Consider the following 121,896-nt stretch of genomic DNA (forward strand, 5'->3'; position numbering starts at 1 on the left):
AAGTCATGACAATGACAGTCCTACATGTTTAAACAACTTTGATATCCGAGGGGGTCCTTTGAGCCTGCTTCCCCAGTAGGTTTGTTTAAGCTGGCTGGGGTGAGCTCTCTTTGGGTACTAGACCGTGATAATATCTCTGGTCACCGCTGTCTGTTATCCACGTGCAGTTTGTCACGTTCTATGCAAGGATAAACTCTCTGCCTTTGGACCCAGCGGGAGTCCGCTACCTCTAGTTTTTTCCCCGTTTGGTGCAGCACGAAGGCTAATATAAGTGCCGAAGCCTATTGGAGGTTACAAAGGAACGGTCCCTGGGAGCTAGCTAAAAGCTGAATGGTCTAAAGCCTGGGAAAGCTCTTTGGTTATTCCAGCCTGATACAAGATGCAGTCATCTTGGTTTGCAACAAAATAAATCACTATAAATAGCAATCGCCTGTTACAGCCCAAGGGGGAGAGATGAGAGGGGAAGTGAAAGGTGTTTAAAGATGCAAGAGGCAGCAAGCAGCTCCAGTTCTAAGCTGAGGGGAGTTTTGCTTCTCTTGACCTGTATGAAAATACCCTGGTTCTACAGCAGGTGTGGGCTGGATAGGGCACCTTGTAGGGATATGCAATAAGGGATCATTTATCACTAAGATACCACTGCATCAGGAATAGGAAGGAGGCAGTGAGACAGAAGGTGGTGCTCCATTGCCAGCAGCATTATGCCTGCAGGGGCTAGAAGCCGGGATCAGCCCCCCTGTGGCTCGGGGGGCAGGGGATGCTCAATGGTGGCACATTGCTATTTCTGTAACTCAGCTCCCCACCGCAGCCCACTGTTGTGTCATAGGTCCACAGCGCTTCCACGGACCCCTTTGTACTTCCCAGCTACAACCAGCCAAAGCATGGCAGAGGTGTAAAGTGTACCCATCCCCTGTTCTTGGCAGCAGCTGTAAATTGGCCCTCTGGGATGCATCCTGGTTGCAGCACCCAGCCGGAGCAGCTGGCCCAGCCAGGCACACCCCGACATTCCCATTTGGTGGAACAGCTTCCTGCTTTTTCTGGCTTGCCCTTGTCCCACCCTTACTCCTTTCATGCTTCATCCCCCATCTGAGGGCACACCGAGTCTTGAACTCCCTTGAGCAGCAGAATCGCACCAGTTTCTCCCCAAGGAAACTTCCCTTGCTGTGGTGGTGAAGACCAAGCCTTGCCCCTAAGAGTTAATTCAGAAACATCTATGCTACCCTGACCCTAAGGTGACTCTGAGGGTTTGTCTAAACAGTCTGTCTCTCCCCACTCCTTCTACCAATGTAACAAAATTGGTTTTGAATAGGTGTAGCTAAATCCGTGCAAAGAGCAGCCCCAGGAATACAGGAATCCTGGGGCTTCTGGATTTCAATCCGTTAACACACTGCCAGGGTTGTAGCCGCCCCCAAGGCAAACCTGGCATTTTGATTTCTGAGTCGATAGGACCTGAGACCGACTTCCAGCTACATGACAACCAGGGCTTTGGAGCTGTGCTCCGGCTCTGCTCCAGCTCCAGGCAAAAACCTGCAGCTCCACTGCTCCGGAGCTGCTCCATGCTCCAGCTCTGGGCTCCGCTCCAACGCCCTGATTACAACTGCCGGCGCCCATGTAAGGCCTGGCAGTAGATGGTCCGTGTGTGCAAAACACAGCGTAAGGGTCTGACTCCCTGCAGCCTTCACCTGTGTGAAGACGGCACAATGACACTCGCAGTGTGATCTGACAGCATTTAACACCCATTCTGCATGGGTGTAAAGGAGAAAGTGGGTGGGGAATGGGGCCCCCAGGGTAGACAAGGACTATGAATGTTCCCTCTGCATTCTGATGCTGTGCGTGTGCGTATGGTGTGGTAGCTTTTTGCTTTCCCCGAAGCCAGGAGGGTTGGCATAGCTGACCTATGGGCCCCAGCTGATCCCAAGTGTGGACGTCATTCGTTAAACCAGGCATGAACTTGGCACATAGTATTCAGTACAATTGCTCTCAAGGACAGGAATTTAGGAAGCTTCCCGCACAGAATTACTGAAAAATGGCAAATGAGTGGTTCTGTTTAAAGGACCTATTGTCTCTGTGGATGGCCTCTCTTCATCTCTCTTTTAAAAAAATTAAAAATCTTTTAAAAAATCTTTCCATCACCTTTCAACTTTCACAGGTCTGATTTCCTTCTCTTGGAGTTTGCTGGCCTGAAAGGCACTTGAGATGGCTAAAGGAAAGGGGCCACCTTCAAGATCTGAGAACAGGCACCGGTGCATCTGAATATTTTGTTTTACTACTGTAGCTTCTCATGCCAGCTCAGAGCTTCCCCAAGGTCGTCTGCCAAAACACGTGACTTGGGATCTGACATGGCCTATTTCACGAGGCAGCTGATGTGACTGGCTGCACAGTTCTCTTCCCCAGTCTTCAGTCACAAGGGGAGATTCTGTGCTCCGTTGGCAAAGAGCAGTGCTAAATCTGTGCGTGGTTAAGGGCTCCCTCTTTAAAGCATAGGTTCAAAGAGCGCTCATTTCAGTCCCATTGGACTGCATGCAGGAGATACAGGTTTGACAGTGACCCTGTTTAGCACTTGGAGCGTGGGTCGGTCTCCATTATTCCCTCATTCACAAAGTGGGAAACTGAGGCAAAGAGACATGAGGTTGACCAGCGAGTCACGCCATAACCAAAAGGGGAGGGCCCCATTTGACACCTCTGTCTTTAGGGTGAGGAACTTATTGGTATATGGGAAACAACACTTGTGCAAGCGTCATGTTAAAGCACTCTTTGTACTACAGAGAGGGATGTTGGTGTTTCTCTCGTGCCCTCAATCCAAGGATCTTGGGTTGCTTTATAAGCTAAAGAATTGAGTGTTGAAATAATCCACTTTAGAGATGGGAAAACTGGAGGCTTCAGAGTCTGACTCTTTAGTGATGCTGAGCACCCACAATTTACAATGGAAACTGGAGCACTTCTGAAAATTAGGCACAAGGGCCCAGATCAGCAAAGGTATTTAAGTGCTTAATTCCTATTGAAATAATGGGAGTTAGGAACCTAAATACCTAGATCTGGGTGTAGGTGACAGGCCTAAGATCACACAGGGCATCTGTGACTGAGCTGAGAGATCTGAAAAGGGATCACCACGTAAGGTCCTAGTTCTTGCCACAGGTATAATGTAATAGAATTCAGTCGTTCCTTCTGTACAATTTACTGCTGGCATACAAAGGCATCTTAAAAAGAAAAGGAGTACTTGTGGCACCTTAGAGACTAACTAATTTATTTGAGCATGAGCTTTCGTGAGCTACAGCTCACTTCATCGGATGCATCTTAGTAAATCTGAATTCAACTCGCATTTTAGATAGGTTCCCCATGTGGCATTGCATACAATATCTTATCACATGCCACCTGTGGGTCTTTGAGAACGTACACAGCTGCTTATCAACATCAAATACGGGCATGGGGCCAACCTGGTGGATAAAAGTGCTTGATTATATGACGCAGGAGGATACATCTGAGACTCTTGCTCATCGGGCTGTCTTGCACTGGCAGCGTTGTGTAGGAAAGAAATACCAGTAGCACTTTGCAAAGAGTGCAAGGGACACCAGGTTACTGGATGGATTTCAGTCTTGGGTCCCTCCCAGTGCAGGGTGAGTTCAGCAACTATCACTTCTACTAGGAGGGGGTGTTGTGCAGAGAGGAAGTGAGAGCTTTGGGCAGCTCATCCACAGCGGATCATTCTCTAAATAGGGTTGCATGAGCCCTTCTAAGTTTGCTTCCAAAAGGGGTCACAAAATCCCACTCCTGCCACTGCACAAAAAACCCCTAAAGCCCTGGCCTGCCTGCCTTTTATTATGGCGTCACTGTATTCCTGATGGACCCACAAAGGGCAAGCGCTGTATACACAAACCCCATAGGAAGACAGCCCCTACCCCACAGAGGTACAACCCATGCCTCAAGGTGACAGTTCCCCCTGTGCAGGGGCCGAGCACAAGACCACTGCACCACTTGAGCCCTAATTTGTGGGTTTAAGGGTGCACTGGCTCTGTGCTATCTTAGATGGATAACTTTAAATAGGCCAGACCTACAGCTGGGTACACTGAGCAGTAACCGAATCTAAAGCTTCAGGGTGTAGAATTGCACCGGGCCAGGACAAAATTATTTTCCACTTTATGGGCCTGACCCGAAAGCCCTGGAAGGAATCCCACAGACTGTAATGGGCCTGTCTGCAGCACTGGTGAAGACAGGTGCCTTACGGCAATTTATCACCCTCCCTTGAAGCAACAGGTCTTGGCCAGTGCCAGAGGCAGGAAATGGGATGTCTTGGAATTTGCTGTTCCTAATTTGCCTTTGGCATTACTTGGGGAATTCTGGTCAGAATGCAGTGCAAGGGAGGGGTTCACGGCGGTAGCTGCTGAAGTGCTGGTTCATGATCAGATGAGGTTTGTCAGGTTTCCAGGGCTGCACATAAGCAGATTGACTCTGAGGATTGCCTTTATGTAAGAGAGTTTGCCGTGCTGCATTTTGTGTAGGTCATTTGCTTGTTGATTGGATTCCTTTTTATCCCCCTTAGCTGTGTGCTCGCTTGAGCCAGCTTTCAGAATGGAAACCTGCAGGTTATTTGCAGGGAGGTGCCACTTACATATGCAATGCGTGCATCCCAAGCCCCAGAATTCACAAAAGCCATAGTCCAGCCGGTGGCCCATGGACTGCATCCGGACCCCAAACGTAGATTATAGAACAAAATGGCATCCTCTGCACGGCGCAACCTTGCACGCACCCTGCATGCAAGGCTGCCCCGCCTGGAAAACGCCATTTCATGGAACGTCACTAGAAAGGATGGAGGACCTAAGGCATGCAAGCGTAGAATGGATTCGTCTGTGATAGAACAGAGCTAGCGGCATAAACTCTTTGTCCAGATGGAAAATTTAGGGCAAAATTTGCTCACTACAAATGTGTTGCACTCCTTACTAAATATATCACAGCCTGGCACTGGTTATTTGATAAGCGTGCAATGGACTGATGGGGGAGGCCAGGCCCTGATGCAGCCTTGGAACTCTTGGGCCTGATTCTGGTCTTGCTTATACCAGGCTAAAGAGGAGTAACACCCGTAAAACCAACAGAGTTTCACCAGTGTCAAACTAGTCTGAGAAGAACAGGCCCTTATTTTGATAACTGGGAATGTTTAGGTATGAGGGACTGATGCCATTGGACCTGCTGATGATCTCACACTGGTTTAAAGACAGGTTCATGCCACTGAAGTGAATAGAGTTACACTGTTGTTAATAGAACTGGGGTCAGACCCTCAGCTGGCAATGGATCTTTGCTCACACCAGCCGAGGGTCTGGCCCCCATTGTCTAGCAGTTTTAGGCGGAGGATCAGATCCTGTTCTGTTGTGTCGATTTTAATCCGGAGTAACTTCAGCAAAGTTAAATTTATGCCTGTACTGGACACTCTGCTAGCTTCGGTTTGGCTGTGTTGGAGTAAGTCTGTAAAACCACTCTTCCCAGTTGGGCCCTAATGATCTCAGTTCCCTGATCTCCCTACATTACACCCCAGCCTGCTTATTTGCCTCATCCAGCTGCTGCATCTTGCCTCTTGGCTGGGGGAGGGACTGGCCTAGTAACTAAGGCACTGGTCTGGGACTGAAAGCTGGGGTCTATTCCTAGCTCTGCCACTGGCCTGCTGGATGACCTTTGGCAAGTCACGGCAGCATACTGTTTTCCTAACACCGTATCTATCCAGTGACACACAACAAAGCACCCCTTTCCTCCAACACCTGGGTGCCTTCTCCCTATCCAAAAGTCAGACTGAGATGTCCCTGCTGAGCTGATGTTAAGAAATAGGGACAGCAGCACAGTCATTCTCTGGTCAAGTCACTGTACTGATCTGCCTCAGTGTCCCCATTGTCAAATGGGGATAACGATACTGATTGCAAAGCACTTCAAGACCTACTGATGAAAAATGCTGTGTAAGAGTATTTATGTCTATTCACACACAAAGAGATATTATGGATATTATTTACTCATGGTTTGTACAGCACCTAGCACAATGGGGCACAACCTTGTTGTGGTGTTTAGGTACTATTGCAACTTAAATGTTAATGCACTCTCTCCCCACTAGCCAAAGTACAAGGCCACTGAATTGGTGTGGTCACATCACATCATTGCAGCTAGTTTTAAGAAACAAAACAACTCCATCTTCCAGAGGGAAACGTTTCAAATAGAGACGGCTTTGCTTCGAAGTATATGTGGAGCGGGGAGATACTATTCTGTCTCTTCGCACTCTGAACCACATCCTCAGCTGATGTAAACTGGCTAAGAATCTAGCTCTGTGTTTGGACACCAAATTTACAGCAGATATTATCTGATCTGTCTTTCAAGTGGAAATGCAACTCTGCCCCCTTAGTGGCGTGCTATTTTGCATCATATGGAACACTTAAATAAAGGCCCAGGGCTTGTCTACATGGAGACAGTCAGAAAAATTAATCTGAATTTAAAGAAGATTAGTTAAACCACATAAATCCCCCTCCCACTTCACACACACACACACACGGATGGATACTCTCATTCAGAATTAAAATGGCCTTAATTTACTTTATCTCAATTCAGTTTCCTTGCTCTTGCTCATCCTGCTATAAAACAGAAGGAATTACACTCAAATCAGTTTCAGAGTAACAGCCGTGTTAGTCTGTATTCGCAAAAAGAACAGGAGTACTTGTGGCACCTTAGAGACTAACCAATTTATTTGAGCATAAGCTTTCGTGAGCTACAGCTCACTTCATCGGATGCAAATCAGTGTAAACCTACTGCCAGGTCAGGATCAGGTGCAGAGATAGGGCCCTGTGTGTTACATGGCATCTGCCCAGAATCAAGGCTGGTGAGCGTGAAGCTCCTTGTCAATAAGGTCACTAATTATTATTGTCAACTGAGGCACAACTGGCAAGAACAGACAGTGTCTTGTGATGATCATCATGGGAGTGAGTCATGTGGGAAGCCCAAGTGACCAGCGAGGCATATCGTAGACAAACAGGAGCTTGGGAGATCTGATGAGAAGGACGTTGTGGTGATTACTAATGCAGTCATGCTAGAGAAATGGGACCGATTGTCCTGTTGCCCTGGTGCAAATCTGAAGCAAATCCACCTGAAATCATTGGTGTCCTGGATTTACACCAGTGAAAATACAGACTTTGGTCCTTATCTATCTGTCAGCTTCTGCTTAGAATTACGAAGTGGACAGGGGCACGACGCTTCTCTTCACTGGCTCAGTTCCTCCAGGGGAAGATGTATGCATCTGATGAAGTGAGCTGTAGCTCACGAAAGCTTATGCTCAAATAAATTGGTTAGTCTCTAAGGTGCCACAAGTACTCCTTTTCTTTTTGCGAATACAGACTAACGCGGCTGTTACTCTGAAACCAGGGGAAGATAGAATCCACTCCACAACAATGCTGGAGAGTTTTCTTCCTGACCCCAGAAAGGATCAGCTTATTCCCTGAAGCATGGATGTCCATGGAGGCTTTATAATTTTAACCTCCTTACTGTCATTCATACCTATGCTTAATCCCTTTGTCCGAACCACCCTGAGCTGTTTGCCTCAGTAGCGCTTGCAGTTGAAGGCTGGGCTTTGTAGCAAGTAATTAATGCAATCCCAAAGCGTTCATCTGGCTTGTGCCAATGGACTGGCTGGGCTATCTCTCAGCACAGTCCAACATTCAGTCCTCCCTTGTGTCTAGTCTTGTAGGCCTCTGAATGGCACCAGCTGATGCCCTGGAAGGTTTTGTGGCTTGAGTGACACTTGCACTTGGCCTGCGATTGGAAAATGATAGGATGGATCATCATTTTTTATTGCAGTGACTTTTCTGGGAAGGTCAGCTGAGGTGCCTAGCGCCAGGGCTGCAGGATCATTCATACCCTGTAGCTCCATGATTACTATCGCAATCGTCCTTCCTTGGATTGAAGCCAGACACGGTATCCGTGGACTAGAGAGGAGAGGCTTGGGCAACGCCTTGAGTAGACGTGCATGTGGGGCCTGATCCTGCATGAGGCTGAGGGCCATAGTCTCCCTCTGCCTTCCAGGGTATTTGGGGTGTTCTGTGTCTCCCACGGGGAGCTTGGCATGTTGTGCATGCCCAGCCGGGATAGTCCTGATGACAGACAGGTTGCCAAGCCAGGCCCCTTGCTCAGACCCACACAAAATCGCTCTAGCTTTCCCGCATTGCAGCCCTTAATCACGCAAGCGGTCCCATTGAACTCAACAGGGCTGGACTTATGCTATGAGTGGGATGTGAGGACACTGGTCTCTCCCATTGGAAGTGTGGCTGCAGGCAGCACTGAGGGGGGAAGGGAAGGGAGCTCAACTCTGGAAGGGCAGCTGTTACATCCTCTCAGGGAGCTCTGTAAAAAGCCGAGTTCTGCTTTTTACAGCTTAGGAGGGCAGGCTAGTCCTTTGATCGGTCCTATGCAATAGGCATTAGGTGGTTTCTTGGAGCCAACTGAGGGCAGAGCTGCAGAATAAGGGTCAGACTGAATACACCCAAAGCCCCAGGGATGGCTAGAGCTGAGGTTTGGGTTTGGTTCAACATAGATGTATGGGGAATTTGCACATTTCAGGCTGGGTTCCGATTCTGAGGGCCAGGTCTTCCTTTTTTTTTTTTTTTTTTTTTTGCACCTTTCCAGTAGCACAAAGATTTCATGCTGTCCTGAAAGGCAAGATGAAATTCCTCAAGCGTAGAGAATTGTTGGTAGCATACAGGTGGAGTGAGGGGTGGGGACTGAGGCAGGTGGCCAGGGGTTGTGAGGAGACACTGGCAAGAGCCAGCCAGTGGAACAGTCCAAAGGGGTGCCTGCCAAGAGAATGTCCCTCGTGACCGGGACAGCTTGTGCTGGGAACCAGACTGTCCCCGGCTGACTGCAGGATAACAGGGAGGTGGAAAGGGAACGTGGTGCTCCTTCTGAGCTGCCTTCTCACCCAAGTGGCCCACTTGACAACCACTGTTATTCACATTTCTATAACATCCCCTTCCAGGATGATCTAAGGCCACAGAGAATTGCTCACCAAAGCATATGCCTGTTTTCTGAGTTACATACAGACCTTCAAGCATAGACGGCAGCTAGGGAGGCTCACTAGTTGTCTAGTGAGCTAATACATGAGGTCAAATTCAGTGGAGTACAGTGGGGTTATAACAGGGATAAATATAGAACCATAGAAATGTCGGGCTACAAGCGACCTCGAGATCATCAAGTCCAACTCCGGCATTGAGGCAGGACCCAGTCAACCTAGACCATGCCTGACAGGGGTTTGTCCAACCAATTCTTAAAAACCTCCAATGACCAGGGGATTCTACAACCTCCCTGGAAGCCTATTCCAGAGCCTAACTCCCCTCAGAGTGAGAAAGTTTTTCCTGATATCTAACCTAAATCGCCCTTGTGGCAGATCAAGCCCATTGCTTCTTGTCCTACTCCATGGAGAACAATTGATCACTGTCCTCTTTATAACAGCCCTTAACATATTTGAAGACTGTCTCAGGTTCCCATCTTCAGTCTTCTTTTCTCAAGACTAAACATGTCCAGTTTTTTTAACCTTTCCTCCAAGGTCATGTTTGATCATTTTTGTTGCTCTTCTCTGGACTCCCTCCAGTTTGTCTACATCTTTCCTAAAGTGTGACGCCCAGAACTGGACACAATACTCCTGCCCTAGGCCTCACCAGTACCAAGTAGAGTGGGACAGTTACTTATGTGTCTGACAGACACCACTCCTGCTAATACACCCTGGAATATTAGCCTTTTTCACAACGGCGTCCCATTGTTGACTCAAATTCAATTTGTGATCCACTCTCACCCCCAGACCCTTTTCAGCAATGCTACCACTATGGTCCTCTGTGGCTATATGGCAATCCGACCTTCCTTGAAGTCTAGCATTCCTTGAAGTCCAGCAGCACAATGAAGAGGAGGCCACTGTGTAACGAGTCCCCTCTTCTTCAACTGCTACGCCCATTTCTAAAAGAGCAGAGTTGATCAAATATTTCCAACGCTTTTGCAGAAAATGTTCATATTGGATTAAATTTTCAGTGTGTTTTTCTACACACAGATCTCTTGGTTTTTCTCCTAGAGAACTTACAGTCTAAATAGACAAGAGACATACAGGGTGGGAGAAAGCATGTGTTATCCTCATTTTCCATGAGGCAGAGAAAAGGGACAGATTTTAAGCACTGAGCACTCAACTTTCTGAGCACTCTTTAAAACCTAGCCATAAATGACTTGCCCAAGGTCACAAGAAGCCTGCGGCAGAGCTAGGAACTGAATCCAGATCTTCTGCATCCCATTCCTTTCACACACACCCCTAAACATGCATCCCCTCTAGAGATTCTTCCTCGCTGGAGTCTTCAAGAGTCTAACCTCAAACAGCATTGCAGTTTCTCCTGACTTACAATGATGTAATGGTGATCACAGCCTGGCTCGCTGAGGGATAAAACGGAGAATGGGCTTGTTTGTGGTACCATGTGGTTGATAAATTACAGAAAGGGACTGAAAGCAGCCCTCCCGGCTCATCCAGAAAGACACATGGAGGACTGTCTTGGAAGGTACCTTGGGAGACCATCACCTGAGGCTGAGAGCAGAGTAGAGGTGAGGACACATTTTCATTGTGTGTCACAATTGCGCAAGGGTTGCTCTGAACAATTCCTGACTTCCGGCTCCCTTGCTCCAGCATGACCCAGGAAGATTTGCTTCTTTCAGGATCACCGTCTTTCAAGTCCAGCCAATTACAAATTACCTGTGCAATTACACAAACACTGCCGGCCAAGTTTCCTGATCCACGCCTGGACATGCATGCACCCAGGGGGTACTGAGTGTGTTGCCTCATGAGAAGTCTGAAATCTGGGGTCTGCCTGTCCCAAGCAAGCTCAGAGCTAAATGTGCTATCAGACCTGTGTTGAAAGGAGTGGTAGGCTGATATACTAAGAGTCCATATGCTTTTGCAGGAGCAGCAAAGGCAAGTTGAGAGATGAACTGCTGGTTGAGAGATGAACAGCACTCTGAAATCCTTGGCTGGATCCAGGCATATGGGAACACTTTGCTGAGGACATATTAAGTAAGAACAGTTGTGACACAGACTCTGTATGGATCCAAAATATTCTTGGACCCTCTGGAGCAATGAGATTTCAGATGCACAGACAAGTGATGTAAAAAAGTCAAGCCCCTTGCAACAGCCTTACAAATGTTCCATCATTTACAGCAGTGCAGAGTGGGCCTGGGTTTCCGACTGCCTTCTGTTTTACGCAGTCCCTTTCCACCTGTGCAAAGTGGATGTACAACTGCAACGAATCAGCAGGGGACCATTTTACACCCACTCTGCACTGGGGTAAAGGATTGTACAGGGCGCAAGGCAGTAGCGAATCAGGCCCATGATGTTTCAGCTACCAGCTCTTCACAGAAGGGATTGTTTTCATTTGGTGTCTCTTAGTTAACAAGCATGCTGGCCACACACCATTAATTACTACTTGCTTAGTGCTGACAGTCGTCACTTACCCAAACTCTGTCATACTGTTTACCATGTAAAATATAACAGTTCCTTCCCTGCCTTTGACAATGAACATAAAGAAGCAAGTATACCCAGCTCCAGACAGGGTGACCAGACAGCAAGTGTGAAAAATCAGGACAGGGAGTGGTGGTGGGGGTGGGAATAAACACCTCTATAAGACAAAGCCCCGAATATTGGGACCGTCCCTCTAAAATCTGGACATCTGGTCACCCTAGCTCCAGACCATCTCAGAACAGTCAGTCAGCTGCAGTTTTTAGTACTGGGCCCATGGCTGAGGGTGAGCCATTGACAAACATTAGAAGCTGGGAATGGACAATAGGGGATGAATCACTTGATGATTACCTGTTCTGTTCATTCCCTCTGGGGCACCTGGCACTGGCCACTGTCGGAAGACAGGATACTGGGCTAGATGGACCTTTGGTATGACCCAGTATGGCTGTTCTTATGTTCTTAAACATTCTGAAATTTAGCATGTCTCAGTGCAAAGCTATCCAAATGACTTGAATTCCTGGCTACGTATATAATGCAAACATTTTAGATCTAATCTCTGGGTAGGCCAATATGCTCTTTGGAGCCAGGGTCTGTTGGCTTGAATCTCAGGAGAGATCCTTTCTGAAAAGGCACTTATTGGATAAAGCCATGTCTGTGGAACAGGGATCTGGTTGAACTACTTGTTTTAAAATTTTTATTAAGATGATGTTAAAATTAAAAGAAAATGGTACAGAGTTTAAACATCGATGTTTCTGGTTATCAGGGAATAACGTACTACTGTTTAAGAAAGTAGCCCCTTCTTAAGGTTAGTGGCTTTTAATGAACCAGGCCTGATCTCTCTTTGAATGGATTAGTTATTCAAATAGCAAAATTTTCCCTTATCATCTTATAGACTCTTAAAATCTTTTGAAGAGACAAGGTGGGGGAGGTAATATCTTTTATTGGACCTACTTCTGTTGGCGAAAGAGACAAGCTTTTGCCCTCAACAGAGCTCTTCGTCAGGGACCTGTCTAAGCACAAAAGCTTCTCTCTTTCCCCAACAGAAATTTAGTCTAATAAAAAATGTGACCTCACCTACCTTGTCTCTCTAACGTCCTGGGATCAATACAGCTACAAGAACACTGCAAACAATATTTTGAAAAGATTAATTGGGGAAAACATAGTATTTAAATACTGAGCTGCATGTTAAAATTTCAACAAAGCTGCTCTCCACATTCAGGGCCTGATCCTGTTTCCATTGAAATCAGTGGCCCATGGATTTCAGTTTCCCATTTGACTTCCAGACTCTGATCTTTAGTATCCCTGCTCTGCTTATGGTACCTAATCCCTGCATAATCGTGTGTTTTCTTGATTAAATACGCCTTAATCAAGTGTTGTAGGTGCCTTGTTGGCTGGATTAGCCTTGTTATCGGAATAAAGACGACAAAAATCCTCTTGTAATTAACACTTTAGTAGGATCAGTTGCATAGCCTGACTTAGCCTGGCTAAGCGAGTTTCTCTTAAATTAAACCAAAAGACGCAAAGCCAGGTTCCGATCTCAGTTAAGATGTGTAATTTGCAGAGTAACTCATACCAGTGTAAATCCATTGAACTAAGGTGAGAACGCAGTGTTGCCAACTCTCATGATTTTGTCATGAGTGTCATGATAATTATTGTTTTCCTTAAAGCCCCAGCTCCTGGAGTCATGGAGAAATGCGATGATTTCAGCCTTCTTTCTTAAAGAAAAAGTAAGTTTCTAGCCCTCGCGGCTGTGAAGAAAGCTTCAAAATGGGATTCCCAATGCACCCTAAAGACTCAGAAGCAGAAGGCAAATAAAAAGAACACCAACTCTATTACTTTACATAATCTCATGATTGTTGGTGAGTTTGACTCAATATTTTTGAACATTTGCGATTGGCAATACTGATTCCTAGACGAATATCTGCCTTGTCTATTCATGGTACCCATGCAAATATATAAAGAGTGAAGGCAGGTTCGAACAGACATCAGGAATGAGACTTTCAGATGAAAGCAACCAAGTCGTTAGACTAGAAACTTCAAGCCAATGAGCAATCTGAGGACATTTCATTAGACACGTAGCAAATGTATGAGGAGCCTGGAAAGATTCCACAGAATCATAGAATATCAGGGCTGGAAGGGACCCCAGGAGGCCATCCAGTCCAACCCCTTGCTCAAAGCAGGACCGATCCCCAATTAAATCATCCCAGCCAGGGTTTTGTCAAGCCTGACCTTAAAAACTTCTAAGGAAGGAGATTCCACCACCTCCCTAGGTAATGCATGCCAGTGTTTCACCACCCTCCTAGTGAAAAAAGTTTTTCCTAATATCCAACCTAAATCTCCCCCACTGCAACTTGAGACCATTACTCCTTGTTCTGTCATTTGCTACCACTGAGAACAGTCTAGAGCCATCTTCTTTGGAACCCTCTTTCAGATAGTCTGTAAATATGAGGATGGAGCCCATGGAGGGAAGGAAACAAACAGCTCCCTGCTAAAATCTCAGGCAGGATAGGGAATTGGGGTGGATTGGCTTTTGAAGTTTGCATTAGTGAAAAGGGAAAACTTTTCTTCTGCCCTTGGCTAGTTGCCCATTCACTGTACCTTTTGGTCTGCCATTGCACCTTTTGAGCCTTGTTCCGCTATCCCTTACGCTGGTGTAAAGCCAACATAACCTACCCCTATTTACACTACTCTGAAAGGAGACTAGTAGCAAACTGACTGCTACTCCCCATGCAGGTGGGTCAGGAATGCCTTTGTTTGGCTGTCTCTGAATTCTTATGCAAAAGCTTCACTATGTTCCAAATCCTGATCCCCCTCACATCTGCTCCCAGCCACTCATGGCAGAGATTTAACCCCTGGGGAGCTGCTAATTGCACCTCCAGTGATGCCCTATAAAGTACATCCCCTTTAGAAGGCCTTTGTGCCAATGGAACCTGGCTGCTCATCTCTCCTTCCTTATTTATGTGCAACTAAGAGTGATCGCTTTGATGAGATACTCAGCCAAGGGGGCAACAAGCCAGATGTTTAACAGCAAAAAGAAAAGGAGTACTAGTGGCACCTTAGAGTCTAACCAATTTATTTGAGCATAAGCTTTCATGAGCTACAGCTCACTTCATCGGATGCATTCAGTGGATGCATAAGCTCACGAAAGCTCATGCTCAAATAAATTGGTTAGTCTCTAAGGTGCCACAAGTCCTCCTTTTCTTTCTGCAAATACAGACTAACACAGCTGCTACTCTGAAACATGTTTAACAGCGAGATTCAGGACCAAAATAACGTTGCGCTCCATAGATCTTAAAGGTATCTTCTGATAGCTGTTCTGTGGCCTGCTTTCAATCATAGAACCAGAGAATCATAGGACTGGAAGGGACCTTGAGAGGTGTTCTAGTCCAGTCCCCTGCACTCACGGCAGGACGAAATATTTTCGGAGCGTAGAGGATCCTCAGTCAGCCAGTTTCCAAGTGGAGGTGCCACACCAAAGCCACACAACAGCTGGTATTAGTGGTGACCCTTGAAGGAAGGCCAAAATTTCAGTGGTTCATGGAGACCATACTGACCTTGCCCCTCGGGGGGTCTCCCATCAACACTGGTAGTTGCAGCCAAGGAATATTTTAATGCATTTGATTTCTTAAAGCTAGAAATTGGAACTCAGGTTCTAGTCCTGGCTCTCTCATTGATCCCAGGCAAGTCACTTAACTTCTCTGGGCTCAGTTGCCTCCCCTCTAAAATGGGGATGATATTCAAACCAACTCGATGGGGCTTTGGTTTTCTAAAACAAGTGAGGATTTTTAGAAAAAAAGGGCCTAGAAAAGCCAAGATAATTGTCTGCTGTGACAAGATAATTGTCTGCTGTGTAACGGCCTGTAAAGGCACAGGCTTGTTCAAAAAAAACAAAAAAACAAAAAAAACCAGGCTTTTTTTAAAGCCTAGCAATCGACATGGTACTTTGACTCACACTTCATGCAATTCCACGGGAGTCTCTCAGACGACCAGGGTAAAGAGAGCTCATCAGAAGGGGGTTGTTTGCTTTTAAAAATTCTTGACCATCTCCAAAATCAAAAATCAAAAAGGAGTTGATTTCAACAATTTCCCCAGTCTCCAGAAAACTTCAAACAGCCATGGAGGTGGCTGAGTCCCCTGGAAATTTAACACAACTCCTATATGTCAGTAATTTTGATCAGCTCTGCTTGTGACTTGGGTCAGAAGCTAGTTCCAAGGGAGGTGAGCTGAAGGTTCATTCTGCAGGTCTTTACCACTGAGAGAGCTGTCATCTCATATGGGAACGTCAGGAGACCAGAGTTTTCTTGCCTGTCTCTGGGACTGACTAAAGTCATGTCAGTACACGGAGTCTACCTGTAAAATGGGGATAATTATAATGACCAACTCTTGAAGGCGGCCCTGCAGATGAAATGCACAACGGAGTAATGCAAAGTAGTTGTATACCGTCTCACTGTTTCCTGGTTTGCTGTCTGAATCCACCTCTTACCTCCTCTTATGTTTAGATTGCTCTTGGGGCAGGGGTCATCTGTGTGTCTTGTCTTTTTTGTGCCACACCTAGCACAATGGGCCAAAGACTGGGGCCCCTAGTTGTTACTACAATACAAATAAATAATGACGATGGATGACCTCCTAGAAACCTGACTGCCTAATACAGATTCAGTGTCGGTGGAACAGGAGGGGCCAGGAGGCCATGGCTCCATCACCTTTTACCGGCAGTAAGGCCGAGCGATGCAGGGGAGGGGCAGAGAAGAGCGAGCAGGGGGCAGATTCTTTGGAGGAAGAGGTGGTGCGGGAGCGGGGCCTCAGGGGAAGGGGTGGTGCGAGGGTGGGGGTTAGGGTGACCAGACAGCAAGTGTGAAAAATTGAGACAGGGGGTGGGGGGTAATAGGTGCCTATATAAGAAAATGCCCCAAAAATCGGGACTGTCCCTATAAAATCGGGACAACTGGTCACCCTAGTAGGGGTTCAAGGAGAAGGGGCAGAGTGTGAGTGGGGCCTCGAGGGGAAGGGGCGGCCCAGGGGGCGGGGCCATGGTTTGGGCGCCAGTGGCCCCCCCATTTTTAGGGAGCTTCCACTCCTGCATAGACTATAACATAAAATTTCTCCACCACTTTAATGTCAGGGTGAGGAGGAAGCAACTGGAGACTTACATCATCCCAGAATGCATGAGTCACCTGGCTCTACCTCGGCTAACATAGCTGAGGTTAACATGATGCGATACGACAGGTCAGGCTAGGCGGAGCTGGTACTGGCAAGAAGCTTCTTGGTCAGGTGCCGGCCACCACCCAAAGACTTCTGGGCAGCTGCCAGATTGGGATTACCAGTCAGGATCGGGTGCTGATGTGTCATTGGCACATAAACCCGGGGAAGGGCAGGCCACTTCTTGAAGCAGTTCGTTAGTGCTGTAGTCTACGAGCCGAGACATTAACAGGGTGTAAAAATCAGCAGGCACCAGTTTGGTAACTTCGTTCCAAAGGTACACGGAAAATCTCCTGGAGCGTTCGTATTTCTCCAGGGTGCCCCAGCGTGCGTCCCTGCTCTGGCTGTGACTCTAGCTGTTGGGAAGCGTGTTACTGCTCCCCCAACGACTTGGACCGGCTGGAACGGTTTTGGTTTAGTATAATGAAAATTAGAAGTAAGGGCCACTTTGGGGAGCCTGGCTACACAGCCATGGGGCTGCTATTCCCCCTCCTGCTTGGGTGGATGGAGCCCTGGCTGTGCCACCCTACTTCTGGGCTAGCCAATGCAACTATGCTCTACCTCCCAGGATACATGGGGGGGGGGGGGTTGTGTACTCCTGGCTCCCACCCCCACAGCACTGGTCAGCACAGCTGTGCTGGGGGACAAACACTGCACCAGGTGTGGGTCTGGCACAGAGTACAGCCCGCTGGGCAATTGCAGAGGATGGTGACTCTTCATCTATCTGCTCCTGGGCTGTATACACACTGCCCCCAGGTGCGGCTTGGGACAGAGGCATAACTGACCCCAATGGGAGTACTTGTAAAGTAAGGTACTGCCCAGGCTCCATGTATGTGAGGGTGGCGGAATCTAGTTTTAGGCAAATCAATGCTGTAGCAGACTGAAATTTTGGTGACCTGGGTTCCAGTCCCAGCTCTGCTGCTGGGTGACTTTGGGCAAGTCACTTCCCCTCTCTGTGCCTCACTTTCCCCATCTGTAAAATGGGGACAATGATACTGCTCTTCTTAGTAAAGTGCTCTGAGATCTGCAGAGGAAAAGTGCCACCTGAGAGCAGGGCGTGATTGCGCTTTTACTCTGATAGATGGATAAACTGAGCCTTACAATGATCTCTCCTAAAATGGTGTAAACCCAGAGCAGCTCCAGCTGGCTCAACACAGTTATGATGGTGTGAGCAAGGTCACAAGCAGGCCCTCATTTGCCCAGAGAGGTTCCGGGCAGGCTCATGCCATCCTTGCACTCAGGGTACCCCTACTGAGTCACTTCTACCACCCTCATACGCCAGGCACGGCACCTTACTCTGCAAGCGGTGAGTACTGTAAAGATGGCAGAATCCAGTCCGCTGTGACTTCAGTGGGCTTTGGATCAGGTCTTAATGGACCTGCTTGAGTCTTCATGCGGCAGTGAGCAGGTGGGGAATAAAGCCCAGCACCCTTAGCCCCTCTGCTCAGACCAGGAAACTACACTGCTGCTCTGGAAAATTGGGACATGATATTGTGAGATGCTGAACACACGTGCTCAGCTCCTCTTGACTTTACAGCACCTTGCAGGATGAGGCCCTTAACTAGGTTGTTTTGTCTCTCTCAGTGGTGTCTCCATTCACTGGAATCTGCTGCCTTAAGCCGGGAGGTGGCTGCATTCCAGAGACTCTGCAAATTCCTGTAGCATCCCAGTGGGAAGCACCAGGGCAGTTGTTCTCAACCAGGTGTACTTGCACCCTGGGGGTATGCAGAGGCCTTGCAGGGGGTACATCAACTCTAGATATTTGCCTAGTTTTACAACAGGCTACAGACAAAGCACTAGCGAAGTCAGTTCAAACTAAAATTTCATACAATGACTTGTTTATACCGCTCTATGTGCTATACACACTGAGATGTAAGTACAAAATAAATATTCCAATTGATTGATTCTATAATTATATGGTAAAAATGAGAAAGGAAGCAATTTTTCAGTAAGAGCGTGCTGGGACACTTGTGTATTTTTAGGTCTGATTTTGTAAACAAGTCCTTTATAAGTGATGTGTAACTTGTGGGTACGCAAGACAACTCAGACTCCTGAAAGGGGTACGGTTGTCTGGAAAGGTTGAGAGCCACTGACCTAGGGTGATGGTGGATTATCAGTCAGGGACTTCTGGAGTTATGGAATCTGCTACTGCTTTGTTTGGAGGAGCTGGGGCTTTTCTATCATTGCTTCCTTCCCTGTGTCACATTGGTGCTTTGGTTTTACACTAGCGGGAGATGGCTTTGAATGAAAGACACTAAATATTAAAGCTGTTACCGGGGCTGGCTCTGCTCGGAAGAGGCATGCTCCAAAAAGCAGTGTCTGGAAGGTTTACTGATGCAGCCGCTCAGCGGGGGCTGACGCTCTGATGCTCTCCCTCGCTCTCTCTCTCTCTTCCTCTCCCTCCCTCAGGGTCAGCCTTGTCCTGAAACGACCGTTCAATTCTGGCATTTGTGTCCAGGAATTTGCTGCGGTCAGATGCTCCTGGTTTCGAGCTGGGATTCCTGAGCTGAGTGTGGTTGAAATTCCACTGGCTGTTGCCCGCAGGGATTTCATACCTGACACTGGCCTGCAAGAATATAGGACACCCTGCAGCAGTAAAGAGGGAGTCTTGAATCCTGAACCCTAATGTCCCTGTACTTTGAGGTAATTCTGACCTGAGCTGAGACATTAGGAGCCGTTCTCAGTAACACTCAAACAGGAAAGTGCATGCAGGGTTTAGAGAAGAGGCTGTGGAAAATCACGTAGCACTAGCTGTGTTAGGGAGACCTTCTCTACCCTAGGAAGGTTTAGGTGGTATCATATCAGTATATATCAGCAAAACCCTGCAGTGGGGATGCAGTTATAATGGTTTTAAAGTGCCTTCTGTACTGGTATAGTTTATGCCGGTTCCCCCAGCTGTCATAAGCTATACCAGTATAACTGCATCTGCACTGGGGCTTTTACCCTCAAAGCACTATCAGTAACATAAGACACCTCTAAGCGAGCGAGCTATGCTGATAAAACTTACGTGTAGACCAGGCCTCAGTCTGGGAGCCAGAGAGAACCACAGGGTGTGTCTGTGTCCAGCAGCCTCAAAGTCCCCTTTGTGTTATAACAGGTCAGTGCCTTGTCTACCACAAGGGATGTTACATAGCTGATATCTGAATTCTTTATGTGTTAAGGAAAGTCCAGATAGTGTTTTCATACTGATATAACTCCATTGACTTCAGTTGTGTTACACCTGACTTAAAACAGAGATCAGAATTGGACTCCAAACATCAAACTCATATGAATCAGAGTAATTCCTGGTGCCCCAGCAGAACACACATGATTGTTCCATCTCTCCTTCAGCATCTCAGTCCTTGTCACCCTCCACAGTGTGCCACAGACCTACAGGTGGCATATTAGCCTTTGTGATGAGAAAGTGCGAGCCAGTCTTCAAAGAAGATGGCAGGATGTTGAACAGCTGGCTTCCATTCCTGGTTGTGCAACTGACTCACCGCAACCTTGGGTAGCTCACTGCACTATATACCGTATCTTTTTGTAAGCTTCTCCAAGTATTTTTTCTTTTTACAGTGGGGAAACTGAGGCACAGAATGTTCTCTTTGAATAAAATGGGAGTTTTAAAAATGGCTGTGGGAAACACATAGTGAACACTGTGTCAAAGGGATTCACCAGATCCTAGCTCTCCCTCCTTGTGAGGGTTTTGCAACTGACCAGCTCTGTCTAGTACTCTGTAGCATCGTAGTACATTTCTCAGTACTGACTATTTCCAGAGACATCTCTCAACAGGAGCAGGGCTAAAAATGCCTAGTTCCTGCTTAGTAGATCAGAGGGGCTTTCAACCCACAATACGTTAAATTACCCTTATGAATGATATATGTTCAGGAAGCACAATGGGACTCATTAAGTGCAGCATACCCAGCAAAAATGCAATTGCTAAGCTGACATGCCTGGTTTTCAAATATTTTCTTACAATGAGGACCCGCTAGCCACATTTTCTTTGTTCTGGAAGCTGTTAACATCAGGGTGGGGACAGCTTAGTGGTTTAAGCCACAGATTTAACATATCTTGACTCCTTCCCCTTTCCAGAGACACACACACACACACCCCCACTGCCAGCAACAGTACAGTCATTTCAGTGGTTTTGTATTGGCCTAATCTTTAGAGGCTCTGAGCACTTGTAGCTCCCACTGTCTCAGTGCGAGTTGCGGGTACTCAACACCTGTGAAATTCAGGCCCCCATGTTTATAGCATAGGTGGGTGGGAAATCCCTTGGCATAAAAGGGGATACAGATAAGTACAGTACAAATAGATATTTGCATTCATTAAACATTAAAGAATCAAGCCACTCAGTACCCATGTCTGCATTTCACAGATAGGGGCACATGGCAGAAACAGAAGTTAAGTGACTTGCCCGTGGTCACACAGTGGGTCTGTGGCAGAGCAGGAAGTCAAATTTAGGACTCTGACTTTCCTGACGCATACCTTGGTGTAAATCAGGAGGTGTTCCACTCTAAACAAGGGATTTTCACTGGTATAAATGAGGAAGAATTAGATTCTATCTCTGTACTCCATTTTGTCCAGATTCTGGGCACTGTGTCCATCACCCTGATATCTGTCTTGTACCTCCCAATCCTGTGCTTGTCTGAAGACCCTCCAGGACACCGAGACGGGCCCACTGGTGCCAACTGGCAAAGGGTTCATTGTTCTTTACAAGCAACTCCTGTCTCAGAACTGACAAACTCACTACAACTAACAAACTGCTTTCATAGTATTTATACATAAAGGATGGCATGTGAGGTCTCTACTGGAAGTATGAAACTTATTGATACTCATAATCATTGCGAGATATGCATACAGGGACTATTTAAGGAATAATGTAACTATATTGACATCATGACCTTATTATCTTGGAGTAAAATGGAGCCACCAGCTAATAATATGACTTGGTGATGGCCCATTCAAGCAGGAGGAAGTTGTCATCCCTCCCTGGCTAGCCAATTATAATGTCTTGCTCAACTGTGTACCTTGGCACCAAACCCGAAAAGTCAAGGGAAAACCATCAGAGATAAACTATAAACATCCAAACCACTTGGAAGTGAAATATAACAGTCTGTGAATAAAGACAAAAGTCTGATTCAGTGTATCAAAGGGTGGAGGAGGACAGTCTGGATCCTTTCACTGAGGAGATACCTTGAGGGGGTGCTTCATGAATGACTAGGGCTGAATTTTGGGGTGAGAATTTACTTTATCAGATAGAAAAAATCCCTATGAATAAGTGTAGGCTGCGGTTCACGTTTTGTGATTTTCTTTGGTACGTAACCATTTGTTTCCATCACTCACACTTGTTTCTGTTTGAATCTCTATTCTTTCCTCAATAAAATTGAATTCAAGGGCCGTGGGTGATACAAGAGTGGTGTCTAAAGTAAAGCTGGTAAACTGGGGTACACTGTTCCTTGGGGAACAGCGGATCTGGGATTTCTGTGGGTATCCAGTGATCCGGGGCTGGACACCACTTTTGAAGGGACTTAGGGGTTAAGGTGCACTTACCATCAACCCGCAGGGCAAAGGTGAGGCTGCTGTCACCAGAGGAGAAGGGCTGAGCATCTGACAGGCTGGTTGTGTTAGGGCACAAACACCCAGCTGGCACAGGCTAGATTCCCGCACACTGGAGACAGGTGGTAACTCTCAGCCCGGTATGCCAAAGACAAGTCACACTCTCCAGATGTCTATGACTGGGCAAGATTTATGAGTCTGCATACTGCTTATTGTGCCTACATGGAGCCCTTGGATGGAATTGTTTGCGGGAGTGAATTTAGATCCTGCAGATGGGTCACACAACTAGCCTGATTTTCAAGGGAAGGAAATCCTAGCTTGGGCCTCTTGTTCCAAGTTAACCTGCCCCGAGCTAAAGTACAGAAACAGCAGCAGACACTAAGCGGAGTGGCGCAATATAAGGCGGGTAAAAAAAGCCTCCAGCAACAACCTAATGGTGACCCTAACCAGCGTTTCATTTCTCACTTCGGACCAGCTCCGGTGGTCTTGAAGTTTTATGACATATGGTTGCATTCTACAATCATGTACCCTTCCTACGCTGATTAATTCGGACTAGGTCTGAGCCCAGCCTGCCGCTCCATCACAGATCTTTCTCTTCGCAGCACTGATTGTTATATAACTGTCACATTTTTTTTCCTGGTATGATCTAAATGCAGACATGTCAGAAGATATACCCTCAATCACCCACCATGCAGCACTTTGTCTCTTGTTGAAGCAGTAGCAAGGGGGAGTAAACAAAGCCCGTTCTGTTCTCTCCACTTGGCCAGTGTTTCATATTTCAGTGATTTTAAAGACTAGCTTTCCCTGAGATGTTCAGGTGGTGGAAGCCCGTTGGGTGAGGGGAAACAATGTCAGGCTATAGTTGTTCGAATCAGCAGCACGCTTCTTTCCTAAGTGCTTTAGCTGTGTTGGAGCTTGCAGAGATAAATGTTTTCAAATAACAGAAAGTGTCTCCAAAAAAACAGCATGAGCCAAACTGCTGGCCTGGAGCAAGCAGGCAACAACTGCCCTCAAAGTCAAGGGATCAAAGTTACATTGGTGTCAATCTGGAGGAACTGCAGGCCACGCTTTGGTCCAGGAACTCCTGGTTAGGTTTGTTTTATTCCCATTCTTCCCCATCAAGTAGTGGGGAGGTTTCATGGTCCACTAGAGCAATGGCTCTCAACCTTTCCAGACTACTGTACCCCTTTCAAGAGTCTGATTTGTCCTGTGTAACCCCAAGTTTTACCTCACTTAAAAACTTAAAAAATCAAACATAAAAATACAAAAGTGCCACAGCACATTATAACTGAAAAATTGCTCACTTCCTCATTTTACCATATAATTATCAAATAAACCAACTGGAATATAAATCTTGTACTTACATTGCAGTGTATAGTATACAGAGCAGTGTAAATAAATCATTGTCTATGAAATTTTAGTTGGTAGTGACTTCGCTAGGGCTTTTTATGTAGCCTGTTGTAAAACTAGGCACATATCTAGATGAGTTGATGTACCCCCTGCAAGACCTCTGAGTACCCCCACAGATACACGTAATCCTGGTTGAGAACCGCTGCACTAGACTAGGAGCTAAGAACCCTGAGTTCTAGACCCAGGGCTTCCACTTATGTGCTGTGAAACCTTGAATTCTTCCTATGTCTGTACCTCCCTTTGCCCGTCCGTTAAATGGGGATAATCGTGGTACAATATCTGAGAGAACAGGATAATGGTGCAGTAGCTGAGAGAAAGGATGGCCTTGTGGTTATGGCAGTGGATAAAGACTTGAGACATCTGGGGTTTAATCCAGTTGGATCTTGGGCAAGTGACTTAATCTCTGGGCTTTAACTTCCCATCTGCAAACTGGAGATACCATTTCCTTTTCACACTCTGTCTTAGCTTGTAATATTTTAGTGCAGGGACTCTAAGCATTTTGTATCACACTTTGTTTTGTTTTTAAATGTTAAACTAAATACCAGCAACTTTTGTTTCCTGATTTTTGAGTCTTTAGGGTCAACCTCGGATCACATTGTTAAAGCTTTTCTTGCAACACTGAGGGCTAAAAGCTGTCTTGGAAATGAAAGCTGAGATTCTCACATAAACACATGAATCTGGCAGCTAGGGTCTAAAAAATGCATCAAATCTTGCAAGACGCAAGATAAAATCACAAGAGTTGGAAATCCAATCACTGTAACCCAACCAGGGGGCAGGAACCATTTTGTTCTGATCGCACAGCGCCCACATCGGGAGTCATGATCCATGACTTGGGCTCTAGGTGCTACTATAACATGTACCAGCTGAAGATCTGTGTGAATGTGTACAAGTCAAAGGAGCTGAGCTGACTTACCTCAGCTGAGAATTAAGCCCACCGTGGAAAGTGGTTGCAGACTTAATGGTAAGTACAATAGGAATGAACTTAGATACGCTCCCAGAGACTTACAATTGCTCTTGTGAATTACACTGAGTTTCTGTGAAGGAGACCCTCCCTGTCTGCAGGCAGGTGGAAATTTAAGACTCCAAGGCTGTAGGCGGAATGATTTTTTAAACTCAATGATATCCAAGACTGTGGCAAGGAAGAATTTGGCAAAACTTTCAGAGCTATTACTTTTTCCATGGAATTTGTTGCACAGAACAAAATTCTACCTGACCACAACAAAAAAATAACCCTCTCTTTCATGCCTCTTTTGTCGTAAACCTTCTGAATGTGAACTGAAAAGCAAACATTCCCAACTGGACTAATCAGTATTATTTGCGGATTAGATTATTGCCTCAAGTAATCATGACGTGATTACAATAAAAGCTTGCCCGTTAAGGGAAACATACACTGATTAAATCGTCATAAAAGGCTTAGTTAAAAGGTCCTGGAGTACAGGTATTTTGTATAATTTTCAAAATGTATGTAAGCTTCCAGAGGGTTTATCTAAAGCACAACACTAAAATCCATTTTCTGTATCTTTCCTCCTCTAACATACACACGTTTGTTTTCATTCATTTATTTATTTGTTAGATTGCTTTCTTTGCCCAGTAAATGTGGGGCCTTCCCCCTGCAGGACTGGGTCCATAGTGCTTAGAAATGTAGCAAAGTGAAGGTACAAAGGGGGTATTGTCTGCTGCGATGAGCACAGTACAGTGATCAGAGCCATGGGCTGTGTGCTGGCAGCGGTGAGTTATAATCCCAGCTCTGGGACTCGCTGTGTGATTGGGAGCATCAGTTTTCTCCTCAGCTGCTTCGTGGAGGGACTTTCTCCTCTGGGCCTGGCCTACGCTGTGGAAATCTCCCTAAAAATGATAACCAGGCCTGTCATTTATTTGTATTCCCATGCTGCCTCAGGGCCTCATTGTGCAAACACAAAGATGGCCCCTGCCCCAAGGAGTTTACAATCCAAGTCAAAGCTCCATCAGACTCCACGTGGCTAGAAGCAGTTCTGGAGGGAGGACTTTCCCTACACTGATCTGGCCTCAGAGCTACAATGACGCTAGCTAGGCACAGCTCGAAGCAACAAGCTGTGCTGGGCCCCCAGGGGTCCCTAGCTGTACCAGGGAGCAGTGAGGCAGGAATAACTCTTAATCCACCCCCTCCCCTTTTTTTGCAGTTGTTCAAGTAAAATGAACTGAGGGTGGGCGAAAGGGGAGATCTCACTGCACAGCCAAGGATCAGAGGGAGATGGGGTGGGGGTGCACTGGGGGAGTGCTGCTCCCCCAAGGCAGGCAGAAGAGGGGGAGCTCCCCACTTCTGCTTTCAGCAGAGCTGGGGGAGCTGTCTGTGCTTTTTCCTGCTCCCTCTTACTTTAACCTTGGCATCAGACCCATCCCCATGGGCCAGCCAGCTCTGCTGACCGGCATGTCGGGGCCAGGGCTCCGTTCAGTTGCTCCTTGGAAGGCATGTGTGCATAGGTGGTACGTGAACCCCCCATTCGGGGAGGCTATCCCCCCTGCCCTGCCCCTTCTGAATATCTGGGTGTGGAGGGCATCCTTCCCAGCATCCCTCTGTGGCAGTGCAAGGCAAGAGAACAGTCTAGCCGTTAAGGTCTCTCAAGTGCTTTGAGATCCCTCAGATGGGAGATGCGCTATCTGTCTCTTGGGTCTTTCTGTAGCACCTATAACTATTAACACTTGCACTGTATAGTGCCCTAGCTAGAATGATACTCTGAGAGGCTTTTTCTTTCCTCTGCTTATATTGGTTGTAGGGTTCAGAAATGTGGGGTTTAGCAGAGTCGTGGTTTGGCCATAGAATGGGACAGGTGCATTGGGAGAAAGCCAAGAAATAATTAATTGGTGGCTCTCAATAATCCCATGCTATCCTCACCATATTAGCCCAGGGATTACTTTGACCAAAGGCTAATGAATCTTGGTGACACCAAATTATACCAGCAGCACTGAGACCAGGATCTGGATCCTGGTCTTATGGTAAGATTTGGATTTGAGTAAACCCATTTCCCCCTGCAAATTCAACTGGAGGAACTTTTTTTTCCTTTTCTAACACATGCTGCCAGGGCAGTTAACGTAGGTCTCTCATATGGGCCAGTGTGCACTACCAATATTTTAAACACCAATTTCTCCCTTTTGACCAACCCTTGGAGCAGGGATTCATTTGTTGATAGACTAGGGACGTTGTTCCTTTGTTTTCCCATCTAAAGAAAGAACAATACTTGGCAAACTTGCATGAAGTTGCTGGAAACATTTATCCTGGATGCCTGGGAGGTATATACAGTAACTTGATAATATTCTGCTTGGGGAACTGCAACTGGGGGGGTGAAGACCTTGAAGGATCTGTAGACAGCCTCCCTGGGAATGTTTTATTTTAATGGCTACAATTTGTGACAATTCAGTTAATCTTGAAGGCAAAAACCAGTTGCTTTGTGAGGATCAGTTGTCTCTGCCAGGCAGAGGGGAGGGCAGGAGAGAGAGGTGACCCCATCTCAAATGTCTCCCTCCATCTTATTGTCAGAGCTATAGCAAGGGGCTCTGGTTCCCGCTGTCAGACACTGCCTAGCTTGCCCATTGCACCATGAGATCAGAGAATTGGGTCAGACCTGATTGGTGAGGCCAGGTCATTCCAGGGGAAGAGCTTGTTTCGGGCGCTGATGCGACGGCATGCTCTCAAACCTATATAATCTAAATGTGATTGAATTAATTGTGCCTCTGCTTAAAGCTCATAAACTCTCATCCCATGACACGGGCGAGGGAAAGTCGCCCCAGCCTGCATGCCTGAGATCACGTACCGGGAAGGCTGATTCAGCCGTGGAGACGGGCTTTGATGGCATGTTGCCATGGTGCTCAGGCAGGCAGCTCTTTCCTTCCATCGCTGCCAGGTCCTCGCCTCCCTTTATTTCTCTGTGTCTCTTTGTTTCAGTGATATTCATGCATCGCTTTCTGCCCTGCCCCTCCCCTTTTGCTTCTTGGGGTGGGGTGGGGGGGGGGTCCCTTCAGAGTGCTCTGAATAAGCACAGAAGCTGTTCTCACATGATGCGGCACCAGATGCCCGCAGCTGCTGAGCTGATTAAGCACTTCAGAGGGCATCCATTTAAAAGCCATGTGAATGAACACATGCCTCACACACCCCCTCCACTCCCCTTGCTGCACGTCTGCTAGGAGAGAGGCTCTTCTAGGCCGATCAAGGCTTTCCTTCGGCCAGGATGAGCTCATGTGAATGGGTGGGGTCGTGTGTGGGCGCAGCACAAAAGGGGGGGTTAGGAGGGGGAAAGGGATTATAATAATCCTCTGTATTTCTGCAGCTCCTTTCATCTGAGCATCTCGAAGCCCTTGCCATACATTTAATGAATTAAGATTCCCAACACCCTGGGGAGGAAAAGAAGGGACATTCTTCCCCCTTTTTCAATCAAAGCCTAAAACGAGGCAGAGGTAAAGGCCCAAATTCTAAGGGCTGCTGGGTGTGCTCAGCTCTGAATAGACGGGCTGAATTCTGATCTCTTTTACACCACTGTGAATCAGGAGTAACTGTGCTGAAGTCAATGCAATTACAGTAGTATGGGTGAGTTTGCTATCAGGTCCACCTATTTCAATCATCTGTCTCACTTGGCATCTTTTAACCATGCTCATCTTTGTTGGTAGAATTTGGCTCCAAGGCCATAGTGTGGGTGACTGGGTCTGATTCTGCTCTCATGGGCCACTGCTGTAACTCCATCAACTTTAGAGAGTAACTTCTCTTTCACTCTGGCACAGATGAGGTCAGAATGGCCCCCACCATGCTGGAGATTAGACTCCCACCTTCTGCTGGAACCCCCGTTGGAGGGAAGCCAAGGATCTGTCAGTGAGACAAGATGTGCTGAAATTGTTGCAACCCAGATGCTACAGGAAAGGAAGACAGCTGAGCCAGTGCCCCAAGAGTGAATTCCCAAGGATGCAGGACAGCAGAAAGGTCTCCTTACCATGCCTCTAGCTCCAGCCTCAAGTGCTGGACAGCCCCCGCCCCAAAACTAATCACTAGTACTCACCAGTAGATCTTAAAGAGCTTTACGCAGGAGGTCAGCATTTTAATTCCCATCTTGCAGATGGATAAACTGAGGAACTTGCTCATGGCGACCCAGCAGGCCAATGGCCAAGCCAGGAATGGAACCCAGGTCTCCCAAATCCAGTGTCTGTCCACACTAGGCAACACTGCCTCCCTTATCAACTGCAAAAGAGAACTGAATGCAACTTTTCTGTCAGGGTTATCCGCCTGAGTGTTCTTAAAATGTCCTCCAGCAGCATGAGAGGCTGTGACAAAATGAATGTACCTTTTGATCTAAAAGATGCATCATGGACTGGTTCTCAAACTGGGGGCCGTGACCCCTCAGGGGGTTGCAAGGTGGTTACATGGGGGTCACAGACTGTTAGCTCTGTTGGGCTGACAGCCCCAAGCCCTCATTAAATTAACACCCCCCCCATTTTTAATTTATAAGGGGTGGGGTGTCACGCTCAGAAGCTTGCTGTGTGAAAGGGGTCATCACCAACAGAAAAAAATTGAAAACCAGAAGGATCCCATCCAAAATGCAAAGTGAGCACTTAACCACAGAGCACTGTGGATGCTTTGTTTTGTCAAATCCCAGTAAAATCCCACCCTTGGCCACCCTAGGCCTCCACTGCCTTCAAAAGGAGGAAGACTCAGCCCAGGACTTTGGACATCCTGCTGTCTCAGACTGGGATAGGAGAGTGCATGCCAGGGGAAAGGGACCATCCTAATGAACTCTCTGCCAGCAGCCCCCTTTTCCTATAGGGGGTTCCCACTCACCCACCCCTTCTGATCTCAACTGCAGCAGTAGTTTATGGTCTGAGAGCAGATGCTGAGGCAGGAAGACCCTAGGCTACTGATAGCTTCATAAGGCCAGAAGGGACCATTAGGATCATCTGGTCTGACCTGTGGAACACCACTCGTTGGATGGCGCCCAGTAAATCCCGAGTTAAGCCCGTATCCTGTGGACGAACTAGAGCATCTTCTTTTCTAGAAACAGACGACTTATCTTGATCTACAGCTTAATAGCTTAAAAACAACACTTTGAACTCCGCCAGAGAGCCAACGGAGAGCCCGTGCAGACCCGGGAATACAGTTTCTCGTGTGCTCAGGGCAAGAAACTCCCTCTCTCAAGATGGCTTTGGAGCCTTTCCCTTGACTCCACTGGGCTTTGGATCTTTAAACACAGTGGCTCCGGCAGGGTTCACGCTGCCTTCAGATGTTCTAATGAACGTCAGGAAGATTGGTAGAAATAGGGGTCTTGATCCTCCGCCTGCTCTAAACTGTCATGCACCAGGGCAGGATTCAAAGACAAATGTCAGCGGAGAGACTCTAGTAGGCTAAAGTGAGGGATAGCTCAGCGGTTTGAGCATCAGCCTGCTAAAGCTAGGGTTGTGAGTTCAATCCTTGAGGGGGCCATTTAGGCATCTGGGGCAAAAATTGGGGATTGGTCCTGCTTTGAGCAGGGGGTTGGACTAGATGCCCTCCTGAGGTCCCTTTCAACCCTGATATTTTATGATTCTAAAGGCCACTGAATGGGTTTTTGGGCCAGGCCCCAGCAGAGAATCTGATCCAATGTATCTGAAACCAAAATAGTCTCCTATACATGAATTTGGAGTCACAATAGACACTGATTTTTATGCTCATCCCATTAGGGAACAGAAACATCATCATGAGCTTGTGGTATTAGGGACTGTGCTTTTAAGGGCAGAGCTTCCCATCAGACGGAGTCTGGGTGGGACACTGTGAAGCTCTTGTTATGCAAAGCCAACTGGCACCGGACAAAAGACAGCAGAGCTCAGTGCCTGCAAACACAGGGTCCCTAAGCACGGAGCGATCACTGAAGAACACCATGTGGTACCAGAAGTAAACTGAACTGCCTGCCCCTTGGATATCAGGAGCTCTCACTGCATCAGGAAATGAAGGGTTCCTGTGTTAGTTTATGATCTGTGCTAGTCTTATAAGGATACATAAGGAGCTTCCGAAGAGATTTTCCTAGGGAAGGACACAGGTGAAGGAAGCTTATAGGCTGAGATGGATTAGTATAAGCAGCAGGACTCCTAACCTTTTTGCCCCCAGGGGTTAAGTAAATGACCCTAAAATCAGGAAGCAAATTGCTAGCCATGGCCATTTTTAGCCCCTTCCTCTCCCCTGGAACTTTCTATGCCTCTCCTGAGTGCCAAGCCTTCCAGCATTTCCAGACAGGCCTCTGCCTTTCCTTGGACACTGCTTGGTTCTTATATGGTTCATCTGGAAAAGCACTGGTGGGTAAAGTTTAAACAGAAGATACAAATGGCCATACTGGGTCACATCAATGGTCCATCTAGCTTGTATCCTGTCTTCCGACAGTCGCCAATGCCCGATGCTTCAGAGGCAGTGCACAGAACAGGGCAACTTATCAAGTGATAGTCTGTCATCCAGCCCCAGCTTCTAGCAGTCAGAGGTTTTGGGACACCCAGAGCAAGGGGCTGCATCCCTGACCATCTTGGCTAATAACCATGGATGGACCTGTCCTCCAGGAACTTAGCTAATTCTTTTTTGAACCCAGTTATACTTTTGGTGTTCAAAACATCCCCTGGCGGGGAAGTTCTGTGTCAGGGACGTTTTATGGCCTGTGTTATGCAGGAGGTGAGACTAGATAATCACAGTAGTCCTTTCTGTCCTTGGAATCTATGAAATTTCATACACTTCAGTCCAAAGTAACTGTACTCACAAGCCCTCTCGCTCACACTGCAAATAATAGAGGGATCTGAGGGTGTCCCTACACCTGGCCCTGGGGCTTGGATCGCACTGCTCCTATCACAAGGCTGAGTTCACGTTACAGCCACTGAAATACAAGTGGAAGGAGTCACCCTGAAAAGGCAGTTTTCAAGGGACACAAGGGAATACTCTTGCACAGCTTGGTCAGAGCAGTCCCTGGGGGCACAGGAACATAAAGACTGCCATTGTGCCAAGCCACTTCCTGCAGGAAGGATGGAGAGGAAGGCTCCTGTGCCTCTTTCCCACTCAAGCCCCCTGCACGCCTCTCCCACAGCCAAGCACAATCAGTGTGAATGCTAAGGGCCCAGTCCACTGTGCTTGGAAGTCAATGGGATTCTCTCTCATTGGATCAAGCCCTAGGTTTGCATCGTGGTACGTTTTTCTAATAGCTTCCATGTCTCCCTAATTATTATTTGCATTCCTAATGCTAACACTCTCCAGTGCAGAGTGTTGGGAATACCTGTGATGTGGGTTTCAGACACCCCCTGGGCAGCTGTTTCCTTTCGCACATCTGCCTTGCTCTGGATCTCATGGTAGGTGCCCTGGGGGAAGGGTTATAAATCATCCCCATTTCTTCGTCACAACCCTCCTCAATCACCTTCCACCCAATTGAAAATAGGTTGCGTAAAACCGTGCTCACTGACTGGTTCAATTACATGCTCTGTGTGCTTCGGCGCTTTGGTCCCTGCTTGACTTCCGCTCTCGGGGGAAGCTCTTGCAAAGTGTAACTTTCATACAGTTGTGATTCATCGACACAAACTCACAGACAGGGAAAGATCACGGAGGTTATCCTGTCCTTCTCCCAGTCAGTGTATTAATAGCAGTATAACTGTAGTGCCTTGGGGTGCCAGCAAAGATCTGGGCCCCATTGTGCTTGGAACCGTCTGTACGAACACCTGGTGAGAGCCTCTGCCCTCAAGAGCTTACATTTTAAAGAGACAAGAGACAAAGGGAGGGGAAACAGAGGGATGTAGAGGGGAAGTCCAAGCCCAAGGTCACGCTGTGAATTATTGGCAGAGGTAGAAATAGAATCCATGTCTTCTAAGTCAATTGCTAAAGCCACTGGACCATGTTGCCTCTCAAGGCAGGACTGTCCACTAGAGTATGATCCATCATATCTAATCTAGAGGCCAGATCTTCAGCTCCTCTTAAATCCCCTACCCTAGGGGGACAGGCTGAAGACATGCCAGGGTAGGACTTCAATGTGAACGGAGAACACTCTGCGTCTTGCAGAAACTGCTCAGCTTTTCACAGGATTAGGCCCATTGGCTGGAACAGGATTGGGCCTTAAAGGCAGAGTGGAGCCCCAGTCCATTCTCAAGTCCCACTGACCTCAGAGCTCCACACTACAGGGGGGTAAACAAGTTGGCAATGATTCATTTAGTCCTTTATTTTCATGGCTCTTCATTTGTCCACAAACAGCTTGCAAAATTCCAATCTAGTCCAAAAATGTTGTGGGTTTTTCTTCCCAGGTCGATTCTTAGGCTGGACATATTTCTTGAAGGATGCGTTGTAAAGACTTGCTGTTCGCTGCTGGTAGGTTGTATAAGTCCCCTTCTTTTCCATGATTGGATGGTGGTTGCCGTTTGTATATTTATATTGCAGTGACTACTAGGAGCCCAGCAAGTAATGTAATGGCCCAGCACCCGTTGTGTTACATGCTGTACAAATACAGAAAAAAAGACAATCCCAAAGAGCTTCTAGTCTTAAGTAGTAAATAACTAGCCAACAAAACACAGATTTCAAAAGCCATATGCGTACTGCATTGGGCTAGTTGTGCAATTTTAGATGATTTTCTTAACTTATCATTCGCTCTTCATAAGTATTTATATCAATACATCTTGACGGCTGGAATATTAACTTCAATATGGAAAGAGATCAGCACCATTCAGGCTCATAAGAGACACAAAATCCTTTAAAAACAAACTCCTTTGCTAGCCGGGGCTTTTTCCCCACCTGCTTCTAACTTCTCCTTACTGATATTAAGTCCAGTAGATTTTAATAGGGATGAAACCAAGTAGAGTTGTGTAGAAATTATTCTAAAAACCTATAGATAGAATTTAATAGCAAATGAGATCCTTTATATAGAATTTTTAAAACAGTCTTATAAATTTGCACATTGAATTGATATCGGACTCTATAGGTTGTTTTTAAAAACTTCTATGGGGAGTCTAAATTGGCTGTTAACCACTTTACTTTCATTCCTCATGAAAAAGGCTAAACAAGGGCTGCTTCTTGATTTCCTCCTTTAGTTTCTCAATACAAAGTAGAATTAAAAATCTGATGCTGTAGTAGAATGACGGGGACTGGAGGAAAAGTGCCAGGTTTCAGGAGGAATCTACTTCAGTATAATACCATTCATAGGAACACCTGGTGATAGCCTCTGCCCCCAAGAACTTACATTCTGAAGAGAGAAGAGACAAAGGGAGAGGAAACAGAGGGATGTAGAGGGGAGAATCGTCGAAGATTAGAGTTGGAAGAGACATCAGGAGGTCATCTAGTGCAACCCCCTGCTCAAAGCAGGACCAACACCAACTAAGGTCCAATACGATCTAAGGTCATGCTGTGAATCATTGGCAGAGGTGGCTGGAAATAGAATCCAGGTCTTCTGCTCTTCAGGGGCCAGGCCTGGCTTTGAAGGTATGCCTACATTGCAAGTAGACACGCACGGCTGGCCCGTGCCAGCTGACTCAGGCTTGAAGAATAGGTGCTAGAACAAGGGTTGCTGGGGCGGGTGGGGGAGGACTGCCGCACCTCCTGGCCTGAAGTGGTTTCCATCATATACAGGGTTTATAGTTTGGTTCAGTGGCTCTCAGCACCTCCCTTCACAGGGCTGGATTAAGGTTATGAGGGGCCTAAGGCTAATGGGAGGGAAGAACCTAAGTATGAATTACGTATTGCAAAAAAAAAAAAATTATAAAGTCAAATATTTATCTATATGCATAGTTACATATTATTTATTTACGTCAAATCAACTAGTTTATTCTACTCTCACTACACTTAACTTTTCAAACAAACCATTCCCACCCCCAGCTTTAGCTGTGGTAAAGTCATGAATGATGTCATCGTAATTCAAAGACCTGACTATTTCATTCTAAGTGCTCAAGTGGGACAAAGCACCGAGATGCTTTTGAGTCATGGTGGATCGGAGGACATTTTTGGCCTTTGTTAGAAGACAGAAGGGAGGATGGAGAGGATAAATTGAATTTGCAGCCATAAATTGAGTTTGCGGTCTTGAGGGATTAATTTATACAAAGCAATATGTAACGAGACAAAAAATTTCTGATGGCCCCGCTCAGCTGTAACTTCAGTATGGAATGGAGTACCTACAGTAGGGCCTAAAAATTAGGGACTAAAAATTGGAGGGCCTAAGGCTACAGCCTTATTAGCCTATGGGTTAATCCGGCCCTGCCCCCCTATACAAATTGTTCTAGCACCCCTGCTTGCAGGGCTTGGGCTGCGGGGCTGTTTAGTTGTGGTGTAGACATTCTGAGCACTGGGACCCTCCCATCTCACGGGGTCCTAGACGCCAAGCCCAAGCCTGAACATTTCAACCTCTCAGCATTAGCCCTAGCCTCTATGTCTGCTTAGTAAAGATCTTTCCTACAATAATCAGCCTGCCTGCTGCATCGCTTATTGCTAAAAAAACAGCTGCAGCTGCCAATGAACATTGTAATGCTTTAGCTGTGGCTGACAGGCTAAAAAGTGAAACTGCCCTGGGCTCAGTCTGGAAGGAAACTGGGGTGGAACCGAATTCCCCTCATTAAAATGAATTACTTGCAAATTATGATCCTAATGCTCTCTGCTTCTGTAGTGAATAACAATACTCAGCAGGAAGCACTGTCAAAGTGCTTAGCAAATTTAATAATTTTATTAAGATGATGTTGAAGTAAAAAAAAACGGTACAGAGTTTAAGCATAGAAGTTTCTGGTTATCAGGGAATAAGGTACAGATTATCAAGGGGTGCGAAATTCGTTTTAGGAACGGTTGGCGTAAGGAATACATAATCTGCAGTCTCCCCAGTTGGGGGTAAAAGTTTAACGGGTCAAAGTACAGACATCGAGATATGGGGGTATGCTGTTCATATAATGGCTATGTTCAAGTGTGGAGTATAATGAGTGGATACGATGATGAGGATGGATTTACCCTCATTTGGTGGGATTTAATGTTCAGTGTGTTTATGGTTCCAGTTCACATGGTCCATACTAATCAGCCTCACAACACCCTGGCAAGGTAAGTCAAAGAATACGGAGCCTGATTCTGATCTGAGTTATGCTAGAAGGAATAACTCCACCAAAATTAATGGAATATCACACCCGGCACGAGTGAGATCAGACTTGGCGCCAGGCTATTTTGTGCATGAATTGTTACGGACATGTTTCTGTAGTGCGGGTTGCATATAAAAATAATGAATACTAAGGCCTGATCCTGCAAGTACTTCCTCTTAGTAGTGCATACTGCTGGGTGTAGCTCTACCAAAGTCAATAGGAGCCATTGAAGTCAATGGGACGCCTCTCAGTACTGACAGCTGTAACTGGTAGTAAGCATTTGTAGGCTTAAGTAATATACAAACAGATGAACTAACTCGATGCAGCTTAAGCCAGTGGTTCTCAACCAGGGATACTCAGAGGTCTTCCAGGGGGTACATCAGCTCATCTAGATATGTGCCTAGTTTTACAACCGGCTACATAAAAAGCCCTAGGAAAGTCAGTGCAAACTAAAAATTTCATACAGACATTGACTTATTTATATGGCTCTATATACTATGCACTGAAATGTAGGTGTAATATTTATATTCTAATGGATTTATTTTATAGTTATATGGTAGAAATGAGAAAATCAGCCATTTTTCAGTTTGTAAGCAAGTGGTTTTTAAGTGCGGTGAAACTTGAGGGTACGCAAGACAAATCAGACTCCTGAAAGGGATACAGTAGTTTGCAAAGGTTGAGAGCCACTGGCTTAAGCAGTGTTTCTCAAACCTGTTTGGTACCAGGGACCGGCTTGTGGCCTTCCTAAACAGTGTCAGGGAGAGCTCAGGGACCGGCACCCGTCCACGGTCTGGTCCTTGAAAAACATTGGCTTAGAGGATCTTGACTCTTTCCACATCCAGCTGGGGTTTTTTGTTTTGTTTTATAAAAAACCCTTCAAATTCTTTCCCATTTATTTTACGCTTAGCTGTGTCCCACTGTCATGCAGTGAAACATTCTATTTATATTTATACTACAAATTACATCACCGATTATGCAAGGTGGGAAGATCAATTCCACTTTGCTTGAAGTTACAAATACAATTCAAAGATTTAAATTCAACCACCTCCCTTAATCATGTCTGCTTCATGGGAATGAATACTAGCAGAAGCCTGTTCTCAATCTGCTAGCGGGTAGAGGCATTTCTGCAGGTTTTTTCCTTGTTGCCTGTTGATGTCTTTTAGAACCCCTTGCCAGTGATGCAGTTTACTCAACTGCTTCTGAATTAGTGCTAGTTTCTTGTGTAATGCATTTTTTGGTTCGGAGGCATCCTCTTTAATAACGAGCCCTGGTTTCGGTTGCTCTGAGCAGCATGTTTACAAAGGTAGAGAATGCTTCTCTCTTGCGTGGATTAGTGTCTGCAAAGTGCTTTCAGAGCCCCAAACACAAGACACTATAGATGTGTGTGGTATTATTGTTTTTGTGCTACAGATTTAGGGGGCATCATGCTGTAAAGGAGACTGTGTAATATCACACATGGTGAGCGTAACCAGGCTGGCCACCTCCCATGTGCCCCCTCCTGACTTAGAGTCACACTAATGGCAGGCTGCCTCAGTTTCCCCTCTTGGACTGTTTAATAAACTCTTCTGTCCATTCCCATCCCTTCTCAGATCGTGCTTTATTAAAGCAACAAACACTCACAACAAAGTTTTCAAAGTCCATCCGAAAGTCCACATGCAACAAAGGTTTCTCTTCCTTCTTGGGACTTTTCCTGCTTTGGCAAACCACCCCCGAGACCACACCTGGCTGGAGTCCTAACTCCCAGGACTGTCTAATGGACCCTGCTCACTCCTAGCCATCTCTGATCCCTGTGCGTTCTCCCCTTTGTTTTCTTTCCTTTTTCTTCTTTTTAATGGTGAAGCAGACTTAACTGAATAGTCTATATCTGCCAGTCATTTATAGTCTCTTGCTCTGCCCTGTGTCCTTCAGGTAATGTAACAATCCTCATACAACCCCATTTCCCTGATTTTGCTAAATAACATGATGTAACTTTTTTTCTTACCTTAGGATGTTTGAATTCCTCAGCAAGCTTTTCCCTTTCTTTATCAAAGTCGTTACCGACCCATCAAAGGTGCTCAGTCTTTTCTTCCACCTTACAGAGTGGACTGGTCCATCTTTGTGTCTATTTATTTAAAAAAAGATTTTTGTTTAAGCCACAATGGCACTTCATTTTTCCTATCCAGGCCCAGAAGTATGTCATTATCCTCAACTCTAGGGCACAATTAAAAAAAAAATTTCCCCTTTTTCTGTTAGTGCAAGTTTTTCACCATTTCTCTTTTACATTTTTCTGTTTTAGGCTTTTGAATAGGGTATTTCTATGTCAATCTTTCCATTTCTTATTGCGTGTTTAGCTACTTTGTCCATCATTTCATTCCGTTACCCCAATATGCACGGAGATCCAAGCTAATGTTAAATGTGACCCCATCTGCACTCGTTCTGTTATTAGAAATAGAATTTCATTGGTTAAATCACTCTTACTTCTTGAGACACCCTTTTTTATTGCCAAAAAGCTGGAGATCAAATAAAAAAAGAAAAGACCATCGCTCTGGGCATACATCCCAGATGCCATTATTGCTAGCATTATTGCTACTAGTTTGGCTGTCGTGACGGCTACAAAATTGGATATTCTTTTAGATATACTAATTCCAAATTGTGGTATACAAATATGTTCTCCTTGCACTTCCTGTTTTTCTTTTATGGACCCATCAGCATATATTTGACAAAACTGACTCCACTTTTCATCTTTTTTTTTCATTTTTAATACCTACGGTCTCTTTTTACTCTTAAGTTTATAAGATAAATCCAAATTCATGTTGGAACATGTGACTGCATCCAGAACACATTTCCCCATGTCTAAAAGTTCTGATATCGTTTCGCTTTTCCCTGTCTTTCAAATTCTGCATCCACGCTGTCACTCGAGTGGCATGTGGGGTTCAAATGTCACGTGCAATAGTCCGCCTATGGAACTCCCAACCATCCTCATATATTTGGTACTTTCATTGTTGCAGTTCCCATTAAATTTGGCTCAGAAGGTTAGATTCAGTCATTTCATTCATAGTGTAACTGGCATTTCACTAGACGCTATCTGTAGCATGCATATAAGTGTTGTAATAAACGCACCTCATGCTATTTGTAGTGCTTGGGCTTGTATTAAATCTAATTTTGTAAGTTCTAATTTTGATGTCGATCCGAAACCAGTCTGAATAAGGCTCTGGATACTATCAGCAGTGTTTTCTTGTCTACCGCCCCCGTCCCAATCAATCCCAGCAAGACTTTTAAGAAGGTTAATCCTTCCTCTACATTTATCTTTAATAAACTCTATATGATCTTCCCAAAGTAATGTAGTATAAAATATTATCCCGAGGAATTTAAATCTTTTAACTATAAGTATTTGTTTTCCATACAGATACAGTTTACACTCCTTTGTCATTTTCCTTTTTGTAAAGATCAGTCCTTTGGTTTTGGCAATGGAGAACTTGAAACCCCATGCGTTTGCCCGGTCAGAAGTGTCTCGTAACGCTTTTTTGATTCTTTTTTTCTGCCACCTCAATATTCCTGTTCCTAACCCACAATGCACAATCATTTGTGAACAGAGTGACGCTCACTTGGCACTCACTCACTTGAGTCATTTTGGGAGATCATTTACTGTAATACTAAATAAGGCCAGGCTAATAACACTTCCGTGTGGTGTACCATTTTTAATATTATATATAGTCAACATAACTTGCCTAACTCTGACCTGCACGGTCCTTTTACTCAAAAAAGTTTCTAATCCCTCCATACATTCATGCCCTTATCCCTAGTGCACCTATTTTGAACAAGCCTTCCCTCTGTAGCATGTCATGCACCTTTTCAGCATCGAGAAAGACAGCTGTCATGAAAGCTTTGTGCCTCACATGGTTTTGTATTTCAGTTTCTAATTTAACAATGTGATCAGTGGGGCTGCTTCATCTCCAACAACCACTCTGCACCTTATCTATAATGCCATTGTTTTCCAACTAGGCAACCAATCTTCCCTTCACCATTCTTTCTATAATTTTACCCAGCCAGGATGTAAGGGCAGCAGGTCCATCAACATCCACTTCTGTGGATAGTTTGCCTGGTTTCCGTATTGGAATTACTAGTGCGTGTATCACTCCTTTTTCCACATACAATATCTGAAAGTTCTCTTGGAACTATGTAACTGCTTTCAGAGAAAGAGTTAAACATTATGTTGCGTATATAATTAGGGCCCTACCAAATTCACAGCTGTGAAAAACTCATTACGGACTGTGAAATCTGATCTTCCCTGTGAAATTTGATCACGGGGAAGACCAGCATTTCTCAAACTGGGGGTCCTGATCCAAAAGAGGGTTGGGGGGGCTTTGCAAGGTTCTTGTGGGGCGGGGGGGATCACGGTATTGCCATCCTTACTTCTGTGCTGCCTTCAGAGTTGGGTGGCAGAGAGCAGTGGCAGCTGGCCAGGTGCCCAGCTCTGAAGTCAGCGCCCCGCCAGCAGCAGCAGGAGAGAAGTAAGGGTGGCAAAACCATACCATGCCACCCTTACTTCTGCGCTGCTGCCTTCCGAGTTGAGTCAGGACCCCTACAGTTACAACACCATGAAATTTCAGATTTAAATAATGGAAATCATGAAATTTACTATTTTAAAAATCCTATGACATTAAATTGACCAAAATGGACCATGAATTTGGTAGGGCCCTATATATAATTTTTCCTGGGGGTGTATTCTTACTGATACCAATAGCTAGCTCAAGTTCCAGCCTACAAAACTATTCGTTCAGTATAGTGTCTTCATGTTTACTCCCCCTATGTAATAGTTCATGATTTTCTTCAATGAATTGACTTCTAATCTGCACTTTGATGATTGTCCCTCAGAAAGTTTCTGCTCAAACTTCTGCTTTCTTGTTATTGGAACTGACAAAACAGAAGTACTGATAAGACCCAGGATGTGACTGCTCTTAGTCTGAATTCCATTCATTCTTCTAATTTGCCTGTATATTTGTGATGTCTTGGTATCCTTATCTGCCCACAATACTTCTACCAACTCACTTTCTTTGATATTTTTATAAGTCTTTGTGCTATTGCCTTATTTCTTTTATAGTTCACTAGCAAAAAAAATACAATGAATAGCAAAAAGCTCTTTTATAGGCTTTGTTCCTTTCTTTAATTACCATTTGCATTCCAGCATGTGGTACTTGAGTATCTTAGGTATGGCTGCTGTAGCTGCTGCTATTAATCCCTTGAATGCACGGTCATTGAAATTCTCTATGTCATCACTCACACAATGAACATTCACAAATTCAGTATCTTTACAAGCTCACAAATTCAGCTCCCAGATGGAAAATTACCCACCTGATACTTTAAAAAAATCTAAAGGAGGACTTGTGGCACCTTAGAGACTAACAAATTTATTTGAGCATAAGCTTTCGTGAGCTACAGCTCACTTTACCTTTAACCTTACTTTTGACTTGAAAAGTAGTAAGTATAGAGAAGTTATCACTCCCCAGTCCTTCTTCCTTATTTATTTCCAGTTGTATCTACTTGCAATATTTGGTGTTATAATTGCCAGGTCTAACAAGAAGAACTACCTACTATCTGCTGCATTAAATATAATTGGGGGTGCCACTAGATTGTTTTCAACAATTAACTTCTCTAAGCATGTGCCCTTGTTATCAGTTGTCTTACATTGTGGGGATGTCTGATGACTATTTAGGTCACCACATATCATATAGGGTCTTTTAGCATTCTTCACTATTTCCTGTAACCCCGAGCTTTCTAATTTCCTACCCGGGTTATAGATATTATAAGTCCTTAAAGGACAATTTCTTTTCTGCATTGGGATTTCATCAGCATTATATTCGAGACTTACTTCTTTATTCTCTACTACCGTGTAGTTTAAGCTTTCCCTTATGAAAGTACAAATGCCTGGTCCTCTTCCTAGCTTTTGGTCTTGTCTAAAGGCCCTATACCCTGGAATTTTAAAAGCAAGCTTTTTAACCCGCGATGTTTACTGCATACACATGGCATCTGGTTTCGCTTTCAAACCCAAGAGATTTTCTTTTGGTTCCTGACCATGTGCAATCAAACTATGTGCAGCCCACTTGCATGGCCACCTCCTGCTGCTCTTTATAGGGCAATCACCATGATCTCTCCCAGACGTTGCTCATTCTGTGGTCAGGGTTGGCTAGCCCCAGCCCTTAAGGGGCAAGCCATGCAGTGAGTTCTTCTAAGGGTTTGCCTACATGGTGCTGTAGTGCGGACTACAAAGATGTGAACTGTAGAGCACAGTAACACATTGTGCCTTAACTGCCATGTGTAGACCTGCTGGCATGAACTAAAAAGTTTACATTGATGTAAACAGGGCTGCATTAACCTGCACTGGGTACCTTTTAGTTTGTGCCAGCCAGGTCTACCCAGGGCAACGTTAGCACACACTACAATTCACACACCTGTTGTCCACCCTGCAGCAGCATGTAGACAAGCCCTAAGTGAAGGCTTTTGAGGAATCGTACGAATGGTGTTATCTGTGTTAGAAACAATAGCTGCCTTTTAAATTTTGCTCTGCGGAATTTGCACGGATACAGCTACGCAGATTATTTGCTACTTTGATTCGTGTAGTACCAAAGGGTTGATTGTAATGACACTAATACATCGCTACCCTAGGGCCTGATTCTTTGTTGCCCTGTACCTTCGACAGTCATCTACGCTCGTGGATGTAAAAACACGTCTATTCTGGTAGCATTTGATGCCCACGGTGCACTGGTGGAAGCATATGCACAAGGCAATGCGAGTCAGGCCCATTAGCCCTGGCGTGCTGCACGCGTGACTTATCGTAATACTTAGCTTTTATATAGTGCTCTTCATGAGACCGCACAGCCCTTTATAAATGAGGTCAGTACCTTTACTCTCATTTTACAGATGGGGAAACTGAGCCACAGACTGGGGGAGTCACCAAAGTCCTCCAGCAAAACAGTGGCAGAGGCAGGAATAGAACTCAAGTCTCCTCAAACTGTCGAGTGTTCTAGGCAATCTGCACTAGGCAACACTGCCGCCTTTGGTGCAGTTAACCCAGGTGCAAGTCACTCTTTTCACTAATACAGTGCAACTACACTGGTGGTTCTCCCTGTTGCAGCATCACTGCCAAAACTGCAGCACAAACAAGTCCTCGGTTATCCCAGTGAATTCCAGTGCCTTCAGTTGAACTGCTCTGGATTTACACAGACGTCAGAGTGAGCAGAATTTGGCCTGGAGTTAATTTCCCATCCTTCCAAGGTTGCTTTGGTTTTTAGTTTTTTAACCTAGGCCTCTTTCTTTCTCCAGAGGAATGAATTATTTGTGCTCATCACGATCTCTGGGATTAAATCACTGGCTGCTGAAATCCGTATTTAGCTCTACTTTGCCCAGCCAGTGACCTCAGGCCTGACGTTCAGGGCCTCCCTCTGCAAGGATCAGAGATGATAAAGCTGTCTCTACGCTAACTTCCTCAGTTCTGAACCTCTCCTGGGCAGGGGATCCCGACACCACCACTAGCCCAAATTGTCTCCAGAAGTAGAAGATGTCGGCTGAAAGCTCAGTGAACGCGAAGGATGGGGCTGGCTTCCCTCAGGTACAGGGATTTTATTGTCTAACCGCCTATTCTCATCCTCCTAGCTAGGAGCTAGTAATAGGTTGTAGTGCAGTTGCTCCATCCCTGTGTAACCTGAAGGCTCCCCAGACAGGACACATGGGTATTCAATTGATTGCAGATTTGCTACCTAGGGTAGGAAGTGACCTGTATACCAGCTACATCTTGGCTTGACCTGGATATCAGGAGATCATTTGACTGGTCCTGGCGAACTAATAGCAAATGATTACTTAAGGGTGTTAAATGACTTCTTTAAAATCCAGAGGATTGTGTCATGTTGGGAATTATCAAAGCCTTTTTCTAATGGGCAAATTTCCGGTGTAGATTTCAATGTCGTTTCTGCATGGTCTTTTCTTACAGCAGCCTTACAGGAAACCAAGGGGAGCAAAAGGTGCAATTGAAGGGAGACAGAAGGAAAGTTTTTGTTTAGTGGGTTGAAACTCTTGGCTGAGCTTTGTGGGCGCAGGTACATGAGATTGGCAGGTGTGTGATATTGACAGACACTCACCCTCACTGCAGGAGGATGCTGTTGTTTAGCTATACTATCCAGCTGAGTTTCAGACTTTCGTTCAGGGAAACTTTGACAAGTGGCCTGATGCAATGATTTCAGATTCTGGTTCAGGGTCAAAGTAGCTTTTTGCCAGATGTGGCAAAGAAAACAGCAGCATCTCTTTGGTAGCAAAAATGACCTACTATCTCTGAGCAAAAGCTAGGAATATTGATGATATTGAATATTTTACTCAGATGTCTATTTGCCAGCTTTTGGAGACAATTTATTTATTCCCCTTACTCCCCAGCAGGGTGGCACTTCTGTCTGTCTGCGTAAACTGCTTTGTTTTTGCAAAAGACAAGAAAACAGAGAAATATTTTTTCATTAAGCCATAAAATTATGATTCCCCCTCTCATACCAGCCCAGAGAATTTTCAATGCAGCAATTTCTTCTGGGATAGGACAGCAGAGCTGTGGCTAAATTATTCATGCTGATAAGCAGCATGTGTGTCAGTTGCAAGAGACAATTGCGAGTTAGGACTTCTGGCTTCTGTCTCCTCTTGAGCCATTGACTCACTGTGTACATGGCTGTCACTTTGCCTCTGTGCTCCAGATTCCCCACTCGTGCAGTGATGATCCTGACTCACCTTGCAGGCGTGTTGTGAGAATGAATTAATGTTCGTAAAGCACGAGGAGACCCTCAAACAAAAGGGTTGCCCATGTGCACTGTATTATTACAACTCTGTGGAAACACACACACTCATTCACTGCCTGGTAGACAAGCTTAGTCATTAACATACTTTCAAACACTTTAACCAACTTCTTTGGGGGCCTCATGTCCTGAAACACCACCGTTCTTAGCCGAGGAGTGAAATTAGATTTAAACTCTCCCGCCCCTTAACCTTCTTATGTTGTGGTGAGAGAGCAGGAAAATCTGTCAAAGCAAAGGGCCCAGTGCTACTTTCAGTTAAGTCAATGGCAGTTGTGAGGACGGCAGGGTTTGGGGCCTGATCCAAAGCCCATTGAAGTCAAAGGAAAGACTCCCACAGATTGTCCCTCCGCTGGATGCTGGATCAGGCCCGTGACTCCTGTAGGAAGTCAATGGGAGTTTTGCCTCTGTCTTCAGCAAAGCAGGCTAAGGCTGGCTCTTGAATGCAGCTGAAAGGCAGAAATGTGGCCCTTTGTAACTGAGCTTTTATGACCTAAATGCACTGGCTCTTTCGTAGCCTGCTGAATTGCTCTAAGAGCTGTGAGCACTTGGGAGAGCACAGTCTTAGCTGGCGAGAGTCGGCCTTGCTCCACTGCAGTCATGCTGCGAATCTGGCCCTGGATGTTTAATGCCTTCAGTTTGCTTTGGAGTCAAAACACAAACGGAAGTTATTAAAATGACAGATGCAATCACATCAGAGACATATTTTAAAAATACATCAGAGGTCTCTGTTAATGCTTGTTTTAAAAAAGAACTGGTTTGTCTTTTTAAATTCCTTTACAAACGTCCAGCAGAATTACAGATTTAGCGAAGTAGTCAGGGAAATCCTTGGGAGGATTTAGTTGCCACAGCTATAACTCAATCATAATAAAAATGAGCAACACATCTGTCGTGACAGACATCTGTGCCGTTCAGAAGATGCTGGCATATAGAAAGTAAGTCTGTCCTTGGCAAGAGCAGATGAGCTTCATGCAACAACATGCCAAATAACCATCAGCTATGCATGGAGAAGGTGTTTCTTTATGCCCAAGTTGGATTTCTTCTGTGTTCAACTAAAATCTTATCTAAGCCCCTCTCCTGGCTGTGGGGCATTTCTCTTAGTCCTCAATTAGGTTTCACCTCAGTGGACCCTGACTTTACATAACTGTGGCATAATATTAAAAGGATGCGTAGACTTTGGCAGTGCATTTCCTACGAGGATCTCAAAGCAGCCTGTAGGCACTCAGCCTCACAGACCCTCCCTGTGAAGTCAGTACCGCTATCCCTATTTTACTGATCTGGATCAGAGCGACTGAGGAGCCAAGCCCACGAGAGCCAAATTGCGCCCTGCAAGGGGCTCAACAACTTGAAGGATCTTTCTCAAGACTGCACACTGAGCTGGTGGTAGAACTGGGAGGACAACTCAGGAATTTCCAGCTCCCACCTGCGGGGTGATCAATTACAGTTTGTTCTGATGCAGCCATGCTTTTAAAGGCATGGTCGAGTATCCTGCCCTGCTGAAGTTCTGAGACATTTCTCTCCCACTCACAAAGTACAGTAAAGCTCCCATTCAGTTTGTTGGCTGTTGTGCGTGGGTGTATTGAAGGTGTTGGGCTAGTGAGCCTTGGGACTGAATTCCTTGTGTTTCATAGAATCATAGAACTGGAAAGGACCTCGAGAGATCATCTAGTCCAGTCCCCTGCACTCGTGGCAGGACTAAGTATTATCTAGACCATCCCTGACAGGTGTTTGTCTAACCTGCTCTTAAAAATCCCCAAGGATGGAGATTCCACAACCTCCCTAGGCAATTTATTCCAGTGCTTAACCACCCTGACAGTTAGGCAGTTTTTCCTAATGTTCAACCTAAACCTCCCTTGCTGCCATTTAAGCCCATTGCTTCTTGTCCTATCCTCAGAAGTTAAGAAGAACAATTTTTCTTCCTCCTCCTTGTAACAGCCTTTTACATACTTGAAAACTGTTATCATGTCCCCTCTCAGTCTTCTCTTTTCTAGACTCAACAAACCCAATTTTTTAAATCTTCCCCCATAGGTCATGCTTTCTAGACCTTTAATCTATTTTGTTGCTCTTCTCTGGACTCTCTCCAATTTGTCCACATCCTTCCTGAAATGTGGCACCCAGAACTGGACACAATACTCCAGCTGAGGCCTAATCAGCATGGAGTAGAGTGGAAGAATTACTTCTCATGTCTTGCTTACAACACTTCTGCTAATACATTCCAGAATGATGTTGGCTTTTTCTGCAACAGTGTTACACTGTTGACTCATATTTAGCTTGTGATCCGCTATGACCCCCAGAACCCTTTCTTCAGTACTCCTTCCTAGGCAATCATTTCCCATTTTGTATGTGTGCAACTGATTGTTCCTTCCTAAGTGGAGTACTTTGCATTTGTCCTTCTTGAATTTCATCCTAGTGACTTCAGACCATTTCTCCAGTTTGTCCAGATCATTTTGAATTTTAATCCTATCCTCCAAAGCACTTGCCACCCCTCCCAGCTTGGTATCATCCACAAACTTTATAAGTGTACTCTCTCTGCCATTATCTCAATCATTGATGAAGATATTGAGCAGAACCGGACCCGGAACTGTCCCTGCTGGACCCCACTCATTATGCCCTTCCATCTTGACTGTGAACCTCTGATAACTACTCTCTGGGAACGGTTTTCCAGATAGCAGGTAAGTTGCCTCAAACCTGACTCATAGGGCTCACCTCAAGAAAGGGAGCAGAGTCCACAGCAGGCACCAACCTCTCCTGGAGTGGCTGCCACTTAGTGCCTATTGTGCTCTGGACATGTGGCCACTGACTGCATATTTAGACAATGTTTACAATGTTGGCAAAGTAAGCCAACAAAAGTACATACAACTTCAGCCATTCCTCAGGGAACAGAGGGGATTTTCTACTGGTGTCAGGCTTCCTATGAGACTGTCCTTTTTATGTGTCTTTGAAAATCCTGTCCTGAGCTGTCCTGCCTCCTTTAGTGAGCTCCCAAGGGAAATGACTCGGGGTTCAGGTTTCCAACCAACCAGTCGCCGGTTGCTTCGCGACACTAAAGAATCTGGGGTGGGGGTTGCCACGACCACCCGGGGCCTGTTTTGGCTCCTGAGGGGTCTTTACCATTCGTCATGCTCAGACAAAGCTGTAGCCAGAATTTCTGAGGGAAACCTGATAGGGAAATTGGAGTGATTGCCCTCTAGACTATTTCCTTTATTCTCTTCTGCACTTCCAGTAGCAAAACTTTCCTTCATCTCACCTGCAGAGCCTGATAGATAAGGCCCTAGTTGAGGGGTCCAGAGGTGACACAAAGGCTAAAATGAAGGGGACCTGTAGCAAAGTGAAGACTCACCAGTGCGGCGCCTCCTGCTGGTCACCTGGGAATTAGCTCTTTTCCTGCGTACGGCGCACCCTCTGCAGGCCCGTGTCTTGCCTGCCGCTGGCCCCGTGTCCCTCCCGGACCCCGCTGTCCTTTACCTCGGGGTTCTGCCCCAGCAGTACCCACGCTGTGGATCTCCCCTCCCTCTAAACCCACCTTGCCTCAGTGGCTACTGCCGGTCGTCATCTAGCCCCCGCTCACTGGGGCAGACTGCAGTCTGTAACGGCCACTCATCATTGACAAAGGGCTTGGATCTGTTGCCTTTGCCTATCCCCGGGCTGCCCCTCTGCAGCCTCAGTACCTTTCACTGGCCTTCCACAAGGCCTGCAGCCTGGGGGCTACCAGGCTGGAGCTCCCCAGCACGGCTCTGCTTCGGTACCTTGCTCCCAGGCAGCTACCCCTTCCCACTCCGGGGCTAGAGTGACATTCCTCCGGCTCCCAGTCCCCAGCCCTCTTATAAGGGCCAGCTGGGCCCTAATTGAGCTGGCCACAGCTCTGGCTGCTTCCCCAATCAGCCTATCTTGGCTGCTTTCAATCCCTCTTCTCCAGGAGTGGGGTTGCCACCCCACTACAGGGCCTATCTGATCTAAATCGAGATCTAAAACACAGATGGCTGTCCCCCACTCAGAACCGTCACGCTCCCCCGGGCCTGCAGGTCTTCCAGATGACTAAGGATTTGCAGGTAAACAGGAAGTGAGGTCGCCATGTCTCACAGGATGGGTAACAGCTGCTTGCTGTGGTGACGGGTCAGGAAAGTGCCTGGGATATTCTGAAAACTCTTCTTTCCATGGCACCAGTAGAGTTTAAAGAGCAGTTTACCTTGAATGTGAAGTGATTGAACGGCAGATGCTGCTAAAGCAAAGACTCTGTCATTTGTGGCACTTGTGTGCTGGTGTGGGAGTGGCACTGTTTGTGAAAGGAAGCGAAGAGTCAAATATAGTAAAAATCTTCGAACTGTACCATCGAATCTCAATGGATAGAAATTCCATGCTTGACCAACAAGAGCATAGCAGTAGGAATAGGCTACCGACCACCTGACCAGGATGGTGACAGATGATTGTGAAATGCTGAGGAAGATTAGAGAGGCTATAAAGGCAGGAAACGCAATAATAATGGGGGATTTCAACTATCCTTACACCCACTGGGTCTGTCACCTCAAGAAGGGATGCAGAGATAAAATTTCTAGACACCATTATGAATGCTTCTTGGAGCAGCTTGTCTTGGAACCCATGCAGGGTGGAGGCAATTCTTGATTTAGACCAAAGTGGAGCACAAGGATCTGATCCCAGAGGTGAATATAGTTGATCTGCTCAGTAATAGTGACCGAAGTGTAATTAAATTTAACATCCTTGTAGGGGGCAAAATGCCAAAGAAACTCACCATAGTAGCATTTAACTTCCAAAAGGGGAACTATACAAAAATGAGGAAGCTAGTTAAACCAAAATTAATTAGGTACAGTCACAAGGATAAAATGCCTGCAAAGTGCATGGAAGCTATTTAAAAACACCATAATAGATGGTCAAACTAAATGTATACCCCAAATTATTTATAATATATAAGCAGCAAGAGGACCAAAAATATGCCACCGTGGCTAGACAGCAGAGTGAAAGAGGTAGTTAGTTGCAAAAAGGCATCCTTTAAAATAGGAAGTCAAATCCTAGTGAAGAAAATTGAAAGGAGCACAAACTCTGACAAGTCACGTGTGAAAGTGTAATAAGGCAGGCCAAGCAAGAATGTGAAGAGTAATCAGCTAAAGACACAAAGAATAACAGCAATTTATTTTTAGTACATCAGAAGCAGGAAGCCTGCCAAATAGTCAGTGGGGTCACTGGACAATCAAGGTGTGAAAGGAGCACTCAAAGAAGACAAGGCAATTATGGAGAAGCTAACTGAATTCTTCGCATCAGTCTTCACTGCAGAGGATATGGTCTACATCCCTACACCCACGCCATTCTTTTTAGGTGACAAATTTGAGGAACTATCCCAGATTGAGGTATCAGTAGTGGAGGTTTTGGAACAAATTGATAAATTAAACAGTGATAAGTCACTAGGACCAGTTGGTATTCACCCAAGAGTTCTGAAGAAACTCAAATATGAAATTACAGAACTTTGGTATGTAAACGATTGCTTAAATCAGCACCTGGCATTGGCCACTGTCAGAAGATAGGATGCTGGGTTAGATGGACCTTTGGTCTGACCCAGTATGGGCCTTCTTATGTACCAGGTGATTGGAGGGTAGCTAATGTAATGCCTATTTTTAAAAATGGCTCTAGAAGTGATCCTGGCAACTACAGGCCAGTAAGCCTGACTTCAGTAGGAGGAAAACTGGTTGACGCTCTGGTACAGAACAGAATTATCAGACACGTAGATTAACATAGTCTGTTGGGGTGGATTAACTACAGTGACAGAAAAACCACTACAGGGTCCACACTGTAGTGACCCAGAAGCTGCACCGCTGTCGCGTCTGTAGTGTAGACAAGCCCTTAGGAATCTGGAGGGGACATTGTGCTGAGTGGGGATTGTGTGATGAGTCATTCCTGAGTCACCTCTGAGCCTGAGCCAGAGAGTGTGATGAGTCAGAGACAATGACCTCTTTTGATAGGCCCCACCCCGTTCAGCCAGGGTTCTTCAGCCAGTCCACAGGCAAGGATCCATCCAGGTGATCCCAAGGCTGCTATATAGGACCCTAAGGGAAGCAGTCTTCCTTTCTGGTCGGCTTAGTATCATTATCTGACTGGGAACTCTCCCATTGCCTAGTAGAGGTGCTGGAACCATTTGTATACTAGGGGTGCTGTTACGCATATATATATATTGTAAACCCTGTATATAATGGAAACCACTTCAAGCCCAGGGGTGCTGCAGCCCCCCTAGTTCCAGCCTATTTGTGTTGCCTAGTGGTGCTGACAAACTCCTCCTGCTCCTGCCAGCCCTTGCTCCCACTCCTGCTCTAATCCCACGCCTGTTTCCATGCCAGCTAGTCCAGAAGCAATGTGGGGGGTGGGAGGGGGCGGCACCCCCCTCAGATTTAACTGCTTGGCTTGTACTGAGCATGATCACACAGACTGAGCATGCTCAGTAACATCTGCTGAAGCTTCTGCCCTCACTCTGCCCTTCCTTGTGCCCCCTCCCTGCCCACTATCGGGAGGTATGGGTCATCCTAGCAGAGTGGCTCGTAGGTCAGCAGGATCTTGGATTTATGCCTTCCAGCACAGCTGAGGGGTGGATATGTTCCATTGCTTTGTCTCACATCTGCCTGAGAAACAAAAGTAACCAGGCCAGTTTTCTATTTCAAACAATGAAACGTGAGCCAGCTGGGCATAGAATTAAAGGTTTCTGGTACGTGTGAGAAAATGCAATGTAAAGAAGTGGATGTTTTAAATTCAGGGGGTGTGTGGATGTGGGCTTAATGAGATGTTGTCAGAAAGTATCTGGTGCAGCTGTGGGTAGATGTGTCGATGGCAGGTGCCTGAATACAAGTAAATCATAGAATCATGGACGTGTCAGGCTTGAAGGAACCTCAAGAAGTCTTCAAGTCCAGGCCCCTACACTGAAGCAGGACCAAATAAACCTAAATCATCCTTGACAGGTGTTTGTCCAACCTGTTCTTAGAAACCTCCAGCGATGGGGATTCTACAACTTCCATTGGAAGCCTATTCCAGAGTTCAACTACTCGTAGAGCTGGAAAATATTTCCTAATATCTCACCTAAATTATTTCTTGTCCTACCTTCAGTGGACATAGAGAGCAATTGATCACAGTCCTCTTTCTAAGAGCCCTTAATGTATTTGCAAAAAGAAAAGGAGTACTTGTGGCACCTTAGATACTTACAAATTTATTTGAGCATAAGCTTTCGTGAGCTACAGCTCACTTCATCGGATGCATCCCTTACCTCATGGAGAGCGACTGCAGGCTTCCTTTGTAGAAGTCCCATTTGTTCCCTCACAGGTGAGCTTCGTCCTAATCAGCTTCCCCTAGCCTAAGTCTCCCCCATTTGCAGCCTACATGGTTGATTGGGTCCACTTGGTCCTTGTGCCCCATAGTCCCTACAGGTACCCTAACACGGATATGCTCGTGACATTGGACTCAGGTCAGTCAGCATCAGGACTTCCTGCTGCCCTCTCGGCTGGACAAAGGTGCCATGCCTATGATTTCTCTTTTATACATTGATACAAACAAGTTCCATATAACACACCTAATGTAGTTCCCAACCCGACACCTTGTACCTGCTGGTTTGAACAAAATGTCTCCATCCATCATCCTGTCCTCCCATCCTTGTCTTGCTCCGGGTCAGTGTGTTCCTGAGCCATCCCCCAGGAATGTGTTTACATGAATATCGCCTACTTAGGAGTGCCTGTGTTTTAGCAATGCTTGCCATACCTTTGCCAAGTTCATGTGCCAGACAATAAGACAGAAAATATCATATTGCCTCTATATACCATTGTTGCCATGGTACGCCCACATCGTGAATACTGCGTATGGATGGGGTTGCCCCATCTCAAAAAAGATATATTGGACTTGGAAAAGGTTCAGAAAAGGACAACAAAAATGATTAGGGGGATGGAAAGGCTGCCGTATGAGGAGAGATTAATAAGACTGGGACTGGAAAAGAGACGACTAAGGGGGGAAACCATAGAGGTCTATAAAATCATGACTTGTGTGGAGAAAGTAAATAAGGAAGTGTTATTTACTTCTTCTCATAACACAAGAACTAGGGGCCACCAAATGAAATTAATTGGCAGCAGGTTTAAAACAATCAAAAGGAAGCATTTTTTCACACAATGTACAGTTAACCTGTGGAACTCCTTGCCAAAGGATGTTATGAAGGCCAAGACTACAACAAGGGTTCAAAAAAGAACTAGATAAATTCATGGAGGCTAGCTCCATCAATGGTATTAGCCAGGATGAGCAGGGATGGTGTTCCTAGCCTCTGTTTGCCAGAAGCTGGGAATGAGCGACAGGGGATGGATCACTTGATGATGACCTGTTCTGTTCATTCCCTCTGGGGCACCTGGCATTCGACACTGTCAGAAGACAGGATACTGTGCTAGGTGGACCTTTGGTCTGACTCAATATGGGTGTTCTTATGTTCTTATTTGTTCTTGACAAATCCATGCTGGCTATTCCTTATAATCCTATTATTCTCTAAGTGCTTACAAACTGATGTTTAATAATTTGTTCTGGTATCTTTCCAGGTATCAAAGCTATGCTGACTGGGATCTAATTCCCTGGGTCCTCTTTGTTCACCCTTTTAAAATATAGGGACTATGTCAGCCCTTCTCCAGTCCCCTGGGACCTTACTTGTCCTCCATAAGTTCTCAAAGATAATTGCGAATGGTTCCAAGATTTCTTCAGCTTGTTCTTTAAGAGCCCAAGGATGAATTTCATCAGGCCCTGCTGACTTGAATATGTCTAACTTAGCTAAATATTCTTTAGCCTGTTCTTTCCCTATTTTGGCTTATGTTCCTTCCCCCTTGTTAATATTAATTGTGTTGAAGATTTGGTCACCATTAACCTTTTCAGGGAAGACCGAAGCAAAATAGGCATTAAACAGCTTAGCCTTCTTGATGTCACCAGTTATTAGCTCTCCTCCCCACACAAGTAGTAGACCTACACTTTCCTTTGTCTTTCTTTTACTCCTAATGTATTTAAACAATCTCTTCTTCTTGCCTTTTATGTCCCCTGCTAGGCGTCATTCATTTTGTGCTGTAGCCTTTCTGATTTTGTCCCTACATACTTGTGCTGGTCTTTTGTACTCCTCCTTAGCAATCTGTCCATGTTTCCACGTTTTGTAGGATTCCTTTCGGTTTTCAAGTCATTGAAAAGCTCCTGATGGAGCCATATTGGCTTCTAACTATTCTTCCTGTCTTTCCTTTGCATCGGGATAGTTGGCAGTTGTGCCTTTAATATTATCTTCTTGAGAAACTGCCAGTTCTCCTTAATTCCTTCTTCTGTTAGATTTTCTTCCCATGGGACCTTACCTACCAGTTCTCTGAATTTAAGGTCCATTTTTTGATGGCCATTGTCCTTACTCTGGTACTCTTACTTTTTCCTTTCCTTAGAAACAGGTAATCTATCATTTCATGGTCATTTTCACCCAAATTGCCTTCCTTCTTCAGAGTCACAATTCCTTCCTGTTAGTCAGAATCAGGTCCCAAATGGCTGTCTTCCTGGTTACTTTCTCCACTTTCTGAAACAAAAAGTTGTCCACAATACACCCCAAGAATTTACTGGGTGCAGCTTCTGAAATTCCTCCAGCTTTGAGATAATCCCAAATATCTACCACACTCAGCCAAGTGGGTTTTAGAGCTAGTTCATTACATGAATAGCACATAAATACCTCTGAACGGGACGCCTACAGCACTGCAGAAAAGAGGTGCAACAAACAATGGCCATTGGCTCCCCAAATACCTAGATTCTGTTCTAGTCACTCCACCTCTCTCTGCCTTCATTTCTCCCTCTGTAAAATGGGGATAATGATACCGACTGCTTTGAGATGTACGGATGAAAAGTGCTATGTAAGAACTGTGTATTAATATGTCTGCTTCGTGGAGTGCTGAATTTGGTCCAATATGTTCTGTTTGGTTGGAGAGCAATGGTGAGGGACATTGGCGCAGTTGAAAGTTGTATTTGCTCTTGTCATGTGATCTCCAAGATTCCTTCAGGCAAATTAGGATAGCTGGGTGGAGGATTATAAGAGGGCCTGATCCTTTGATGGGAAAAACCAGTGTAACTCCATGGCTACGCCAATTTACCCTAGCTCAGAATCTGGCCCATGGTTTGCTCTTCTAGGGCATCTTGTACTCAAGGACCTCAAACATGAGTAATGAACCTCTATTTTACAGATAGGGAAAATGAGGTTCAAAGGTACAGTGGGTCAATCCAAAGCCCATTGGGAGTCTTTTTCATTGACTTCAGCATGCTTTGGATTAGGCCCAGTTTGCCTCTGGCTCCCACAGTGTGTCAGTGGTGGTTGTAGATAGGACCAAGGATTCCTGATTCCCGAACCCGTGCTCTGATCATTAGACAACACTCCCTTCTTGAAAGCTAAGGAGAAGCTATTGTCACTATAATAAGACAGCTCTGCATCTGCAATTGTCTTTAAAAAAACCTGTGTCAATGGAAATAGCTCTTTTATTAATATTATCCAATTTCATGAACCATCCCCCAAATTAAATAATTTTCTTCGCTGCTTCCAGCGTTTTGGTGAAGTGTGCAGCTTGAAATGCCTTTGAATCATTGTTCACTCTATTCTGGGTTTATTGGCATGATTGCCAGTCTCTTTGTACAGCTGAGAAGTGCTGTTTTGTGTGAAAGGAATTCTAAAATAATTTATTTGAAGATATAGTTTGAAAATGGGATTATTTAGAATGTCATAAAGCAATCTAATACCAGGTTATATTACCTTTACTTACACTGAGTAATCTCTTATTCTGCAAATAATCCCACTGGTTTCAGTGGGGCTACGCCCGAAGAAGAATGGGGAGTAAGGATAGCAGAATCAAGGGCAAAGGAAATGGAAGAGCTTGTGCCATGAAATAAACATAACATATTGCATGCATTGAAACCCAAGATCATTGTGGTAGGCATTGTGGATACACATAGCAAGAGACAATCCCTGCTCTGAAGAGTTTACAGGCTAAATACATACGACAAACATAGGGAAGGAGGGAAACGAAAAGGCAAAGGGATTTGCTAAAGGTCACCCAGTAGGTCAGTGGCAGAGGTGGGAATAGACTCCAGGTCTCCTGACTCCCTGTCTAGTGCCCAATCCACTCCATCACAGACCCAAATATATTGATTCACAGATGGTGAAACTGAGGAACAGAAAAGTTAAGTGAGGCACTGACCAGGCAAAGCAAGGCAAGAATAAGATCTAGAGGAGGAGACCTGGCTTCAAGGCTCCTGTTCTAACCTCCAGAAGACACAGGTTCCCTTTATGATTCAAACCCCAGCATAGGGAGAAAAGGGACAGATGTGCTGCGTTATTTTTATCCAACACTATGTTTTAATTTTGCCCTCACTACAAAGAGTTTGGTACTTAGCAAAAGCTGGATGAGGGGGCCAATGAAATGGAGTCACGCTGAAAAGATTATATGGAATCATCTCTTGACGTAACTCTCCCCAGCTTTAAGAGGCACACGCCTAGCTCTAACTTTTGCATGATGAAATAAGGTCAGCCAAGGCCTGGTTTACCCACAAAAAAACCAAAAAGGATGGAGTTTGGCTGAGGAAAGCAGGCTTTGTTGGCTGCATTGGACAAGCTCCATGCTTTCTTTGAAATCCTGAATTTCACTGGTAGAAGGGTTTGAAATGGAACTTGACTCTATATCCTCCCAAAGTAATCACTCTACGACACATCTGCTGACTGTTGGAATTTCTTAAAACTGTTTGAAAGGACGGCTTCCACAGAAGAGGTCAGAGCATCCATAATGGTTAAATAAGCACTGCACACACAAACACACACATACACAAATCTCCAGGCATGAAGAAAAGAGGCTGCTAAGACCCGTCTGATGGTAGAAATGATACAGGCAGCGGAGGCTGACTCCTGTCGAATTAGCAGGAGAGAGAGGCGCGTAAGACGTGTTCCCAGGAGAACTCGCAGCCCCCTGCTATCCTGTGTTGCACGTGACATGCCTGTGTGTCCATGTGTTTGTGTGTGTGAGTGCTCATGCCCTGTTAGCAATTCTGTGAGTCACTCTCAGTTTTACTGTGAGACGAGTATGGGCTCTGCTGTTGTCTATCTTGTGTTGTAACAGGATGATCCTCCTGCTCTGGGGAAGGGAGCAGCTTCCTCCCTCCCGTCCCCTTGAATAACCTTGCTGGGGGCTTCCAAAACCCTAAAGCCAGCTCTGAAAAACAGACTCACTCAATAACTGACACACACACATTCCTATGTACAGACCCGTTGGCTGAGAGGTCCGTGCAGTGATTGATCCACAGGCAGATGACCCGTGCACAGGCAGCCATACAAACTAGACCCACGCAGCACAAACAGCCCAGCGCTCCAACAGACTCTGCAGCCTAGACACACGGCCCTATGCTCAGACAGCAGACCCATGTATAGACACATGCAATGCGGACTGACACACAGCGCTGTGCTCAGATAGACAGACCCATGCGTATGCAGTGTTGTTGTAGCTGTGTCGGTCCCAGGATATTAGAAAGACAAGGTGGGTGAGGGGTAATATCTTTTATTGGACCAACTGCGGTTGGTAAGAGAGACAAGTTTTCGAGCTTCCACAGACCTCTTCTGGTCTGGGAAATATATGTCATGCACAACTCCCCTCCACACACACACACACACGCACTACACACACAAATGTAGACATAGAAATCTCACACAGATACAAAACATGCACATCACACACATACAAAATATTCTTGGGAAACGTAGTCAGAGGCCAGGTCTACACTACGTAGCTACATCAGTACAATTACGTCGCTCAGGGGTGTGAACCCAACCCCCTGAGTGATGTAGTTACACCGACCTAACCCCTGGTGCAGACATAACTACCATCTCTCGGGGAGAGGGATTAACTGTGCGGACGGGAGAAGCTCTCCCAGGGTCATAGGAGCGTCTTCACTAAAGTACCACGGTGGTGCTGGGGCAGCGCTGTACATGAAGACAAGCCCAGAGTGTCACAACTAAATAGCAAAAAGAAAAGGAGTCCTTGTGGCACCTTAGAGACTAACCAATTTATTTGAGCATGAGCTTTCGTGAGCTACAGCTCACTTCATCAGATGCATACCGTGGAAACTGCAGCAGACTTTATATATACACAGAGAATATGAAACAATACCTCCTCCCACCCCACTGTCCTGCTGGTAATAGCTTATCTAAAGTGAGCAACAGGTTAGGCCATTTCCAGCACAAATCCAGGTTTTCTCACCCTCCACCCCCTGCTGGTGAGCAGGAGAGTGAATTTGTGTGGGGGGGTGGAGGGTGAGAAAACCTGGATTTGTGCTGGAAATGGCCTAACCTGTTGCTCACTTTAGATAAGCTATTACCAGCAGGACAGTGGGGTGGGAGGAGGTATTGTTTCATATTCTCTGTGTATATATAAAGTCTGCTGCAGTTTCCACGGTATGCATCTGATGAAGTGAGCTGTAGCTCACGAAAGCTCATGCTCAAATAAATTGGTTAGTCTCTAAGGTGCCACAAGGACTCCTTTTCTTTTTGCGAATACAGACTAACACGGCTGTTACTCTGAAACCAACAACTAAATAAGAGGTGGAGCGGATTGTTTAGCATAAGTAGTTAGCACATTTTTCAAGGGACCCTTCAAAATGAAGTGGACCATTAACACCTCTCAGTCATAGGGAGGGCAGGGGGAAAGCTGGTGGTGTGGGGCAATTGGAGGGGTTTGAGATTGTTGCAATAAGCCCTAAATCCAGTGTCTCTATTCAATCCATGATTTTTAGTGTCAAGCAAAGTTACATGTTGCATCCGATGAAGTGAGCTGTAGCTCACGAAAGCTCATGCTCAAATAAATTGGTTAGTCTCTAAGGTGCCACAAGTCCTCCTTTTCTTTAAGCAAAGTTATAAATGTAAGCTTCCAGGCTCATCTTTTGGAGGTGTTGTGCAGGTTTCCTTTGAGGATGGGGACGGAGAGGTCAGAGATAGAGTGATTGTTTTGTGAACATTGTTCACCCACAGGTGATAGGGTGTTTTTGTATTTTATCATTTCTCTGTGTGAGTTTTATTCAAGAGTGTAGCGACTGTCTGGTTTTACCCAAATAGTTGTTATTGGGGCATTGAGTGCACTGTATGAGGTACACCACATGTTGTGATAGGCATGTGTAGGACCCATGGATCTTGAAAGGGGTGTTGTGGGGGGATGTTGATGATTGTAACAATGGAGATGTGTCTACAGGTTTTGCATCTGTTGTTCTGACATGGTCCGGTGCCACTTTTAAGTTGGTGTGTTCTGGTCTATGGGGAGCTTGCTTATGATGATGAGCTTGGAGAGGCTAGAGGTTTGTTTGAAGGCCAGAAGAGGGGGTTCAGGAAAGATTTCTTTCAGGATGTGGTCTCCGTCGAGTGTGGGCTGTAATTGTTTGATGATATCTAATATGGGCTTTGGTGTCAGTTGGCAGGTGACAACTAGGGGCTGGAAGGGGTTTTATTTCTATATTGAAGCAGGTCGTCTGGTGGCCTATTTCACGACATGATCTACTTCTCTGGTGGGGTGTCCTTCTTTGGTGAAGGCAGTTTTTAGTGTGTTCATGTATCGATCCTGGACTTTCTTCTCAGAGCATATTCTATGGTATCTGAGAGCCTGGCTGTAGAGAACACATTTCTTGGTGTGTTTGGGGTGATTGCTGGATCTGTGAAGGTAGGTGTGGCAATCCCTGGGTTTCTTGTATATACGTAGTTGTTTGTAAGGTTTCTTTGTTCAAGCCAATCATGCATAGACCCACTCACCACGGACAGACGCATAGTTCTGTGCTCAGATGGACTGACCCACACCTAGATACAGCCCTGTCTGTGCTCAGACACGCTGGTATAATACAAGATATTACCGCCCCCAAGTTGCCTCTCTAACATGTAGTGCAGAGAGGCACCCATGCTCCGACAGACGCAGGCATAGCCACATGCAGTGCGTGCAGACACACTGACCTGTGCTCAGACAGACAGACCCATGCACAGGGCCAACAAGAAGACACACATCCTTGGGCTCAGACAGACTCATGCATATCCACATTCCGTGCAGACAGACAGACCCGGGCATAGAGGGGCCGTGCAGACAGACCCATATGCATATCCACATTCAGTGCAGACAGACAGACCCGTGCCCAGACCCATGCTGGGCGGACAGACCCATGCATAGAGGGGCCGTGCAGACAGACCCATGTGCATATCCACATTCAGTGCAGACAGACAGACCCGTGCTCAGACCCATGCTGGGCGGACTGACCCATGCATAGAGGGGCCGTGCAGACAGACCCGTGTGCATATCCACATTCAGTGCAGACAAACAGACAGACCCGCGCCCAGACCCATGTATAGAGGGGCCGTGCAGACAGACCCGTGTGCATATCCACATTCAGTGCAGACGGACAGACCCGTGCTCAGACCCATGCTGGGCGGAGAGACCCATGCATAGAGGGGCCGTGCAGACAGACCCGTGTGCATATCCACATTCAGTGCAGACAGACAGACCCGTGCTCAGACCCACGCTGGGCGGACAGACCCATGCATAGAGGGGCCGTGCAGACAGACCCATGTGCATATCCACATTCAGTGCAGACAGACAGACCCGTGCCCAGACCCATGCTGGGCGGACAGACCCATGCATAGAGGGGCCGTGCAGACAGACCCATGCGCATATCCACATTCAGTGCAGACAGACAGACCCGTGCTCAGACCCATGTTGGGCGGACAGACCCATGCATAGAGGGGCCGTGCAGACAGACCCGTGTGCATATCCACATTCAGTGCAGACAGACAGACCCGTGCCCAGACCCATGCTGGGCAGAGAGACCCATGCTTAGAGGGGCCGTGCAGACAGACCCGTGTGCATATCCACATTCAGTGCAGACAGACAGACCCGTGCTCAGACCCATGCTGGGCGGACAGACCCATGCATAGAGGGGCCGTGCAGACAGACCCGTGTGCATATCCACATTCAGTGCAGACAGACAGACCCGTGCTCAGACCCATGCTGGGCGGACAGACCCATGCATAGAGGGGCCCTGCAGACAGACCCGTGTGCATATCCACATTCAGTGCAGACAGACAGACCCGTGCTCAGACCCATGCTGGGCGGACAGACCCATGCATAGAGGGGCCGTGCAGACAGACCCGTGTGCATATCCACATTCAGTGCAGACAGACAGACCCGTGCCCAGACCCATGCTGGGCGGACAGACCCATGCATAGAGGGGCCCTGCAGACAGACCCGTGTGCATATCCACATTCAGTGCAGACAGACAGACCCGTGCCCAGACCCACGCTGGGCGGACAGGCCCCCCGCTCGCCCAGACAGACAGACAGAGGCGCGCGCCCCGCCCCCCGCGGAGCACACACCCTCCCGCCCTGGCCAATGGGAGCCGGGCGGCGGGGGCGCGTCACTCCCGGGCCGGGGGAATCTCTTGAATGAGCCACATTGTTGCAGCGGAAAGTGACCAACGTGCCGGCTGCTGCCCGCTCGCTCCTGCGCCGCCGGGGCCGGGCTCATCGAGACCGGCGTCGGCTCCCGCCCGCCGCGGAAGATGATCGCGTCCCACCTGCTCGCCTACTTCTTCACCGAGCTCAGCCATGACCAAGGGCAGAAGGTGGGCGCAGCCCCCCCCCCCCATCGATACCCCGTGTGTGTGTGTGTAAATAAGTGTGTGTGTGTGTAAGGGGGTGAGTGTGTAAGGGGGGTGGGTGTGTAAGGGGGTGAGTGTGTAAGGGGGGGGTGGGTGTGTAAGGGGGTGGGTGAGGCTCGGAGCGGGACCCGCGGCTGGAGGAGGGATCGAGGCGGGCTTTGCAGGCTATAATCGATACCCCCCCCCACCATCCCCGGACGGACGGACGGACAGACGGACTGGGCGGGGAGGCGGTTCCCGAGCCGGCTCGCTCTGCGGTGGGTATCGATACCGAGCCGGGGGTGAGCGAAACGTGGGGCATGTGCCTGTCCCGTCGGAGAGAACTCACCGGTCCGGGGACTGGAGCGGGCGATACCTGGCTCCGGGTGGGGGGGGGTGTTTCTGTCCCCCCCCCCGATCCCCTTGTGGGGGAGCTGCAGCGCTCCCCGCTCCCCCCCCGATCCCCTTGTGGGGGAGCTGCAGCGCTAACCCCCCCCCCCCCGGGTCAGGTTGAATTGCTGACCCGTGTTCGGCTGTGCGTCCCTCTCGATTTATTTTTCTGGGGGGGGGGGGCGCGAATAGTGGGAGTGTGAAGTGGGCTTCTCCCCCCGCTTCCCAGTACCGGGGAGCTGGGAGCCCGGGCGGCGGGTGGACGGGGCAGCTCAGGGTCCCTCCTAGGAGGTCCCATCGTGGGAAACTCCAAGCATACCTCACGTCCTGTGTCTCGCTCTGCAAATGCGGCAAGCGGGGGGGAGGGTGAGGAGGGGGGTGCCCTAACCCCCTGGGCCGCAGCTGCAGGGGGGCCGGTCTTCCCACTGCCTTGCTTTTATCGTGAGAATAGGGGGGTCCCCGGCCCCAGGGGGTCTTGCCTTGACTTCATGTCTCCACCCCACCCCCCCATGGGCTGTGGGGAGAAGTGCCTCTGGTTTGGGGCTAAGGGTGGGTGGAAGGATGTGACCTGATCCTGGAAGGGGCCGATTCTGAAGGTGTTTTCCCCTCCCCAGGGGTTTAGTTCCAACACAGGGATGCGCTTGGAAAGGAAGCTGCTGCAAAGTGTCTGTGGGGAGGGAAGTTTGTTCGGGCTCCCCTTGTCTTGCTGCCAAAGCCTGGCCCAGCAGGATGGATGGGGGCGCCCCTGGGATTAATTTCCTGGCAGTTTGGGAATGCAGATCCCACTCCTGCTGTTGGGTTTTACAGGACCCATGTATGTCCCTGTCCGCCAGACCCTTTCAGTGCCTGCTAAATCTCCTCCCTCCCAGCCCTGGAGTAGGTGGGGCGGCTGGGAAATCAGGGGGCACTTTCCCGCCAGCCAACAGAACTGTTTCTTTTAAAGCATCCCAAAGTTCCTCGCTCCGTGGATTTGAGATTTTGCTTTGGCCCATTATAGACAATAACCTTCCTGTAGCTTGTTCCAGCCAGGGCTTTTACCCCCAGTCACAGAAGGTTGTAAGTATTGTCCCCCAATTTATAGCTGGGGGCTAGGGGAGGTGAGGGACAGGTTGTAACTTACCCAAGGTCCCACAGGAAGGCCAAGGCAGAGCTCAGGTGAACCCAGATTTCCTGATCCCCAGGCCTAGCTTGAGCCACATGGTTAGAGCGCCCCCCCTCACCCCCCTAGGGCGCCAGTGGTGAAATATAAATCCTTCTTTGGGTTCCAGTATTGTTCTCTCCCCTTGGCCTGCTCCATGGTGGGCGGGGGGATGGGGACCTTGCGATTTAAAGTTTTGCTTTAGGGTTAGGCTCTCTGTCTATAAGAGTGAGGGTTATTTTAGGACGTGTCGGAGTGGGATGCTTAGATTTATGTGAAAACCTTCCCTGGAGGGTTCCTCCCTGCAAGCCCGAAGAGGGTTCTTCAGTGATGCCATGTGTCAAAACCCTGCAGTTCAATGCTTTCCCTTTCCCCCTCGTCTCTGTGGGGTAGGGGAGTTTAACTGGGGACACACTGAGCATCAGCATTAGCAGGATGGTGACACAGTGTGGATATACGCCGAATGTCCGGTTTGGTAACAGAGCAGGTTTGAGGAGATAGTCTAGGTCACTCAGGATTTGCAAACCAAATAAATGGCTTTTTGATGAAGTTGAGAGGGGGAGGCAGTGAATTATGTTGTGACTGGGAACTTTGAACCCAATTTTAGTCCCCACCAAACCTGTGTTACATCACGAATGTGTTTTTCGATACCAGTTAGAAAACAAAAAAATTAACTCTGCCTCCCGCTTTGTCTGGAAAGTGAATGGCAAATATATCAACAGTGCTTTTTTTTAAAAAAAAGAAAAATTAATACAAAAAACATATGCATAACTTGAGCAAACCACGGTCTCAGTCCTTGGATTGAAGACGCAAATCAACAAATTGTGTGATCTCACTCTATTATTGTATAGTTACAATTTTCACAAGTAATTATGTATTCAGAATGTGGACATACTGAAATGTACTAGTGTTGGTTTAGCTTATTTGAGTAACCTAAATGTATTTGTCCTGCTTTGAACAGAACCAGCTGTTGGTCTCTGAAAATGAACAGTTAGGTGAATCCTCCCCCCCCACTTTTTATTTTGGCGGGGGGGGGTCACTCTGATGGTGAAACTTTATCTGAAAATGGATTCTGAATTCTCCAGCTAGTCTGGTGAATGTCCTTAAATTAGATCTTAGAGACGGACCAGCTTTTTGTTACATATATGGACACCCAGTAAAGCTCAATTCTAAGTGCTATGGTCATACGCTGCTGTACACACATGTACACAGATGCTCTAGCTCGTCTGAAGCTGCTGATCAGGATTTCGAAATTCCAATTAATGCTTCCTTTTTAGCGGGGGAAAAAAAAATCACTTCCTCGTTTTAGTACTATATGTTCCCTTTGTAGCAACAGTGACACAGATAAGAACCCGCTCGCCAGGGAGACCAGATGTAAAACTAAGAAATGCTACCATGTCTGTGATGTTCCTGCTGGTGGTTGCATTAAATTGGAAGTAAAAATACCTAGCAAAAATCAAGTTGATATATAAAGAAATATAGTTTAGGCTTCCGTCTTGTTCCATTGCGTTTAGATATAACGGGGCTTGTGTAACAGTGGAATCAGCTCCTATGATATATGTAATGTAACAAGACACAGGAGGTAGGCAAATAGTGTTGGTGCGTTAGCTCTGGGTTTTCTTGCTGTTCTCAGTTTGCTATGCCCTTATCAGTAACTTAGCATAAAGTTCTTTCTTAAGGAATTTCACTTGGTTCCAAACCAGGAACGTGGTGTGCAAAGCATGGTCTGTCCCTCTGTTTCAGTAACTACTCTTGCTAGGGAGAGCAAACAAAGGTTATTGTTCGGATGTGGGAAAAAGTTGCAAGCAATAATTGGCCCTGTTAGTCTCTAAGGTGCCACAAGTTCTTTTCACTCGACAGAAGGTTCAGCTACACTGGCTGCGTTTATGTATGATGAAATAGGTTTACAGATACTTTCCCCGAATAACTGCTTCCAGACTTCGGATTTCTTTCAGAATTGTGTATTAAATAAGCTTCTGTAAGCCCTCTTATTTTAAAAAAACAAAATCTTTAGCTAATGGCCATGCTACTTTGAACGCCGAGTGTGCTGTTTCTTTGTCAAGACAGTGGATTGTGTTTGGCTGTCTCTTGCGATGTGGCTGCCATGGGCCTGCCATTGTTACTTGGGGGCCTCTGGACACCATAAAATCAAACAATAATAACGCATAGGTGCTCCAGCTGTTTCAGTGTGGACTGCATCACGTCTCCCATTTGCAGTTGCACGCACGGGAAAGTAATATTTGGAAAGTAGTGAATGTATCTCTTTGTTGTTTCTAATGCACCTTAGCAGTTGGAAACAAGGAGATCCAGGTAGGCAGCCCACCCTCTGCAAACCACAGTTGGAGAACCACCAATAACCTTGGCCGACTGAATTAGTGAAATGACACTTCATTAACTTGCATCTTCATGGAACTGACCGGGGAAGAACAGAGTATTTACATATTAAAAAAAAAAATCAAAAAAAATCTGAGCAGGTTATTGATCCTGTTGCTCCAACCATGGCTGATGGAAACCGTTCCTGATCACAATCCTGTTCAAGAGGTCATGTTGTCTCTTGATTAGAGCTTGAGTCCCTGAGCTTGCACTCCTGGGTTCTGTTCCCCACTTACTGAGTTGTCAGGACGTAGCATAAGTAGGGCCCTACCAAATTCACGGGCATAAAAAACGCATCACGGACCGTGAAATCTGGTCTCGTGCTTTTACCCTATACTATACAGATTTCATGGGGGAGACCAGTGTTTCTCAAATTGGGGGTCCTGATCCAAAAAGGAGCTGCAGGGGAGTTGCAAGGTTATTTTTTTGCGGGGGTTGCGGTGTTGCCACCCTTACTTCTGTGCTGCCTTCAGAGCTGGGTGGTCAGAAAGCAGTAGGTGTTGGCCAGGCGCCCGGCTCTAAACACAGCGTCCCTCCTGCAGCAGAGCAGAAGTAAGGGTGGCAATACCATGCCATCCTGACTTCTGTCCTGCTGCCTGCAGAGCTGGGCCCTCAGCCAGCAGCCGCCACTCTCCGGCCACCCAGCTCCGCAGGCAGCAGGGCAGAAGTAAGGGTGGCGGGGTACGGGATTGCCACGCTTACTTCTGCGCTGCTGTTGGTGAGTTGTTGCCTTCAGAGCTGGGCTCCTGGCCAGCAGCCGCCGCTCTCCAGCTGCCCAGCTCTGAAAGCAGGACTGCTGGCAGCAGTAATGCAGAAGGAAGAGCAGAAGTACTGCAACCCCCCCACAACTCCTTTTTGGGTCAGGATTCCAACAGTTACATCGCTGTGAAATCTAAATAGCTGAAATCATGAAATTTACAATTTTTTTTAAATCCCATGAAATTGTCAGAATGGACTGTGAATTTGGTAGGGTCCTAATCATACGTCACTTCACCTTCAGTTTGCCCAGTTGTAGACTGGGTCGAAGTAACACTTGTCAAACCTCAAAGGGACTGTGTAAACTTAATGAATGTTTGCAGAGCACTTTGAAATCCACAGATGAAAGGTGCTTTAAAAACACTAAGACTATTAATATTTGAATGTGGCACGTTCACTGGGTCGGTGCTGCATGTCTCATACATTAATGTTGATTGAACCATTATGTTTTAACTGCTGTCATTTGTGGCAGAAATAATGCTAGGAAAAGTACTAACTGCATGTGGACACTTGTGATTCAGAGCTGAAAAATTGGGCTGGTATGTTTTTCTTTTCCTTCTAGCTAAAGGTACTAATTAGGGATAATAGCTAAGTTTAAGTTATTTAATTTCATAATGAGGCCGCCCTTTCAGTACAGTGTCTCTGTCTGTCTCTTCAAGTCAAGTCGGCTATGTGGAAGTCATCAACCTTCCATCTTCTGCAGAGTTGTAAAACTTCCACTCTCCTTTGGATACCAGTCCATCTGACCATTTTCTGACGTGACTGGCTCTTTCTTTCGCTTGCTTAGAGGAAGGATTTAAGTGTCTTCTTCCCCTTGTCACTTGGAGTCATTCTTAAATCTCAGTGTCATTGTCTTTCTTTTAAACTGTGACTGTCGTTATGCTGGGGAAGGATGGTGGGTGGATGGTTCCCTGGACACTGGCAACTTCCAGCCACTGAACGAGTCCAGCAATGTCTGTGGCAGACAAGCTTTCTCAAAATACCCAGCCAATACCCTTCACTTTTGCCCTGCAGGCAGCTCTTCTAAGGGCCTCTCTGCTCAGTGTCCCATTATGGTGGTTTCTGCATTGTGGATACCTGCCATTGGGGGACTGGATAAAGTCCCACCACCACACTCCGGTGGAGTGGCCTGGGGGCACAATGAGCCAGCTGGACAATAGTATCGTGTCAAGGTAGAGGGACTTTGGTGGGGTCCTTCTGCTGTCCATTTTGTTTTCTGGCTGGATAAGATGTAAACCTCCAGGGCTGTCGATTTAGCACTTTGTTCATTTTCTGTCTTGTTATGTAGCATGGCCTACTGGATAGAGCACTGGGCTAGGGCTCAGAATACCTGGGTTCTATTCCCAGCTCTGCTACCAGCTGGGTGACCTTGGGCAAGTCACTTCCCCTCCCCGAACCTCAGTTTCCTCATCTGTAAAATGGGCATAATGATATTGCCCTCCTTTGTAAAGCGCGTTGAGATCTACTGATGAAGAGCGTTAGGTATAGTTATTACTTTATTAATACACACTTATATTATCTTAGCACCTAATAGCTCCAATCAGATCAGGGCTAGGTGCTGTACAAACACGTAATAAAAGACATTCCCTGGCTTTAAGAGTTGGCAATATAAAGTGTATGTGGGAGGGGAGAAATGAGGTAACAAAACCCAGAGGCTGTTTTATCACAGTTCATCTCTGTCTGGCCTCTCTTGTCCTGTGGCAACAGCAGTAGCTGATAGCAGCTGAATGGAAGCTTGGCTGGAATACACAGTAGCTTCTGGTTTCTATGCTTTGAGCCACAAGCGTCAAATGCTCCCTGCGCTGGGGTGGGGGTTTTCCTGGGGGCTGCACTTAGGCTGCTGCGAACAGCAGCTGGTTTCTCGTAAAATACTCGGTGAGGGCAAGACTGACTATGTCGGTCCTTGATGATGCACAGTAGCATGACTTCTCTTAGTAATCGGTTCCTTACTCCCCACCCCTCGAGGCGTCCCGTTCGCATGCTTTGTCCTGTAAAATGAGACTCCTGAGGGAGGGGGGTGGGGAGGAAACTGGCTGTACAGGAAATTGTCTGACTCAGGCTGTAGTGTGCTGCAATAGGATCCGGGAGGAGTGTCAGGCTTTGCTGCTCTCGTAAAGTCACAATGGGGTTTATTTTTGCAAAGTGCCGAGTTCTTCCAGGGCAGTCAGTTGGGGGTGAGGGCTGGCAGCATCTTCCTGCAAAATGCTGAGCAATTCCTGGATCAGTGTCAATACTAGCAATCCTTACCCAAAACACAGTCACGCAGCATATCGTGACTTGTAATTTAATAGGTGGCAGAATTTCTTCCTTCTGTCCCTAAGATTTTAAGCTCTGTGTGTGTGGGTTGTGTTAGGCCACCCCTTGATGCTCACCCGTGTGATCACATTTGCCGACCTAAATTTACCAGTATGTTTGCAGATGGTCTTAGCTGTGGCAGTAGGCCCGAACTGGGAAATGGTTTCTGTTCCCTGCACTCCTGCGGCTTCAGAATGTGACCTAGGGCAAGTCGCTTTCGCCTCATTGTGCCTCAGTTTCCCCCTCTGTAAAATGGGGATAAAAACACCAATTTTGCAAAGCACTTTGAAATCCACTGATGATACAAAGTGCTAGATGGGTGATTATTTGCTTCCTGTCCTAAACTGGGGGCAGTGTCACTCTGTGCTGTTAAACACTTGCTGCATTCCCCACCGAAGTGACTGCATTTTAGTGGCAGGTCAGGTGATCCATCTGCCAGCCTCTTAGGGATGTTTTGAGAATTGCTTAATGTTTGTACAGTGTCTTTCATCAGAGGACCTCAAAGTATTATTTTGTGCTTCAGAATTTGAGAAACTTTCATTTTTTAATTACATTTCTACTAATCCGTAGCTGGGATAGGGAGTAAAAATGAAAACCTACTGGGGCCACCATCCTGTGGGACTTGGGAAGAGGTTCCTGATACCAAGCAGAACTTCTATGCAGAGATCAGGCCTAAACTAACCCTCTGAACTTCAAGGGTATTTCACATCCTGATTTGTGGCTGGCTATTGTAAATGGCTTGTCAGTGGAGCAGGTCAAACCAAAATCCAAGATTTGATCTGATCACCATGGGGCTGTTAAATCCGGATCCAAACTTTGCAACTTAAACACAAGCTCTTTCTAACACACACCGAACTTTCAGTCCACCACCACCACAAAAAAAAAGGCCTTTAATGTTTTTTAACATTTAATTCTCTCAGTGCTTCTAAAATGCACAAGCAGATCTAAGAACTAGAGAGAGAAAACACTGTAGAGCCGGACACATTTATTCTGAATTTAATTCTTGCCATGTCTGTGGAGCTGAACAAATCAGCCAAAAAATGAAGTGATGATTCATAGAAAAAGGCAAATGGCATTGCTCTCCTTCAGAGGGCCAGCATGCAAAAATAATTTAAGACAAGCATGTGCCCAGGTTCTTTTGCATTAAAATAAACAGCTCTGTAGTACTTCCCATGCTGCATTATCTTTGTTATGCAGGAAGTGTTTGTACTTAACAGGAAGCTACTATCATGCTATGATTTACAAAACATTCAGATGTAGTCAGATAAGTGTTGCCACTCGATTGGGGAAACAGAATCAAGACAAAAGATCCACATAACTGGAGTACTGCTTTAATCCATACAATGTCACCCTTAATCTTTAACCATTAGGTTGATTCTTCATTCCTTTTGCTCCTAGTACTGTTACTAACTCCATGGAAGTTGCTGATTCTTCAAGCATTTGTGTGCTTTTACTCCTGAGTGATTTTACTTCTACAAGTGGCTGCATTGATGGTACCAATCTTGCAAGCACTCGAGCATGGGGTTTAACTCTTTCCGCATGAAAACATTGCACTGAATTTGAACAAAACTCCTTACACGCTTAAATATTTGTAGCATCAAGTGCTTAAGGTGTACACTTTATATTGTGAGCTCTTAAAGCCAGGGAATGTCTTTTATTACGTGTTTGTACAGCACCTGATCTGATTGGAGCTATTAGGTGCTAAGATAATATAAGTGTGTATTAATAAAGTAATAACTATACCTAACGCTCTTCATCAGTAGATCTCAACACGCTTTACAAAGGAGGGCAATATCATTATGCCCATTTTACAGATGAGGAAACTGAGGTTCGGGGAGGGGAAGTGACTTGCCCAAGGTCACCCAGCTGGTAGCAGAGCTGGGAATAGAACCCAGGTATTCTGAGCCCTAGCCCAGTGCTCTATCCAGTAGGCCATGCTACATAACAAGACAGAAAATGAACCAAGTGCTAAATCGACAGCCCTGGAGGTTTACATCTTATCCAGCCAGAAAACAAAATGGACATAAATACAGAATCAAGCCCCTTGCTAGCCTCATGTGCTCAAGAGGAGGGAGACGAGTTTGCAGGAAAAGGAGAAACCTCACAACTTGTCCATTGAGGAAGGTACATCTGTCCTGTCCTTTGCTACTGCACAAATTCTTCTCAAGTGGCCACCCAGAATTAGCTGAGACTTGTTCTTCAGCCATGAGCTCCCTTGTGTTGTATTAATCATTCCTCACTTCCTACCCTCAAAAAGTCCAACCATTATCTAAAGGTGAAATAAGTATATATTTAAAATATTCATTTCCCTTTTCTCTATAATTTGATGGAGGCTTCAGTCATAACATATTGGCAATAACACTGGACTTTGCACAGGGTTTCTGTAACCAGTCCCCACGTTACAGGAATGCAGCTGTGTGCACACAGAGATGGGCCTGAGCTGCAGAATTTGGATGTGGATCTGAATTTAAAGTTTGGGGCTGCTTTCGCTCTGGTGTTGTGGTTTCAGGGCCATCTCCACTTTATTCCTCCCAAAGCTACGCTGCCAACAGAGATCATGCGGGATGGTAAAAGATGTGTAATTGCAGTTTCTTCCCTTCTTCGGTTGAATTCCACAAATAGGGATTGCAGTTATTCATAATCATTGCTTAGGTCTCCTACAATTTCTGTCAGCTGAGCATCTCAAAAACACTTCTCTAATATGAACTACATAAGCCTCTTAACACACCTGTGAAGTAAGGGCTATGTAGGGATCCTGTCACCCACGGGTGAAATGCAGCCACCTCTGGGGTGAAACACGGCAGCTGTTCAACAGTTTAGGACAAGAAGCAGACTACCCCATAGTCAGTTTTTCAAGGACTTAGTTTTTAGACTTTGATTTTCTGCTTTATACAGAATACGCTTGGAGGTATTTTTGAATAGCTGGTAGCTATTTTAAATTGCCCCCTACTCATTACACCTGCTTTAGTTTATATCTCTAATTGTGATTCAGGGTTTGCTTTTACAGTGTCTGGACAATAGCTAATAGGAGAATAAGGAACAGGAAATGATTCTTTTAGGTGTCTTTCCGTAGCTCATTCCAGATTGTTCGTGTCTCATTCTGCTGGAATCTTAACAATTCCTGAGGTTTGAACTAAACTTCTGCCCAAGTGTAATGTTTTTCTCTGCTGTGTGTGCTATGAATGTGTATAACACATGCCATCTTAAACTCAGTACTACAACTTTCTGCCACCTACCTGGTTTCGATTTCCTCAGGGAAACACCATTAACTTGTGAAACTTTTTTCCATCCCAAAGAAATTTCCTTTTCCAGATTGCACTCGAGTAACTTATTGATTTGAGATTGACAATGATCTTAAAAAGGTAGAACAACCAACGAGGATGTTCCTCCCCAAAGGCATTCATCTGTCACAGTCACAAACTAATTCTCCCATCTTGCCAGATCGTACCTGTATAATTAGATGTAAATTTACTTACATTAAATACAGATGGCTAATTGGAACAACATAGCATTGTGGGGTTATATGTTTAATTGCCAAATAGTTTCATTCCTGGTCATTCCTAAATAACACAGTCAATTTCCAAATAGTTTTGCATTTCAGCATCCCATATGCCGTCCGAATAGCCACAAATGCTGCTTCGTTATAACTTACTTGGAGTCCAGAGTCATCACTTTGGCCCTGATTCAATAAAACACTTGTTTATAACTCTGAGCTCCATGAGAATGGTCAGTCTTGGTTTCAGACTGGTGATGTCCCACCCGGCGTAGTCCCTGAAATCACTAGGGTAAAGCACATGCTTAAGTATTTTGCTGAATCAGGGCCTTAATACCTCAGCTGCGGGGACTATTTGCTCAATGGGACCTCAGTTTGAAACCAAACTTGGCCATTTCTCTAACCTAGCTCATGTAGTTGCTGACATTATATGTATTTTTAAATTCATTTAATGCTATTCCCCAGACTGGCTTTGGGATAGCATGACTTACAGCCTTGCCTGTGTTAGCTAGAAGGTAGACTAATGGCTAGTAACCTCAGTCTAAGTGTGTAGGAGATGATGGATCCAGGTTTTAAAGAGCTTTGTGGAATTAGCGGAAGGTCACCCCGCTTCTTGACATTGCTGATTATTTTTAATACCGTGGAATCGTAAGTACATCAGGATCTTGGCAAGCACCAGACTTATAGTGAGAGAGGTTTGTGGGGATCAGCCAAGGTGCATCACCATGTAGTCACAAACCGGGCACCGGGGCATCTGCTGTTGAGCAAGAGTATTGCATGCTCTCTGCTCGCTGTACCTTGCCATAGGTGGAGGTGGAAGAGCAAATATTGTAGATCTCAGCTGGCAAGTGATTGGAAAGCACTTGGCTACCATGTGGGGAAGGAAAGATTTTCCACCAGCAGCACCATGGGGCAGCGGGAGAGAAGGATCAGAAGTGAAGTGGGGAAAGGGAGGAAAAATAAATACTTTGGCTTGGGAAGGAGGGTGTGTGTCTCTGGTGAGGACGGCCTGACTGGGCTCCTCAAAACTGCCTGTACCTCTCACTAAAGAGAGGCCCAGGGTGTGATGATAATGGATCTTCAAGAGTTGAGGGTGTTGGGGTGCAGGCCTAGTTAGCATGATGAAAACCCCATGTGAAATCTTCCTGCTAGATGGCTGAGTTCGTTCTTGGTTAACTGCACGGCTGGCTTCTCCCAAGGAGACTATAAAAGGGCACAACTGAAGAACAGCAAGGACCCGCGGTGCAGGATACTTACAATGACTTCATTCCTCCAGCATTAAGCTCACAGCTGAGAAATAATATTGTGCCCCTTGCCCTGTGTCCAATTCATCAACTACTAACCGCTCCTGAAGGCTTTGAAGGCTGCAATGTTACAAACAGCCTGGCTAATCTGATTTTAAAAAGCAAGCACATTCCCACTTGCCCTGGCTATGCTCTTGTTTCGACTTTCCAGCATGTCCAAACACCTGAGCAGTCTGGAGATGGGACAGGCCCAGAGTCCTAGATCCTGAACTCTTGCAAAAATGAGGATTTGGGCATGTGCTTTTCCTCTCATGTTTTTTTCCACTCCGAGTGGGAGGAGGGGCACATAACTGAAGGCTGTTACCTCAGCATTGGTATGTGGGCTGTGTGGGAACTGATTTCCTGTGAGTGAAAGCACATAGCTGGGAAAGCGGAGATAAGTATTTCCCCGCTGTATGGTATTTAAAGGTCCCATAAAGGAATCCTGTCTAGCTTGCTCTGAGAAGCCCTTTCAGATGTCACTCTTTGCATGTTCACATCTGCCTGTCAGCTTGTCCTCTGCTGGCCTCTTTTTGTGACTTTATTCAGCACACCAGAAGTTTTCCTTAGGGAGTAAGAATATCCTGGCTGGATAGCAAAGATATGTTTTGCGATTCAAGGGACAGATCCCAAGGGGGTGTAAATTGGTGTAGAGCCATTGACTTGAATGGAACTAAGCTGACTTAGCCCAGCTGAGGATCTGGCCCCAAATGCATGAGCAACTAGGAGGCGGTGTGGCCGAAAACACACAAGGAATGAAAAAGGGGGAGGGGGGAAAGCAGCCCTTAAAATGATACTTATTTTGCTCACCCTAGTGGTCATATGGCCACGTCCATGAATGAGGTCACTTCTCAGCCAGCTGGATGTTGCTGGCCTAGGAAATGCCAACTGTCTCTTTCAATACAGCACTTTTAAAAGCCTCCCACTTAATTTCTGGTGAAGCGCGCTCTTTGCCTTATGTGAACAGAGCGGGTAGAGCTTTCCTCTGACTTCACTGACACTTGAACGTGCCTTTTTAATTTGTTTAAACCAAGTAATTAAACTGCAGGGATGTTTTCAATCGGGGGCTGGCTGTCTCCGTCTAGGATCAGGGAAAAGACTCAGTTTAGGTGTGGAACTCTGACGGTTTTATTGTGTTTGAATAATAAAGGAAGCCCAGAGTGGAAAGTCTGATCCTAACTTTGCCATGGTGTTTGTCCTTCCATGCTGGGGGGAGAGGCCAGCAGCTTACCCTGCCCTGTTGATATAAAACTGGTATTCCCAGAGACCGACAGGCTGGCTAGTTTCAAAGGCCTTAAGGAGGAGAGTCTTGGTAACTAAGGCATTCAATGGCCTTTGAGGATCTTGAATTCTGTTCCTACTTCTGCCTCAATTTTTCTACGAGGCCACAGACGAGTAACATATAGCCTGATTTGTCAGAGATGCTGAGCACCAGAAGCTCCAATTAATGTTTGATGAGAGTGATGGGTGCTTGGCAACTCTGAAGAGCAGACCAGGCAGTTGCATGCCTCAGTTTCCCCCTCTGTACAATGGGGATAATTCTGACCTGCCTGGGGGTTGTGAGGCTTACTTCCTTAATGTGAGAAGCGCTTTGACACTGAGAAGGAACGCATGTGGGAAGCACAAAGTATTATCTGTAGTGACTCAATTCAGCTGATGAGTGTTGTGATTTGAGCTGAGGCGTTAGCTTGATTTGGTCCTTTTCAAACGCCGTGCTATGTCTGTATGGAAATGTACCATGCTAGCGGCTGGTCCATAGAGAAGATGATAGTCTACTGTTGCCAAAAGAGTTACTCCTTTTGCTCCATTGAGAAAGGCCGGTGCGCATTGGTGCTGAGGGTCTCTGGTTCAGTCCCCAGCGAGGACCTGTGGTTGGGTAATATTCTCATGGGTCCATCCACAATGCCTGACCCCCATGCTGACCCACTGGCTTTCCTACACCTTTCAGATTGACAAATACCTCTATCACATGCGGCTCTCCGATGAAACGCTCCAGGAGGTGTCTGAGCGCTTCCGAAAGGAGATGGAGAAGGGTCTCAGAGAAGACACCAACCCCACAGCATCGGTGAAAATGTTGCCCTCGTTTGTGAGATCCACCCCGGATGGAACAGGTAAAGTGCTGCAAGGAATTGCTTGTTCTGCGTACAACGTGGGTGGGGGTGCTGGTGGAGGAATGAGCTCTTCTGTTCCTTATTTGTTCCTCTCTACACCCTCTTCCTGATTGTTTTGTCCTCCTGTTGTGTTTGAATTGGGGAATGAAGGGTCCAGTTCTCCGACTTGCCCTGGTGGTGTAATTCTCTTGACTTGAAGAGACTTGCGCCTAATTCACACTGGGGTCGCAAGCCGAGAATGCCCCTTCTTGCAGGACAGAAACAGTCTCAGGTAGAACACAAGGGGCTGGGAGTGCCAGCAGGCCAACTGACCTCTGAGTGACAATGGGAAACCTTAGCTCCCCATAATACACACTCACAGTCGAGCCTTTTAACTGAACACTTCCTGCCAGCCACTATCCTAGCATAGGAGTGCCCAGAAAGTGCTCAGATATTACAATGATGCTGGTATAATAACCTAGATAGATGCAACAAACTCCTCCCATGGCTGACAGCTTTGTTCTCCCAGGTCCCCTAGCCAAGGCAGCTTATTAATGTCCCTCCAATCGTTGTGATCTCTGTGCAATCACCAGATTACCTTTAAAACTGATTTGCTGATGTAACATCTGTCTAAAGCGTTCAGGACCAGCAATAAATAAATCAGCTGGGGTATTTGTTAGGAAAGTTTCTAGATAAATGACTGTCAGGAAACCGGGTGTAGGATTTGTTTGTTTCTTTAAAGAGCGCTGAGAGGCTTAGGTTAGGGAGAAAAGAAGGATTTCTGGTTTAAAGTCAGGGAGTCAATTACATGCAGAGGGTGACATGGAATAACCCCTGGCCCCTGATGGAGACATGAGAAGGAAATTTGGCAGTGGTTTCCCACAGTTGCTGACCTCCCTCCAGCAGAGCTGACCATTGGGGAGCCCTAAGGTAGCCAAGAGGCTGAGGTGTTAAGTAACCCAGTTGATGAGACTGACCTTGCGCAGGACAGGAGACATGACGGCTGAAATGCTGGCAGCAGCTGGTGTCTTTGTGACACTGGTTCTCCCAACGTTGCTGCCCTGGGGGAGCTGAACCAGCATCAGTAGTGCAGGGAAAGGGGTGGGGAATGGGTCAACGACTGCTGAGATAGGAGATCAGCTGGGTGAGCTAGGGGTATGTAGAGGATCTGGAAGACTCTGGGGCAAATTCCACTTCACTGGACCTGTATTTGCGTGTGTCCTGGAGTGGTTCTTTGGCCCAAAGAGCGTGGTGACCTCGCTGGCATCGCTATAAAGACTTTGTATCGAAACGACCAACCTGGGACCCGGTGGCCAGCATCCAGGAGAGGGAAAGGGAGGAGGAACTGAGCCGTAGAAGAAGGTACCCGTCTGCATTTCTCCTCTCGTCTCCAGCTGCTCTGCTGTTGCTTTGGGTTTTTTTTCCCCTGGCTGCTTCTGTCTGTGGTCCTGTCTACACTACAGCAGGGTAGCTATGGTGCTGTAATGTCCTAGTGTATATGGAAGGGCTTGTTCCATTGCTGTAACTCATCCACCTTTCTGAGCCATGTCGCAGGCGTCTGGCAAGACCAGCTGAGCCCCGAAGCGTCCCCTTCTTTGGGTTGCAGTCTTGTGAGAACAGCTCCTCTGACATTGGTGTCACTGACCCCGAGCCATCATAGGGTGTGTCTGCAGCAGTGAGTCTCAGAGCCCGGGTCTACAGACTCAGGCTCACGGGACTGGCGCCACAGTGCTCAGAACAGCAGGGCAGACATCGTGGCTTGGGCTGTGAAGTTCACCCTTGTCCCCGGGCTTCAGAGCCCGAGCTCCAGCCTGAGCCCGAATGTCTACGTAGCTGTTTTTAGTGCTGTAGCCCGAGCCCCGCGAGCCTGTAGCCCCGAGCTCTGAGATTCGCTGCCATGGGTTTCTGCTAGGCATGTCAATGTCCCCATACAAACCCTATGCCAAATCCCATCCGGAGGTGGTTTCTGGTTTCGCTAGCCTTAGGCAGCGTTGAAGGAATCTTGGTGTTTTCCTGGAGCTGCTGCATCTTCTGCTTTTTAAACAATAAAGCTCTAAACTTTACCCTGGGTAACGTTTCATCCAACGATGCACAGTGACTTGCCAGTCTACTGCTGCTCCTATGCCTTTGGGCAAAGATTCAGCAGAGGGATTTCTCTCAGGAGAACTATATCTTTTGCGGGGAGAGGAGTTCTCTGATCATACAGGTTCTTCCATCAGGGGTGAATATTTTATTTTTTGTTAGATTCAGTTTGTTCCTGTGGTTGAGATCCCATAGTCTAAAAAGGAGCTGAGATTTAAGCAGCCTGAACATCTTAGAGCCTGATTCTCCTCTCAGTCCGTCAGTTCTAGGGAGTTACTCCCTTGATGTCAGCCTAAGTGAGAGCAGAATCTGGCCCTTGCTGTCAGCTTTGAGCCGCTGCTGTGTGGGTGCAAACCGAGAGCCCGGTTCAAATCTATCCCTAATATTGAATCGCCAAATGATTGTGTCACTGATGGACACATCCCACCATAAACTTTTTAACAAACTGTCCCCACTCCATTTGCCCTTTTTCCTTAGTGATTGATGCTCACATGTTCTGTCCTGTTTAAATATTAATCTGGGCGGGGTGGGGATACATTTCCATCATAGGTTCTGCTCTGGGTCTTGTGGCTAAGGCACTGGGTTCAATTCCTTGTTCTGTATAAGCATCTAGATGGAATTGTTTGGTTGTCTAATACTTAACATGAGTGCCCCTTCCACATTTTAGAAGTAATTGTAATCCACTCAGTCTTGCTCAGAAGCAGACAGATGTTACAAATTTAAGGCCCTATGGGAGTTGATGGTGCTCATTGCACAGCACCTCCTCAGGGTGAGTTGAGGGCTGTTAGTATCTTGCAGGATCAGGTTCCCAAATACATTGGCACCTACTCAAATGAGATGTGGTTGGACAGTTAAAAAGAGCTCAATTCTCAGTTTGGTACAGTATATTGTAATGGGCAGCAGGGTCTCTGGAGTCTTCGCTAAGAGGGAATTGGTGTTAGGGATAAAGGAGACTTCCCCTGTAGACAAAGACCAATAGTAATTCTCTTATACAGCATTCATAGATTCATAGATATTAAGGTCAGAGGGACCATTATGATCATCTAGTCCGACCTCCTGCACAATGCAGGCCACAGAATCTCACCCACCCACTCCTGCGAAAAACCTCTCACCTATATCTGAGCTATTGAAGTCCTCAAATTCTCCATCCGTAGATCTCAAAGCACGTTACGAAGGCAAGGAGGCGTCATTAACCCCACTTCACAGATGAGGAAACTGAGACATAAGAGGTGGGCAGTGTCAGATCCTGAACTCGAGCCCACGTATCCTGACTCTCAGTCCAACACCCTATTCTCTAGGCTGCGATCTCCCCATAGGTAATATAGCAAAAGCGAGGCAACTGACCTTGTACTGTCAGAGCTCTGTGTTCCTCTCATTGTTCAAGCTGGATCTTTCTTAAAGGAAATCCTTACTGCTCCTTTTGGGTCACCAGGCACTCTTGCTACCAATGTTTTGCTCTGAATACCATATGAAATATGGGGCTTTTGAGATGGGTCAGCTGCATCTGAACAAGCAGCTGGGCTCTGTCCCCAGGAGAACATTATAAGCTGGCTCCTGCCACTCACACTGCCTGTTTGCCACATGAAGGGTTAATCGAGACACAGCTTGTGACTGCTCCAGCACCATGTCTAGCTTTAACAACATGCTGCAAGAGAGAAAACGAATCTAAGGCAAATCAAGTGACACATTTTATTGGAAAGTGAAGTCTGATCTAAATGTGCCTCTCAGCTTTGTGGGTTTTCCCCTCAGCACTTGAAAGTGTGGGTGGCATTTGTCCATTTCCTTCTTCCCCATCTCTTCGCTGGCCTCAAATAGAGGAAGCATTAGTCAGGAGGGTGCAGTGTTATAGTTTGCATACCCATTTTATGCCACACCTTCTTTATTAAGCGAAATGGCTCTTGGAAGCTATGAACATGCAGCTTGCTCTCAGCAATGCTGATTCTCTTCTGTTTTCACTACTGACTTCAACAGAGTTTCTCCTGACTTGCACTGTAGAGTAAGCGAGAGGAGACCCAATCCCTGTGCCCTCTTGCTTAGACCCTGAGCAAACACAAGTCCTGCTGGAAAGAATGGTGTGTTCAATTACCAGGTTTTAATCTCCAGAGGCTCGGTTTGTTTTCTCAACAGCGTAGGTAGTTCGTATACCTTGCCAGTTGATTGTTTTACTTTTCTTTGAAATCTGTGGTAGCCAGGTTACTAGAATATTTTGCTCCTTTGCTTTGCCCTATGGGATGGAATCCTGAAATGTCACTTTTATTCCGAAGATGTAATTTCTTCATGTTACATCCTTCCCCATGTTACCATAGACAGGTACTCCATTGCACACACGCATGAGTATAATACCCACATTGGAGTTAGACTAACACAGTATTCAATGGAATGCCTGAATCCCCAAGTAGATCAGTGTACTTAGAATGGGATTTTGAAAGAAACCTAAGGGCATTAGAAGTCCAAAACTCATTGAAATTCAGGGGATCTTAGGTACCTCAAGGCCAGATTTCCCACCCCCATCCCCCGCCCAAATGCTGAGCACCCATAACTGAAGTAAATGGGAGAACTGTGTGATTGCCCCACCTGGAAAAGCCAGGTCACAACACATGTAGGTTTGAAGGATTTTAAATATATCATAGTTTATAGATCAGAGGGGAAGCCGTGTTAGTCTGTATCCACGAAAACAACGAGGAGTCCGGTGGCGCCTCAAAGACTAACAGATTTATTTGGGCATTAGCTTTCTTGGGCAAAAATGCATCTGAAGAAGTGGGTTTTTTTTACACACGAAAGCTTGTGCCCAAATAAATTTGTTAGTCCTTAAAGTGCCAGCGTACTCCTCATAGTTTATAGAGAATGTCTGATCTGAATGAAACTGCAGCTCTGGTATTGTATTGTACTCGGTACTGACAGAACCAAACAAAGTCGTTCCCATCTGATGATAGGTTTTTATTTTAATTGTCAGGTTAAACTGCTTAACTTACTGGGCCTGATTCTGAACTGACGGTTTATGCTGGGGGTTCCTCCATATGTTTACACTGACCTGAAAGCAACATTAGGCTACTCCTGTAACTGTGCCAGCCGAATTTGGCACAGGTGTGTTGAAGTTTAGAATGCTTGCCCTTTTTTCCAGCCTGGTTCTTTTGCTAGAATGATCCAAACTTTATGGAATAATCCCAGCAATAGGATTAGCTGGTGGATCCACAACAATGAGATTGTAACAGGCACAGAAAAGCCATTGACAAAGCTGTGTTGTGGTGTGTCCCCACCTACCCCCTTTGTTTCCATGGTGGACAAAGTCTGGAGCGGCTCCAATTTTTCTCTCTCTCTCTCTCTCTTTTTTTTTTTTTTTTTAAGCTGACTGGATTGAATATTCCAGATCACTTCAGCAGACCTGCGTGTGAGTCAGTGGAGTCTCAGTCTGCACAGTCATGGAATTCTAAAGTTCTGTACAAGGGGCGCGGTGGGGAGAACGGGGGGAAAACAAATTTAAAAGTACATTTTAAAGCTAAGCGAAAAATAACCCTTTCCAGAGCTGCTGTCCCAGCACCTGTTTACTCAGATCAGGCCGCGGATGGTGTAAGCCACAGGATTTCAGTCCCCTTTTGGATTCGGGGCTTCAGTTTTATTTCTTCAGGCTCACACAAGCATGGGTCATGTCGCTCCCCCACTCCCCCCGGGGTAGATGCAGCGAGGTCGACAGAAGGAAGGTAGGAAGCATCAATACTACAGTATTAGCAGCACGACTGCAGCCCCGTAGCTGTGCCTCTGTAGTGTAGACAAGCTTCAGCTACCAATAGCAGGGACGCTGTTACAGCGCAGACTGGATGCCTGCGGAATGACCCAGCGTCCCAGGCAGGCTTGTACAGCTGATGCTGCTGCAGGGTCACGGCCGTCGGTACTTGCAGTTGCTAGACGCTAGCCAGCTCAGGTATATTTCCATGTGGTGCCGTCGCACCTCTGATTGCAGGGTAGACATACCCTGAGTGTCTGCAGCATTTAGCACAAGGGGGGCCACGATCTCCACTGGGGCCTCCACGCACTACCATAATGCAAATAATATTGTTTAATTGGCATCTCCAATCGTAGTTGGATTTTGCACTTCGTAAGAACATCCTGCCCAAAAACCCTTCCTTTCCTACCCCAGAACATTATCCTCTCCCCCAAAAACTCTGGGAGTCAGTCTGGATGACCAGCCCCGTCCATCGGACACTTTATAACACCTTGACATTAAAACGGATCCTAAAAGCCCCAGGGGTGGCTGTTTTACTTCTGCTGCTCGTGTGTCCTGCGATCCTCGTGCTGGTATCAACCATAATTACCGTGTTTCTTATGGCAACAGGTATTGAGTTGCTCCCTGGATGGACGCTATTTTGGTAAGACTGTGTGACCCTGGGTATGTTGCACATCCCATATTACTGAATACTTGGCTGCTGTTGGTGTGCAAGGTGCGGTACAAGACTTAGAGGAAATCCTAGTCTGTGCCCTAAGGACTTCACATTCAAAAGGCTTGATGCTGCCAGATTCTGAGCACCTCCCACGAGGGGCTTGTGGTAAGATGAGGCCCTGAAACATAAACCCTTGTATCAGAGGCCTAGTATGAGGCCTAAGGCCTGAACTAAAGTAATGGTCAAGACTTTGTTAACATAAAGCAAAGTTACACTGTGACCCAGAGGCAGGCCCTGTCACAGAAGCTGGCAAAGAAAGGGCTGATGTTGCAAAAATACACATACCTAAAAGGTCCTGGGCACTAGAGATACAAACATATGCCAGGATGATACCAGAACACTCCGATACTTGCACATTCCACAGAGATAACAAAGAACAGGCGGACCCATCCTGAAGACAGGGGCAAAAGGGTACTATGATGGATAGAGTTGTTTTGTTCGAACCAATATGTGCAAGGTGCGAGGCGGCACCTTACTACGTCGAGGGGTTGTACCTCAATACGTCAGGAGTGATGTGAAACTTGTTTGTACTTGTGTATAAGAATGCACCCTTGAAGAGTTTTCATTGTCTGGCCTAGGGGGCAATGGTAAATCCTGCCACTGACTGAGCCGATCCATTGTCAGGGAGCACATATGTACTAGCAGAACTGTAGACATCTGATCCAGGGATAATAAACCTGGCTGGGTGCCTTCGTACCTTATCGGAGTCTGTGGTCATTGGGGTTCTCTCAGGGTTTTCTGTGTCGGCGATCTGCGGAGCCAGGGCAGCACAGAGAGGGAACACATGCACGCAGCTAACTGTTATCAACATTGAACAGAGCAGAGCACCACGCTGGTGACATCTGACAACATTGTTGACACCCTCGGTCCTAGTCAGTGATTTTAACGGGCGTTGAAAATCCTTAGAGCCTGGCAGCTTCTAAATGTCCCTTCAGGTGTTTTGTACCGATCACTTGAGAAATGCTTTTGGAAATGAAACACAGGCCTTCTCTGTAACTGGGATTAGCCTGTCTTGAACACAGTGCAGATCTTGGCTTTCCCTACAGGTTGTACTGGTGAAGCTAAACCCATTGCTGCTCATTGGTGGTTTGAGTCCCAGAAATAGACAAGGGCTGTCTTGGTGACCGTTACAAAAATTAGAGAAACTAAGAAGCTTGTTAGTTTTCAGACCCTCTTACCTTGATGCAAGGGTGATCTAAGCTACCTGACCTGCAAATTGGGTATCTCAAGGAGAGAAGCAGTGGTGTCTTGCTGTGGTTTTATGGCTATAGAATGGAAGTTTGTGATTCTTGAGTTCAAATCCCAGCTATGCCCCTGAATTGTTGTGGCCTTGTGCAAGTCCCAAAAGACACCTCTCTCTGCCACAGTTTTCTTATCTGTGAAATGGGGATGAGGCTAAATCTGCCTTGCAGAGTGGCTGAAAGAGTCTTTGTTTATATTTAAAAATTGCTCTATCATCTGGGTACTATGCCAAGCTTCGTTGTCACTGATTCTCAGCCTACCTAAAATTAAAGAGTCTACTTTTTATTTTTAAAAATAAATCTCACGGCACCTATCCCAAGCTCTAGATTTTCATGTAAGCAGATGTCTGTTGTATGCAGCTGCTGGAGAGACAGTTCCCTGATCTAGGATGCTCAAAGGCATTGAGTTATTGTTAGAGAAGGCACAAGTTGTGATCTGGGTCCCAGTTTCAAACACCCCATAGTTCTCGGGTGCTTGGCTTGGGCGTGGGGATGTTGTTTGAATCCTTATAAAGATGGGTTGGTGGGGGCTGACCAGTGCTTGCTAGATAATGACCTCACCAGCTTGGCAGCTCCTCCTTATAACATGAGTGTAAGTAATTAGGGCGTAACCAGAGTGTTACAGTCCGGGCAAAGCTTTCTCTTCCTAGCTTGCTGAGGAGGATAAAATGGGATTGACAGGAGGGTGTCCTTGAGAATCTGGCACCTGTTTCTCCCTCCTTTCCTTGCTGACCAGCCACCTTCCTCACAAGGCCTGCCTGCCCCAGGAGTGAGAGATCCAACTCCGATCTCTCGCAAGGGAGTGCACGGCCACTGCCTCTAACTCTGGTGTCCCATGGGGCATCACACCGCCCTTACTGCTAAGAGATTGAGCTGGTTCAAGTTTAAACTCTCTTCATCGTGGCAGCTTGGGATCTCTTGTGGAAGGATGATTTTGGATGAGATTTTTAAAGAAATTATCCCCTGGGATCTGGTCTTGGCAAGTTATTAGTTTCCCAGGAGTGCAAGATATTTTAAACAGGAGATTTAGGGCAGGTGGTAGAAGAGGCAGCTTTACAGAAATGAGCAATTGTTTCAGCTCTGATTTTTTTTTCCAACACCCCCCCCACCCCCTTGCATTTCTTGCAAAGTCAGCCTCATAATCGTTCCAGCAAAGCTGTCGTTACTGCTGAACGCCCTTCAGATTTGGACAGTAAGCTGTCTTTTCAGCAGAAGATCTCACGGAAGACCCTAACTGACCCGGTGTCATTGGAATACTAATTAACTGCATATTTTTGTTTCAACTGTAGCCCCTTTATAAAAGCATCACTGGGCACACTGCAGTCCCTAGGCACTGTAATCTGTCTGGAGTAGCCAGCACAGCAGATTTAGTGTATTCAGAAATTAAAGAGTGCAGATAGTGGTCTTTTTCCCCCTCCCTCTTTCCCTTCCTGCTCGCCCACCCACAGCTCGATATTTAATATAGTAAGCCTGGCGCTTCCACCAGTCATGCTGGCCATTAAACTTATTTGTCCTAAACTCAGCATTGGCTCACCGTGGTGTCTGGAAAAATAAAGTTGAATGCTTTTTTAAAAAATAGAATTAGCTTCCCATCTCCTTTGGGAGGTGGGTTCAGCTCAGTAATACTTGTGAATCGTTACAGGCTTCCTAAAGCAAATTAATTAAAGGGAGGCCGTACTCCAGAGAAGCTGTGTGTTAAGCTATGCCCGAGGGACCTAGCCAAATCACGTTGCGTTATCTGAGTCTCTTGCCTGCATTTGTGTTGTGTCTCCGCTAACAGCAACCAAAACAGGCAGATAAACTCGATTCACTTTCCCTCGCTGCTTGTCATGCTGGTAGATTACACTGCTTTCAAGTAGTAGATGATTTACGCTGCTTTGCATCCCTCTAATGATGAGGGATTTGGAGACAGCCTTGAGATTTAGGGTTGTATATCTATCTTATGTTGTTTTCTGCCTCCCTCTGTCACATCGCCATAGGATCTGACTAGCTCACAATCTTAGGTTACGTCTACACTTGAAGCTGGGGGGTGTGATTCCCAGCTCGAGCAGACCTGCTCACGCTAGTTGTCATCAAATAGTAGCCTAGCCATGCTAGCATGGGCTGTGGCAAGCGGTGGCACCTAACCGTGTCGAGTACAAACCCACCTGGACCCTATGGGGAAGAACCTGACTCCTGCTCTCCGCCTGGCTCTTGCTAACTTTGCTTTATATTAGCAAGGCTTGACCACTACTTTAGTTCAGGCCTCACAACAGGCCTCTGATACAGAGCCTTATGTGTTAAGCTCTCTTTCTAGTACAGTGCTCTTACTCCCATTTCCCTGTTGGCCACAGGGCTTTGTGCCGGTTTTATCCCAGTGTAGATGAGAGGAGAATGGAGCCCCATCTTTACAAAGTTTGCCCAAGCGCATGGCAATGGTCCTGGGATGCTTCAGAGGCATCTTTCCATTCTGTCCCTCTGTGATCACTCAGTCTGTCCTATTTACACTTCAGAATCCTTCCTCCAGAAAAGCCCTGCTCTGAAACCGGTCCCCTGGGGTTGAATTACTCGGCATGGAGATGGAGCGACTCTCCTGAGGTCACACAGCAAGGCAGTGGAAAAGTCAGGAACTGCATCTGGTCTCCTGGCTCAATTCCTCTGCTCTAACTAAGACCAGGCTGCTCCAGCCTCAAAAACAGCATTGCTGTCTGCTCTGTGTGGACACAGAAGATCTCATAACTCCTCTGTATGAGCTATTTGTGTCACAGGCCACAGTTCCCCAACTACCTTGTGCAACTTGCTGTGGCCCATTGTTGCCTCATCCGCCACCACAGAGCTGCTTGCATTTTAACTGGTTGAAGGGGTCCCTGGATGTAGGGTCAGATTCATCCCTGAGGGGGTACTTTTCACCCCCTCCACCCTAGGGGATAGCTGTGCTGAGGGTAGGGATTCCCTCATGGCGGGCAGGCATTGGGAGTATGGCCATCACTCTTCCTTGAGAGAAACTTCAAGTTCTGTTCAGGGCTGTCGGGGGGTCTGGCCAGGAGAGAGGCTCACTCAGCCCTTTTCCTTACTGTGCCTTATTTCTGCAGTGGAGCTGGCTGGCTGTGTCTGCCCGAGCAGGGATTGCAGGACGATTGCACTGTACGGAGACATTTCAGCAAATCAGTAAAGTGCATGAAACCACTATTGCTTATTGTTAAAAGCAGCCAATTACCACTGCCAGCGGTAGCATATCTGGCCCATGTAAATAGGCAGTCATTTCATAGCTCCATTTTAAGTGTGTGTGTGTGTGAGAATAAGACAGAGGCCTCTAACACGATATTCTTCTCTCTTTGCGCCTGCAGAGAATGGAGACTTCTTGGCCTTGGATCTTGGCGGCACGAACTTCCGTGTGCTGAGAGTGAAGGTGTCTGATAATGGCCTGCGGAAGGTAGAAATGGAGAATCAGATCTATGCCATTCCAGAGGATCTCATGCGTGGGAGTGGGGTACAGGTAGGTTTAATATTCCTCCCCCTCCCCCCACCACCCTTTATTCCTGAACACACTTTCTCGCTGGCTCACCCAGCCTGCTGTGTCTTCCTGACGTGATTCTCCTGGGTATTCGAGAAGGAAACAACCCATGCTCAGATGCAACAGCCATCGGGGCTGAGTAAGTGCAAAAGACCGAGGCTTTTAAAAGCAACTAATAATTTTCAGGTACCTTGGGCCTTGCCTTCACTAGTGAAGGTGGGTTTTTAACACCCATTACCCTAGTGTAGACAGGCCAGTTTGTGTTTTAACATGTGGTAGCTGGCAGGTATCTACACTAGGGTTCACAACTAACGTGTTCAGACTACAACTTGCCGTCTCTCCACTAGGGATTTCTAATGAGTGTTAAACGCACCTTTTTTCCTAGTGTCAACGTGTCCACCATTGGATGCCCAATTTGAGACCCCATAACAGGGCCTTGTTTTCAGAAGGCAGGTCCGCAGCACTCTCTGAAAATTAGGCCCCTTAGAGGGTGTTTCATGTTGAGTATACAAAACTGCCAGTCGCTAAAAATCTTGGCCCCAGAGAGGGTGGTACTCTGGTCTGCCCTGAGATGATGCCAGCATTGAAAGGACAGGAGTAAAGCACAGCGCGTGTAGCTCTAATTCCCCTCTGATTCCATCCTCCCGCAACTGTGCCTAATCCCAGTTTAAATCTTACATAAAAGGCCCCCCCGCGCGGCCACCGCCCATCAGTTCACATGTCATCTTGCAGCATCATATTTGCCCTCGGGAGTTGCAGGCACCATGCAGTGGAAAGATGCTCCTCTGCTTGGTCAGAAGTAATCATCAATAGTCACTTTCTTGTCCAGGGAAATCTCTCTCGCTGTCCACGTGAGGGGGTGACACCCAGCGGGTGCTGTGATGACACGTGCTCAGAGAGCATCCTCTGCAGCTTTGTATGAGGCTTGTGCTCTCTGGATAGAGGAGGGCGGGAGTGGAGCAAGGAAATTTTAGTGTCATTGCAAGATGCTGACGTGGTGGGGATTAAAGTTGTTAGGAGTCAGCACACCTGGGTTCCACTGTCACCTCTCCCACCAACCTGCTAGTCCCTTCCCTGCTCTGTGCTTCTGTTTCTCCCTTTGACTTGTGAGTCTAATGATGCCCACCATTCTCTCTGCATCTCAAAGTACTTCATTAAAGAGCTGTAAAGTACAGAGGCAGGCAGATGATGAAACACGTTGTCCGACTGTCTCCTCACCCTTTTGTTGGGCTGTTGATTTTGGCTCAGAATAAATACAAATGGAATAAAATAACAGTGTGCATTGTATGGGAGAAAATAGAGTTTGACACAAAATAAATGCAAACAGAATAAGATAATAGTAAATGACTGTTAAGGGGGATGTTGTGGGTGAGTCCTAGGGAATATAGTTTTAAAACTGTAATCCAGTCATCCCCCCCCGCCCCACCCTCTTTGCTTTATACCACTTGAAGACAAACTGGTGTAATCTGTCAGTCCAGCTGTCTTCGCTTTTCTCATTAAAGCCTTGTGCATAGAAGGCGCTTTAAAGTGCCTTGCAGAGAGATGTTAATGCTTTAAATGAGATTCGTCACTACCCGGGGTTTACAGTCTGGCAAAGCCGGGGGGAAATGCCTGGAATAAACAGCTGAGGGAACTGGAGTTCAGTGCTCTGTTCTCTGCTGACAACTTAGAAGAAGGAAACTAACGGATATTGAGGATCGATCCACAGTCAGCTTGGGTGATGCAGCAGGCAGAGCCTTGTCTGTGTTGGGAATTTATCTCCATTCCAGCCACCCACTGGGCCCCATGTGCAGATAGACAAATTTGCGCCCTGGCATTGACCCCTGCTTGACACCTGAGTTCGATGCACCAGTACAAAGCTGCTGCTTATTGCCGTTTACCTTGTCTACGCTAGGGGTTTGCACTGGTGGGCGGCTACTGCTTAAAAGAGCTACCCTGCAGATCTTCGGTGAGGACATAACTAAATCTCAGTTGCATTTATTATGGTAACATATCTCTGTGAAAATTCATTGCAAATCTTCAGTGCAGTCAAGGTCTAAAGAACCAAGGAAGAGAGGTTTTTTCTTTATCAAAGTACTGGACCATGCTGAACTGTCATGGGGAATCCTAATATTTTGCTCTCTCTAATACCCTAGATTCCAAGACCTCAAAGCACATGACAAAAAATTAGGTAATTCCGTCTACCTGTGCTATAACAGGGGGCAAACTGAAGTGCAGAGAGGTGAAGTGACTTGTCAAAACTTGCAAAGAGTCACTAGCAGAACTAAGGAGAGAACCCAGGAGTCCTGAATCCCAAATCTCCTGCTTTAACCACGAGATCAAATTCCTTTCCCAAAAGTTGTCTGTCTCTGAAAATCTTCCAGGCTGATACAGAGAAGACATGCTTAAGGATTTATTTTAAACTAAGCAAACTACACCTAGACACCATGGTAATGGGCAACTTATAAGGGAGTCTTAATAATAACTGTTTGGATTTTTATTACAATGTGGTCTGTAAAGTCCCAGAATACCAAACCAGTTACAATCAGGAATACAGGTGCAGTACAGGGAATGCTTAACATGCCTGTGAAAGTTTCCTCCAGTATTATGGGTAGGCTTACATGAGGTGACCAAAAGTTTCCTTTTGTGGGGAGGGTTACTCTCTAATAGCTGAATTGCTTGAATAAAGGAGAGAGACATTGGCAAGCGAAACACAGTCAATGGCACCCAGTGTAATGTAGGATCCAGCACGTTCAGTTGTGAAATGATCCTGACTTGACTTTGTGTTGATCCATTCCAATGGGTGCTGGATTGGGTCTTTACGCTGAATAGACAGATTAGGGCGACTCAGGGTCTGAGCAGTCTAACGGGTGGTGATCTCTGTTCTACAGCTCTTTGATCATATTGCCGAATGCCTGGCTAACTTCATGGAAAAGCTGAACATGAAGGACAAGAAGCTGCCCCTGGGATTCACCTTCTCTTTTCCTTGCCACCAAACCAAACTGGATGAGGTAAGTGAAGCTTTTACCTTCTCTGGCTTGTAAGCCATAATAGATTGACCTGCAGGCTGAGGCTTGGGCTGCTACCAGCCACCAGGCGAGGCAAAAGAGAAGAGTAGCTAGGTTTTAATCACACCATATGATTTTAGCCTGGTCTGCACATGGAAGTTGCGTCAATTTGACTTAAATTGATTTTTTTAAACCGATTTAGTTAAACTGGTGCCAAGCAGTGTGGACTTTGGCTTGCTTCGGTTTAGTTTTACATCTGTTCCCTTAAACCGGCAAAGACCTTAAGCGTGTCTTCATACACTATGGACGCATCTTCACGAGGAAGAAAGATGCGTTAGGTACCATACGGTACTTAACATGAAGTAAAATCTGAACAAACTGCCCTGTCTTCATGTGGGTTGTATCTCTTGCTCGTTACCACATGTTAGCTAACTTGAGGTAAGGAAGTGCCTCTTTTGCATGCTGACACATGGAACTTCAACTCTTTGGTGGTTATTACTGATCTGTTTCTACGGCACCATTAACATGCAAGGCATTTTACTGACAAGTAACCAAGAAGATTTGCTGCCTTGAGGCATTTACGCTCCAAATTGGGGAAATAAGATAATGAGATATGACAAGAAACCATTAGGAGAAGGTGGGGAAAGGACAAGAAACAAAGGGGGAGGGTAAAATTGCTCTTGAGGGCAGCCTAGCTTGCAAAGGGAGTGTTATTTATAAGGCTCCGAGCTGATTATATTTTGGGATTGTTTTTGTGAATAACACCAGCTGTGTGCTGGGACGCTGGCTGAGAAGAGGATTTTAGAGGAAGGATTGGATGGCCGATGGGGGCAGCTGTTTATCACATAAGTCCAGAGAGGCTGTTAGTGGCAGAGGGGGCAGGGTGGAGACAGATCTGGAGCCCCAGGTACAGAAAGGAGAGACAAAGGTAACACTGAGGACTGAGATGGGAGCAGGGCAGGTGGAAAAGGAACTGAATGCAGGCACTGGGTAGGGGGAAGGTGTGCAGCGTAAGGTAAAGCAGCTCCAAATGCCCCAGGACATGTGTCCCCTCGCTACATGCAAACAGACATGTCAAGCTCCGCATCATTCATGGTGCACCATGCTCCTCTTCCCACTGAAGTCATTGGCAATGCTTCTACCAGCGAGCGGGGGAAGGCACTCCTGCAGGGATTGATGTGCTGTCAGCTGTACTTAGCCATTGACTTGTTACATGGAGGGACTCTGGTGACCTGATGGACTGTCTGTGGCATTGGGTTCCCAAGGTGAAATTTGTTCGTTTAGCGCCCTCTGGATGCATGCGGGTCATTTCACTTGTCATGTACCCTCTCCTCTGGTACCTAGCATCCTTGTGTGGGTCTCGTTTTCTACCCGTTCCCTGCCATTATAACTGGAATGCTAAAAATTCTACTCACCTCTCAGAAATGTAGCCATCTGGGTATTTTTCTGTCCCTTTGGCACATCCTCCATGTGCAGCGAATACTCCATCGTAAAGGCACCCACATGCTGCATAAGTTTCTATTCACTTTTCTTCCCTTTATACTGCTCTCTTGGGGAAAGTAGGGTGATCTAGTGGAAAGCTGTGGGTTGAGGCATCAAGAAATCTTGGTTCTATTCCTGGTTCGGAAACTGACTCATTGGGTGGCCTGGGGCAAGGTACTTCTCTGTCTTTTTTTCCTCAGTTTCCCTGCCAAGATACTCACAAAGTCTCCATTTCACAGATGGTGAGTTAGACTAGATGACCCTTGTGGTCCCTTCTAACCCTATGATTCTAAAGCTCCTTGGGACCTAGGGAAGAAAAGCTCTGTATAAGAGAGAACGGAAGATGTCTCTGAAATCCTTTCAGAGTGGGAGCTAATCAAATTCCACAGCTGTACGGCCAAAATATTCCTGCTATTATCAGTATCTCTTAAACCTACTAATCATAGTAAAAGTCCCAGGTGCAAAGTGCCTTCTGCTGCTCAGGGCAGATTATTAGATTTGTTTGGAAAACCTCAAGCACCAAAGACTGTTTTTAATCAGAAGTCGTATGACACCCTGAGCTCTTTGGGAAGCATCCTCGTAAACTTGACTCTGTAGAATCTGGTCAGCCTCATCCTGTGTTTAGCATTTCTAATGTGGGTGGAAGTAAATGACTAATTCCCCATCCCATCTGTATTTTGATGGCATTTCCAGAAATCTGGGCTTTGCTGAGACTCAAGGCAGGTTAACACGTAAAACGCTGCAGCGAAGATGCTGCTATGCCTACAGGATTGCTTGTCACGTCAGTGTCATTAATCCATCTCCCGTTGACATAACGCTGTCTACACCAGGTCTGTATAACTTGCATCGCTCTGGGATGTAGATTTTTCATATCCCTGAGCAATGTAGTTATACCGATGTAAGTTTATAGTGTAGACTCCTTGCCAGTGTAACCATATTGATGTAGGTTTCAGAGTAGCAGCCATGTTAGTCTGTATCCGCAAAAAGAAAAGGGGGACTTGTGGCACCTTTAGAGACTAACAAATTTATTTGAGCATAAGCTTTTGTGAGTCTCTAAGGTGCCACAAGTCCTCCTTTTCATATTGATGTAGTTACACAGTCATAACCTACACACACGACAGTGCTGCAACCCATCCCAGGAACCTACTGCAATAAGTTGCATCAGTGGAAACCCTTGTCTTTTATACCAGTGCAGCTGATCTACAGTGGAGAAGGGTTTTTATGTTTGGTTGGGTTTTTTTGTTTGTTTGTTTGGTTTTTTGCAAAAATCCCCAGGGTAGCGATAGGGCCTTAGTGAAAGACAGCTGAAGACTCCAGGTTTGATAATATGGTGTTCTGATTTCTTTTCGTAGAGTATCCTTGTTACATGGACTAAAGGGTTCAAATCCAGCGGCGTGGAGGGGAAAGACGTGGTTGCCATGATACGTAAAGCCATCAAGAAACGAGGGGTAAGCATTACCCATGTGCTGAACTCCCAGGTTGTTGGGAATCAGCTGCTCCGCCCGGGGCACTCTATTCGGCTTTGGAACAGAAGAAAGAGAATATGTATAGATCCTGGTCTCGATCTAGCTTACAGCCCTCCACGCAGGAGGGAAGGTATTGTATTTCAAGGTGTTCGCATAGACTGGGTTCCTCCAGATTGGGAAAAGCACCATATAAATGCCAGCAGTGGCTATACTTGGCTTCAGACCCGACACATTCAAGGGTTGTCGGTCGGATTGATGCACGCTTCATCTGGAAACCAGTGTAAGACAGCTGTGCTCTTTTTAAAAAAAAAAAACCTGAACAAACTTCCTCTCTTTTTTTTAAAATCAGATTAGATTCTGTTGGTTGAGGATTACAGCAAACCTCGTGCTTCCTCATGCTCGTGTTCTGCTCTTTTCTTATGTTGTTCTCCTGCAAACTGCATTATCAGCAGTGAAAGTGGGTGTACTCAAAGAACTACTTCAGCGCTGAATTCACCCCTGCTCTGAATTGCATATTGTTGGTGTACCTTCTGATATCGCAGTTATTCTGGCATTCGGAAGGACTGGAGATAGGGAGAAAAACAAATGTAGTAACCTCTGCCTCCAGTTCCCCATCTTTCCCTGTAAAGCCTTAAATGGCTTGAGATCTGGCTATGCCTCTCTTCCTTGTACATTACCGACTCCTCAGCTGACTGCTTGAGCTGATAGCCCTGTGACTAAAACAGGAAGTAGGGATGTTGGCCAGGAGTCTTTCAGGAGGAATCGATTCCTCCAGAATTGCTCCCATTGCAAGAGCCTGGATTTCTTAGTCTGGATCTGCCAGAGCCTAGATTTATTAACGCAGCACCAATCAACACGGATTCCTCCTAAATTTTGGGGCAGGAGAGGGCTGTGGACTGGCTGGATGTGAAGTTACTTCCATGAGCATGATGACATTGTCTATACAGTTTATTGCATTTCTTGCAAGTTTTCCTTCCTGTATCATAACTTTTAGTCCTCTAAAAACACGAAGAGTCAGGGACAGGTGGTTGATAGAAGTCTAGATAAATCCATTTGTAACATGGCTACTTAGCTACCCTTCTCAAGGGGGTGTTGAGATCCTTAATGAATGTTTGTGCAGTGCTTTGACATTGAATAGCATTATAAAAGGAACAATTTTTACTAAAGATAGGCAGCCTATTAATGTTCTTCCGTCACTGAATCTGTGCTGATGAACGTTTAGCCCCACTTGAGCCATGGTTTTCAAAAGGAGCTAGTGATTTCGAGTGCTGACCTTGAGATGCCTTAAGAAGGAAGCTGATAAGAAGTGCTGAGCCACCTGCCCTGTGAACATCTTCCCCTTCATGGTGTCTCCAGCTGAGCACTGAGAAATCGAGCGAGCCAAAATAATTAGTCCCAGCTGATAATCCTGGCCCAAATGAGGCTGAATATTTGTAGGCACGGATCCCAAATCTTGGCCTTGGAGCCTCACTCTTTCTATCCTCTAAAGTAACGATTTCCCCAACCCCCACAATCAATCTTAGTAATGAGGGAACGGGAAGTTTTGGTCAAACTTGACTTGATGTCTCTCCCCTTTGCCTGTTTCAGGACTTCGACATTGACGTGGTCGCCGTGGTGAATGACACCGTAGGGACAATGATGACCTGCGGCTATGATGATCACAACTGCGAAGTTGGGCTCATTGTTGGTAAGACGCAGTGTAACATTGATGGGAAATAGATCCCGTCCAACCATTCGAGGTCTCTTTGAGATTACAAGTTTGACTGAGGAAAGTAATAGCGATGATGGAATATTCAAAGACTTCCGTAAGTTGTTCGTCTTAGTACCATGCAACGTTTTGATTAAGAAGCTAGAACGATACAAAATGAACGTAGCATGCATGAAATATTGGCTTAACTGACAGATCTCCAAATAGAACTGTCAATGGGGAATCATCACTGAGTGTTTCTACTCGGGGTCTCACAGGGATCAGTTCTTGGTCCTACGCTATGGAACATTTTTATGAATGACCTGGAAGAAAACATAATATCACTGACAAAGTTTACAGACAACCCAAAGAAGGGGAGTGGTAAATAAGGACGAGGAGAGGGCTCTGATACAGAGCCAGCTGGATCGCATGATAAGCTGGTCTCAGGCAAAGAAGATGCATTTCAGTATGGCCAAGCGTAAATGTGTGCATCTAAGAACAAACAATTTAGGCCATGCTTATAGGATGGGTAGGAGCTCTGTGTGGGAAGCAGTGACGAAGACCCCATCCCTCCCTCTCCCAGGTGACTGACTTGTGATCTGTTTGGCACAGGAACCGGTACAAATGCCTGCTACATGGAGGAGATGCGTCACATTGACTTGGTGGAAGGTGACGAAGGGCGGATGTGCATAAACATGGAGTGGGGAGCCTTCGGAGATGACGGCGTGCTGAATGACATCAGGACAGAGTTCGACCGTGAGATTGACATGGGTTCGCTCAATCCAGGGAAACAACTGTAAGCAGATTCCTGGCTTTGGCTCAGATGTGGTTTATTTTGTATTGTTTGTCCTTCTATTGTGATTGTTTTGGTGTGAGGAGGAGGTCATATACGTTAACTGGGTTACAGGACCCTACCGGACGCAAGGTAGACCAATGCAAACTAGGACTGTAGCACAAATTTGGGTTGGTATTTCTGTACGAACCACCAAGAGCAACCCCGTCATCAGCTTTGCTTCATCTTCTAATGAATGGAATAACAGCTACTTCTGGATTTCCCATTCAATGTAGTGATCTTCACCTGAAGGCAAACAGCGTCACCTAGTGTTCATACATCAGTGCAACCAACAGATATCAAACTCAGTGACTGAGAGATTGATTTTTAAATTAGAGGTGGACCCAGTCCATAAAACTTGGATCTGAGCCTCCTCCAAGATGCAGAAATAGTTTGGTTCTGGTTCAGGTTTACCTCTAATTGCAATGGACGGGAGAGGAAGTCACCTGAAGGCTTGATTTTTTTTTTTTTTTTTAATCTATGTACTGTATATGTTAAGCATTTACAGTTGCATTTCTTTCTGTGCGCACAGTTCAGTCCAGCTATTATCAAGGCAGCTCAAACCGTGCCCACAGGAGAAGTTCTAGCATGTACCTTAGCAATTTCTCCAGGATTCTGCAGACCATACAGACTCACCCACTGCAGGATAAGATGGGAGAAGTGGGGTATATTTCCAAAGGGCAGATAGGCACTCAACTCCCATGTGCATCTTGGAAAATCTCTCGCAGTGTTTCTAGCTGTTTTAATTTGAAGGCCAGAATCCTCCGTCAAGCATGTGCTCATTGTTACATTGGAGCCTTGATGTTACTGTGGTTTAACCAAAACTCTGGAATACGTGACGAATGGCCGTGTCCACAGGGTTGTAGGATGATGGTTTGAAAAATAGGCCAAGCCTTAGACACACTTAAAACTTAGACTGACCTAGCAACATCACTCAGGGAGATGAAAAATTCACACCCCTGAGCGCCAGCCTAACTCCCAGTGAATTTGTGACTAAGTCAATGGAAGAGTGCTGCATTGACTAGCTACTGCCCCTCGGCGATTACCTACGCTGACAGGAAAACCTCTCCATTGCTGTAGGAAGTGTCTACGCTATGGTGCTATACTGCCGTAGCAGTGTCATGGTAGCAGCCGTACTGTAGACCTGGCCTGTAAGCGATTTCAGAGCCTAAGTCCCACTGACTTTCAATGCTGCGTAGCGCTTCTAAAGACTGTATCCTCAGGCCCTGTTTACTCTACAAGCATCTGCCAGCAGAGCTGTGTTGGTCAGGGGTGCTGAAGAGGTGTGATCCCAGGCTGACGGAGCTGGGCTGGGAAAAGCTGTACTTATTTTGTCCTTGGGTGGGGAGGCTGGAATATGTTATACCAGTGATTATACTAATATAAGCTGCGTCCACACTAGGAGCACTGGGCTGGTATAGTATGCAGCTACAGCTACGCCAGCAAAGCCCTTTCTGTGTGTAGATCCTGCCTCAGGCACTGTGGCTCCACTCCTGCAGAACTCTCACGCTCCCTGGGGCTAAAGCAAAGCTCCTACAAAGCACAGATGTTTCTCCAGACTAGAGCTCCCCAGTCTTTTTATTGAAGGTTTTGAAATGTCCCCCAGTGATTTTAAGCAAAATCTGGGTGTATCTGTATTGGGCTGCTATCTGAGATCATAGAACTGGAAGGGACCTCGAGAGGTCGTCTCATCCAGTCCCCTGCACTCGTGGCAGGACTAAGTATTATCTAGACCATCCCTGAAAGGTGTTTGTCCAACCTGCTCTTAAAAATCCTCAATGATTCCACAACCTCCCTGGGCAATTTATTCCAGTGCTGAACCACCCTGACAGCTAGGAGGTTTTTCCTAATGTCCAACCTAAACCTCCCTTACTGCAATTTAAGTCATTGCTTCTTGTCCTATCCTCAGAGGTTAAGAAAAACAATTTTTCTTCCTCCTCTTTGTAACAACCTTTTACATACTTGAAAACTGTTATCATGTCCCCTCTCAGTCTTCTCTTTTCTAGACTAAACAACCCAATTTTTTCAATCTTCCCTCAGAGGTCCTGTTTTCTAGACCTTAAATAATTTTTGTTGCCCCTCTCTGTACTTTGTCCAATGTCTCCACATCCTTCCTCTTAAAGTGACAGTGTAGAATGGCTTGCACAGTGGACTGAACCTTGTGCTTAACTTCTCTGCAGGTTTGAAAAGATGATCAGCGGCATGTACATGGGAGAGCTGGTCAGGCTCATCTTGGTGAAGATGGCCAAGGAGGAGCTGCTATTTGGTGGAAGGCTCACCCCAAGCTTGCTCACCACAGGACACTTCGAGACTGGATTTGTGTCTGCTATTGAAAAGTAAGTAAGAAAGAGCCTGAGCAAATGTTTCCATCCTCAGTGAACCCCCAACAGTGGAGGGGAGGCCACCCCCTCTTCAAGACCTGTGCTCTTGGGAAGGGAAAGGTCTGTCAAGGCAACGGTGAGCGATCTGTTGTGTAGACACCAAGTAGAAACTGAGCAGGTTAGCCCCCCGCTCCTGCTCTGTGTGATGTGATCACTTAAGAGATAGAACTGTAGAAATGTGGGGCTGGAAGGGACCTTGAGAGCTCATCGAGTCCAGTCCTCTGCGCTGAGGCACGGCCAAGTAAACCTAGACCATCCTGGACAGGGTTTTGTCCAAGTTGTTCTTAAAAACTTCCAGTGAGGGGGATTCCACAGCCTCCCTTGGAAACCTATTCCAGAGCTTAACTTCCCTAAGAGTTATCAAGTTTTTCATACTGTCTAACCTAAATCTCCCATTGCTGTAGATTAAACCATTTATTTCTTTTCCTATTTTCAGTGGAGATCACTGTCATCTTTATAACAACCCTTAATATATTTCAAGTCTGTTATCGTGCCCCCACCCACCCCCTCTCAAGTCTTCCTTTCTCAAGACTAAACGTGCCCAGGTTTTTAACCTTTCCTCCTGGGTCTGGTTTGAAAACCTTTGATCATTGTTAGGGCCCTACTAAATTAATGATCCAAATCCATGCAGATTTGCGCATGCAGTTGGGTTTCTAATGCACACTTCGAAGCAAATTTAACCGTCATGGGATTTTAAAAATCATAAATTTTCATGATTTCAGCTATTTAAATCTGAAATTTCAGGGTGTTGTAATTGTAGAGATCCTGACCCAAAAAGGAATTGTGGGGGTGTCACAAGGTTATTTTGTACGGTGGGGGAGGTGGGGTTTGCAGTACTGCTCCCCTGGAGAGCAGGGTAGCAGCTGGAGAGCAGCAGCTGCTGGCTGGGAGCCCAGCTCTGAAGGCAGGGCCGCTGCCAGCAGCAACACAGAAGTGAGGGTGGCACGGTATGGTTTTGCCACCCTTACTTCTGCACTGCTGCTGCTGGCGGGGTGCTGACTTCAGAACTGGGCACCTGGCCAACAGTTGCCGCTCTCCGGTCACCCAGCTCTGAAGGCAGGGCAGAGGTAAGGGTGAAAATACCTCAACCCCCCTAAAATGTCCTTGCAACCCCTTGGCAATCCCTTTTGGGTCAGGACCCCCAATTTGAGAAATGCTGGTCTCCCCTGTGAAGTCCGTAGAGTATAGCATAAAAGCACACAAAAGACCAGATTTCACGGTCCATGACGCATCTTTCATGGCCATTAATTTGGTAGCGCCCTAATCATTTTTGTTGATGTCCTCTGGACTCTCTCCATTTATCCACAAGCATCCAGCCAAGTAGAGCGGGACAATTACCTCTAGTCTCTTATAGTTGATTTTCCTGTTAATACACCCCAGAGTGATATTAGCCTTTTTCACAACTGCATCATGTTGTTGACTCGTATTCCGTTTGTGATCCACTATAATTGCCAGATCCTTTTCTTCAGTACTACACTTCTTCGGGGTTGTTTTTTTTTATTACTTCATTTGATTTTTTCCTTTCTCAGTGTAGTACTTTGCGCAAGTCTTTCTTGAATTTCATCTCATGGATTTCAGATCAATTCTCCAATTTGTTAAAGTCATGTGGAATTCTAATCCTGTCCCCCAGAGTGATGACACCAAGTATCTAAAAACGTTATAAGCATACTCGCCACTCCATTATTCAAGTCATTAATGAAAATATTGAAAAGCCCCAAGCCCCTGTGGGAGCCCACTAGTTACATCTTCCCAGTCTGCAAAAAGAACAGGAGTACTTGTGGCACCTTAGAGACTAACAAATTTGTTAGTCTAAGGTGCCACAAGTACTCCTGTTCTTTTTGTGGATACGGACTAACACGCCTGCTACTCTGAAACTTCCCAGTCTGACAGCCCACCATTGATAACTGCTCTTGGAGTATGTTTTTTCATCCGGTTGTGAACTCACCTTCAAGTAATTTCATCTAGATCTCATTTCCCCAGTTTATGAGAATGTCAAGTGGGACTGTTTCAAAAGCCTTGCTCAAATCAAGATGCATCACGCCTACTGCTTCCATCTATCCATTAGGCCAGTAATACTGTCAAGGAAGGAAATGAGGTTGGTTCGGCATGGTTTGTGCTGACAAATCCATGTTGGCTGTTACTTATCACCCTCTTAAGAGTAAAAGCACTGGAACAAATTTACCAAGGGAGGTTGTGGAACCCCCAACACTGGAGGTTTTTAAGAAGAGGTTGGACAAATACCTGTCAGGGATAGTCTAGATAATACTTAGTCCTGCCTCGTTGCTGGGGATTGGACTAGACGACCTGTCGAGGTCCCTTCCAGTCCTACATTTCTATGATTTCATTAACTTCCAGGATAAGAGGTGGGACTGGCAGAAACCTTGGGCCTGTAACACATTGAGTTAACTCAACAGTATCTCAGGCTACTCCACTGAACTCCTTTTTTTGCTCTTCAGGGAGAAGGAAGGGCTACAAAAAGCCCACGAGATCTTGACCAGGCTCGGCCTGGACCCATCTGCAGAAGATTGCATAGCCACCAAGCATATCTGCCAGATCGTCTCCACACGCTCGGCGAACCTCTGTGCTGCTACCCTGGCCGCAGTGCTGCGCCGCATCAAGGAGAACAAAGGAGTCGACAGGCTCCGCTCCACCGTCGGCGTGGATGGCTCGGTGTACAAGAAGCACCCCCAGTAAGCCTGAGGACCTAAGTGAGGCTAGCAATGCGTTTGTGAGGAAATGGCCCTGGGGGTCATTCTGCAGCTTGATGGGGTTGAAAGCAACCCAATCCCAGAGCACTTAAAGGGCTGTGACTCCCAGTAATGTCCGTGAGAGTCCTGTATGCTGTTCATGGCTGTAAGCGGGTGGGACTCACCCCTGCGGCGCCTCCTGCTGGTGTCCTGGGAATTAGCTCTACTTCCAGCCGTGGAGGGCCCTCTGCAGGCCGGTGTCCCGCTTACGCCGGGCCCCCGTGTCCCTCCCAGTACCCCTTGTACGCCGGGGTGCTGCCCCCTGGCAGTAACCCCTCACTTGCAGGGTCTCCCCGCCCTGGGGAACCCCCACCCCCTATCCCTACCTCGCCTCAGTCGTAGGCTACTGCCAGTCACTAGCTAGCCCCCGCGCCCTGGGGCAGACTGCTGTATGAGCCGCTCCTCACAGAGGCAGCAGGTCCAAACCCAACTTTGCCTGTCTAACCTTGGGCTGTCCCCTGCAACCCCAGTACCTGTTGGGCCTAATACTAGGCCGCAGTCTGGGGCTTTCCTGGCTGGAGCTCCCCCAGCTCCTCAGGCCCTTCCCCAGCCCTGCTCTAATCTAGGTACTCTGCTTAGGTCCCTGCAGCCAGGTCCCTCCCTCTCAGAAGCTAGAGAGTCTTTTTAGCTTCAACTCAGCAGCCCCTTTATAGGGTCAGCTGAGTCTGTTTGGCTCCCGATCAGCCCAGCCTAAGGCGCCCAGCCCCGGCCCTCTCCCAGGGCTGGCTTTTAACTCCTTTGGGCTGGGAGCGGGTGACCACCCCGCTACAATTGCCCAAATCAGCAGTGTATCAGTTAAGGCACAAGCAAAGTCACTTTTAATAGATTGCATGGTTTGTAACAAGCCTCTAAATTTGTGTTGGAACTTAGAGCATGAGGCCTGGGAATTGGACCCCCGTAGGTTGCAATCTGAGAGGCAGGGTAGTCCAGTGAATAGGGCGCAGGCCTACGAGCATGGAGACCCATGTTCTAATCCCAGCTGTGCTGGGACTCTGTTTTCCCAGCTTTCCTGCCAGTCTGAGGTGCCACCAGTGTTAATGTTTGTAAAAATGCATTGAGTGAAAGGGCTTTACAGGAGGGCATGGAAGAAGTTAAAGAGCTGCAGGAAAAGGCCTTCAGAAGCTTGTCCATCAGTGGATAAGATCTTGCGCTACAGACCTAAATGAGGTCTAGCTTTGCGTAAGGCTCAGTGGGGTATAGGCAACAGGGATTGAACCTGGGACCTCTGGATCTAAAAGCACGAGTCTCCCTTAGCTGTCTATATGTGGGCCAGCCACCAGTAGAGGGGCCTGGAGCACCACGCTCAGTGGGTGACACTCACTTCCCCCTCTGTCTGTGCAGTTTTGCTCGGCGCCTTCAGAAGACCGTGCGGAAGCTGCTGCCAGACTGCGACATCCGATTCGTTCGGTCGGAAGACGGGAGCGGCAAAGGGGCCGCTATGGTCACGGCAGTGGCCTACAGGCTAGCAGCCCAGCAGAAGGCAAGGCAGAAGACCCTGGAAGCCCTGAAGCTGAGCCATGAACAGCTGCTGGAGGTGAAGAATAGGATGAGGATCGAGATGGAGAGGGGACTGAACAAAGAGTCGCACCCGGACGCCACTGTGAAAATGCTGCCCACTTACGTGTGTGCCACTCCGGATGGAACAGGTAACACCCTGTGTGTGTGAACGCTCCTGTCCCCTCCCGGATAGAACATCAGACTGTCAAGGGGCCAGAACCTGCAATCTGAGCTCCTTTGTATTTCAGGGTTTGGATCTGCCTGGTGGGGGCTCTGCCTGGTGAGTGCTCGGCCGCTCTGCCTGGTGGGTGCTTGGCCTCCCCCGGCCCTGACCCCATTCCACCCCTTCTCCCAAGTTCCCGCCCCTGCCCCGCTTCTTCTCCACCTCCTCCCCCTCCCTCTCAGAAATTCCTAAGCACCGCCAAACAGCTGTTAGGCGGCAGCGGGAGGGAGCAGGAAGCGCTGGGAGGAAGTGGGAGGAGTGGGGGACGTGGTGCGCTCGGGGTGGGGAGAAGGAGGCGAGGAGTGGGGAGCGTGGCTGCCAGTGGGTGCAGAGCACCAGCTAATTTTCCCCCGTGGGTGCTCCCGCCCCGGAGCACCCACGGAGTTGGCGCTTGTGTGCTGCCTAATCCACTCAGGCCCTGTCTCAGAGTGGACTCTCAAGCTGGCACTGGGCATTAACAAACACGAGTCACTGAGGAACAGGGTGGCTCTCTGGGGACTGTAGCCCTATATTTTTGGACTTCAGATTTGCGTATGCCGTTGGGGTTTCTCATGCACACTTCGAAGCAAAGAAAGTTCCGGAACAGTTTCCGAGGAAACGTGGCCCAGTGGGTAGAGCACTGGACTAGGACTTTGTTCACCTGGGTTCTACTCCTGACTCTCCCACTGACCTTGCAGCGTGACTGTAAGCAGGTCACTTCCATGCTCTGTGTCCCTACTTCCCCTCCTGCACCTTCTCCGCTTTAAGAAAAGGAGGACTTGTGGCACCTTAGAGACTAACCAATTTATTTGAGCATAAGCTTTCGTGAGCTACAGCTCACTTCACATGGCTGTTACTCTGAAACTTGTCCGCTTTGTCCATTTAGATTGAAGCACGTAGCACAGTGAGGCCCTCGTCTCAGTTGAGGTTTCTATGCGTTGTCTTGGTACAAAGCATAATGGGGACGGAGAATTGGTCCTCCATGGTTCCTTCCGATTCTCCAGAACAGAAGAGTTCAGAGGGTGGATTCTGATCTCTCACTGGTTTAACTCCCATGACATCAGTTTTCACTGGTCTCTATGAGGTTGGGATTAACCCCTCCATTTCCAGGCTCTTCGTGTCATCTGCTCGCTTTACTTTGCATTCCTCGGCTGCTCCGCTGCCTGCAGATGAGAGGTTGGGGCTGGCTGGGTCTTTGGGGGTGATCTGGGTACATCGTTCGCTGGCAGCCCCTGTGGACAGTGATGTAACTGCCTTCGTTTGGGTTTCAGAAAAAGGCGACTTCCTGGCCTTGGATCTCGGGGGAACGAATTTCCGTGTGCTGTTGGTGCGTGTGCGGAGCGGGATTAGGCGCGGCGTTGAGATGCACAACAAGATCTACTCCATCCCGCAGGAGGTCATGCAGGGGACAGGAGAGGAGGTGAGCCAGGGCCAGCTTGAAAGGAGAAGAGGGGGCGTCTCGCCTGAAGTGTCCTAGCGGTTACGGTACGGGGTGGGAGCTGGGCCATCTGGCTTCTAGCCGTGGCTCTTGCCCCAGCCTGTTCTTTACCCTGGACAAGCCCCTTCCCCCTTCTGTACCTCCGTCTTTAAAATGGGGTGGTGATACCGCTCCACCTTTGCGAAGTGCTTTGACATCTAAGGGTGAGAAGTTACACAGAAATGTTATTAGAGTGTGGTTTAGGATCTGAAATTACACAGTCCAGCAGACCGACATGCTTGGACACCAAAGATGGATGCACTAGTAACGTCTATCTGTAGAACCGTCAAAACCATTTCAGGTAACTCATACTGCTGCAATAGTGTTCTCCATCCATAGAATGCAGACACTTCATAAAGGTGTGCAAAGATCATATTTTATGGGTAGTGAAACGGAGGCACAGAAGTTGAGTGACTTTCCAGAGTCACACGGTGACTTAAGCATAATTCTGCAAAGTATTTCAGGCTGTTTAGTAGCATTTCTCAGTAGTTGCACTGGAGCAAATTCTGGGCACTGTGTTGCCTTTTGCCCCCTTATAAAACGTATACAGATGCAGCTGTTCTGTGCTCACTTGTCACTGTTATAAATGATAATAAGGGACCACGGCAAGAGGGCTTGGTGAGGAGAGGGGGAGCAGGGTGTCGGTGTGATGTATTCATGCCATGTAAATATTCAGACACCTGAAAGAAGATGAGATTTGGGGTGTCAGTTCAGCTTGTAGCTTAGCTGGATGTGTTCCTGTTAAAAGACCAAAGAAATAAGCCTCGCTAATATTTCACAGCCAGAGTAAGATCAAAACCATGGGCCCAGGTCCACGGTTGTAGAACAGTGCCCCACATTTAGCATTCCCATCTTGCACTGTACTGACTATATCACGCCCATGGGGCTCTGTTAATCCATCCTTGCTCATATCTCCTGTCACACGGCCTCCTTCCAAGGAATCCAGCTGTTCTAGCAGCCAGCCTGACCCCTCAAGCTCTTGCTTTGTCCCTGAAACCCATCTCCTGAGTCTGGAAAACAAGCAACAGGGCTCTAAGAAAAGGAGATTCTCCCCTAACTCCCGCCTCTCCAATGCATTGAAATGACTCACTGAAGCATTACCCTCCATACCACTCGCAAGAGAGTAAATCACAGATGTTCTAAAATAGAGCTGCAAATGTTGGGAAATCAGCATGACCCAAATTCCTTGCTGTTATAAACCCACTGCCCCTGGTAGAATTCAGGCAGCAGAGAATTTATCCCAGCACTAAGCAAATAAAGAGGGTACTGAAGAAGAATTTTCTTCCTGCTTATAATTTTCCCCTGCAATTTCAGTTAGGCCTGGTGTGCACTTAAATTTAGGATGAAAAATCCACACCCCTGAGGGACATAGTTATGTCAACCTAACCCAGGGGGTAGAAGTAGCTAGGCTGATGGAAGGATGCTTCGGTTGACCTACCTATGGTCAGTCGGGGAGGTGAAGTTCCTACAGCAATGGAAAACCCCCTTCTGCTGCTGTAATCTGCAGTTACACTATGTGGGGTCATAGTGGCATAGCCCCCATAATGCAGAGAAGCCCTTTAGATCAGGATAACTGAGCGAACACAACCTTAATTCTAGTGTTGCTCTGTGCTGGTGGAACAGCTGTGGGCTTCCATCCCAGAGGTGGCTGCATTGATGATGCCCTCTCTCGTGAGGTGCCAAACAGCTCTTTGGAGAGATTGAGCCTCCTCAACACCCACTGCATCAGCGACAGTGGAGCATGATCTCAGCAATGCAGATCGGCCCCCAGATTCATCAGCTGATCAATTTCAAGGCCAGATGGGACTGTTGTGATCATCTGGTCTGACCTCCTGCAGAATAAGGGCCAAAGAAGCTTGCCTAATAACTTCTGCATCAAGCCCATAACTTCTGTTTGAGCTATAGCATAACTGTTTAAAAAGAGACCAAGTCTTGATTTAAAGACTTCAGATGTACCACATCCCTGGGTCAGTTGCTCCAATGGTGAGCTAATCTCACTGTTTAGAAATAAAGAGCTTTTTTTTTTTTTAAAAAATGTCTGAATTTGTTTTAGCTTCAGCTTCCAACCCCTGGATCATGTTCTGCCCTTTTCTGCTCAATTAGAACTGGCTGCTATCTGAAATCTCTTCCCTGTGTAGGTATTTACAGACCATAATCAAGTCACTTTTTGACCATCTCTTGGATCAACCAAATAGATTGAGTTCCTGTAGCCTCTCACTATAAGGCATGTGTCTCTTAAGTTTGTAAAGAGCTTTTGCATTCCTCTGGGTGAAGAACACTGTATTAACGTTGAACCAACACAGTTTGTTTCGTTTTTTAACCTGTGTGAGAAATGCAGAGAAAAATCTTTTAAATAAAAAACAGGGGGCTGAAGGAGAAAAGCCTGAAACTTCAGGTGATAACTTTGGGGCTGAGATGGGGTGGGGTTTGTATCCCATTGCAGATGGGTAACCCAGCCCCAAATGCTGGATTCAGGCATCACCTGAGTTTGGAGTTAGATTTTTATGGCTCTAGACTTTGTGTTGCTGGTAACTTATCCCCATCAAGCCCTCCAGTGCTCCCATTGAATTCAGTGCTCAGGATAAGGCCCAATGTGACTGTGTTTTAAATTTTGACTATATATAGCTAGGTGCCGCTGTATAATTAGCTACAGGAGGAAGACCTCAATGGAGATGGATTTTTCACTGCTTGGTTATGCAGCTGAGTTGACGTGGTAGCCCATTGATCTTTGCTAGTACGAGCAGACACACTCTTACTTAGCTGGTAGCCTGGTACTTAGTCAAGTTTTCCGCAGTTACTAAAGCAACTGCCTCTGGTTGTCTGTCTACAGCTGTTCGATCACATCGTCCACTGCATTTCTGACTTCCTGGAATACATGGGGATGAAGGGCGTGTCACTTCCTATGGGATTCACCTTCTCTTTCCCTTGCCAACAGAATAACCTTGATGAGGTAACCTATATCCAGCTACCTGGTATCTGTACCTACTAACTAGCCTGTATTGCTACACTGTTCAGAAACGGAGGGAAGGATTAGAAGATGACATCCTCGTTTTCAAACTTTCTTTTTCTGTTTCACTTGTGAGTCTGTTGCCACCTCTAGACATTTCTCCTTATCTTGACCCTACCTGACCTGAAATCTTGCTTATGCCCTACCCCCTTTCCATCCTATTGTAGTTCCCTCTTCCATAGTCTTCCAGAACACCGTTGGCAGAGCAGTTCTGCTCCAAGATGGACCATCGTCGAACTCCTCCTTAGTTACCTGCCCGGGCTTCCTAGCCACATCAAAATTCTCTTTGTGCCTCTCTGACCACTCTAATCTCATCTTCATTGTGTCCCAGCAATCCTGGGGCTAAATCCTACTAGAGGAAAGCTGCCCATAGTTGTCTTTCGCAAACTGTACTCTCTTGGTCCTCATCTCTGTCCCTTCCAGGTTGCTCTCCATGGAGGGATGTCCTGTGACTTGTCATACCCTCGTCTGTGATAGTTTTTAAATGTCATTATTACTATATATGTTTTTATTAATTCCACCCACAAGCAATGCTGGGCATATCAAAGGAGAGGTCCCTGCCCCAAAGAGCTTATGATCTAAATAGAGCAAATGTAGATTGAGGGTGCAATACAACATTATTCCCTGGCTCTCCTTAGTTCCTGTCGTGGATCAGGATGCGAGTGGTTAGACCTAGTTGTCAGAGCAGTGATGGTCAGGCCTAGTGGTTGGAGCAGGAATTAGGAATTGGAGTTGGGGGGGGTCGGAGCCGGGGGTCAGTCAGGAGTCAAGCCAAGGGTTGGAGCCGGAGTCCCTATCGTGGGCTGGGGTGCAGAAGCAAGGAACTGGAACAAAGCAGGAAAACAGGGCCTCTGATGTAGCAGCCAGCCAAGGATTCACCTAGTTGCTCGGACAATTTCCTGTGCCTCCTCTGGCTTAAATAATGAGTCTGAGCCAATCAGAGGGGCTAGATGTCTCCTCCAATCAGGAGTTGCATGGGTGGTGCCTCTGATGAGCTAGGGTCCACCGGCTCATGCTCCCCACTGGTGCCAGCAGCCTGCTGAGTGGTGGCTATAGGGGCCCAGATTCAAGACCTGCAATCCCTCATTTTTTTTTCTTATTACTTCCCCTTCTGACCATCCACTTTGTCGCTTTAGTTCATTTTTAACCCTTTCCCTACCAAGAACTTTCCATCCCTCCCTCCCCCCCCAGCCCTCTAACATCCAGAGTCCTTTCCTTTTTAAACCTCACCTTAAACCTTCCTTTTCTTTCTAGCATCTTAACTCTCCCTGTAAAGCCTATTGCAATGCCATGTGTGAAGAGCTTGGTGTGTTTTAAAAAACAAACAACGAATTAGAATTGGTTTGTTAAGATGTCACGTCGCAGAGCTATTTACCGCAAATATTTCGGTGAACATCTGCCAGGACTAATGGGAACATCAATGGGAAGCTTTTCCCCAGGCAGGAATGGGAGCTAGGCATCCATTGATGCCTTAAAAAAACTCCTCCTGTGTTAATAACCTGTATCATTGCAACAAAGAGGAGGACACAGCTCTAGTTAATATTGACGAAAACAATATCTAGGCTCCGCCCTCTGTGTGTAGCAGTATCTGTTGAAAAACATGTACCATTCAGGTCAGCTGGTGTCCTCCTATATCAAAAGGTGATTTAAAGCTCTCCCTTAAATAGGTTCTGAGTAGGCTGGCCAAGAGTTTGAACACTGTGCCCAACTTGTTGCCTTAAAGGGGCCTGATTTTAAGGAATTCTTGAGCCTTCTCTCATAAAAATGGCCATACTGGATCAGAACAATGGTCCATCTAGCCCAATATCCTGTCTCCGACAGTGGCCAGTGCCAGACCTTTATGAGGGAGAGGGGTTGTACAGAACAGGACAATTGGGGTGATCCACCCCCGTCTTCCCTTCCTGGCCTCTGGCAGTCAGAGATTTAGGGTCACCCTGAGCATGAGCTTGCATCCCTGACCATCTTGGCTAATAGGTTTACTCTCAAAATCAGACCCTTTAAGTTACCACCAGTTGGGCACCTAAAATTACTAGTTGATCTTAAATCTTGACCGCAGTCTCCTTTAGCCGTGTATGTGAACAGATGTAGCTACAAAAAGCACTCTTACCGGAACAGATCTTAAGTGACTGTATTGTATCTTTTGTTCTCTTTTTAAGGGGATACTTCTGAAATGGACTAAAGGGTTCAAAGCTACTGGCTGTGAAGGAGAAGATGTGGTGAACCTGTTGAAAGAAGCTATTCATAGGAGAGAGGTGAATGTCCATGGGACAACTGATGTGAGCGATCAGTGTGCAAATGAAAGGGAGAATTTGCGACTAGTCACTCAGATAATCCAGATCTGTTTGGAATTCTCACTGCAGCTAGAAAGGAAATTTACTTGGCTGAGCGTAAGGTCAGAAAATGGCTAAATGACTGTCGTATCTTACTCCTCACCAAGGGTTGGACTTGGGACCTCCAAAGCTAAGAGCAAGGGTCTCTACAGCTTGAGTGATTGGACTAAGTCCCTTAGCTGGCAACTGTAGCAGATTTAGGTGTGCTGTGCTGCTGTGAATTCGGGAACACATAACGTGCTCTGAAAAAGGGCATTAGGTGAACTTCTTACAGCTGCAGGTTCTAACACTAGCAAGGTCATCCTGGCTCTTCAGCATGCCAGTGTAAATGAGCCAAGTTACAGGCAGTTTTACCTTGTTTGGGGTATTTTGGATCAGGCCCAGCTTCCTAAAGTGCTTGGCTCTGCAGATGAACAATCCTAAATACAAAATATTGCCATCTGAGGCAAGTCTACACTGGTGGGGAGGAGACACGTCTGCGAGTCTGAGTCTATGTCTTGTGCAATGAGGCTAAAAAATAGCAGCGAGACATTCCGAGTCCGGCTGGAGCCCAAGCTCTGGGACTCTCCCAACCTGCAAAGTCGGAGGGTCCCATAGTCCAGGCTCCAGCCCGAGCCTAAACGTCTGCACCACAGTTAAAAACCCCTTAGCCTGAGCCCAAGTCATCTGGCACGAGTCAGCCGCATGTGTCTAACTGCCGTGTAGACGTGCCCTTAGTTGCTTTGATCCCAGTAATGGGAGATTTATAAAACCGACATAGGGAGACTTCAAAAAGTCAGGTCCTTTCTGCTCTGCATCATTCACGTTGAGGGTGTTGCTCTGAATGCAACAGTGAAAGGGCGCATAGAAGGTGCTGGTTCTTCCAGAATAACGCATGGTAGCCCTTTCTTCCCCAGGAGTTTGATCTGGATGTGGTAGCAGTGGTGAATGACACAGTAGGCACCATGATGACCTGTGGTTATGAAGATCCTTATTGTGAAGTCGGGCTCATCGCTGGTAAGAACTGAAGCTTTACATAACAAACCAATCTCTCCCCCGTACCCAGTTCCTATTCTGGACTCCAATCACGTCCTTTTTCTTTTAGCTATTCCCCTGGAGAGCTAGTACACATCAGAAATTTCCACCAGTGGTGGGGAAAAATGTTAAAATCTTTAAAATTTCAATGAAAAATGGCAGCCAGTGAAAATCTTTTGCCTTCCCCCACCCCCAAACAACTTCATTTCCTTGAGTATTTGGGACCAAATTGAGATGTGGTATAAGCAGGTGTAACTCTATTACCTTCCATGGTGAAAGACTATGAAGGACGCTGGTAATGATAAAGAATTCCTCCTGGTCAATACTTTAGGTTTCGTGGGTGGCGTGTTTTGGCAGGCCTAAGCCATCAGGGTGATCTTATCGCTTCATTCTTGAGAGGCTCACGTAAGGCTCATTGCTTTTTCCCAAGCTGTTTAAGCTCAAGAGAATGGCCGTTGTGTAGCCCGGGCTGCAGAGATAGTGTCACATAAGACTGTGAAATTTGCATTGACAGGGTTGCACAGAGTAATAGTAAAACCCCCAAACTCTGTTGCCCGCTTTCTAACAAAGAAACTTCTTAATTTAGCACGTCTGAACTCATACCGGACAATGATCTACCGGGTTAGCTCCATTGACTTCAGTGGAATCGTCAGCAGAATATTTGGCCTTCAGCAGACTGTGAACTGGAATTTTCTGCGATTTCAAAATTTGTTTTTGTTCCGAATTGGAACAAAACACTGAATTTCAAAATTTCCACAGAACAAAAATTTTGAAGAAAAATTGCTTTGGGGTCAATTTAACCGGCTTTTTCTTTCGATGTCAACCTTTTTTCAGTTTATGGACGATATAAAATCAGTGTAGAAAAGAAAAACCAAAATGTTCTGTTCCAAATATGTCAAAAGGGAAATTGCATCAGAGGGGTAGCCGTGTTAGTCTGGATCTGTAAAAGTGTCAAAGAGTCCTGTGGCACCTTATAGACTAACAGACGCATTGGAGATTAAGCTTTCGTGGGTGAATACGCACTTCGTCAGATGCATGCAAGGGAAACTCTTTCCATTTTTTCCTTGGCAAAATTTTGTTGTCGAAAACTACATGATCCCATGGAAAATTTAGATTCTGCCCAAGTGACTTTCAGCAAGCTTTAGCACTGGGGTGCAGAACCTACGGCCTGCGGGCTGGATCCGGCCCACTGCTTAATTCCATCCAGCCTGTGGCAAGTCTCGGCACCTCCCTGTGGGATTGGTGCCACGAACACCGGCTCGCCCCATTGCGGGGGGGAAGCCCGAGCCTCTGTGCCCGCCCCGGGTGGGTGAGCTGAACGTTTTATATTTCTGTCTAAAAAACCCCCACTAAATTTAAGTTGCTTTTTACTTGCGTGTGGCCAGCAACTGACAGCATCTGGGATAGTTCTCTCCCCAGTCTCCCTTAACTACCAGTAGTAGAAGAGCTCTTATCTTCCCCCTTTTTTTTTTTTGCTTTCCCTTCCATCCCCCTCAAAGCAAGTGATGTTTCGGGAGCCTCTAGACCTTTCTGTGCTCTTCTGCCACAGGCACAGGCAGCAACGCCTGCTACATGGAGGAGATGAGGAATGTGGAGCTGGTGGAGGGTGAAGAGGGCAGAATGTGCATTAACATGGAGTGGGGGGCGTTCGGGGACAACGGCTGCTTGGATGACTTCCGGACAGAGTTTGATGTGGCGGTGGACGAACTTTCTCTCAATGCTGGGAAACAAAGGTGCGTGTGCAGAGCTTTGAAGACTGCCGTGCTTTCCACGCTCTCTTGGAGAACACATGGCATTCAGAGATCTCTCTAGCACATCCTGGGCTGCAGGCCAGGGACTAGGATTTGTCCCATTAGCTTCATGACATGGTACCTGAGCATCACGAAGATTCCTTCCCGTTTTTCTGACCATCGCCTCGGCAGAATTTAAAATGAACTGAGGCTAGAACTTGGGATGGAAATTTGGACGCTTAAGAAAAAGTCAGCTAGTTTAGTGCGAAGGGCCTGACCCTGTTCTCACTGACACCAGGGGGCTGGAGCAAGCCCTGTGAGCATCATCTTTCTTTTTCATCTCTCTGTGCCTCTGTTTTTCCCCCACAGCGTGCGGGGGGATCATGCTACAACTTGACTGGGATGGTGTCAGGTTTAACTCACTGGGCCTGATACTCCTCTCACTCTCCCCCTGGTGCAAATCAGGAGTAACTCTGCTGAAGTGTGTGGTGTTTACACTGATGTGCACCCTTGTTAAGTGGCAGGGAAATCCAGCCCATTGTTTTCCGATCGTTGGAAAGAAGGTGCTGTGAGAGACGCAAAGTATTTAAAGGGCAGTCTAGAATTCCTCTACAAACCCATCCTAGAGCCAGGTGGTTCTCACCCCACTGCAGCTGAGCTAAGGCAGGGGGGAGTATTATCTTCATTGTACAGGTGGGGAACTGAGGCACTGGGGGGAAGATTCAGTGACTTGCCTGAGATCACACAGGGAATCGGTGGCAGAGCTGGGCGTGGAACCAAAATCTCCAGAGTCCCAGTCCTTTGCCTTACCCCCTGCCTGTCCTTCCTACCCCATGCTCAGCTGGGCCTTTTCATCTCTGTTAGGGGGCTTATTCCTTCACCCACTTACTTCCCTGGTCCTTCTCGCATGAACAGAGAGCAACAATACCCGAAGTCCAAAGGTGCAAACAATTCAATGTTTATTGGGGTGAACTTCCAGCAAGCATGATTCCAGTTTCCTTCCTTAGTGTCCCCCTTCCCAGCTCTGACACCACAGAGCCTTACACCTGGGTCCCTGTTCCCATTCCTGCCATTAGCCAAACATGGTTCCAATTTCCCCACCCCTATTCCTTGTTCCCATTTCCCCCTTTAGCAAAATGTGATTCCAATTTCCTTACCCCCATTCCCTGTTCCCATTTCCCCCACCCACACACCCACCCACTCACTTCCTGATTGACTGCATACAGTAAAACTTGAGTTCTGCTGTGCTATACCTTAACCAATCATTTTACTGAAATTTAACTAACCAATCCTAACATATTGTAACACGATTATGTAACCAATTATATCCCACCACCTTAATTAGTTTACTCCCAGCAAAATTAATTATACAGCAGACAGGAACAATCACAGAACCAGACAGAGATTATACAGACAAACAATAGCAAAGTGGGAACTATAATGACAAAACAATACAGAAGTGAGGATTTCACATCCCAGCTATTGATAAGTGAGTTCTTGCCAGACAGGATGCTATCAGACTAAGTTTCCTTTTACATTTTCTAGGCACTTCCCTTTCTCTGGAGGTGATAGGAACGATCAGGACAGGATTGTATTCCTAACAGCCCTATAGCACCTTATTTCAGTGTGACTAGTTTGGAATGTGAGGATGTGACCGGTCGCTTCCCAGCTTATGGCTGCCTCTGCTGCTTAGCCAAAGGCCTTAGCCTAAGCACAGGGCCTCAGACTGTCACAGTAAGAGAAGGACCTTACACCGGCAGACGGTGATTTTGATTCTTTCTTTTATACCTCTATAACTAGCCAAGTGATAAGAATACACCTACATTCTTAGAGTACAGGCCTTTACCGACTGGCCTGAATATCTATATCCTAACAAACTCCAGGTTTGAAAAAATGATCAGCGGGATGTACCTGGGCGAGATTGTCCGAAACATCCTCATCGATTTCACCAAGCGGGGGCTGCTGTTCCGGGGGCGGATCTCTGAAAGGCTGAAGACCAGGGGGATATTCGAGACGAAGTTCCTGTCTCAAATTGAGAGGTGAGATTCCAGACACAGAACGGAGGGGTTGGAAAGAAAGGGAAGGTGGATGAACGAAGACACTTGCTCCTTTCCTACAGATGGGATGTAATCGAGTTGGGGAAAGTATATACAATGAAATTTAGCAAGGTCTTGAGTACAGCTGGAGGGGAGGGGGGAGAGGAATAGATTTTTTTTAGTTCAATATTTTATTCCAAAATATTGGATAAAAAATAGTTTTCATGTTTAACCATAATTGATATATGTAATTTTTTTTACATTTTTGGCAAATGGAAATATTGCTATGGGGTTCATAGACCGAAGTGTCATTTGACCTGAAACTGAGCAATTTGTTTTGATTTCAAGCCTTTTCGTACCATTTTGGAGTTTTTAATAAAATTAAAGGACATTTTGAAATAAAACACTGATATTTTTCAGATTATTTTTTTTAAATTGAAATGATTGGCGAAATGTTTTGGTGTTGCCAAATCTGTATTTTTTTTTTTTTGCCTCTCCCCCCCGTGTCAGACAAAACATTTTGCCCAGTTGTGGTTTTCAGCGTTCAGCAGCTTGCCGGATTCTAGCCCCATTTATCCCACTCGGTCCCTTGCAGGGTCTGCTTCTTGCAGAACAATGTCATGCCCAGGGTTTTCATGCTGCATTACAACCAGTCCCCCGCACAGCAGTGACTGTTAATCCCTATTTGTTTGTAATATCACTGACCCAATGTTTTCTTCCTGAAATACTTTCCTTCTTGCGCACGCATGCTACAGTTTGTTGTGTGGTTACTCGCGGATGCTGCCTTGCACGCCCTGCTCGGCTGCAGTGTTGATCTTTAACTGTTGCCGTTTTTAAAAAATGTCATCCATTAAAGCATTGGGGGAACGTGGGGAGGGGTAGGAAGAGGCTCTGATTCCTGATTGACTCACACGATAAAACTCCACAAGAAATTCCAAAATTCCCAAAAATCTGCCACGCAAGCAGCAATCAGGAGCCTCTAATGTCGTTCTAAGGAAGTCAGTGGAATTTCATCCAAGTCATATTAGATCCAGAATCCTTCCAAATTCTCAGATGTACATATGAGTTCCATGTAAATAACTAGGTAGAATCCCAGGGCTCTGGCTGTGACACTGTCAAAGTTGAGGGTGTTTCGGGTGGTGGAGGAAGAACCAAAGCAGTGACTGCAGAGTTCTCTCTATTCCCGCTGCACTAGATATTAACAAGCTATTGTTAACAGGAGGAGCAACTTCTGCACTCATCATCAGGGGCTTTATGAGGCAATCACCACTCTGATTGTGATGTAAACTTAGTTCACGCTCGTGAGAGCTGCTGAGTGGAAAAACAGGGATTTTCAAAGGTACCAAAGGGATTTAGGTACCCAGATCTCATTAAAATCCAGTGAGAGTGGGGCGTCTAATTTCCTTAGACCCCTTTGGAACTCCCACTGTACGTGAAATGCTGCCCCGTTACTACCCAACAGATCTGCCTCCTGGGTATTCAGTCAGCTCTGCTGAGCTGAGTGACAAATAGAAGCATTAAGTTTGAAAGGCACTTTAAGTGACTTAGGTGCTCTTGAAAATGAGTCTGGCTCGTAAGTCACTTAGGCATTGCAACACTGACTGGAGCATCACCTAAATACCTTTTCAAAAACAAAATGAGACAAGGCAGCTGAGGTCCTATCTTTTATTGGACCAACTTGAATGGGCAGAAGGGACAAGCTTTTGAGCTTCACAGAGCTCTTCCTCAGGTCTGGAATCATAAAATATCAGGGTTGGAAGGGACTTCAGGAGGTCATCTAGTCCAACCCCTGCTCAAAACAGGACCAATCCCCAACTAAATCATCCCAGCCAGGGCTTTGTCAAGCCTGACCTTAAAAACCTCAAAGGTTTTTCCCACCACCTCCCTAGGTAACCCATTCCAGTGCTTCACCACCTTCCTAGTGAAAAAGTTTTTCCTAATATCCAACCTAAACTTCCCACACTGCAACTTGAGACCATTACTCCTTGTTCTGTCATCTGCTACCACTGAGAACAGTCTAGATTCATCCTCTTTGGAACCCCCTTTCAGGTAGTTGAAAGCAGCTATCAAATCCCCCCTCATTCTTCTCTTCCGCAGACTAAACAATCCCAGTTCCCTCAGCCTCTCCTCATAAGTCATGTGTTCCAGTCCCCTAATCATTTTTGTTGCCCTCCGCTGGACGCTTTCCAATTTTTTCACATCCTTCTTGTAGTGTGGGGCCCAAAACTGGACACAGTACTCCAGATGAGGCTTCACCGATGTTGAATAGAGGGGAACGATCACATCCCTCGATCTGCTGGTGTTATACCAATAAAATAAAAACCAGCAGGATCTTATTAAAGGGGAAAAGGCAAAATGCCACATTTATTGTGAATACAGAAAGAATCCTAGTAAGCAGTTAGTTATAGCTATAACATTCCAATTTCATATTTATTCACACATTCATTCATACAAACATACACACACAGGTTCTGCAAGGTTGTTATCATAGTTACCAGCCTTAGAGTTGCTCATGCCAAGCCACTGGCCAGGTGGCCTGGACATGAGGAGTAAGCAGGGCCTTGTCAGATGCTCATCTGATGCTCCTGGAAGTTGGTTTGCGGAATCAGACCCCAAAGTTCTCACTTTCTAGAGTCCATTTTTACAGGAATTTCTTCCTATGCCAGTCTATGGGAATTGCTTCATCATGCTGTTGCTGAATCAATCAGCAGATAGCACATTCCTGACGGCTCCGTGCTGCTAGATGTTATCTTGTTCTTTGGTTCGCCCATTCTTGAGGCTGTTGGGTGGATTCCAGTCTGCCCTCCGGGGGGGCCCTCTGGTTGTTTCCACTTGACGCCTTCTTCAGCCGATGGACACTGGATTCTTAGGCTGGCACCTCCCTGATCATTCAGTTATTATCCACACCAAGCATCCATCCACGTACATCCTCTATCTCTATTTTAATCACAATTGTTAACAAAGCAAGATGAATACAACAAAAGGGCGGGGAGTCTCTGGGTGCTGTTTCTGTTGTTACAAAGAATTGCTTTGAGAACAGACTCTGTTTTAGAATGTACTAACACGATTAGCAGCTTGCAAGTTTCACACACAGAGGGAGAGAAACAGTACCAAAAACCAAGAGACCTCTTAATTAGTAATACCCTGGAATTTAAACTATGGGGAATCAAACTCATTTGTGATTTTAATACAGAACTTCTTTAATATGATCCAGCACTGGCAATGCCCCTACTTATACGGCCCAAAATGCCGTTATCCTTCTTGACAACAAGGGCACACTGTTGACTTATATCCAGCTTCTCATCCACTGTCACCCCCAGGTCCTTTTCTGCAGAACTGCTGCCGAGCCACTCGGTCCCTAGTCTGTAGCGGTGCATGGGATTCTTCCGTCCTAAGTGCAGGACTCTGCACTTGTCCTTGTTGAACCTCATCAGATTTCTTTTGGCCCAATCCCCTAATTTGTCTAGGTCCCTCTGTATCCTATCCCTACCCTCCAGCGTATAGTGATCAGAGGTGGTCACCAGAGTGTCCAAGCTAAACACAAGGTGGGACAGATTGTTAAGCGTCAGGCTTTAAAAATCTAGACCTTGTTGCTTTTCACTCTCTTAGTCCCTCGGAACCAGCTCAGCTGCAGGAGAACGAGTTGGAAAATCTCTTCTTCCTTGTGCATCATCAACAGGATTCTTTGCCGAGTTCCGATCACTTACGCCCAGGGCAAGCGGTGGGGCTGCACCAAAGGCAGAACCTGGCCCGCAGAAGCTTTTATGACAGGTCATGCTGCCCGAGAAGGAATGAATTGAGGTCATTCTTTAGATTAGAATTATACTTCCAAAGGCATCCTGAGTTCAGACTGTCCCTGCATTCTGATGTCGACAGCTGGCTTTCTTTACGTTTCTAATGCCTCTATCCTGCCCTGTCTGCCTTCCTCCAGCGATTGCCTTGCTCTGCTCCAGGTCCGCTCCATCCTCCAGCACCTGGGCCTGGAGAGCACGTGTGATGACAGCATCATCGTGAAGGAGGTCTGCACTGTGGTAGCTCGGCGTGCTGCTCAGCTCTGTGGTGCTGGCATGGCAGCTGTGGTGGATAAAATCCGGGAGAACCGCAAGCTGGACTTCCTTAAGGTCACAGTTGGTGTGGACGGGACACTCTACAAACTGCACCCTCAGTAAGTTACCCTGTGTGAGAGTCCCCGGAGGCCAGAGATTATTCCAAGGGGACGTTAGCGGCCAGATACGACAGTCACAAGCAGGCTACGATGGCAGGCATAAGAACCAGGGCTGGTTGAAAACTTTTCATCCACCTTTTTTCTGGATAATCCAAAAATATTCATATAGTTCAGTTTTTTTTTTTTTTGCCCCCCCATGGAAACCAAACATTTGTTTCACGTTGAAATGAAAAAAATGTTCACTTTTGGGGTATTGGTTTCCCCCCCTTTCTCCTTCCCAAGGGACTGAAAAAGGGGCGAATGAAAGGGGAAAAATTTGTGTCGAAACAAATTATTTTATTGAGATGAAAAAATTGTAAAAGTCCGTGCAAAACTGAGATTTTTGTTTCTAAATCTTTTGCCAAAAATCTGTGACCATTTCTCAATCAACCCTAAAACAGTGGGATGAAATTAATAGGCCAAATTTGGGGGGGAGGAAGGAGTTCTGATCCATTAGATGATGGAATATGTTCTGTAGGGAAGGGGTGGAAGCACCCTTGTCTTGGTCACTTAGGAAAGGGCTGGGAGACATACTTTAGAGACCAGGAGACATGCTTTAAAGACTGTATCCAGCTGGTCTTGAATGTCCATGACTGCCATTCGTTTGTGAATAACCGTGTTGCTGTGTCTGCATTTTCACTGCTAATTGAGTCAGTGCAGGGCTCAAGAAGCATTCTTCCCTCTGCCCCGGGATGGCTTGTGCAGTGCATTATGGGCTAGACCAGCTTTGAGGATGTCATTTTGGGCAGTTCAGCTTTTCGAAAGTCAGGGACGAAATCCTCTTTGTTTTTTCTCGTTCACAAAGAGCAGGTACCAACTGCTATAGCCATGAGGCTGTACTAGTGGCATGAAATGGCTCTCTGCTGGACTGGGAGGTGGTGTTCCTCACCACGTCCCAGAGCATCTCCCTAGTCCACAGCCTGACTGCTCAGGTCCAAGTTTGTACTGTTGGATGGTGCCTAATGTAACCCACCTCAATACAGAGTGGGTCTCTCTTTCCATCGATTGGCTGGCCCACCTAGAGAGGTTTATGGGTCCCTTACTCCTTTAGCTCAAGCAGTAGAGATCGTGCAGTTAGATGCAGAGGGCTCAGGTTCATTCCCCACAGACGATGCATCCAGATGGTCATTGTGGGAGTGCTGGGGGGAAACTCTTTGTTCTTCTGACCATCCTCTTAGCCAAGATTAAAATGAACTGAGGCCAAACCCTAGGGTCGAGATGGGGAGCATCAGAGATAGATATACTCATTCCTGTCCTCCTCCACCCGCTGCAGCTTCTCCTCAGTCATGCACGAAACGGTGAGGCAGCTGACCCCGAAGTGCGAAGTGACCTTCCTCCAATCAGAAGATGGCAGCGGCAAGGGGGCGGCACTCATCACGGCGGTGGCGTGCCGGATCCGGGAGGCCGGGCAGCGATAAGAGGGGTCTTTCAGAATGCTTGGATTTAACAGAGCAAACCAGCGGCCCCCTTCCCACCCTCCAACACACACTCCTTCTCCTGCTCCTCAAGCTCCTAAGACTCTTCGCTTTGCTTGTTCTATCGAGATACCACCACTGAGACCGGAGATGCCGTGTGTTCAAAGTTATTTTCTTAGGAGTTCTATTGCATGCCATAAAACTACCTATCAAGTAAAGCTAAAAGTGTCATCCGGACATGTAGCTACTTTTCCAGTCAAAGCCCTCTTTGTTTCACCGCAGCCTATTTAAAATACTAAACCTCCCTCCCCAGCCGCAATGGCGTTTGTTCTTTAGCAGTAGAAGGATAATGCCGGAGCAATTAAGACACTGCATTGTCACTTTGGTAGTAAACAATACCTATTTGTATATGTCCAAGTCTTAACATCAGCACACTAGAAAGCAAAACCTCGTTTAAGATTGGGTTAAAGACCTCCACTAGTCTTTTACCCTGATCAAGGCTGTGTTATTTCCATGAAAGTCATGGTAATGCTCTTAAAAGCACAGGGCGCAGCGTTTAAACCAGTGCGTTTGAATCTGCGCCGAAGGATACAAAGTGTCCGTACGGAGTGATGAGTAATATTAAAGTACCTGCTGGATCAAGTTAAAGGTGTTTCTTTAATTTGACCAGCAGAGCATGTGCCTGGAAATACTTGGGGACTCAGGGTGTAGTCCCATTTCCCAGCTTCTCTCCTATTAATATAGTAGTTGGCCAGTGCAGCCATTGGCGGCCCCTACTGGCGCATGCGTGCATAGAAAAAAAACATCGCTGAAATGAACCGTTTCTCTTCCACAACCGTTCAAACACTGTGCCCTCAATTGATGTGGTGAGTTTAGTTTTATTTTTGTCTGTGAACTAGCTCTGTATCTTTATTCGTAAAAAACCCATAGGTCACGTCTGGATTTATGCACTGTATTTATGTTTCGAGAGATCTTACTTCTTTTATGTATATAGTTGCGCACGGGGGATTGTTATGGACTAGTTTTAATGTGGTTTGAGAGACTAGTGCAGAATGCTCTTTTATTATTATTTAAAGTAACTGTCTGGGAGCAGGGTGGAAGGACTGAAATTTCTGAGGACCGATGTACGGGAGGGGTGCAGTCATTTCAGGTCTTGTATTATCAGGGGAAATGGAAGTATGAAGGCCATGTATTTAGTGCACTAAAAGAAATAGCAGCAGCCAGGGAACAAATTAATTAGTTAGTTCAGAGTCTGATCCTGCTAGTTCTGACTCATGAGTAATCATTGCTCATGGGAGCAAGCCCCTATTGAGGCAAGCACGGTCCTAATTCTGCTTACACTGAAGTCAGTGACAAAATTCCCCTTGACTTTAGCAGTGCAGGAGCAGGTCCTTGGTTTACTCACTGGAATAAACCAGGATTAGGCTCTAGCTGTTTTTAATCTAAAGGATTAAACATTTTATTCTGCAAATATGTTATTCTTCGCCTCCAGCTCCCATTGAAAGCAACTGGAGTTTTACCATTGGCTTCAACACAAGTTGGGAATCAGGCCGGAATTTCTTACAAGATTCAGTTCCAGTCCTGCAAACACGCACAGTGTTTTGCTTGAAGCATGTGAGTAACCCACTGCGGTTGATGGCTGCACTAACCTGCTTAAAATTAAACACGTGTGTGGGGGTTCAGGAGCTTGGGTCACTAGTGGCAAAGAAATAAAGGTAATTTTGTCACCCAAAATTTCAAAATCCTTCTGGTTTTCCAAACTGGCATCCCCAAAGCTAACAGCAGGCTTGCTGTGTGGAGCAGAACTCTCCCCACCACTTTGCCTTTTATGATAAAGAGTTAATAATTTTGCCAACAGAAACCTGTGCAGACGAACTCAATTCTCCAATTTCTTGTTTCCAAAACCAGCAAATTCACACACACAATTGTGCAAGGGTGGGTGAGGAATTGCATAAACTTTTTTGTAAATATTTAACACGAGGTAACACACGTCTGGTGATATACACATAAAAACCTCAAACTGACCGTCCGTTTGGAGGGATATAGAATTGTGTGTATTTTTTTTGTTTGGTTTTTTTTTGTATATTTTTATACTGCTTGGGGTAACTTCTTTACCAAAAGAATCTCTATATAGGGTGTCCATTCCAATAGCACCATTTTAAAGCACGCCACAGGTGTCTCTTGGCATTTTAAATACTTATATTTTTTTATAAGCCACACGATTACAGTATAAAAGAAATGGAAAAATCAAAATTGATGTGTACAGAAATAATGTAAGAGAATCATCCAGTTTAGAAACTTTAGATGAATTTAAATAAATTATCTTTAAAAAAAAAAAACAAAAAAAAACAGAAAACCATCTCATCCAACACCAAGCAGTTGTGTGTGATTCTTTTACTGGGATTATTAGTATTTGCTTACTGATCAAGGCATTTTTTGCTTTGATTATATCTACTGTACAGTGGAGAGGGTTACAATTGGGGATATATTTATAAACTTGAAGACAAAGGATTATCCGGCGGTTGTATACTGTATTTCACCATTAGTGAATGAGTTCACTTTTAACATAGATGCTTTCTTTGCAATCAATGACATAGGGGGGCCAAGGCAATCCCTTTTTGTAGCTGATTCGGGGTCTGGTTCAGCAAAGCACTTGGGTATGTGACTTAAGGTTAAGGGCATGTTTAAGTGCTCTGCTGATTCAGGGGCTTGGCAATGCTGGCTGCCCCGTTTCCTTGCAGTACAGTGGGTTACGTCTGTGCGAATGGTTTAATTCTCACCTGAGGAGTTGCATTGATGCGAGTGGATCAACTTGCATGAATAAGGGGTTGCAAGATGGAACCAGCCCCTGGGCATGGTCCTTCACCCCTTGCTTATGGGCCCATCCCAATGACCACTGAAGTGAATGGGCGTCCTTTCACTGATTCTTAATGGGCTTTGCAGTGCTCGGCCCTGAAGTGCCCCCTGAACTCGGTGCATGGGAGCAATCTCATGATGTCAATGGGACTACTCATGCACTTTGAGCTAAGCAGGTGCTAGTTTTTTGCTGGATCTGGGCCTTGGTGAGTAGTCCCATTGGAGTCAATGGCACTTAATTGGGTGAGCAAGGAAAGCTACATTAAGTTCTCCGAATGAGGGTCAGATCCAGAATTGCTGAGCACCCGCAATTCCCATTGACTTTGGGAGTGG

General features: G+C 46.5%; 1 protein-coding gene across 1 annotated transcript; it reads left to right on the forward strand.

Annotated features, from left to right (window-relative positions):
* The first annotated feature begins 61,065 nt into the window (after positions 1-61,065).
* LOC144257618 (hexokinase-2) lies at positions 61,066-118,710 on the forward strand. Its single transcript, XM_077805630.1, has 18 exons — positions 61,066-61,128; positions 74,820-74,982; positions 86,047-86,195; positions 89,084-89,203; positions 92,035-92,130; positions 93,736-93,835; positions 94,448-94,631; positions 96,848-97,003; positions 99,505-99,738; positions 101,137-101,441; positions 102,766-102,914; positions 105,802-105,921; positions 108,135-108,230; positions 109,205-109,304; positions 110,872-111,055; positions 112,936-113,091; positions 117,020-117,253; positions 118,566-118,710. Exons 1-18 carry the CDS (start codon positions 61,066-61,068, stop codon positions 118,708-118,710), a joined length of 2,754 nt encoding a protein of 917 aa, XP_077661756.1.
* The last annotated feature ends 3,186 nt before the right edge of the window (positions 118,711-121,896 follow it).

Source organism: Eretmochelys imbricata, chromosome 26 (assembly GCF_965152235.1).
Source record: "Eretmochelys imbricata isolate rEreImb1 chromosome 26, rEreImb1.hap1, whole genome shotgun sequence".
In the NCBI taxonomy this organism is placed as follows: domain Eukaryota; kingdom Metazoa; phylum Chordata; order Testudines; family Cheloniidae; genus Eretmochelys; species Eretmochelys imbricata.

What these genes read in the sequence shown, in the direction of transcription:
- LOC144257618 (XM_077805630.1), top strand. Translation starts at nt 61,066, where the DNA reads ATGATCGCGTCCCACCTGCTCGCCTACTTCTTCACCGAGCTCAGCCAT. An exon ending in TTTGTGTCTGCTATTGAAAA is followed by an intron (nt 97,004 to 99,504) that starts GTAAGTAAGAAA and finishes TTTGCTCTTCAG; the next exon opens with GGAGAAGGAAGGGCTACAAA. An exon ending in TGCCACTCCGGATGGAACAG is followed by an intron (nt 101,442 to 102,765) that starts GTAACACCCTGT and finishes TTTGGGTTTCAG; the next exon opens with AAAAAGGCGACTTCCTGGCC.